The sequence below is a fragment of the Oncorhynchus kisutch genome, linkage group LG22, assembly GCF_002021735.2.
Source record: "Oncorhynchus kisutch isolate 150728-3 linkage group LG22, Okis_V2, whole genome shotgun sequence".
NCBI lineage: Eukaryota > Metazoa > Chordata > Actinopteri > Salmoniformes > Salmonidae > Oncorhynchus > Oncorhynchus kisutch.
Window position 1 is genome coordinate 42,229,960 of NC_034195.2, and position 117,338 is coordinate 42,347,297.

General features: G+C 45.8%; 1 protein-coding gene across 1 annotated transcript; it reads right to left on the reverse strand.

Moving 5' to 3' along the window:
- Positions 1-14,838: 14,838 nt before the first annotated feature.
- spon1b (spondin 1b) lies at positions 14,839-112,320 on the reverse strand. Its single transcript, XM_031801914.1, has 16 exons — positions 111,649-112,320; positions 99,802-99,908; positions 90,945-91,078; positions 74,457-74,530; positions 74,152-74,274; positions 72,091-72,239; positions 39,788-39,852; positions 34,468-34,669; positions 31,709-31,849; positions 31,221-31,296; positions 30,468-30,650; positions 27,029-27,199; positions 26,555-26,722; positions 26,065-26,226; positions 20,912-21,196; positions 14,839-16,178 (listed from the first exon to the last, which is right to left on the reverse strand). Exons 1-16 carry the CDS (start codon positions 111,875-111,877, stop codon positions 16,009-16,011), a joined length of 2,439 nt encoding a protein of 812 aa, XP_031657774.1. The 5' UTR covers positions 111,878-112,320; the 3' UTR covers positions 14,839-16,008.
- Positions 112,321-117,338: the final 5,018 nt, after the last annotated feature.

Below are 117,338 nucleotides of genomic sequence, written 5' to 3' on the forward strand. Positions count from 1 at the left end.
GGAGCTGGGAGGTGGCTTGTCTCTCTAAACCTGGAGCTGGGTGGCTCATCTCTCTAAACCTGGAGCTGGGTGGCTCATCTCTCTAAGCCTGGAGCTGGGAGGTGGCTCATCTCTCTAAACCTGGAGCTGGGAGGTGACTCGTCTCTCTAAACCTGGAGCTGGGTGTCTCGTCTCTCTAAACCTGGAGCTGGGAGGTGGCTCATCTCTCTAAACCTGGAGCTGGGAGGTGGCTCATCTCTCTAAACCTGGAGCTGGGAGGTGGCTCATCTCTCTAAACCTGGAGCTGTGTGGCTCATCTCTCTAAACCTGGAGCTGGGAGGTGGCTCGTCTCTCTAAACCTTGAGCTGGGTGGCTCATCTCTCTAAACCTGGAGCTGGGAGGTGGCTCATCTCTCTAAACCTGGAGCTGTGTGGCTCATCTCTCTAAACCTGGAGCTTGGAGATGGCTCGTCTCTCTAAACCTGGAGCTGTGTGGCTCATCTCTCTAAACCTGGAGCTGGGAGGTGGCTCATCTCTCTAAACCTGGAGCTGGGTGGCTCATCTCTCTAAACGTGGAGCTGGGTGGCTCGTCTCTCTAAACCTGGAGCTGGGAGGTGGCTCATCTCTCTAAACCAGGAGCTGGGTGGCTGATCTCTCTAAACCTGGAGCTGGGAGGCTCATCTCTCTAAACCTGGATCTGGGTGGCTCATCTTTCTAAACCTGGAGCTGGGTGGCTCAACTCTCTAAACCTGGAGCTGGGAGGTGGCTCATCTCTCTAAACCTGGAGCTGGGAGGTGGCTCGTCTCTCTAAACCTGGAACAGGATGGCTCATCTCTCTAAACCTGGAGCTGGGAGGTGGCTCATCTCTCTAAACCTGGAGCTGGGTGGCTCGTCTCTCTAAACCTGGAGCTGGGAGGTGGCTCATCTCTCTAAACCTGGAGCTGGGAGGTGGCTCATCTCTCTAAACCTGGAGCTGGGTGGCTCATCTCTCTAAACCTGGAGCTGGGTGGCTCATCTCTCTAAACCTGGAGCTGGGTGGCTCATCTCTCTAAACCTGGAGCTGGGTGGCTTGTCTCTCTAAACCTGGAGCTGGGTGGCTTGTCTCTCTAAACCTGGAGCTCGGTGGCTCATCTCTCTAAACCTGGTGCTGGGAGGTGGCTCATCTCTCTAAACCTGGAGCTGGGAGGCTCATCTCTCTAAGCCTGGAGCTGGGTGGCTCATCTCCCTAAACCTGGAGCTGGGTGGCTCATCTCTCTAAACCTGGAGCTGGGTGGCTCGTCTCTCTAGACCTGGAGCTGGGTGGCTCATCTCTCTAAACCGGGAGCTGGGTGGCTCGTCTCTCTAAACCTGGAGCTGGGTGGCTCATCTCTCTAAACCTGGAGCTGGATGGCTCGTCTCTCTAAACCTGGAGCTGGGAGGTGGCTCATCTCTCTAAACCTGGAGCTGGGAGGTGGCTCTTCTCTCTAAACCTGGAGCTGGGAGGTGGCTCATCTCTCTAAGCCTGGAGCTGGGAGGTGGCTCATCTCTCTAAACCTGGAGCTGGGAGGTGGCTCATCTCTCTAAACCTGGAGCTGGGAGGTGGCTCATCTCTCTAAGCCTGGAGCTGGGAGGTGGCCCATCTCTCTAAACCTGGAGCTGGGAGGTGGCTCATCTCTCAAAACTTGGAGCTGGGAGGTGGCTCATCTCTCTAAGACTGGAGCTGGGAGGTGGCTCATCTCTCTAAACCTGGAGCTGGGAGGTGGCTCATCTCTCTAAACCTGGAGCTGGAAGGTGGCTCATCTCTCTAAACCTGGAGCTGGGTGGCTCATCTCTCTAAACCTGGAGCTGGGTGGCTCATCTCTCTAAACCTGGAGCTGGGTGGCTTGTCTCTCTAAACCTGGAGCTGGGTGGCTCGTCTCTCTAAACCTGGAGCTCGGTGGCTCATCTCTCTAACCTGGTGCTGGGAGGTGGCTCATCTCTCTAAACCTGGAGCTGGGAGGTGGCTCATCTCTCTAAGCCTGGAGCTGGGAGGTGGCTCATCTCTCTAAACCTGGACCTGGAGCTGGGAGGTGGCTCATCTCTCTAAACCTGGAGCTGGGAGGTGGCTCATCTCTCTAAGCCTGGAGCTGGGAGGTGGCCAATCTCTCTAAACCTGGAGCTGGGAGGTGGCTCATCTCTCAAAACTTGGAGCTGGGAGGTGGCTCATCTCTCTAAGACTGGAGCTGGGAGGTGGCTCATCTCTCTAAACCTGGAGCTGGGAGGTGGCTCATCTCTCTAAACCTGGAGCTGGGAGGTGGCTCATCTCTCTAAACCTGGAGCTGGGTGGCTCATCTCTCTAAACCTGGAGCTGGGTGGCTCATCTCTCTAAACCTGGAGCTGGGTGGCTTGTCTCTCTAAACCTGGAGCTGGGTGGCTCGTCTCTCTAAACCTGGAGCTCGGTGGCTCATCTCTCTAAACCTGGTGCTGGGAGGTGGCTCATCTCTCTAAACCTGGAGCTGGGAGGCTCATCTCTCTAAGCCTGGAGCTGGGTGGCTCATCTCCCTAAACCTGGAGCTGGGTGGCTCATCTCTCTAAACCTGGAGCTGGGTGGCTCGTCTCTCTAAACCTGGAGCTCGGTGGCTCATCTCTCTAAACCTGGAGCTGGGAGGTGGCTCATCTCTCTAAACCTTGAACTGGGAGGTGGCTCATCTCTCTAAGCCTGGAGCTGGGAGGTGGCTCATCTCTCTAAGCCTGGAGCTGGGTGGCTCATCTTTCTAAACCTGGAGCTGGGTGGCTCATCTCTCTAAACCTGGAGCTGGGTGGCTCATCTCTCTGAACCTGGAGCTGGGGAGGTGGCTCATCTCTCTAAACCTGGAGCTGGGAGGTGGCTTGTCTCTCTAAACCTGGAGCTGGGTGGCTCGTCTCTCTAAACCTGGAGCTGGGTGGCTCGTCTCTCTAAACCTGGAGCTGGGGAGGTGGCTCATCTCTCTAAACCTGGAGCTGGGAGGTGGCTCGTCTCTCTAAACCTGGAGCAGGATGGCTCATCTCTCTAAACCTGGAGCTGGGAGGTGGCTCATCTCTCTAAACCTGGAGCTGGGTGGCTCGTCTCTCTAAACCTGGAGCTGGGGAGGTGGCTCATCTCTCTAAACCTGGAGCTGGGGAGGTGGCTCATCTCTCTAAACCTGGAGCTGGGAGTGGCTTCATCTCTCTAAACTGGAGCTGGGTGGCTCATCTCTCTAAACCTGGAGCTGGGTGGCTCATCTCTCTAAACCTGGAGCTGGGTGGCTTGTCTCTCTAAACCTGGAGCTGGGTGGCTTGTCTCTCTAAACCTGGTGCTGGGAGGTGGCTCATCTCTCTAAACCTGGAGCTGGGAGGCTCATCTCTCTAAGCCTGGAGCTGGTGGCTCATCTCCCTAACCTGGAGCTGGGTGGCTCATCTCTCTAAACCTGGAGCTGGGTGGCTCGTCTCTCTACACCTGGAGCTGGGTGGCTCATCTCTCTAAACCGGGAAGCTGGGTGGCTCGTCTCTCTAACCTGGAGCTGGGAGGTGGCTCATCTCTCTAAGCCTGGAGCTGGGAGGTGGCTCATCTCTCTAAACCTGGAGCTGGGTGGTGGCTCATCTCTCTAAACCTGGAGCTGGGAGGTGGCTCATCTCTCTAAGCCTGGAGCAGGGAAGGTGGCCCATCTCTCTAAACCTGGAGCTGGGAGGTGGCTCATCTCTCAAAACTTGGAGCTGGGAGGTGGCTCATCTCTCTAAGCCTGGAGCTGGGAGGTGGCTCATCTCTCTAAACCTGGAGCTGGGAGGTGGCTCATCTCTCTAAACCTGGAGCTGGGAGGTGGCTCATCTCTCTAAACCTTGAGCTGGGGTGGCTCATCTCTCTAAACCTGGAGCTGGGTGGCTCATCTCTCTAAACCTGGAGCTGGGTGGCTTGTCTCTCTAAACCTGGAGCTGGGTGGCTCGTCTCTCTAAACCTGGAGCTCGGTGGCTCATCTCTCTAAAACCTGGTGCTGGGAGGTGGCTCATCTCTCTAAACCTGGAGCAGGATGGCTCATCTCTCTAAACCTGGAGCTGGGAGGTGGCTCATCTCTCTAAACCTGGAGCTGGGTGGCTCATCTCTCTAAACCTGGAGCTGGGAGGTGGCTCATCTCTCTAAACCTGGAGCTGGGAGGTGGCTCATCTCTCTAAACCTGGAGCTGGGAGGTGGCTCATCTCTCTAAACCTGGAGCTGGGTGGCTCATCTCTCTAAACCTGGAGCTGGGTGGCTCATCTCTCTAAACCTGGAGCTGGGTGGCTTGTCTCTCTAAACCTGGAGCTGGTGCTGGGAGGTGGCTCATCTCTCTAAACCTGGAGCTGGGAGGCTCATCTCTCTAAGCCTGGAGCTGGGTGGCTCATCTCCCTAAACCTGGAGCTGGGTGGCTCATCTCTCTAAACCTGGAGCTGGGTGGCTCTTCTCTCTAAACCTGGAGCATGGGTGGCTCATCTCTCTAAACCGGAGCTGGGTGGCTCGTCGCTCTAAACCTGGAGCGGGGTGGCTCATCTCTCTAAACCTGGAGCTGGGAGGTGGCTCATCTCTCTAAGCCTGGAGCTGGGAGGTGGCTCATCTCTCTAAACCTGGAGCTGGGTGGTGGCTCATCTCTCTAAACCTGGAGCTGGGAGGTGGCTCATCTCTCTAAGCCTGGAGCAGGGAAGGTGGCCCATCTCTCTAAACCTGGAGCTGGGAGGTGGCTCATCTCTCAAAACTTGGAGCTGGGAGGTGGCTCATCTCTCTAAGCCTGGAGCTGGGAGGTGGCTCATCTCTCTAAACCTGGAGCTGGGAGGTGGCTCATCTCTCTAAACCTGGAGCTGGGAGGTGGCTCATCTCTCTAAACCTTGAGCTGGGTGGCTCATCTCTCTAAACCTGGAGCTGGGTGGCTCATCTCTCTAAACCTGGAGCTGGGTGGCTTGTCTCTCTAAACCTGGAGCTGGGTGGCTCGTCTCTCTAAACCTGGAGCTCGGTGGCTCATCTCTCTAAACCTGGTGCTGGGAGGTGGCTCATCTCTCTAAACCTGGAGCTGGGAGGTGGCTCATTCCTCTAAGCCTGGAGCTGGGTGGCTCATCTTTCTAAACCTGGAGCTTGGGCTGCGCTCGTTCTCTCTAAACCCTGGAGCTGGGGTGCTCATCTCTCTAACCCTGGAGGCTCGCACTGGGCTCGTCTCTCTAAACCTGGAGCCTGTGGTGGCTCATCTCTGCTAAACCCTGGAGCTGGGTGGCTCATCTCTCTAAACCTGGAGCCTGGCGAGGTGGCTACATCTCTCTAAACCTGGAGCTGGGAAGTTGGCTCATCTCTCTAAACCTGGAAGGCTGGGTAGCTCGTCTCTCTAAACCTGGCGAGCTGGGCTGGCTCGTTCTCTCTATAACCTGGAGCTGGGGGCTCATCTCTCTAAACCTGGAGCTGGGGTGAGCGCATCTCTCATAAGGCCTGGAGCTGGGACGGTGGCTCAGATCTCTGTTGTAAGTGCTGGAGCTGGGACTGTGGCCTTGGTCTCTCTAAACCTGGAGCGTGGGAGGTGGCTTGTCTCTCTAACCTGGCCGAGCTGGGTGGCTCGTCACTCTCTAAACCTGGAGCTGGTAGGCGGCCTTCATCTCTTCCTAAACCTGGAGCTGCGAGTGGCTCATCTCTCTAAGGGGGGGGCCTTTGGAGCTGGGGAGCGTGTGACTTGTCTCTCTAAACCTGGAGCTGGGTGGCCTCATCTCCTAATCGTGGGAGCTGGGGTTTGCTCGTCCTCTCTAAACCTGGAGCTGGGAGTGGGCCCTTCATCTCTCTAAACAGGAAGCTGGGTGCGCCTCATCTCTCTAAACCTGGAGCTGGGAGGGCTCATCTCTCTAAACCTGGATCTGGGTGGCTCATCTTTCTAAACCTGGAGCTGGGTGGCTCAACTCTCTAAACCTGGAGCTGGGAGGTGGCTCGTCTCTCTAAACCTGGAACAGGATGGCTCATCTCTCTAAACCTGGAGCTGGGAGGTGGCTCATCTCTCTAAACCTGGAGCTGGGTGGCTCGTCTCTCTAAACCTGGAGCTGGGAGGTGGCTCATCTCTCTAAACCTGGAGCTGGGTGGCTCGTCTCTCTAAACCTGGAGCTGGGAGGTGGCTCATCTCTCTAAACCTGGAGCTGGGTGGCTCATCTCTCTAAACCTGGAGCTGGGAGGTGGCTCATCTCTCTAAACCTGGAGCTGGGAGGTGGCTTGTCTCTCTAAACCTGGAGCTGGGAGGTGGCTTGTCTCTCTAAACCTGGAGCTGGGTGGCTCATCTCTCTAAACCTGGAGCTGGGTGGCTCATCTCTCTAAGCCTGGAGCTGGGAGGTGGCTCATCTCTCTAAACCTGGAGCTGGGAGGTGACTCGTCTCTCTAAACCTGGAGCTGGGTGTCTCGTCTCTCTAAACCTGGAGCTGGGAGGTGGCTCATCTCTCTAAACCTGGAGCTGGGAGGTGGCTCATCTCTCTAAACCTGGAGCTGGGAGGTGGCTCATCTCTCTAAACCTGGAGCTGTGTGGCTCATCTCTCTAAACCTGGAGCTGGGAGGTGGCTCGTCTCTCTAAACCTTGAGCTGGGTGGCTCATCTCTCTAAACCTGGAGCTGGGAGGTGGCTCATCTCTCTAAACCTGGAGCTGTGTGGCTCATCTCTCTAAACCTGGAGCTTGGAGATGGCTCGTCTCTCTAAACCTGGAGCTGGGTGGCTCATCTCTCTAAACCTGGAGCTGGGAGGTGGCTCGTCTCTCTAAACCTGGAGCTGGGTGGCTCATCTCTCTAAACCTGGAGCTGGGTGGCTCGTCTCTCTAAACCTGGAGCTGGGTGGCTCATCTCTCTAAACCGGGAGCTGGGTGGCTCATCTCTCTAAACCTGGAGCTGGGTGGCTCATCTCTCTAAACCGGGAGCTGGGTGGCTCGTCTCTCTAAACCTGGAGCTGGGTGGCTCATCTCTCTAAACCTGGAGCTGGGAGGTGGCTCATCTCTCTAAGCCTGGAGCTGGGAGGTGGCTCATCTCTCTAAACCTGGAGCTGGGTGGTGGCTCATCTCTCTAAACCTGGAGCTGGGAGGTGGCTCATCTCTCTAAGCCTGGAGCAGGGAAGGTGGCCCATCTCTCTAAACCTGGAGCTGGGAGGTGGCTCATCTCTCAAAACTTGGAGCTGGGAGGTGGCTCATCTCTCTAAGCCTGGAGCTGGGAGGTGGCTCATCTCTCTAAACCTGGAGCTGGGAGGTGGCTCATCTCTCTAAACCTGGAGCTGGGAGGTGGCTCATCTCTCTAAACCTTGAGCTGGGTGGCTCATCTCTCTAAACCTGGAGCTGGGTGGCTCATCTCTCTAAACCTGGAGCTGGGTGGCTTGTCTCTCTAAACCTGGAGCTGGGTGGCTCGTCTCTCTAAACCTGGAGCTCGGTGGCTCATCTCTCTAAACCTGGTGCTGGGAGGTGGCTCATCTCTCTAAACCTGGAGCTGGGAGGCTCATCTCTCTAAGCCTGGAGCTGGGTGGCTCATCTCCCTAAACCTGGAGCTGGGTGGCTCATCTCCCTAAACCTGGAGCTGGGTGGCTCATCTCTCTAAACCTGGAGCTGGGTGGCTCGTCTCTCTAAACCTGGAGCTCGGTGGCTCATCTCTCTAAACCTGGAGCTGGGAGGTGGCTCATCTCTCTAAACCTTGAGCTGGGAGGTGGCTCATCTCTCTAAGCCTGGAGCTGGGAGGTGGCTCATCTCTCTAAGCCTGGAGCTGGGTGGCTCATCTTTCTAAACCTGGAGCTGGGTGGCTCATCTCTCTAAACCTGGAGCTGGGTGGCTCATCTCTCTAAACCTGGAGCTCGGTGGCTCGTCTCTCTAAACCTGGAGCTGGGTGGCTCATCTCTCTAAACCTGGAGCTGGGTGGCTCATCTCTCTAAACCTGGAGCTGGGAGGTGGCTCATCTCTCTAAACCTGGAGCTGGGAGGTGGCTTGTCTCTCTAAACCTGGAGCTGGGTGGCTCGTCTCTCTAAACCTGGAGCTGGGAGGTGGCTCATCTCTCTAAACCTGGAGCTGGGTGGCTCATCTCTCTAAGCCTGGAGCTGGGAGGTGGCTTGTCTCTCTAAACCTGGAGCTGGGTGGCTCATCTCTCTAAACGTGGAGCTGGGTGGCTCGTCTCTCTAAACCTGGAGCTGGGAGGTGGCTCATCTCTCTAAACCAGGAGCTGGGTGGCTCATCTCTCTAAACCTGGAGCTGGGAGGTGGCTCATCTCTCTAAACCTGGAGCTGGGAGGTGGCTTGTCTCTCTAAACCTGGAGCTGGGAGGTGGCTTGTCTCTCTAAACCTGGAGCTGGGTGGCTCATCTCTCTAAACCTGGAGCTGGGTGGCTCATCTCTCTAAGCCTGGAGCAGGGAGGTGGCTCATCTCTCTAAACCTGGAGCTGGGAGGTGACTCGTCTCTCTAAACCTGGAGCTGGGTGTCTCGTCTCTCTAAACCTGGAGCTGGGAGGTGGCTCATCTCTCTAAACCTGGAGCTGGGAGGTGGCTCATCTCTCTAAACCTGGAGCTGGGAGGTGGCTCATCTCTCTAAACCTGGAGCTGTGTGGCTCATCTCTCTAAACCTGGAGCTGGGAGGTGGCTCGTCTCTCTAAACCTTGAGCTGGGTGGCTCATCTCTCTAAACCTGGAGCTGGGAGGTGGCTCATCTCTCTAAACCTGGAGCTGTGTGGCTCATCTCTCTAAACCTGGAGCTTGGAGATGGCTCGTCTCTCTAAACCTGGAGCTGGGTGGCTCATCTCTCTAAACCTGGAGCTGGGAGGTGGCTCGTCTCTCTAAACCTGGAGCTGGGTGGCTCATCTCTCTAAACCTGGAGCTGGGTGGCTCGTCTCTCTAAACCTGGAGCTGGGTGGCTCATCTCTCTAAACCGGGAGCTGGGTGGCTCATCTCTCTAAACCTGGAGCTGGGTGGCTCATCTCTCTAAACCGGGAGCTGGGTGGCTCGTCTCTCTAAACCTGGAGCTGGGTGGCTCATCTCTCTAAACCTGGAGCTGGGAGGTGGCTCATCTCTCTAAGCCTGGAGCTGGGAGGTGGCTCATCTCTCTAAACCTGGAGCTGGGTGGTGGCTCATCTCTCTAAACCTGGAGCTGGGAGGTGGCTCATCTCTCTAAGCCTGGAGCAGGGAAGGTGGCCCATCTCTCTAAACCTGGAGCTGGGAGGTGGCTCATCTCTCAAAACTTGGAGCTGGGAGGTGGCTCATCTCTCTAAGCCTGGAGCTGGGAGGTGGCTCATCTCTCTAAACCTGGAGCTGGGAGGTGGCTCATCTCTCTAAACCTGGAGCTGGGAGGTGGCTCATCTCTCTAAACCTTGAGCTGGGTGGCTCATCTCTCTAAACCTGGAGCTGGGTGGCTCATCTCTCTAAACCTGGAGCTGGGTGGCTTGTCTCTCTAAACCTGGAGCTGGGTGGCTCGTCTCTCTAAACCTGGAGCTCGGTGGCTCATCTCTCTAAACCTGGTGCTGGGAGGTGGCTCATCTCTCTAAACCTGGAGCTGGGAGGCTCATCTCTCTAAGCCTGGAGCTGGGTGGCTCATCTCCCTAAACCTGGAGCTGGGTGGCTCATCTCCCTAAACCTGGAGCTGGGTGGCTCATCTCTCTAAACCTGGAGCTGGGTGGCTCGTCTCTCTAAACCTGGAGCTCGGTGGCTCATCTCTCTAAACCTGGAGCTGGGAGGTGGCTCATCTCTCTAAACCTTGAGCTGGGAGGTGGCTCATCTCTCTAAGCCTGGAGCTGGGAGGTGGCTCATCTCTCTAAGCCTGGAGCTGGGTGGCTCATCTTTCTAAACCTGGAGCTGGGTGGCTCATCTCTCTAAACCTGGAGCTGGGTGGCTCATCTCTCTAAACCTGGAGCTCGGTGGCTCGTCTCTCTAAACCTGGAGCTGGGTGGCTCATCTCTCTAAACCTGGAGCTGGGTGGCTCATCTCTCTAAACCTGGAGCTGGGAGGTGGCTCATCTCTCTAAACCTGGAGCTGGGAGGTGGCTTGTCTCTCTAAACCTGGAGCTGGGTGGCTCGTCTCTCTAAACCTGGAGCTGGGAGGTGGCTCATCTCTCTAAACCTGGAGCTGGGTGGCTCATCTCTCTAAGCCTGGAGCTGGGAGGTGGCTTGTCTCTCTAAACCTGGAGCTGGGTGGCTCATCTCTCTAAACGTGGAGCTGGGTGGCTCGTCTCTCTAAACCTGGAGCTGGGAGGTGGCTCATCTCTCTAAACCAGGAGCTGGGTGGCTCATCTCTCTAAACCTGGAGCTGGGAGGCTCATCTCTCTAAACCTGGATCTGGGTGGCTCATCTCTCTAAACCTGGAGCTCGGTGGCTCGTCTCTCTAAACCTGGAGCTGGGTGGCTCATCTCTCTAAACCTGGAGCTGGGTGGCTCATCTCTCTAAACCTGGAGCTGGGAGGTGGCTCATCTCTCTAAACCTGGAGCTGGGAGGTGGCTCATCTCTCTAAACCTGGAGCTGTGTGGCTCATCTCTCTAAACCTGGAGCTGGGAGGTGGCTCGTCTCTCTAAACCTTGAGCTGGGTGGCTCATCTCTCTAAACCTGGAGCTGGGAGGTGGCTCATCTCTCTAAACCTGGAGCTGTGTGGCTCATCTCTCTAAACCTGGAGCTTGGAGATGGCTCGTCTCTCTAAACCTGGAGCTGGGTGGCTCATCTCTCTAAACCTGGAGCTGGGAGGTGGCTCGTCTCTCTAAACCTGGAGCTGGGTGGCTCATCTCTCTAAACCTGGAGCTGGGTGGCTCGTCTCTCTAAACCTGGAGCTGGGTGGCTCATCTCTCTAAACCGGGAGCTGGGTGGCTCATCTCTCTAAACCTGGAGCTGGGTGGCTCATCTCTCTAAACCGGGAGCTGGGTGGCTCGTCTCTCTAAACCTGGAGCTGGGTGGCTCATCTCTCTAAACCTGGAGCTGGGAGGTGGCTCATCTCTCTAAGCCTGGAGCTGGGAGGTGGCTCATCTCTCTAAACCTGGAGCTGGGTGGTGGCTCATCTCTCTAAACCTGGAGCTGGGAGGTGGCTCATCTCTCTAAGCCTGGAGCAGGGAAGGTGGCCCATCTCTCTAAACCTGGAGCTGGGAGGTGGCTCATCTCTCAAAACTTGGAGCTGGGAGGTGGCTCATCTCTCTAAGCCTGGAGCTGGGAGGTGGCTCATCTCTCTAAACCTGGAGCTGGGAGGTGGCTCATCTCTCTAAACCTGGAGCTGGGAGGTGGCTCATCTCTCTAAACCTTGAGCTGGGTGGCTCATCTCTCTAAACCTGGAGCTGGGTGGCTCATCTCTCTAAACCTGGAGCTGGGTGGCTTGTCTCTCTAAACCTGGAGCTGGGTGGCTCGTCTCTCTAAACCTGGAGCTCGGTGGCTCATCTCTCTAAACCTGGTGCTGGGAGGTGGCTCATCTCTCTAAACCTGGAGCTGGGAGGCTCATCTCTCTAAGCCTGGAGCTGGGTGGCTCATCTCCCTAAACCTGGAGCTGGGTGGCTCATCTCCCTAAACCTGGAGCTGGGTGGCTCATCTCTCTAAACCTGGAGCTGGGTGGCTCGTCTCTCTAAACCTGGAGCTCGGTGGCTCATCTCTCTAAACCTGGAGCTGGGAGGTGGCTCATCTCTCTAAACCTTGAGCTGGGAGGTGGCTCATCTCTCTAAGCCTGGAGCTGGGAGGTGGCTCATCTCTCTAAGCCTGGAGCTGGGTGGCTCATCTTTCTAAACCTGGAGCTGGGTGGCTCATCTCTCTAAACCTGGAGCTGGGTGGCTCATCTCTCTAAACCTGGAGCTCGGTGGCTCGTCTCTCTAAACCTGGAGCTGGGTGGCTCATCTCTCTAAACCTGGAGCTGGGTGGCTCATCTCTCTAAACCTGGAGCTGGGAGGTGGCTCATCTCTCTAAACCTGGAGCTGGGAGGTGGCTTGTCTCTCTAAACCTGGAGCTGGGTGGCTCGTCTCTCTAAACCTGGAGCTGGGAGGTGGCTCATCTCTCTAAACCTGGAGCTGGGTGGCTCATCTCTCTAAGCCTGGAGCTGGGAGGTGGCTTGTCTCTCTAAACCTGGAGCTGGGTGGCTCATCTCTCTAAACGTGGAGCTGGGTGGCTCGTCTCTCTAAACCTGGAGCTGGGAGGTGGCTCATCTCTCTAAACCAGGAGCTGGGTGGCTCATCTCTCTAAACCTGGAGCTGGGAGGCTCATCTCTCTAAACCTGGATCTGGGTGGCTCATCTTTCTAAACCTGGAGCTGGGTGGCTCAACTCTCTAAACCTGGAGCTGGGAGGTGGCTCGTCTCTCTAAACCTGGAACAGGATGGCTCATCTCTCTAAACCTGGAGCTGGGAGGTGGCTCATCTCTCTAAACCTGGAGCTGGGTGGCTCGTCTCTCTAAACCTGGAGCTGGGAGGTGGCTCATCTCTCTAAACCTGGAGCTGGGTGGCTCGTCTCTCTAAACCTGGAGCTGGGAGGTGGCTCATCTCTCTAAACCTGGAGCTGGGTGGCTCATCTCTCTAAACCTGGAGCTGGGAGGTGGCTCATCTCTCTAAACCTGGAGCTGGGAGGTGGCTTGTCTCTCTAAACCTGGAGCTGGGAGGTGGCTTGTCTCTCTAAGCCTGGAGCTGGGAGGTGGCTCATCTCTCTAAACCTGGAGCTGGGAGGTGACTCGTCTCTCTAAACCTGGAGCTGGGTGTCTCGTCTCTCTAAACCTGGAGCTGGGAGGTGGCTCATCTCTCTAAACCTGGAGCTGGGAGGTGGCTCATCTCTCTAAACCTGGAGCTGGGAGGTGGCTCATCTCTCTAAACCTGGAGCTGTGTGGCTCATCTCTCTAAACCTGGAGCTGGGAGGTGGCTCGTCTCTCTAAACCTTGAGCTGGGTGGCTCATCTCTCTAAACCTGGAGCTGGGAGGTGGCTCATCTCTCTAAACCTGGAGCTGTGTGGCTCATCTCTCTAAACCTGGAGCTTGGAGGTGGCTCGTCTCTCTAAACCTGGAGCTGGGTGGCTCATCTCTCTAAACCTGGAGCTGGGAGGTGGCTCGTCTCTCTAAACCTGGAGCTGGGTGGCTCATCTCTCTAAACCTGGAGCTGGGTGGCTCGTCTCTCTAAACCTGGAGCTGGGTGGCTCATCTCTCTAAACCGGGAGCTGGGTGGCTCATCTCTCTAAACCTGGAGCTGGGTGGCTCATCTCTCTAAACCTGGAGCTGGGTGGCTCGTCTCTCTAAACCTGGAGCTGGGAGGTAGCTCATCTCTCTAAACCTGGAGCTGGGTGGCTCAGCTCTCTAAACCTGGAGCTGGGAGGCTCATCTCTCTAAACCTGGATCTGGGTGGCTCATCTTTCTAAACCTGGAGCTGGGTGGCTCATCTCTCTAAACCTGGAGCTGGGAGGTGGCTCATCTCTCTAAACCTGGAGCTGGGAGGTGGCTCGTCTCTCTAAACCTGGAACAGGGTGGCTCATCCCTCTAAACCTGGAGCTGGGAGGTGGCTCATCTCCCTAAACCTGGAGCTGGGTGGCTCGTCTCTCTAAACCTGGAGCTGGGAGGTGGCTCATCTCTCTAAACCTGGAGCTGGGTGGCTCATCTCTCTAAACCTGGAGCTGGGAGGTGGCTCATCTCTCTAAACCTGGAGCTGGGAGGTGGCTCGTCTCTCTAAACCTGGAGCTGGGAGGTGGCTCGTCTCTCTAAACCTGGAGCTCGGTGGCTCGTCTCTCTAAACCTGGAGCTGGGTGGCTCATCTCTCTAAACCTGGAGCTGGGTGGCTCATCTCTCTAAACCTGGAGCTGGGTGGCTCATCTCTCTAAGCCTGGAGCTGGGAGGTGGCTCATCTCTCTAAACCTGGAGCTGGGAGGTGGCTCGTCTCTCTAAACCTGGAGCTGGGTGGCTCATCTCTCTAAACCTGGAGCTGGATGGCTCATCTCTCTAAACCTGGAGCTGGGTGGCTCATCTCTCTAAGCCTGGAGCTGGGAGGTGACTCGTCTCTCTAAACCTGGAGCTGTGTGGCTCATCTCTCTAAACCTGGAGCTGGGAGGTGGCTCGTCTCTCTAAACCTTGAGCTGGGTGGCTCATCTCTCTAAACCTGGAGCTGGGAGGTGGCTCATTTCTCTAAACCTGGAGCTGTGTGGCTCATCTCTCTAAACCTGGAGCTTGGAGGTGGCTCGTCTCTCTAAACCTGGAGCTGGGTGGCTCATCTCTCTAAACCTGGAGCTTGGAGGTGGCTCGTCTCTCTAAACCTGGAGCTGGGTGGCTCATCTCTCTAAACCTGGAGCTGGGAGGTGGCTCGTCTCTCTAAACCTGGAGCTGGGAGGTGGCTCATCTCTCTAAACCTGGAGCTGGGAGGTGGCTCATCTCTCTAAACCTGGAGCTGGGAGGTGGCTTGTCTCTCTAAACCTGGAGCTGGGAGGTGGCTCGTCTCTCTAAACCTGGAGCTGGGTGGCTCATCTCTCTAAACCTGGAGCTGGGTGGCTCGTCTCTCTAAACCTGGAGCTGGGTGGCTCATCTCTCTAAACCGGGAGCTGGGTGGCTCATCTCTCTAAACCTGGAGCTGGGAGGTGGCTCATCTCTCTAAACCTGGAGCTTGGAGGTGGCTTGTCTCTCTAAACCTGGAGCTGGGTGGCTCATCTCTCTAAACCTGGAGTTTGGAGGTTGCTCGTCTCTCTAAACCTGGAGCTGGGTGGCTCATCTCTCTAAATCTGGAGCTCGGAGGTGGCTCATCTCTCTAAACCTGGAGCTTGGAGGTGGCTCGTCTCTCTAAACCTGGAGCTGGATACTCACTTTCATACTCAATGATTATTTTGTTGAGAGCTATATGAAACAATGGCTTCTACAATCATCTAGAAGTGTTTTATGATTGAACTAGATCATTTTATACAAGTGGGCAAATCATTGGACAGGACAAGACAGTACATGTCTATAGAAACGGTGGGAGATGAGCAAAAAGACATTCACAAAATTATTTATCACGTTTACTTTTATGGTAAAGGTGATTTATTCCAAAATAGTAATATGGTGTAGAGGCAAAAGAAGAAAGAGAGGACTAATAAAATGACAGAGAGAATATCTACATATGACTTTGGAAAGAGTCTTGTCTGACATTCTTATCAAAATACAACGACAAAAGAAACAAAATATGTAATTATGCACACTCAACGAGGCGTGTTTAAGACTCTACATGTCTTTCAATGGAATAAAAAGTCACAACAGATTCGTGTCTTGAAAATAATAATGTATTGAGGCATACAAAAACTTGGAATGATTGTTCACCTGTGCTTTGTCTTGGAATATAATTGTCAAATTAACAAACTAAACACAGGATAAAATATTTTCTATAAATTACTTGGTTGGTATTTTCATTCAATAATGTTTCAAAACAATTAACACTGATTTTCCAAAAAAGTGTTACTGTGTATACGGAGCTACTTTGTACAACCTGTATGGAGTATTGTGGTTCAACCAGCAGGGTTACAATGCTCAAATCAACTGGAGAGTGAAGTTTGGAGACCTGCCTTAATGATACATGAATGCTGGAGTGAAACTCAACTCTCTGATGCGGATAAAGAAATTGGGGGCAGGAAAAATGCCAAATGCAAATTACTTTTGATGCCCTAGACTGGAGGCCTGGACTGAAGTGGCTCTTTCTAAGATCTGCAAGTGCCCTTTAAAACATGGTTATCATCATCATTTGGCCACATTTTGAAGTCTAGGGTCACTACCAGTGAAGTCTTCTGACTGAGAAACGTTAGACATGCAAGAGTGAAAGAGTGTTATCAGTGCTAGCTAGTAAAGCCAATACAACTGTAGTATAAAGACAAAAATAACATTGTAAAAAAACATGTGTGTGATTGTGAAGTTGTGGTGTACTGTATAGTGTTGGTTACATAGTAATACATTGGCCTGCTGAGTGAGGAGGCTACTATAAGACTAATGACTGACGCTGGTCTCGTCCTCAGCCCAGTGATCCACAGTAATGGAGTCTCTGGAGATTATCTCATCTCCCTCCAACACACAGGTGCTGTATCCATCACACTGACTGCCAACCCAGGCTAAATCAACACTGACAGTCTGCTTCTCTTTCCTCCCCCCAGCCCTAACAAAGATAAACACAGATAGACAGCAGAGCCCCCTAGCAGGGCTGGACATTACAGGCACGGATCTCCTTCCTGTCCTTGCAGCTGGTGACCTGTGCAGGGGCACTCTTGGCTCTCTTCTTCACAGCCATTAAGCGCTCCTGGATCCCCCCACCGCAGTACTTGGAACAGTCCGTCCAACTGGACCAGGGCTTCATCTTACAACCTGTGGGAACAAGTCAATGAGACGAGAGAGGGGGGTTAGAATAATACAAAATGCTCTGAGACCAGGTTGAGTTTCAGGTGGCTTTACTTAGTAAGCCAAATCAATCATGCACCAAATATTTTACTTGATTACGACATATTAATTAATGTGAGCAAGCACAAGTGAGACATATCAAATGTACAATGTTCAAACCTTAATTTCATGATCAATAATGTTTAGCCTTACATTAGACGGAACAATCATCCATGCTCCAGAGAGCATGGAGACCCGGTCCGCTCCCTACCGCTCTTAATTAGTGATGATGATTGGTGGGTGGTGTGAGTTGTGGTGGTGGAGGGGGAGGGGTATTCTTCCCAGCCCCAGCCAGATCTGTGGGGGTATTTGTCACCGTCACCAGCTCATTAGCCACGGGTTAAAGAAACCTGTCTCTGTGGGGAGGCAACAGTCCAAAGCCCACCCTGACTGCTCTGCCTCTACCCGCTGGGAGCATCATGACGGCCATCTGTGAGCAGGCCCAGTCACTTTATCAACCTGACAGGGCTGATCAGCACTGTGTGTAGCAGCTTTAACACAGCCAGCCAGGCAGGGAGAGAGGGAGGGAGGGAGGAGAGGGCAGCATTGATCATCTCAGGACTTTGGCGGATGGATTTAGAGTGAGCTGGAAGGTTGAGTCTGTAATACCTACAGTGGCTTGCGAAACTATTGACCCCCCTTGGCATTTTTCCTATTTTGTTACCTTACAACCTGGAATTAAAATAAATTTTGGGGGGGTTTGTATCATTTGATTCATACAACATTCCTACCACTTTGAAGATGCAAAATATATTTTTTGGTGAAACAAACAAGAAATAAGACAAAAAAACAGAAAACTTGCATATAACTTTTCACCCCCCCAAAATCAATACTTTGTAGAGCCACCTTTTGCAGCAATTACAGCTGCAAGTCTCTTGGGGTATGTCTCTATAAGCTTGGCACATCTAGCCACTTGGATTTTTGTCCATTCTTCAAGGAAAAACTTCTCCAGCCCCTTCAAGTTGGATGGGTTCCGCTGGTGTACAGCAATCTTTAAGTCATACCACAGATTCTCAATTGGATTGAGGTCTGGGCTTTGACTAGGCCATTCCAAGACATTTAAATGTTTCCCCTTAAACCACTCAAGTGTTGCTTTAGCAGTATGCTTAGGGTAATTGTCCTGCTGGAAGGTGAACCTCTGTCCCAGTCTCAAATCTCTGGAAGACTGAAACAGGTTTCCCTCAAGAATTTCCCTGTATTTAGCACCATCCATCATTCCTTCAATTCTGACCAGTTTCCCAGTCCCTGCCGATAAAAAACATCCCCACAGCTTGATGCTGCCACCACCATGCTTCACTGTGGGGGTGTTGTTCTCGGGGTGATGTGAGGTGTTGGGTTTGCGCCAGACATGGCATGTTCCTTGATGGCCAAAAAGCTACATTTTAGTCTCATCTGACCAGAGTACTCCCACATGCCTTTTGGGGAACACCAAACGTGTTTACTTATTTTTTTCTTTAAGCAATGGCTTTTTTCTGGCCACTCTTCTGTAAAGCCCAGCTCTGTGGAGTGTAAGGTTTAAAGTGGTCCTCTGGACAGATACTCCAATCTCTGCTGTGGAACTTTGCAGCTACTCTATGGTTATCTTTGCTCTCTTTTGCCTCTCTGATTAATGCCCTCCTTGCCTGGTCTGTGAGTTTTGGTGGGCGGCCCTCTCTTGGCAGGTTTGTTGTGGTGCCATATTCTTAAAAATGTTTAATAATGGATTTAATGGTGCTCCGTGGGATGTTCAAAGTTTTGAAATATTTTTCATAACCCAACTGTACATCAAGTTGTAGAGATCTGTACTTCTCCACAACTTTGTCCCTGATCTGTGTGGAGAGCTCCTTGGTCTTCATGGTGCCGGTTGCTTGGTGGTGCCCATTGCTTAGTGGTGTTGCAGACTCTGGGGCCTTTCAGAACAGGCGTATATATACTGAGATCATGTGACACTTAGATTGCACACAGGTGGACTTTAACTAATTATGTGACTTCTGAAGGTAATTGGTTGCACCAGATCGTATTTAGGGGCTTCATAGCAAAGTGGTTTTTTTTTCCCTCGGTTTTTTTTCGAATTGTTTGAATTTTTTTATATTTCACTTCACTAATTTTGACTATTTTGTGTATGTCCATTACATGAAATACAAATAAAAATCAAGTTAAATGACAGGTTTTAATGCAACAAAATAGGAAAAACGCCAAGGGGGATGAATACTTTTGCCAGGCACTGTATATGTTTCAAGCAGACCATCATAGTCCCAGGGCTCAAGAACACCAAGGTAACCTGCCTAAATGACCACTGACCCATAGCACTCACGTCTGTAGCCATAAAGTGCTTTGAAAGGCAGGTCATGGCTCACATCAACACCATCATCCCAGAAACCTTAGACCCACACCAATTTGCATACCGCCCCAACAGATCCACAGATGACACAATCTCTATTGCACTCAACACTGCCCCTTCCCACCTGGACAAAAGGAACACCTATGTGAGAATGCTGTTCATTGACTACAGCTCAGCGTTCAACACCATAGTGCCCTCAAAGCTCATCATTAAGCTAAGTACCCTGTGACTAAACACCTCCCTCTGCAACAGGATCCTGAATTTCCTGACGGGCCGCCCGCCAGGTGGTAAGGGTAGACAACAACATATCTGCCACGCTGATTCTCAACATGGGGGCTCCTCAGGGGTGTGTGCTTAGTCCCCTCCTGTACTCCCTGTTCACCCATGACTGTGTGGCCAAGCACAACTCCAACACCATCATTAAGTTTGTCAACTACACAACAGTGGTAGTCCTGATCACCGACAACGAGGAGACAGCCTATAGGGTGGAGGTCAGAGACCTGGAAGTGTGGTGCCAGGACAACAAACTCTCCCTCATCATGATCAAAACAAAGGAGATGATCATGGACTACAGGAAAAGGAGGGCAGGGCACGTCCTCATTCTCATTGACAGGGCAGTAGTGGAGCAGGTTGAGAGCTTCAAGTTCCTTGGTGTCCACATCACCAACAAATTATCATGGTCCAAACACACCAAGACAGTCATGAAGAGGGCATGACACCACCTATTCCCCCTCAGGAGACTGAAAAGATTTGGCATGGGTCCTCAGATCCTCAAAAAGTTCTACAGCTGGACCATTGAGAGCATGGTTGCATCACCGCCTGGTATGGCAACTGCTTGGCCTCAGACGGCAAGGTGCTACAGAGGGTAGTGCATATGGCCCAGTATATCACTGGGGCCAAGCTTCCTGCCATCCAGGACCTCTATATCAGGCATGTCAGATGAAGGCCCTAAAAATTGCCAAAGACTACAGCCACCCTAGTCATAGACTGTTCTCTTTGCTACCGCACGGCAAGTGGTACCAGAGCGCCAAGTCTAGGTCCAAAAGGCTTCTTAACAGCTTCTACCCCCAAGCTATAAGACTCCTGAACAGCTAATCAAATGGCTACCCAGACTATTTGCATTGACCCCGCCTCCCCCTTTTTTATACACTGGTGCTACTCGCTGTTTATTATCTATTATCTATGCATAGTCACTTTACCCCTACCAACATGTACATATTACCTCAATTACATTGACTAACCTGTACCCCCGCACATTGACTCTGTACCAGTACCCCCTGTATATAGCCACATTATTGTTATTTTATTGTTGCTCTTATATACTTTTGTTTACTTTTGTTTATTTAGTAAATATTTTTCTTAACTCTTCTTCTTAACACTGCATTGTTGGTTAAGGGCTTGTAAGCATTTCACGCTAAGATCTACACCTGTGGTATTTGGCAACTGTGACAAATAACATTTGATTTGATTTGATTTACATTCTGAGATACAAACAATACCTCAGCAGGACTTATGGGAAATCCAAATGAATAATGAGTGACTGGGAAATCATTGTTAGTGACAAGCCCGATTTAACCCTATATTTGGGACATAAAGGACACATCAAGGTGGTGGATAAAGCATGTATCAATGATATGAATCAAAGAGGTGATAATGATGAAGATATAAAATGTGTATATACAGTATATATACCACACAGGTGATGATGATGAAGATATAAAATGTGTATATACAGTATTTATGCCACACAGGTGATGATAATGATGAAGATATAACATGTGTATATACAGTATATATACCACACAGGTGATGATGATGAAGATATAAAATGTCTATATACAGTATTTATGCCACACAGGCGATGATGATGATGATATAAAATGTGTATATACAGTATATTTGCCACACAGGTGATGGTGATGAAGATATAAAATGTGTATATACAGTATATTTGCCACACAGGCGATGATGATGAAGATATAAAATGTGTATATACAGTACATTTGCCACACAGGCGATGATGATGATGATATAAAATGTGTATATACAGTATATTTGCCACACAGGTGATGGTGATGAAGATATAAAATGTGTATATACAGTATATTTGCCACACAGGCGATGATGATATAAAATGTGTATATACAGTATATTTGCCACACAGGCGATGATGATGATGATGATATAAAATGTATATATACAGTATATTTGCCACACAGGTGATGATGATGAAGATATAAAATGTGTATATACAGTATATTTGCCACACAGGTGATGATGATGAAGATATAACATGTGTATATACAGTATTTATGCCACACAGGTGATGATGATGACTGACCTGGCTGTTCCTCCACTGCTGCGTCCCGTCCTTGCTGTTTTCCCCTCCTCTTCTCCTTCCCGCCGCCCACCTCTCCCCCCCGCCGTTTCTTCTTCTCCTCGCTGGCCCTGGAGCCCCGTTTGCACTTCCTGATCTTACACTTCTTCCTCTGGACCGTCTCAGAGCAGGGCTCCCCTCCAAACTGGGGCTCTAGCTTCACCATGCGCGTCCTGATGGTGTGGCCTTTGCCGCAGGACTTATTACACTCGGACCACTCCGTCCACTCTGACACCATGCAGTCCATAGCTGGGGAGAGATCGGGGGGGGGGGGGGGGGAATGAAGTGTAAGTAACTGACTCTGTCCTTATTTGTTTATTCAGATCCCCATTAGCTTTTGCAGAAGTGGAAGCTACTCTTCCTGGGGTCCAAAAAAACACAAAACATGACAAGTAGAAAAACACTGAGACAAGACAGTCACACACATTTAAAAGACAACGATATACAAACACTACAACAACAAAAATACATAACACATAATGTGTGTTAGTGTGTCTGTGTGTGCTTGTGTTTGTGTGTGTCCCCTCATAGTCCCCGCCGTTCCATGAGTTATTGTTTAATCTGTTTTTTAAATGTAATTTAAAGAAACCAAGGCTGTTGAGTCTGCCAATAATAATGTTGTGATTGACAGAGTCGAAAGCCTTAGCCAGGTCGATGAATACGGCTGCACAGTAATGTCTCTTATCGATGGCAGTTATGATATCATTTAGGACCTTGAGCGTGGCTGAGGTGCACCCATGACCAGCTCTGAAACCAGATTGCATAGCGGAGAAGGTACGGTGAGATTCGAAATGGTTGGTGATCTGTTTGTTAACTTGGCTTTCAAAGACCTTAGAAAGGCAGGGTAGAATAGATATAGGTCTGTAGCAGTTTGGGTCTAGAGTGTCTCCCCCTTTGAAGAGGGGGATGACTGCGGCAGCTTTTCAATCTATGGGAATCTCAGACGATACGAAAGAGAGGTTGAACAGGATAGTTATAGGGGTTGCAATAATTTCAGCAGATCATTTTAGAAAGAGAGAGTCCAGATTGTCTAGCTCGGCTGATTTGTAGGGGTCCAGATTTTGCAGCTCTTTCAGAACATCAGCTATCTGGATTTGGGTGAAGGAGAAGTTCGGGAGGTTTGGGCGAGTTGCTGTGGGGAGTGCAGGGCTTTTGACCGGGGTAGGGGTAGCCGTAGAAAAATGCTTATTGAAAGGAGGTGCTCTTATTCTCCATGGACTTTACAGTGTCCCAGAACTTGTTTGAGTTTGTACTACGGGATGCACATTTCTGTATGAAAAAGCTAGCCTTAGCTGTCCTAACTGCCTGTATATATTGGTTCCTAACTTTCCTAAAAAGTTGCATATCGGGCCTCCCGGGTGGCGCAGTGGTTAAGGGCGCTGTACTGCAGTGCCAGCTGTGCCACCAGAGACTCTGGGTTCGCGCCCAGGCTCTGTCGTAACCGGCCACAACCGGGAGGTCCGTGGGGTGACGCACATTTGGCCTAGTGTCGTCTGGGTTAGGGAGGGGTTGGCCGGTAGGGATATCCTTGTCTCATCGCGCACCAGCGACTCCTGTGGTGGGCCGGGCGCCATGTGCACGGTGTTTCCTCCGACACATTGGTGCGGCTGCCTTCCGGGTTGGATGCGCGCTGTGTTAAGAAGCAGTGCGGCTTGGCTGGGTTGTGTATCGGAGGACGCATGACTTTCAACCTTCATCTCTCCCAAGCCTGTAAGGGAGTCGTAGCGACAAGACAGTAGCTACTAAACAATTGGATACCATGAAAATGGGGTAAAACATTTTTTTTAAAGTTGCATATCACAGGGGCTATTTGATGCAAATGCAGAAGGCCACAGGATGTTTTTGTGCTGGTCAAGGGCAGAGAGGTCTGGAGTGAACCAAGGGCTATATCTATTCCTAGTTTTCAAAAAATTTAATGGAGCATGCTTATTTAAGATGGTTAAAGAATAACCTCTACTGAAAATCTAAAGAAATCAGCCAAGACCTCAGTAAAAATTGTAGACCTCCACAAGTCTGGTTCATCCTTGGGAGTAATTTCCAAATGCCTGAAGGTACCACATTTTTCTGTACAAACAATAGTACGCAAGTATAAACTTCATGGGACCACGTAGCTGTCATACCACTCAGCAAGGAGATGAACGTACTCCTAGAGATGAACGTACTTTGGTGCGAAAAGTGCAAATCAATCCCAGAACAACAGCAAAGGGCCTTGGGAAGATGCTGGAGGAAACACGTACAAAAGTATCTATATCCACAAAAGGCCGCTTAGCAAGGAAGAAGCCACTGCTCCAAAACCACCATAAAGAAGCCAGACTACGGTTTGCAACTGCACATGGGGACAAAGATTGTACTTCTTGGAGAAATGTCCTCTGGTCTGATGAAACAAAAATAGAACTGCTTGGCCATAATGACCATCGTTATGTTTGGAGGAAAAAGGGGGAGGCTTGCAAGCCGAAGAACACCATCCCAACCGTGACGCACGGGGATGGCAGCATCATGTTGTGGGGGTGCTTTGCTGCAGGAGGGACTGGTGCACTTCACAAAATAGATGGCATCATGATGTAGGGAAATTATGTGGATATATTGAAGCAACATCTCAAGACATCAGTCAGGAAGTTCAAACTTGACAATGACCCCAAGCATACTTCCAAAGTTGTGGCAAAATGGCTTAAGAACAATGAAGTCAAGGTATTGGAGTGGGCATCACAAAGCCCTGCCCTCAATCCTATAGAACATTTTTGGGCAGAACTGAAAAAGTGTGTGCGAGCAAGAAGGCCTACAAACCTGACTCAGTTACACCAGCTGTCAGGAGGAATGGGCGAAAATTCACCCAACTTATTGTGGGAAGCTTGTGGAAGGCTACCCGAAACGTTTGACCCAAGTTAAACAATTTAAAGGCAATGCTACCAAATACTAATTGAGGGTATGTAAATGTCTGACCCACTGGGAATGTGATGAAAGAAATAAAAGCTGAAAGAAATAATTTTCTCTATTATTATTCTGACATTTCACATTCTTAAAATGTAGTGGTGATCCTAACTGACCTAAGAAGGAATTTTTACTAGGATTAAATGTCAGGAATTGTGAAAAATTTAGTTTAAATGTATTTGGCTAAGGTGTATGTAAACCTCCGACTTCAACTGTAGCCTACATGGAGGGGTTTTACGCACATCCACAATAATAACAGGAGCTGGCTAAAATAATGTAATAGTCTACATTGATAAATAGGAGATGTCCGCTCACTGTTTTGCTGCTGCCAAACTTTACCTTTTAATAAAGCTGTGGTGATTTAAGATTTATTTCAAAGAGGTCTCATGAGCCAAACCCTGTATTGATAGTCTACTTTGTGAATGTATTGGACAAACAAGACTTCCATCATTAAGAGGAGGGGATTTAATCAAATGTAACGAAATGGGAAAAAACATTTGTTTGTTTTGTTTCTAAATACGAGGTTTACAGGCACAAAAAGCACATCTCTCTGGTTCCATGTGCATATGGGCACTGTGCGTCACAGCTGGATAGGCTGTGCTACCGTCGCGTTACAGTTTAAGACTAGCTTTCGGTTGGTCTTAAATATCCCCATCAACACATACTGAAATTGGCATTTTGAAGCAAGCACATTGTTAAGGACACACCTCAGATATTGCCACCCCTCCCACCTCAATGCAAGCAAGCTCATTTAAGACAGGTAAATTACCAATTTATAAGATTTGAAAATAGAAGAGCGTCAGATTTATTAATTTATATACATTTTATTTCACCTTTATTTAACCAGGTAGGCCAGTTGAGAACAAGTTCTCATTTACAACTGCGACCTGGTCAAGATAAAGCAAAGCAGTGTGATTTAAGTGTGCTCTCTCTAATTCTCTCTTTCTCTCTTTCTTTCTCTCTCTCGGAGGACCTGAGCCCTAGGACCATGCCTCAGGACTACCTGACATGATGACTCCTTGCTGTCCCCAGTCCACCTGGCCGTGCTGCTGCTCCAGTTTCAACTGTTCTGCCTTATTATTATTGGACCATGCTGGTCATTTATGAACATTTGAACATCTTGGACATGTTCTGTTATAATCTCCACCCGGCACAGCCAGAAGAGGACTGGCCAACCCACATAGCCTGGTTCCTCTCTAGGTTTCTTCCTAGGTTTTGGCCTTTCTAGGGAGTTTTTCCTAGCCACCGTGCTTCTACACCTGCATTGCTTGCTGTTTGGGGTTTTAGGCTGGGTTTCTCTACAGCACTTTGAGATATCAGCTGATGTACAAAGGGCTATATAAATACATTTGATTTGATTTGATTTTATTTGCGACAAAAACAATAACACAGAGTTACACATAAACAAACGTACAGTCTATAACACAATAGAAAAATCTATGTACAGTGTGTGCAATGTAGAAGATTAGGGAGGTAAGGCAATAAATTGAACATAGAGGCAAAATAATTACAACTTAGCATTAACACTGGAGTGATAGATGTACAGATGATGATGTGCAAGTAGAGATACTGGGGTGCAAAAGAGCAAGAAGATATATAACAATATGGGGATGAGGTAGTTGGGTGGGCTATTTACAGATTGGCTGTGTACAGGTACAGTGATCGTTAAGCTGCTCTCACAGCTGATGCTTAAAGTTAGAGATGGAGATATAAGACTCCAGCTTCAGTGATTTTTGCTATTTGTTCCAGTCATTGGCAGCAGAGAACCGGAAGGAAAGGCGGCCAAAGGAAGTGTTGGCTTTGGGGATGACCAGTGAAATACACCTGCTGGAGCGCATGCTACGGGTGGGCGTTGCTATGGTGACCAGTGAGCTGAGATAAGGTGGGGCTTTACCTAGCAAAGACTTATAGATGACCTGGAGCCAGTGGGTTTGGCGATGAGGGTTAGGGTTTAACAGTTCGATATTTCAAAAGAGTGTATGTTTGACAATTGCGCTGGCTTCACGCCAGCTGCAAATAGAGCCCTAGGAGTCAGCTATACAGCACAAACATATCTGGGACCAGCTATGATAGTGCTAAAAAAGCATATGAATTTAAAGTATTATGCATTAAGTTCCCAGTGGCCAGACTGTGATTTAGGGGTGATGGTAGTGGTAAAGAGTACGGCAACATCCGATGAGGACACTTACGACACTCAGGCTGCATACACCGCTCCACCTGTTCCAGCTCCTCTGTACACTCCCCTAGGTCCGGAGACTTGAGCATTCGCTGGCGTGCCCTCACGCCCTTCCCACACGTTACACTACAGACGCTCCAGTCCGACCACGGAGACAGCATGCACAGGATGGTGTCTACAGGGATATACCAAGCAGGCATAATACATGATACATAATAATGTCCCCTGCTGTTCAGAACAATAGTTTCAACATACATGACAACATTCATTTCCGCCATCTTCAGCTACTGTTTTTTCATAGCTGAATGGACTTGAAATGATCTTATTGTTTGAATATATTCTCATGCATGCGCTCCTCTGAGAGATCTGTTGATTTGAGTGTGTATCTAGCCGGTTGGATCTAGATAGGTACAAACTACAAGGCCCCTTGGCAGATGGCTGAACAAGGCTACCTGTCACAGTGCTGAGGCAGTTGTTGAGTGGGTGTTGGAGGAATTACTCACTGCACTCAAGCGTCATGCACTTCTCCACCTCTGCCACCTCCGCCTTGCACATGGAACCGTCTGAGGGGGGCATCTTCACCATGCGCTCACGCCGCTTCATACCCAGCCCACAGGTGGTGCTGCAGGGATCCCACTCGCCCCACTCTGTCACCACACAGCTACTGGGGGCTGATGGATTTACATGGACAGATATACACTCATCCACAGGGATGGGACTTTGTTATAGCAGCTTGCGATTACTGTTGTTAACATTTACTTGAGAAACCATGTTCCATTAACACACTGACTGAATATTAAGCCTTGTGGCATATAGCAGCTTTTCAACATAGGATTTGTGGTTGTTTTTTAAAAAACTATATGTCATCATATTATAGACAAAACATAATATTTTAGTCTTTAACACAAAAGGCCTGAACCCACAACATGATCCTGATGTCACAATTTGGATCATCTCCATGTTTCACTGAGACTCACAGCAGTCGTCGTTGACCACACACTTTTCCGTCTCCTCAGTGTTCAGAGAGCAGATGGATCCATCCTCGGGGAACTGTTTGATGTAACGCTCCCGATACCTCATCCCCATCCCACAGGACTCACTGCATGGAGACCAGCTGATCCACTCTGACATCATACAGGTAGACACGTCTGGGAACAACAAGAGTCAAGGACATAGCCTGGATAAACCAGACCGAACTCTGTGATAACCATTGTGTCATGGTGAGTGCAGGGTTCAGTCTGGTTTAACCAGGCTAGCAAAGACGGGCAGGGTCATTGACAAGTCATACAAACATCACTAATAGCTGACACCTGAATTCCACCGCCCTTCATCTGGTAACAAGTAACACACCCAACATAAATGATCCACTCTGCTCTCTTCAATTATCTGGGAACAGAGTTTGTAAATAGATATTTTTCAGAGAGGATGGATGAACTTTTGGGAACTTTAACATGGATTTGTCTCTCATCTGGTCCCCCCCACTGCCTGGCTGCAGATTGGGAGCAGTGGTGAGTGTAGCTTAATAAAGCAGAACTAAGTGAATCATTAATAAGAGCTGTAAACAAATGTGGCCCCGATGAGGCCCTGTTCAGCTTCAGGAATATCAATCAACTACGGGCTGTTGACGGAGCGATAAATTAAAACAAAGGAGTAAGGTGTAGGAGGAAAAGCTTGCAATGCCAGTATTATTAATCAATAGTGTGCATTAGAGCGAAAAGATAGACTTGAACAATTCAAACCCACTCATCAAGCTCTGACAAAGCTGAGATTTGGGGCCCCGAGAGAGATTAATGGAAGTAGGAGAGAGAAAGATAGTAGGAAGTAGGGAGGAAGGAGAAAGAGAGAGACACCTCTGCATGACTGATCATGTGACTTTAAGAAGAGTGGTCCTAATTGACAACTTTGATGAGAATTGGACAAAGAGTCAGTTACTTCCTGATAAAGAAAGTTAATGCCAATCTGACTGAATAGAACAGCCTTCAGACCTCCCTTTTTACTGGAGGAAGAAGTGCTTGTTGAAAATCATATGTGTTTTGATCTCTACCCGGTTACGGCAGTTGATGAGACTCCAAAGTCCTAGCTTTGCTTCTTGTGTTTGAATGCCAAGGACAAAACAGTGTTAATTATGCATCTTCGGTAGCACGTAAACCGTGAAAGGGAAAACAATGCCAACACCATATAGGTCGTTATCAATAATACGGTTTAGAGCGTTCGATTTGACTGCTGGAGGGTCCGGAGACCCCCAGCTCCACTGAAACCATTGACAACTACGTGCCATTTTCAAGGGAAAATAAATGTTTTAAATAAATGCTGGTTTCAATATTATCACCTCGTGAAGAGCATAGTCATCATCAGAGCATCATCAGAGTTATACAGCAAGTAACTGCATGCTTTTCATGATCAGTACACATCAATTGATCATGTAATTTCAGATACGTGAGGGTAGCCTATCCATTTGGCATGTAGTGTCATTTAGCTTGCTTCATCAGAGATTAGGCTTTTGGAAAGAGCTTGACATCGGCAAGTCCTCGTCCTGATAAAGTTATCAGTCGGAATACTGTCATTACCACTAGATGGCAAGCAAATCAAACAATATTTACATATAGCCATCTAGTTTATCCCCTGAAAGTTAGCTTGTTAACTAGCCATATTGACCTGATCTGTTATTAGCTAGCTAGTCAATTAGACGTGATCCATCAATCAATGTAACCATGTCTGTTAGCAGCAATCGTGATGAAACACTCTTAAAAACAATGTTGAAAAGAGGATGTTAGCTAACTTTTCTAGGTAGGCTTACATTGGTTGGAGAAGAAAGTACATTAATTGAATCACTCAAATATCCAATTATTGGTGGCCAATATTTAGAGATATTGTGAGGCTAAGAATTACATGATCAACGTATTTTTACTGCTCATGAAAAGCATGCAGTTACCTGCTGTAAAACTCTGCTAAATGTGCTGAGGTGATGATATTACAACCAAATAGTTAACATTTACTTAACAATCCCTTGAAAACATCACACAGTTGTAAATGGTTTTAGCAGAGCAGGGGTCTCCTTGCCCACCAGCAGGCTAATCCAACACTCTGCACCTTATTGTGATGTTTTATTGATAAAGACCTACTTCCTTGTGCTTGGCTAAGAAGTTGGAGGAGGAGCATGACACCATCTCAACCCAAATTCCTGTTCTCATGAACACAGGACCTCTCCCATGTTAGGCCTTAGTTCAGTCTGATTGCACATGGATATGTGAGGGTAGGAAACAATATCACCACCGATTAAACTACGATAATCAATCATTTCAATAAGCATTTTTCTACGGAGTGACTCTGGTCTGATGAAACCAAGATTGAACTCTTTTGCCTGAATGCCAAGAGTCACTTCTGGAGGAAATCTGGCACCATCGCTATGGTGAAGCATGGCAAAGGCAGCATCATGTTGTGGGGATGTTTTTCAGCGGCAGGGACTGGGAGACTAGTCAGGATCGAGGCAAAGATGAATGGAGCAAAGTACAAAGATCCTTGATTAAAACCCGCTCCAGAGAGCCCAGGACCTCAGACCGGGGTGAAAGGTTCACCTTCCAACAGGACAACGACCCTTAGCACACAGCCAACACAACGCAGGAGTGGCTTCGGGACAAGTCTCTGAATGTCCTTGAGTGGCCCAGCCAGAGCCCGGACTTCAACCCGATCGAACATCTCTGAAAAGACCTGAAAATAGCTGTACAGCAACGCTCCCCATCCAACCTGACAGAGCTTGAGAGGATCTGCAGAGAAGAATGCGTGAAACTCTCCAAATACAGGTGTGCCAAACTTGTTGCGTCATACCCAAGAAGACCTGAGGCTGTAATCGCTGCCAAAGGTGCTTCAACAAAGTACTGAGTAAAGGGTCTGAATACTTATGTAAAAAAAATCAAAAACATATATTTTTGCTTTGTCATTATGGGATATTGTGTGTAGATTTAATCAATTTAGGACGGGGCTGTAACCTAACAAATTGTGGAAAAAGTCAAGGGTTCTGTAAATGCATTTGGGGGACCTAAGAAAAATTTGGTTGGGGGCCCACCCACATGGTGGGAAAAACATTTAACTGGCCCCCGTCTTGAAGGCGTAGATAAAAAATATATTTCCTGCAATTCTACACATTTTGCCATGGGGCAGATACATTTTGTTTTTGCAGTTTTACAGCAAATTTCCTGCAATTCTAACTATTTGCCATGACTTATGCCATGTTAATATGATATCTGAGTGAGAGTGATGAACAAAATCAATGGGGGCCCCCTGGAGGTCAGGGCCCCAGGGAGATGCCCTGCGTGCCCAGTCGGTATTTGGCCATGTTTACAACATGCACCTTATGTATTTTACTATTCTAACTCTAAACAGTAGAGTTAGAGACCCCGACTGTGACACTGTCCTCACCCTCCTCGCTGCAGCCAGGCCCCATGCAGGGCTTGAAGTCCTGGGTATGAGGGCAGGGCACACTGAGGTCCAGCTGGGCCTTCAGCATCCTCTGTCTCATCCTCCGGCCCTTGTCACAGCTGGCTGAGCTGCAGGCTGACCACGGAGACCAGTTGGAGTAGATGCACGTCTCTGGAGTGTCGTCTGGACGGAGAAATTGGGTGACAATAACTGCATTGGTTAAATGTCACTATTTTGGCATATTCTAATGAGACCATGTTGGTGGGAAGGGGGGGGATTCATATGCACTGTTCATGTATGTAACCCTATATTTTCACTGGTTTAGAATGTGTTGGGGCTGTATAGGTAAGCACTAATTGCCTATAAAAGTCTATGCAAGTTCATACAGTTCATCTCTTGCTCTAACCACAGTGTATAGTTACTGTACAATACCCACAGTACGTGTATTGTAATGTACTGGAGACCGTCCTGTTTAGGAAACAGACAGTGTCGTGCTCAACAGAATGAGAGTAGAGAGAACAAATCATTTGTTTGAGGTTCAAAGGTAGTATTGGAATGTAATTGCAGGGTGTGGTTAGAAACCCCATCAGGTTCATTTCTGCTGCTTGGCCGTGTTCATGTTTTTCAGCAGACAGACATCTGGAGGTTTAAACAGGCTGCCAGGCAAACACTTCATTAAAGACTCCAGCAGATACAGTGTGTGGCTTTTAAATTGAACATCCCAAATTGGTTTGAGATAAAGTGATTACTCACCTTCCTCCTTCTCCTCCTGGCCAATATCTGCCACGATATCGTCCACCGTGTCCGGGACAATATTGCACTGCTCTCCCTGTGGGCAAGAAACATGATTCAACATCACAAACACTGATAAAATGTTACATTTACCATCTAATATCATATATTCTCATCGGAGACAAGGGTATTTATTTTCTAGGCAATCTTCAGTAAAATGGAGTTTAGGTCAATATGACATCTGGTTTTTGGATTAAAAGAGATTTCGTTTTTTTTTTTTTTGCATCAGTTGTCAGGAGACAACCACACTGTTAATTTTCTCTGTGTTTTTCAAAGACTTGCTATGATTACTATGGCAATATACTGCCAATTCAAAGAGCTATGTATCCAAAGCAACATTACATGTATAGCGACTGTGAGGAGAGTTATGTTGCATGAACATTCACATCTCTTCAGAGGGAGCAGACACAGACAGAGAGCTGAATGAATGAGGCATATGCTATAGTTACCTTTCGGGCTATCCTCTCCACAACTACCCGGGCCAAGGCTGTGATAGGGCCTCCCTCTGTGTCATAGAAGGGGCTCTGGGGGTGGTCCAGGCTGGTCAGGGACCGGATCCTCTCCTGAGGTATTGTGGGCTTGTTGGGAGACTGGAATGGTAAAGGTACAGGGTGGAGTATGAGTGATACAACATGGGCATAGGGCCAGGAGTAACTGTAACACAGGGTAATATAGGTCCATGGAAGGGACAGGAGGAGTAACAGGAGTAACAGGAGTTAGTATGGGCACAGGGTTGGGAGTAACTGTAACACAGGGTAGTATGGGAACAGGGCTGGTACAGTAATAACTAACACAGGGTAGTATGGGGACGCCAGTGGAGGCTCCTCAGAGGAGTAAGGGGAGGACCATCCTCCTCAGTGAATTTCATAAAAATAAAATAGTTGAACATTAAAAAAGTTATAATTTGATGAAACTATACAAAATATATTAATGTTACCAAATAGTTTATTAAAACTGTTTTGCAATGAAGATAGAAGCACTCTGTAGGGTAGCACTATGGTGTAGCTGGAAGACAGCTAGCTTCTGTCCTCCTTTGGGTAAATTGACTTCAATTCAAAACCTAAGAGGCTCATGGTTCTCACCCCCTTCCATAGACTTACACAGTAATTATGACGACTTCCGGAGGACATCCTCCAACCTGTCAGAGCTATTGCAGAATGAACTGACATGCTATCAGAGAATGAATCTAGTACTGAAAGCATAAGCTACAGCTAGCTAGCACTGCAGTGCATAAACTGTGGTGAGAAGTTGACACAAAGAAAGAGAAAGGCAATAGTTGAACAGTTTTGAACAAATTAATTTCTTCCAAAATTAAGGAGAAGTAAGAGCGAGAGAGAGAGCTAGCTATATTTTATAGTATATATTTTTCTCACTCTCCCTTACTTAGCTAGTGTCAAATGCAGGCAGCCTACTCAAACAGAGAGGGATGCTATGTTAGCTAGCTGGCTATGGCTATCCAACACTAGAACTCTTTCAAGTAAAGGTAATCTTTTGGCTTTATTAATTTTTGCCAATGTAGCCAGCCGGTGTAACTGCTAAACTGATTGCTATGCCTATGTTGACTATGACGTGACAACGTTGTAGGCTGTGTGTAGCAGTTAGCAGTCATGATATGAAGGTTTGGATTGGAAAGGTTTTTCCACCTGGTCACAAACCACTGATGTTTTCTGCACTGAAGTCCACAAGCGAAGGGAAAAGGTGAGCGGAAGAGAGCACATAGATTGATGCGAGAAGGAATTATATATTACACGAGCTGCTTGTACGTGTCTGGTATGAAAGTTAACTGTGTTTGCATGTGATCAGGGGTGTGTTCATTGTGCTGAACGGAGGCAAACGGAGGCAAACGGAACGAAATTGGGACAAATTTACCTGAATTTGTCGAATAGAAACTCTCATTTGCAACTGTTGGACTAACGATTACACCCTAGATCAGCTAGATGCAGGCAAAAGTGTGCGTCCCTGTCTGTCACCTTGATTACTCAAAAATCTCTCAACCTGTGCACCTACATTGTACCTTTTCATTCATAGGCTAGATTGTAGCACCCACATGATGGGTACAGGGAAAATTTCAGTATCACGTATTATCTAAAACCTATTGATGTTACATTGAGTTGGGTGAATGAAATATGAATGACAGTCATCCAAAATGCTGTAATAGAAATAAGGCTTATGAATTTTATTTAATCATCCTCCCTCATCTTAATTGGCACAGATCGCCATTGGGGCACAGGGCTGATAGTAACTGTAACACAGGGTAGTGTGGGCACAGGGAGGGGCGCTAGTGAAACAGTGTGAGAGCGAGCACCTCATCATGTTCAGCTGCCATCTGTTAGGGGACTCAGTGTTTGATCTCAATATGCATAATTGATCAAATGTGTAATATTTATTTTATGAGTGATTTATGTTTATGTTTCCTGCTAGGTGCTTTGTAAATCACCTTTCATGATTCGGTTCCAAAACAGTTACTTCAGGGAAGAGAAAACTACAAAAGCCATTTCTACTTTAACTTCAGGGAATCTAGTTTTAGTTTTTATATATATTCATTGGTACTGCAGCCAAAAGTAGCCAGAAACTAAATTACTAAATCACGTATGGAGTAGATGAATGTATTTGTCATCTGCTTTCTTTACAAAGAAAACTTAAAATGGTATTTACAGATTGTGGATTTACATATGGTATGCTGTGTGGGTCTACATTGAAGTCTGGTTTTATCTTCAGTGTCTTTTCTGGCCTATAGATGGCAGTGTCTTTCCATTTCGTTCCCCCAGTGTCTTTTGAAGCCAGCAGAAAATGTCATTATAAGTTCTAGGGCAGGATTTGTTGGGGACATATTTACAGTGTAGAGACAACTAGTCTGTGAGGCAGCCTCTTGGGTAAATAGGCACGCCTCAATAAAATGACTACAGAGTGAATGTGCTGCTTTATGTTAGCAGTAGGTTTTTCGCTGAATCTGTTTCGTGCGTTTTTCAGCCAAGGTTGGGTCATTTGTATATTCATGAGCCATAAACTAAAAATAAAAAAGCTAATCTCCTGCACTATTAATGAAAATAGATCAAAAGCTTTCATTCCAGATTCATGGAAAAATACAGAGGCCTGGTTTTGAAAGTCAGAAAGGCAGAGGTATTTTACTAGTTAACTGAACCAGACCAAGAAACCAGAGCCATTTATAAAATATTGACCCCTTGTCTGGGGGGCCCAGGACCCTCACCTCATAGGTGACTCCACTGTCAGTGCCTGCGTCCCAGGGGATGAGGTCTTGGTCCAGCCTCTGGACCCAGCCACACTCCTTGGTGCAGAGGTCCTCTGCAGACAGCCCCACGTTCCAGTCAGGGCTGGGCCCCAGCATGCTCAGAAAGGACATGAGGTGACGCGTACGGTCCACTGAGAACTCAGCCGAGGGAGCTGCCCGCCTGGAAAGACAAAGTGATATACAGACATGTACCGTATGCTCCCCAATGTGCAGATTGATCTTATTGATCAACATAGCTCCATGAGACAGCCAGCTCCATAAGTGGCAAGCTCTACAAGTACAGTATGAGATAAATATGTATACATTAGTATTGATAGATAGAGAGGGTTGACAATATTGGCAATGTTAAAGACTGGTGAAGGCTAATACAATATACAACTGTGGTGTTAATGTAGATGCAGTGCATACACCAATTAAGTGCTTTAAGTGTTTCTCGGTACTGGTATTCCCTGTATATAGCCTTTTTATTGTTATGTCATTTTATTGTGTTACTTTATTAAAGTAATTGCCCCCCTCACAATCAATACTTTAACTGATTGTGCCACCCTTAGGTGCAATGACTGCAACCAAAAGCTTCCCGTAGTTGTTGATCAGTCTCTCACATCGCTGTGGAGGAATTTTGGCCCACTCTTCCAAAAAAGTTGACTGAAGTCACTCTTCCAAAAAGTTGACTGAAGTTTGCCAAAAAGCACCTGGATGATCATCAAGACTCTTGGAGGAATGTTCTATGGACAGATGAGTCAAAAGTATAACTTTTTGGACGACATGGGTCCCATTATGCCTGGCGAAAACCAAACACTGCATTCCACAGTAAGAACATTATACCAACGGTTAAGCATGGTGGTGGTAGTGTGATGGTTTGGGGATGCTTCAGGACCTGGACAACTCGCCTTAATAGATGGAGCCATGAATTCTGCCCCATATCAGAGAATTCTACAGGAGAATGTCAGGTCATCCGTCTGTGAGCTGAAGCTTTAGTGCAGCTGGGTCATGCAGCAAGACAATGATCCAAAACACACAATCATGTCTACATGAAAATGGCAAAAAAAAGTTTTGGAATGGCCTAGTCAAAGTCCAGACCTAATCACAATTGAAATGTGTGGCAGGACTTGAAATGCTTGAAACCCCACAAACGTTGCTGAGTTAAAGCAGTTCTGCATGGAAGAGTGGGCCAAAATACCTCCACAGAGACACGAGAGACTGATGAACAACTACAGGAAGTGTTTGGAGTAATTGCAGCTAAAGGTGGCATAACCAGTTATTGAGTGTAAGGTGGCAATACTTTTTTTCACACAGGGGCTTTGGGTGTTTGCATAACTTTGTTTATGAAATAAGTTATGTCATTTTTGTGTTATTTGCTCACTAAGATTCCCTTTATCTAAAATTAAGTTTTGCTTGAAGATCTCAGTATCAAAATTCAGTATCAAAAATATGCAAAAGTAGAGAAAATTAACAAGGGGGCAAATACTTTTTCAAAACACTGTCTATTCATAAAGTTTAGTTCAATAAATATTCAAAATGAACACTTACACTATCTTAAGTCCAAACAAAGAAGTATAACACATTCTGTCATAACCACTCAACATATTAATAAATAATAACTTGTTTATATTTAGAACTCATTAGAGGGAATAATGTTGTATCATAGACAGCAGAAGGCATTCGAGAAGTGTTAATGAGACAGATGTTATGTTGGAGATGTTGTTAAGGCTGGAGGATGTGTGTGGAGGCTAAAGAAAGATATTATGATTCCTTCCCAAATAGCTCCCTATTCCCTATATAGTGCACTACTTTTCACCAGACCCTATAGACCCTGGTCAAAGGTAGTGCACAAATTGGGAACAGGATGCCATTTGGGACTCTATTTATGTGTTAATTGCCACTACACTAACACTAAGAGGAGAAGAACATCCAGTAACATCTCAATAGTTACAGAAAGAGGTGTGAAGAGATCATAAAAAATGAGAAGGAGAAATATTATATAATTAAGTGATTAACAACAAAACTCTTTACATGAGCTGAAAAGAAAGGTGCCAGAAATGTTCGATACGGACAAAAAGCTTTACATCCTAGTGAGCGTTTGTTCTTTGCCAAGATAATCCATCCAACTGACAGGTTTCGCATATCAAAAATCTGATTACACAGGTGCACCTTGTGCTTGGGACAATAATAGGCCACTCTTAAATGTGCCATTTTGTCACATAACACAATGCCACAGATGTCTCAAGTTTTGAGGGAGCGTGCAATTGGCATGCTGACTGCAGGAATGTCCACCAGAGCTGTTTTCAGAGAATCTAATATTCATTTCTCTACCATAAGCCGCCTCCAACATCATCATAGAGAATTTGGCAGTACGTCCAATCGGCCTCACAACCGCAGATCACGTGTAACCACATCTCACCTGCGGGATTGTCGGAGACCACCTGGACAGCTGAAGAAACTGTGGGTTTGCACAACCAAAGAATTTCTGCACAATCTGTCAGGAACCGTCTCACGGAAGCTCATCTGCATGCTTGTTCTTGTTCTTCCATGGCCTGCATACTCACCAGACATGTCACCCATTGAGCAAGTTTGGGATGCTCTGGATCGATGTGTACGACAGTGTGTTCCAGTTCCCGCCATTATCCAGCAACTTCACACAGCCTTTGAAGAGGAGTGGGACAACATTCCACAGGCCATAATCAACACCCTGATCAATTATATGTGAAGGAGATGTGTCGCGCTGCATGATGCAAATTGTGGGTTCACCAGATACTGACTGGTTTTCTGATCCACATCTCTACCTTTTTTTAAGGTTTCTGTTACCAACCGATGCATATATGTATTCCCAGTCATATGAAATCGATAGATTAGGGCCTAGTTTATTTATTTAAATCGACTGATTTCCTGATTTGAACTGTAACTCAGTAAAATCTTTGAAATTGTTTATATTTTTGTTCAGTGTAGAATTGTCACATTCCACATGCACATCAATATTTTTAAACTATCTCCTTCAATTTGAGACATCTATAATGTTGATGTTTTTCCAACCCCCTTTAACATCAACAATGAATATGTCTCCTCCAACAAAGCAAACATTCCCTGGCTTAATTGACAGGCTTATTTGAAAATAGGTCAATGAAACATGTTGATATATTGGAGCAGGAGGGAGGCTATTAACCTTCATCTCAGAAACACCCTGAGGGAACACATCTCTCATCAAAACAGGAGCCTTCTTTTCACAAACAAAAAAGCTCATGAAAAATGTACACAATCATGAATGAATTTAAGAAAACATCCACAGGCCAAGGTGGTTATCTCCTCCATTAGCCTGTTATTTATTAATTTCACCTTTATTTAACCAGGTAGGCTAGTTGAGAACAAGTTCTCATTTACAACTGCGACCTGGCCAAGATAAAGCATAGCAGCGTGAACAGACAACAACACAGAGTTACACATGGAGTAAACAATAAACAAGTCAATAACACAGTATAATTTTTTTTTAAAGAGTCTATATACATTGTGTGCAAAAGGCATGAGGAGGTAGGCGAATAATTACAATTTTGCAGATTAACATTGGAGTGATAATGATCAGATGGTCATGTGCAGGTAGAGATACTGGTGTGCAAAAGAGCAGAAAAGTAAATAAATAAAAACAGTATGGGGATGAGGTAGGTCAATTGGGTGGGCTATTTACCGATGGACTATGTATAGCTGCAGCGATCGGTTAGCTGCTCAGATAGCAGATGTTTAAAGTTGGTGAGGGAGATAAAAGTCTCCAACTTCAGTGATTTTTGCAATTCGTTCGAGTCACAGACAGCAGAGAACTGTAAGGAAAGGCGGCCAAAGGAGGTGTTGGCTTTAGGGATGATCAGTGAGATACACCTGCTGGAGCGCGTGCTACGGGTGGGTGTTGATATCGTGACCAGTGAACTGAGATAAGGCAGAGCTTTATCTAGCATAGACACAATCATGAAGTGGAACGACATTTATTGGATATTTAAAACTTTTTTAACAAATCAAAAACTGAAAAATTGGGCGTGCAAATTTATTCAGCCCCTTTACTTTCAGTGCAGCAAACTCTCTCCAGAAGTTGAGTGAGGATCTCTGAATGATCCAATGTTGACCTAAATGACTAATGATGATAAATACAATCCACCTGTGTGTAATCAAGTCTCCGTATAAATGCACCTGCACTGTGATAGTCTCAGAGGTCCGTTAAAAGCGCAGAGAGCATCATGAAGAACAAGGAACACACCAGGCAGGTCCGAGATACTGTTGTGAAGAAGTTTAAAGCCGGATTTGGATACAAAAAGATTTCCCAAGCTTTAAACATCCCAAGGAGCACTGTGCAAGCAATAATATTGAAATGGAAGGAGTATCAGACCACTGCAAATCTACCAAGACCTGGCCGTCCCTCTAAACTTTCAGCTCATACAAGGAGAAGACTGATCAGAGATGCAGCCAAGAGGCCCATGATCACTCTGGATGAACTGCAGAGATCTACAGCTGAGGTGGGAGACTCTGTCCATAGGACAACAATCAGTCGTAGATTGCACAAATCTGGCCTTTATGGAAGAGTGGCAAGAAGAAAGCCATTTCTTAAAGATATCCATAAAAAGTGTCGTTTAAAGTTTGCCACAAGCCACCTGGGAGACACACCAAACATGTGGAAGAAGGTGCTCTGGTCAGATGAAACCAAAATTGAACTTTTTGGCAACAATGCAAAACATTATGTTTGGCGTAAAAGCAACACAGCTCATCACCCTGAACACACACCATCCCCACTGTCAAACATGGTGGTGGCAGCATCATGGTTTGGGCCTGCTTTTCTTCAGCAGGGACAGGGAAGATGGTTAAAATTGATGGGAAGATGGATGGAGCCAAATACAGGTCGCAGTGGTGGGTGGTATAAGGTGCTTTAGTAACAAAACGGATGGCACTGTGATAAACTGCATCCAGTTTGCTGAGTAGAGTATTGGAAGCTATTTTGTAGATGATATCACCGAAGTCGAGGATCAGTAGGATAGTCAGTTTTACTAGGGTAAGTTTGGCGGCGTGAGTGAAGGAGGCAGTTTTCGATTATCACAGATTTATTGGTGGTGACCGTGTTACCTAGCCTCAGTGCAGTGGGCAGCTGGGAGGAAGCCTAGTAGAATGAGATATTCTGTTCACATCTAAATTCTCAATTAATGGTTATCCAAATGATCATCTCTACAAGTATATATTTTTGAAAGACAATTAACATTATAAACCTTGTGAAAGGTGAGGGTACTCTTGTACATCACTGTGTACTCACACGTTCAGGGGCTGCCATGCTGGCCACTGCGCCTTGGTTTTGATAACAGTCAGAACTTCATCACCCTGTGGAGAGAGAGATACATTATTTTTGTAAAATAAGAGAAACAATCTGGAAAACACAGAAAGATACTAAACAGTGTTCATTCCGCTCTTTCTTTTGAAATATAAAAACTTTACAAAGTTGAGAGCTGTGAAAATGGGCATCTTGGGACCAGAAGTGTCTGCTATTTTATAATGGCTGTTTTTCCACAAGAGGATAACTACTGTGAATCACACAATTCACAGTAGTTCAGCTGAGCTGGCCAGTCTGGGGGAGCAGTGTGTTACCATGGCAGCATTGTCACCTCCTGCTGAAAAATTAAAGGGCCAGTAGCAAACAGACCCCTTTGATGTAGAACTAAGTAGGAATTGTTGTAGCGTTATGAGACAGTTTGGTGTCTGACATGAAAAAAAGGAAAAACAGCACAGTAGAGATTTGTTCAGTTCTCACACATTTCAGAGCAGACACACACACACACACACACACACACACACACACACACACACACACACACACACACACACACACTGTACCGTTTCGTAAACAGAAACAGGTTTAGATATGAGACACACTCTTTTACTTTGAAAAGATCTAACCACTTCTACCTCACTAGTGGAGTGTGCCCTTCTGGGACAGCAACACTCAGCCTCTTTTTGGGACGCGGCCCACAGGCTTGTAAAAAATGCTTTTTTTCATGGTTGACTGATGGTTCCACAATCGCCCTGAAAGTCTTCTCTTTTGGGGCTTACTATAGAAAACAAGCCTGTCTCCCATTTCTACTCAGAGCACCTCAGGGCTGACCAGCTTTTGCCCTCTGAATTACTTCTTCAAGCTCTCTAGTTTTGGGCTACACTCAAGAGACCCACAGCCTTCATTTAAAGCTCAAAGTATTTTTCCTCAATAAGTGAGTGTTGCGAGAATAGTTATGGTCTCATACCAGCAAAAAGCTCAAAGCAGATGCCCATGATTTCTGTTTGTCGCCGTCCTTCTACACTACAGTCTGGCTGTCTATCATGATGATGTGAACTGTATGTCTCTTGGTGGGGAGGATAATCACCTGTCTGTCAAGCCTGATTTTCTGTTCTCGGGTGTCTCTACTTCACAGAACCACCTTGAAGAGGATTTTTTTGCACATCCCGAGGACTAAGGGAGTCCATATCTACTCACATAAGTTAGTCCATCTACTGACATAAGTTAGTCCATCTACTCACATAAGTTGAACTGCATGTCTGCATGTGGAACTAACTCTAAACAGAAGCACTGTTATTCATGAGAGTCACAGTAGGATAAATCATGTCATTCTCCATGGAGGTTTGTGTGTTGTGAATAGTTCAATCCAAACACATACGCAGAATATTCAGAGGCAGAGCCATACAGCATACAGCCCATATAGACCTTGTTGTGATCCAGTCGTCCCTACAGTCTTATATGTACACTGAACAAAAATATAAACGCAACATGCCACAATTTCAAAGATTACAGTTCATATAAGGAAATCAGTCAATTGAAATACATTCATTAGGCCCTAATCTATCGATTTCACATGACTGAGAATACAGATATGCATCTGTTGGTCACAAATACCATTAAAAAAAGGTAGGGGCGTGGATCAGAAAACCAGTCAGTATCTGGTATGTTCACCATTTGCCTCATGCAGCACGACACATCTCTTTCGCATAGAGTTGATCAGGCTGTTGAATGTGGGACATGTTCAGCTTCCAGGAATTGTGAACAGATCCTTGCGACATGGGGTTGTGCATTATCATGTTGAAACATGAGGTGATGGCGGCAGATGAATGGCACGACACTGGGCCTCAGGATCTCGTCACGGTATCTCTGTGCATTCAAATTGCCATCGATAAAATGCAATTGTATTCGTTGTCCGTAGTTTATGGCTGCTCATACCATAACCCCACTGCCACCATGGGGCACTCTGTTCACATCGTTGACATCAGCAAACCACTCACCCACACAACGGCGTGGTTACACGTGGTCTTCGGTTGTGAGGCCGGTTGGATGTACTGCCAAATTCTCTATAACAACCTTGGAGGCGGCTTATGGTAGAGAAAAGGCAACAGCTCTGATGGACATTCCTGCAGTCAACATGCCAATTGCCAGCACAAAAGAAATACTGCAAAGTTGCTTAGGAGCTAGAAGCAGAGCTGCCATGTCTGTCGGCGCCATCTTGCCAATGACATTGTGTTGTGTGAAAATAAATCACATTTTAGTAGCCTTTTATTGTCCCCAGCACAAGGTGCACCTGTGTAATGATCATGCTGTTTAATCAGCTTCTTGATATGCCACACCTGTCAGGTGGATGGATTATCTTGGCAAAGGAGAAATGCTCACTAACAGGGATGTAAAAAATGTGTGCTCAAAATTGTGCTCAAAATTGGAGAGAAATAAGCTTTTTGTGCGTATGGAAAATTTCTGTGATCTTTTATTTCAGCTCATGAAACATGGGACCAACACTTTACATGTTACGTTTCTATTTTTGTTGAGTATAATTGAAGTGGTAAATTGGATTTATTGAAGGAGAGGGCGTGAGTGTTATTAAGGGAGGAGGAGGAGGAGGAGGAGGGGGATGAAAAGGCAGTGGGAGGCAGCAGCTGCAGCACCGAAGGGGGATGTTTTACACTTCACACAGCTGCCTGCCATGCTGACCCTGACCGCTTTACGTACAGAGGGAGAAAGATGGAGGACAGGATGAAAAGAGGAGAAGAGGCTATTGGTTACATCATCGCCCAGGGCAGACAGTGCCACGGTCAGAGGCTGCAGAGGGAAATGTCCCTGGTCCCACCACCTCTCCATATGCCACAGTTTCAAAGTACTGGAGTTTTGCTACACAAACCGAGAGACTCAGAGTTCATCTCTAACTTGTCTCAGCAAACACATTTACTTTTTAATCATTATTGCTGAATGAGAGCTAAAGTGTAGCTAGGTTTCTTTTTAACATTCTTTGTAGCCTCTCTTAACAGAGTTTCTCTGAGCAATAGGACTCTTAACAAATAATGTCTTAGTCTTCACTCTTACCATTGTCCTCCCCAAAATCAAGCACTCTTATCTTTTCCCTTTACAATGTTTTTCTCTTTTATTGATTTGTCAAGTTAATCCTATATGCTGACCCAATGTGATGTCTTGTCCAGTGTCCAGCCTCCCAAGTCCCTAAACGGCCCTCTCTGTCTGTCTCCAGCTACAGAGGAGTCTGGGCCAAAGTGTTGCTCAGTAATTGATTTGATTTCAGTGAGGTGTCAGTCACTCCCACAGGCTGAGAGGAACTGAGTGGCAGGGCCATGAGCCCCCTCTTACCACGCTGCTCAGCCCAATCACATCATTCTCGGAGACAGGCGGGCAGGCAGCGGCGGGTGGGTGTTGGGTACTTAGAGTGCCAGCTAGGCACTGTTAGTACCCAATGTACCCAGCAGCAGACTCCTGCCACCGCCGCCGTTGCGACCGTCTGGTGCCCGAGTACAATCAAAAGACATTGGCTTTGCCAAGGGATCCTTTGCACAGCAGCGGGATAAATATTGTCAAATGTTAATCATGTAAAATGAGCTGGGAGCCTCTGGGATAGTCTGTGTAGACCTAATAAAGAATAAACCCTCTGCATTCTCCTGACATTCTAATAAACTGCCCTTTCAATTTTCATTTCAATGCAAATCATTTTTAAAAACTTGCTGTTAATTATTATAACTTTAATCCTTAAATGAGACAGGCAAAAGGTCATTGTTCTTAATTAGACTTCCTGCCGATCCCCTGTGTCCTGCCTATTTCATTATTGCCAGATTACCAGTGTACTGTAACTTCCCCTAATCCTATGTGTGGGTTGATAGAGGTTGCTTGATTTCACACCAATTAAGAGGTAACATTACAGTATATAACATTACAGTATATGAGCTGGTTGAAAAGCTTTACATACATTGACTTTCCAAGTTAAGTATCGCCTGTCACGTGACATATTTGAAGAACAAGGAACTGATTTGTAAATTGATTATAGCTTTGATATCAACAATGACATTCGTCTGTGTTTCTCATCTACGACAACAGCAAAAGCATCAAGACTAAGTTATCTCAGGCTTCAGAAAAGGGTAATTTGTCATGTTTGGGTGCTGGAGGATGTTTTCATGGTGGGCCAAGTGATAAATCATCCATATGTCAGAATTTACATTATGTATTACTTGACAAGAGATTACATGAGTCAAACATACTGTAAATCACAGACCATTTAATAATCTCAGTGTATTGGCTTGGGTTTAAAAGCAAGGGAATAAATGAGTAAGAATAGATCTACAGGTAAAAGTATGTCTATGACCATTATCAGCAGACCCTCTGGACACCATGGTATAAAGTTGTCTGAGACCTAGGGTTAAGAGCGTTGGGCCAGTAACCGAAAGGTCGCTGGTTCAAATCCCCAAGCTGGCAAGTTGAAAAATGTGCTGTTCTGCCCTTGAGCAAGGCAGTCCCCAACAACAACTCCTGATGATGTGGACGTCAATAAAGGCTGCCCCCCCCCCCCCCTCACACATCTCTGATTCAGAGGTGTTGGGTTAAATTCGGAAGACGCATTTCGGTTGAATGCATTCAGTTGTTCAACTGACTAGGTGTCCCCTTTCCCCATAGTATACAGTGTATTCAGACCCTTTGACGTTTTCCACATTTTGTTACATTACAGCCTTAATCTAAAACTGATTAAATCGTTTTTTCCCCCCATCATCAATCTACACACATTACCCCATAATGACAAAGCAAAAACACCTGTATTTGGGGAGTTTCTCCCATTCTTGTCTGCAGATCCTCACAAGCTCGGATGGGGAGCGTCTCTGCACAGCTATTTTCAGTTCTCTCCAGAGATGTTCGATCTGGTTCAAGTCCAGGCTCTGGCTGGGCCACTCAAGGACATTCAGAGACTTTTCCCGAAGCCACTCCTGCATTGTCTTCGCTGTGTGCTTAGGGTCATTGTCCTGTTGGAAGGTGACCCTTCGCCCAATTCTGAGGTCCTGAGCGGTCTAGAGCAGGTTTTCATCAAGGACCTCTCTTTACTTTGCCACCCTTTATCTTTCCACCCTTTATCATTTGCACGACTAGTCTCCCAGTTCCTCCGGATGTGACGCTTGGCATTCAGGCCAAAAAGTTAAATATTTGTTTCATCAGACCAGATAATCTTCTTTCTCATGGTCTGACAGTCATTTAGGTGCTTTTTGGCGGCTAGCTCTAGGAAGAGTCTTGGTGGTTCCAAACTTCTTCTATTTAAGAAAAATTGAAGCCATTGTGTTCTTGGGTACCTTCAATGCTGCAGAAATGTTTTGATACCCTTCCCCAGATCTGTGCCTCAACACAATCCTGTCTTGGAGCTCAACAGACAATTCCTTTGACCTCATGACTTTGTTTTTGCTCTGTCATGCACTGTCAGCTGTGGGACCTTATATAGACAGGTGTGCTTACCTTTGCAAATCATGTCCAATCAATTGAATTAATCACAGGTGGACTCCAATCAAGTTGTAGAAACATCTCAAGGATGATCAATGGAATGTTGAGTCTCATAGAAAAGGGTCTGAATCCTTATGTAAATAATGTATTTTATTTTTTATTTTTTTTATTTTTTGCTTTGTCATTATGGGGTATTGTGTGGAGATGTTTTTGTTCAGTCCATTTTAGAATAAGGCTGTACTGTAAGAAAATGTGGAGAAAGGGAAGGGGTCTGTATACTTTCCGAATGCACTGTATAATGTATACCAGTGAAGCCTGAAGCTACCCAAAGTGATGTTCAAACACGATGAGATTTGCAGTAGGGAGCAAGAAAATATCCTCCCTCAGGCTAGAAAGTCATTGCAGGTTTTGGAAATCACTGATATTCTTACTTTTAATTATACCACGCTATGTCACAGAGAAGTGTTTTTTTAGGAACTTTTTCCTTATATTTTTAACCACAGATCATTGAAAGAAAATCTTTTTACATTAACCCTTTTTCAGGACCCTGTTCATAAATTCATAAAAATGAAAATAACTTCACAGATCTTCATTGTAAAGGGTTTAAACACTGTTTCCCATGCTTGTTCAATGAACCATAAACAATTAACGAACATGCACCTGTGGAACGGTCGTTAAGACACTAACAGCTTACAGATGTTAGGCAATTAAGGTCATAGTTATGAATCCTTAGGACACTAAAGAGGCCTTTCTACTGACTCTGAAAAACACCAAAAGAAAGATGTCCAGGGTCTCTGCTCATCTGCGTGAACTTGCCTTAGACATGCTGCAAGGAGGCACGAGGACTGCAGATGTGGCCAGGGCAATAAATTACAATGTCTGTACTGTGAGACGCCGCTACAGAGAGACAGGACAGACAGCTGGTCGTCTTCTCAGTGGCAGCCCACGTGTAACAACACCTGCACAGCATTGATACATCCGAACATCACAGCTGCGGGACAGGTACAGGATGGCAACAACAACTGCCCAAGTTACACCAGGAACGCACAATCCCTCCATCAGTGCTCAGACGGAGGGATGAGCGTTACAACGAGGCCTGTCCTCTTGAGCGGGATCGATTTGGAGGTGGAGGGTCCGTCATGGTCTGGGACGGTGTGTCACAGCATCATTGGACTGAGCTTGTTGTCATTGCAGGCAATCTCAAAGCTGTGTGTTACAGGGAAGACATCCTCCTCCCTCATATGGTACCCTTCCTGCAGGCTAATCCTGACATGACCTTCCAGCATGATGCCACCAGCCATACTGCTCGTTCTGTGCGTGATTTCCTGCAAGGCAGGAATGTCAGTGTTCTGCCATGGCCAGCGAAGAGCCCTGATCTCAATCCCATTGAGCACGTCTGGGACCTGTTGGATCGGAGGTTGAGGGCTAGGGCCATTCCCCACAGAAATGTCCGGGAACTTGCAGGTTCCTTGGTGGAATTGTGGTGTAACATCTCACAGCAAGAACTGGCAAATCTGGTGCAGTCCATGAGGAGGAGATGCACTGCAGTACTTAATGCAGCTGGTGGCCACACCAGATACTGACTGTTACTTTTGATTTTGACCCCCCCCTTTGTTTAGGGACACATTATTCCATTTCTGTTAGTCACATGTCTGTGGAACTTGTTCAGTTTATGTCTCAGTTGTTGAATCTTGTTATGTTCATACAAATATTTACACATGTTAAGTTTGCTGAAAATAAACGCAGTTGACAGTGCTGAGTTTGTGTAGACACTGGTTTATTTCTGTGACATTCTAAATTAGTTGGACGAATCTCTAATTATCCGAGCACAAAGCGGCTATACAGATGGTAATACCTCTGCAAACAAACTGTTCACTTTAGTTTAGAGGAGGAGACTACGATCAGCTGCCTGCCTGCCACCAAGATCCCACAACATAGGTGGGAAAAAAGGCTACCTAAGTATGATTGCCACCTATGTTGTGGGATCTTGTTTTTGTACAGCTCTTGTGGCCTACGGAACGGTACGTTCGTTTTGGATTAACTTTGTTATTTTGTTGCTGGGTCTCATTTAAATAAATATGATATGACCACAAATTACGCTGCACCTTGGTCTCCTTCAAACAACGTACATTACAGAAGATCCCACCACAAAAAGACAGAGCAGTGTTTTCTGGAGGAGTGGACATGGGGAGGAGATGCTGGAAGGCAAAGGTCCCTGGGCGCAGGCTGGAGAGTATCACCATCCAAGGGAGGAGATAGAAGCAGCTAGAGTGGAACGGCGAGGGGGGGGGGTAGGTTCCGGCTCCACGTTCGAAGCCTCCAGTGATGATCCATGGCACGAAGCCTCCAGTGATGATCCATGGCATGAAGCCTCCAGTGATGATCCATGGCACGGAGCCTCCAGTGATGATCGATGGCCCGGAGCCTGCAGTGAGGATCCATGGCACGAAGCCTCCAGCTTTGATCCACAGTCCGGAGCCTCCAGCGACGTTCTCCAGTCCGGAGCCTCCAGTGACGGTCCCCGGTTTTGAGCCTTCAGCGACGGTCTCCGGGTCCGGGTCCGGGGCCAGCAACGAGGGTCCCCAGTCCGTGGCCTGCAGCGAGGGTCCCCAGTCCGGGGCCTGCGGCGAGGGTCCCCAGTCCGAGGCCTGCGGCGATGGTCCCCAGTCCGGGGCCAGCAACGAGGGTCCCCAGTCCATGGCCTGCAGCGAGGGTCCCCAGTCCGGGGCCTGCGGCGAGGGTCCCCAGTCCGGGGCCTGCAGAGAGGGTCCCCAGTCCGAGGCCTACAGAGAGGGTCCCCAGTCCGGGGCCTGCAGAGAGGGTCCCCAGTCTGGGGTCGGCGACGAGGGTCCCCGCACCAGAGGCGCCACCAAAGTGGGGGGAGCCAGAGGTGGAGCGGAGCTGCCGCCAAGGGTAAATGCCCACCAGGACCCTCCCCTATAGGTTCAGGTTTGTGGCCGGGAGTCCGCACCTTTTGGGGGGGGGTGGGGGGTGGGGGGGTACTGTCATGCCCTGACCTTAGAGAGACGTTTTATTTCTCTGTTTGGTGAGGTCAGGGTGTGATGTGGGGTGGGCATTCTATGTTTTGTATTTTTTTGTGTTTGGCCAAGTGTGGTTGGCCGTCCCTGGTTTCACTTTGTTATTTTGTTGCTGGTTCTCATTTAAATAAATATGATATGCCACAAATTACGCTGCGCCTTGGTCTCCTTCAAACAACGTCTATCGTCGTCTCTGATTGGGAATCATACTTAGATAGGCTTTTTCCCACCTAGGTTGTGGGATCTTGTTTTTGTACAGCTCTTGTAGCCTACGGAACGGTACGATTGTTTTGGTTTCACTTTGTTATTTTGTTGCTGGTTCTCATTTAAATAAATATGATATGACCACAAATTACGCTGCGCCTTGGTCTCCTTCAAACAACGTACGTTACAAATATAAAAAGAACATTGCAGATACGGTATCATAGTGCTGTGATGTTAGAAATGACTGAAAACACATTTCTGTATAATGATGAGAAGAAAGTTTGCAGACGACAGATACTTTTAAGATGATGTTTGGTTCCTTAAAACTTATGTTTCCAACATACTTCAAACAATTTAACATTACCATGAATAGAAATACACATACCGTGTCCCTATATTTGTCTTTAAAGTTGTGAAAGTTTCAAAGTCAGTTTTCAAAGCATTTTTTGACCCAGCAATGGACATTTCAAACATGCTTTCAGGTGCAATTTGACAATTCAAATACCCAGCTAGCATGTTCCATCCATATTCTAATGGTTATACACCAAAACAGCCTCCCTCCCATTCCCCTGGAGGTTGGGGGGAGTTGAGGGGAACTGAGAGTCTGGTTATTAGCTTTGACCTTCAGTTGAGTTGACTTTACTCAGCCAGGCCAGGCAGGCCGGCAGGGAATCATCTGACTGGGAGGGATGTTGACCCCAGTGATCGTCCGGGGTGAGGTGCTACACACAGACTTGTCACACTCCACACACACTAGTTGTGCTTGAGTTGAATTATATGCATGCAGGTATAAGCCAAGCTTGGATCTGACTTTTCTTTTAAATGTAGGAAGAGACGCAGTAAAGATTATATCTGGTTCTGGTCATAGGCTTGTCTGATTGACACTTTCTTTCACAGTTTTTTGTAGCACTTAAAAAAAATGTTTTAAGAAATATGCTTTTATCCATAGAAACATGTCAAATACATGTAGTCTAACTGTAGAGACATGCTTTACATGTTTTACTCCAGTGTAAAACTGCTGATGAAGGCATTACCATACCATCCACATACTGTACATTCAGGTCTCAGGTGCTGTAGCTACCGCCATCGGAGATGGCTAAATGTAAAATGTGAATGTGTGATTCAGCCTGTTAGGACAGTAATAACCACCTAAGCCACTCAATGGTAATGAGCTCGTCTTCTCTAGATTGGAACACTGAACTACATTAATGAATGTGACGGTAGAGATCCTGAACCTGAGCAGAACCTTCCTGAAGGCTATAGTAACACACACGTTGTTCATTGATTGCTAACATGCTACAGCGCTAAGATCAAAATCCTTTGGTCATTTGTTGTTGTGCCGTTCATTAGTATCTGTTCGACATCAAGCATGAGGGTTTAGCTACCTGCTCTTTCATCTTCATGGAAAGTTCCTCAACCTGAACTGAATCAAATGCCTCTCCATCAAAACCTTAGGCCCTTCTTTCGATTACACAATTATACAAGAGAATAATTAGGACGGAACACAATCTATATCCACATTTAAAAATATATTTTTGTTTTGTTGAAATGCCCAACCATCCATCCCCCCTAAAGGGTTCATATGTTCACACACTGATTCATCAGCTAGTTGTAGTTACAGATGAACCTGATTGTGTTCTGTCTGGCTATTCATTCTAAGCAATGGCCACAGTCAAGAGAACAAACTCAAGGTGTTGTGTGCATCTTATCATTCAGCTGGCAGTCAGGCAAGGTGTTGTGTGCATCTTATCATTCAGCTGGCAGTCAGGGAAGGTGTTGTGTGCATCTTATCATTCAGCTGGCAGTCAGGCAAGGTGTTGTGTGCATCTTATCATTCAGCTGGCAGTCAGGGAAGGTGTTGTGTGCATCTTATCATTCAGCTGGCAGTCAGGCAAGGTGTTGTGTGCATCTTATCATTCAGCTGGCAGTCAGGCAAGGTGTTGTGTGCATCTTATCATTCAGCTGGCAGTCAGGCAAGGTGTTGTGTGCATCTTATCATTCAGCTGGCAATCAGGCAAGGTGTTGTGTGCATCTTATCATTCAGCTGGCAGTCAGGCAAGGTGTTGTGTGCATCTTATCATTCAGCTGGCAGTCAGGGAAGGTGTTGTGTGCATCTTATCATTCAGCTGGCAGTCAGGCAAGGTGTTGTGTGCATCTTATCATTCAGCTGGCAGTCAGGCAAGGTGTTGTGTGCATCTTATCATTCAGCTGGCAGTCAGGCAAGGTGTTGTGTGCATCTTATCATTCAGCTGGCAGTCAGGCAAGGTGTTGTGTGCATCTTATCATTCAGCTGGCAGTCAGGCAAGGTGTTGTGTGCATCTTATCATTCAGCTGGCAGTCAGGCAAGGTGTTGTGTGCATCTTATCATTCAGCTGGCAGTCAGGCAAGGTGTTGTGTGCATCTTATCATTCAGCTGGCAGTCAGGCAAGGTGTTGTGTGCATCTTATCATTCAGCTGGCAGTCAGGCAAGGTGTTGTGTGCATCTTATCATTCAGCTGGCAGTCAGGCAAGGTGTTGTGTGCATCTTATCATTCAGCTGGCAGTCAGGGAAGGTGTTGTGTGCATCTTATCATTCAGCTGGCAGTCAGGCAAGGTGTTGTGTGCATCTTATCATTCAGCTGGCAGTCAGGCAAGGTGTTGTGTGCATCTTATCATTCAGCTGGCAGTCAGGGAAGGTGTTGTGTGCATCTTATCATTCAGCTGGCAGTCAGGCAAGGTGTTGTGTGCATCTTATCATTCAGCTGGCAGTCAGGCAAGGTGTTGTGTGCATCTTATCATTCAGCTGGCAGTCAGGCAAGGTGTTGTGTGCATCTTATCATTCAGCTGGCAGTCAGGCAAGGTGTTGTGTGCATCTTATCATTCAGCTGGCAGTCAGGCAAGGTGTTGTGTGCATCTTATCATTCAGCTGGCAGTCAGGCAAGGTGTTGTGTGCATCTTATCATTCAGCTGGCAGTCAGGCAAGGTGTTGTGTGCATCTTATCATTCAGCTGGAAGTCAGGCAAGGTGTTGTGTGCATCTTATCATTCAGCTGGCAGTCAGGCAAGGTGTTGTGTGCATCTTATCATTCAGCTGGCAGTCAGGCAAGGTGTTGTGTGCATCTTATCATTCAGCTGGCAGTCAGGCAAGGTGTTGTGTGCATCTTATCATTCAGCTGGCAGTCAGGCAAGGTGTTGTGTACATCTTATCATTCAGCTGGCAGTCAGGCAAGGTGTTGTGTGCATCTTATCATTCAGCTGGCAGTCAGGCAAGGTGTTGTGTGCATCTTATCATTCAGCTGGCAGTCAGGCAAGGTGTTGTGTGCATCTTATCATTCAGCTGGCAGTCAGGCAAGGTGTTGTGTGCATCTTATCATTCAGCTGGCAGTCAGGCAAGGTGTTGTGTGCATCTTATCATTCAGCTGGCAGTCAGGCAAGGTGTTGTGTGCATCTTATCATTCAGCTGGCAGTCAGGCAAGGTGTTGTGTGCATCTTATCATTCAGCTGGCAGTCAGGCAAGGTGTTGTGTGCATCTTATCATTCAGCTGGCAGTCAGGCAAGGTGTTGTGTGCATCTTATCATTCAGCTGGCAGTCAGGCAAGGTGTTGTGTGCATCTTATCATTCAGCTGGCAGTCAGGCAAGGTGTTGTGTGCATCTTATCATTCAGCTGGCAGTCAGGCAAGGTGTTGTGTGCATCTTATCATTCAGCTGGCAGTCAGGCAAGGTGTTGTGTGCATCTTATCATTCAGCTGGCAGTCAGGCAAGGTGTTGTGTGCATCTTATCATTCAGCTGGCAGTCAGGCAAGGTGTTGTGTGCATCTTATCATTCAGCTGGCAGTCAGGCAAGGTGTTGTGTGCATCTTATCATTCAGCTGGCAGTCAGGCAAGGTGTTGTGTGCATCTTATCATTCAGCTGGCAGTCAGGCAAGGTGTTGTGTGCATCTTATCATTCAGCTGGCAGTCAGGGAAGGTGTTGTGTGCATCTTATCATTCAGCTGGCAGTCAGGCAAGGTGTTGTGTGCATCTTATCATTCAGCTGGCAGTCAGGCAAGGTGTTGTGTGCATCTTATCATTCAGCTGGCAGTCAGGCAAGAGGTTATAATAATACATTCTTAACATACCAAAGCATTTTTATGAATTACCTTCTAGGCTGTGTGATAAACATTCAGAATGTTTATCTCATTGCAAAGACAATCCTTCGGCTTATAATGACCGCCCAGTTTAGATATCTAATCAAATCGCTCATCTGCTTCTCCACCATAGTTGTTCCTCATTGTCAGGCAAGATATTCCTTTTAATCATTGGGGCTTTTATGGCTAGTTGATAGGAGGACAGAGCTGCAGCTACGACCAAAAAGAGTTTTGATATTGCAAGCTTCCTCAAGAATATATTGTAACAAAAGATGTGTGGAGACCAATAATACCCTGATAAGAAAAGAGATAGAACGTCTTGTCTCTGTTACCATAATAAAGAGAGCTTCCTCCTGCTCCGATCTTTACAAATGATTTTCTGACAGAGGATTTCAGCTTCACCTTCAGTGAGGCCAACAGACAGACACCCTGTGCAGCAGCAAAACTCTTTCATCAAAAAGTTCATTCCAAATTCAGGAGCTTCAAGACTTTTGAATGGGATACATTTATTAGTTGTCTTCAATTCTAATCAATTCTAAATATGGATAATGAATAACATGACCTTCTCTTCCGACATCAAAATCAGGTGTTTACGAAAACAGAGAAATCAGGTTGTATTCAGCAGTTGAACAGTGCTTTATCAAAGAGAGAAGCTACACCTAGAAATAATACACACTTGATTGGTGGCAAGTCCTGTTGATATTAGCAAATAATATCTGTAAGTTATCTATAGGCCATCTTTTAAATTTATTTTTAATTTAAATATTTATATATATATTTGTTTTCTTTAAAACAACAATACAATACATACAGTACAAATGGCCGCTCTTTAGGCCATCTTCAAGTATTTCAAGAGCAGCCAACTAAAAGAGAGGACAGATGTAGGATCTTAATTTGATCACCCTGTTGCAGAAAATGTTAAACTTGTCGTGTATTTGAGATTGAAAAGAATTCAGAAGTTAGTTATTTCCACTTTGAAATGTCACACTTGATTGACTCTTACAAAAAAAGTATCAACCCTCTACAAACATTAGTACATTAATTATAATCCAAATAATAATTCACATTTCCTGTTGCTGCAGGATTATTTTCCTGCTGTAGCAAACTGGCTCAAATTAGGATCCTACATCTGTATTATGGGTGAAATATTTGACCCTCCACTCACCACTACCAGAACAAAGGAGTAAGGGATACATGGGCCAAGGAGAGCCTGTCTGAGTCTCTAAGCATTGATGTCAGATTGAATCCCACTACAAAGTGTGCTATCAAAGGCATCAGACATCAGACGTGACAGAGAGGAGTGTGTTGAGAGATAGTCGTCCCTGCAAATATTGTCATTTCAGCATGAAGGTGTCCTGAACAGGAGGAGATATAGCTGGAGTCTTTAGGTAACGGTTTTAGACATTCTGAGAATGATGTTCAAGACTTGCAGCTTACGCAAGTCACCAAAATCGCCAACCGGTGTCAATTCAAACTAATTAAAATGCAAGACAAATGTTCTCTCATTTTGGAAACTCATCATTATCTGTCAGTGAGATGGTAGCTTAGGGGTCTGTATGAAGGCCAGTGTTCTCTCTCCTCTTTCTCCTATCCCCACTCTATACATTACCCAGACAGCACTGACACATGTTTAAGAAGTGTGTGCTTCTCTCAAATCCTCCCTCTCAACATCCCCGCACGCACGCACGCACGCACACACACACACACACACACACACACACACACACACACACAACACAACCACTTTCCCATGTCTCTGTCAGTGATATCTTACTCCAGTTCACCTCACCAGTGCTCTCTGAAACAAGTCTACTCAATCGTCAGCATATGCCTTTCACAATAACAGTCTGAGGTTGACCTAGGGATACAAACAGGCAGACAAACACATAAAAAGAACAACACTGAAGTGAGAAGTATTCTTAAATTAGACTTGATAGTTAAGGTTTGTACTTGTTTTCTCATTTTCTAAGACAATATGAAAATTCACTTGAGAAGTCATTAGCCTAGGGGTTCACATACTTTTCCCAACCTATACTGTGAATGTTTAAACGACTAGAAAAATACAATAATTTGTGTGTTATTAGTTTAAGCACACTATGTTTGTTTATTGTGTTGACCTAGATGAAGATCAGACCAAATGTGATTTCCAAAGGGTTCACATACTTTTTATTGCCACTGTAGCAATTCCTACCACTGATTATTATCTGATAAACAAAAAACAGAACCACATTATAATGTATGAACTGTATTATAGACTATGTTCACTCTCAACGGTATTGCTACATAAATAGGTGAGTATGAGAGTGAGGAACTGTGCACTTTCAGTGGAATGAAATGTTTGACAAGCCCACACAGACTGTCCTGGAAATGCTTTTGTTAAGGACTCTCACATTCCTACTGTACCATGGGACAATAGCTGCCTTGGAGAGATTGTCTAGTGTTTAGGGGAGAAAGTCCAGGCTGTCACCCAGACCTGTGTGTGTGTGTATGTGTGTGTGTGTTGACTGTCATCTTTCTTTGTGTGTAATGTGTGTGTATTCTGTCAGGCATGTCTCTGCGGTACAGGAGGGTGGAATCCACAGAGCAAATTAGGGGCAGATTACTGTCAACAAGGCCTTTGGATAACAGGGATCATTTGCATAGGAAAAACATGGCCGTTATTGAAAACAGATTGATGAGGGGACCCTCATGAATTAAAGAAGCTCTGAGCATAATGTGGCTTTATTGTGTTAGGACTTTAGGAGCTAGAGGGACATAGCCTGAATCTTAATATGGGAACAATTTTATCCTGCTATTAGAGCCAGAGACATTCAGAACAATCCCTCTGGGGAACAAGCCAAGAACCAGGAATGTTTCGAACAACAAAAACTCACAAAGTGAACCTTCACTGCCTTACAAAAGCCTAGGACACTGACCCTCAGCACACACTGTCAGCCACACAACAGTTATTGTTGTGCACAGTTCTTGCAAGTGTCTCGAGCTCCCTGTACATTAGCAGTACAGTGATGTCGTCACGAGGTGACAAAGCACAAACACTTGGGATTCGCTTTGAAGAGAGCTCTACTAAGCAGCAGTTCATTATTTTAATGTGCTTTAGAAATGTGAAGATGTGAGCAGATTGTAAGAGATGCGGTCAGGCCCTGCCTGGACACTTCAGGTTTCCTCCTCTTCACTGGGATGTGTATGGGAGGCAATAAAGGCTGAGTTTGGCTGTGGGAGAGGCCTGCAGCAATTTCTTCTGAAGTAGTCGAGTATTCAGATGAAAGTTAAGGACAGCTATGCAGGCTGGCATGCCCCCTGCCTTCATCCCTTCCTCCCAACCCTCCCCTGACAATCTCAGTGAAATTAAGCCTTCAGAAAAAAAAGACAGTCAAAAAGCCAGAGAGAAACGCTTAGGATGTGTTTATGAGACGGAGGACAGACATCCCAGTCGAAAGGAAGGGAGGCTGTGAAGTGTTTATGAGACGGAGGACAGACATTCCAGTCGAAAGGAAGGGAGGCTGTGAAGTGTTTATGAGACGGAGGACAGACATCCCAGTCGAAAGGAAGGGAGGCTGTGAAGTGTTTATGAGACGGAGGACAGACATTCCAGTCGAAAGGAAGGGAGGCTGTGAAGTGTTTATGAGACGGAGGACAGACATCCCAGTCGAAAGGAAGGGAGGCTGTGAAGTGTTTATGAGACGGAGGACAGACATCCCAGTCGAAAGGAAGGGAGGCTGTGAAGTGTTTATGAGACGGAGGACAGACATCCCAGTCGAAAGGAAGGGAGGCTGTGAAGTGTTTATGAGACGGAGGACAGACATCCCAGTCGAAAGGAAGGGAGGCTGTGAAGTGTTTATGAGACAGAGGACAGACATCCCAGTCGAAAGGAAGGGAGGCTGTGAAGTGTTTATGAGACGGAGGACAGACATTCCAGTCGAAAGGAAGGGAGGCTGTGAAGTGTTTATGAGACAGAGGACAGACATCCCAGTCGAAAGGAAGGGAGGCTGTGAAGTGTTTATGAGACAGAGGACAGACATCCCAGTCGAAAGGAAGGGAGGCTGTGAAGTGTTTATGAGACGGAGGACAGACATTCCAGTCGAAAGGAAGGGAGGCTGTGAAGTGTTTATGAGACGGAGGACAGACATCCCAGTCGAAAGGAAGGGAGGCTGTGAAGTGTTTATGAGACGGAGGACAGACATCCCAGTCGAAAGGAAGGGAGGCTGTGAAGTGTTTATGAGACGGACAGACATCCCAGTCGAAAGGAAGGGAGGCTGTGAAGTGTTTATGAGACGGAGGACAGACATCCCAGTCGAAAGGAAGGGAGGCTGTGAAGTGTTTATGAGACGGAGGACAGACATTCCAGTCGAAAGGAAGGGAGGCTGTGAAGTGTTTATGAGACGGAGGACAGACATCCCAATCGAAAGGAAGGGAGGCTGTGAAGTGTTTATGAGACGGAGGACAGGCATCCCAGTCGAAAGGAAGGGAGGCTGTGAAGTGTTTATGAGACAGAGGACAGACATTCCAGTCGAAAGGAAGGGAGGCTGTGAAGTGTTTATGAGACGGAGGACAGACATTCCAGTCGAAAGGAAGGGAGGCTGTGAAGTGTTTATGAGACGGACAGACATCCCAGTCGAAAGGAAGGGAGGCTGTGAAGTGTTTATGAGACGGAGGACAGACATCCCAGTCGAAAGGAAGGGAGGCTGTGAAGTGTTTATGAGACGGAGGACAGACATCCCAGTCGAAAGGAAGGGAGGCTGTGAAGTGTTTATGAGACGGAGGACAGACATCCCAGTCGAAAGGAAGGGAGGCTGTGAAGTGTTTATGAGACGGAGGACAGACATCCCAGTCGAAAGGAAGGGAGGCTGTGAAGTGTTTATGAGACGGAGGACAGACATTCCAGTCGAAAGGAAGGGAGGCTGTGAAGTGTTTATGAGACGGAGGACAGACATCCCAGTCGAAAGGAAGGGAGGCTGTGAAGTGTTTATGAGACGGAGGACAGACATCCCAGTCGAAAGAAAGGGAGGCTGTGAATTGTCTGGAGAGGAAAAGATACAGATGCACTTTGTCGATTTCCAGATTGACGATAACTGACGAGAAACTCTAAACTTTGTTTCCAGCAAAATTGGTCTGAAATGTTTGCACACTAATTTACAGGTTTCTGTCCAAGGAAAGACCCTATGTGTGCATAGCTAGTGCATGTTGCCTATGACATTTGCATATATATGACACTGTTAAAATACTGCTCTACCACTAAAGGAAGTCTGCAAGCTCTGCAAAACTATACAACCAAAACAATCTACATTTCCTTTCAATATTCACCTGAGTATTCTACCAGCTACAGTACCGGTCGGATTAACCCCAGCAAAATTGCTTCCCTATGCACACCTATGGGTGCTGTGAGGCATATCTCTCCTCCATGCCCAGGATTAGAGATTTGTTAGGAAATGTTGGGCTTTGTCCTCCATATTATCAGAGCTAATTCCCCACTGGATGTTTGAGATTCCCCTGTAATCCCGGGCTTACTGGAGCCCATGAACTGTGTGCCTCTGGACCAGGCTTTCTCCTCTGGTGTATTGGTGGTCACCGGGCCTCAACAGAGTAGACTGGCAGAGTGGACAGAGTCAAACATGGGTGCTTAGGCAGCAGCCTAACAGTGGAGGGAAAGCCTCTCTCATCCCCTGAAAAATCATTTCAAGTGGGTGGAGGGCACAAACAAACACGTTTGACCAGCTGAAATAGAATGTGTATAGCCACTATGGCCAGACTGTACACAGATGAGTGGGATCCACAGTTCTGTAGAAACTAGATAAAATATTTGTCAGGAGGTTGGTGGCAGCTTAATTGGGGAGGACAGGTTTGTGGAAATGGCTGGGGTGGAATAAGTGGAATGGTATCAAATTCATCAAGTACATTGTTTCCATGTATTTGATGCCATTCCATTTTCTCAGTTCCAGCCATTATTATGAGCCATCCTCCCCTCAGTATCCACTGTTTTATATCTATTTTCTAAGCAACAATCATTGCTGGTTGAGGAAACTTTCATATAAAACAAGGAATAGAAATGTAAAAGGCAATTCAATTCAGTTTCAAGCCATGTCATTGTTTATCAGACTATGCCAGGTTTTATTGTACAGGGAAGTCTATTGTAAGATCAGCCTCACAAGCCAAGAGAGGGGTTAGGCCTGTCTTTCAAATACTGATGTCTCTGTGAAAAATCACAAAGCTGAGCTGACAGGCAACCAGAAACTGCCAGTTGGTTGAAATTAGACAATTGTTCCTCGATAAACTACTGGAACACCTTTCAAACAATCCTGCCCGAACGTGCACAGCGAGCAGAAGATTCACACAGTGAAGAATCCTGTGGTGGCCATCCAAAACCCTGAAAGCTTAAGAATGTCTGTAAAAAGCATTAGGCAATAGTGTGGGCTGTTAGGGCTAGCAGGCGTGGTGGAAAGGCAGGGCCGACAGACAGAGCTCTCCAGAGATCGCATTTACTTTAAATTGCCCCAGCTCTAGATTGAGCTGATCCAATCCTCTTGAGGAGGATATAGAGGGAGATAGAGAGGGAGATACAGAAATGGAGATATAGAGGGAGATAGAGAGGGGGATATAGAGAGGGACATATAAAGAGAGATAGAGAGGGGGATACAGAGAGGGACATATAGAGAGAGATAGAGAGGGGGATATAGAGAGGGAGATAGAGAGGGGAGGGATATAGAGGGGGATATAGAGAGGGAGATATAGAGGGAGATATAGAGGGAGATAGAGAGGGGGATATAGAGGGAGATAGAGAGGGGGATACAGAAATGGAGATATAGAGGGAGATAGAGAGGGGGATATAGAGAGGGACATATAAAGAGAGATAGAGAGGGGGATATAGAGAGGGACATATAGAGAGAGATAGAGAGGGGGATATAGAGAGGGAGATACAGAAATGGAGATATAGAGGGAGATAGAGAGGGGGATATAGAGAGGGACATATAAAGAGAGATAGAGAGGGGGATATAGAGAGGGACATATAGAGAGAGATAGAGAGGGGGATATAGAGAGGGACATATAGAGAGAGATAGAGAGGGGGATATAGAGCGGGACATATAGAGAGAGATAGAGAGGGGGATATAGAGAGGGAGATAGAGAGGGGAGGGATATAGAGGGGGATATAGAGAGGGAGATATAGAGGGAGATATAGAGGGAGATAGAGAGGGGGATATAGAGGGAGATAGAGAGGGGGATACAGAAATGGAGATATAGAGGGAGATAGAGAGGGGGATATAGAGAGGGACATATAGAGAGAGATAGAGAGGGGGATATAGAGGGAGATAGAGAGGGGGATATAGAGAGGGACATATAGAGAGAGATAGAGAGGGGGATATAGAGGGAGATAGAGAGGGGGATATAGAGAGGGACATATAGAGAGAGGGAGGGATATAGAGGGAGATAGAGAGGGACATATAGAGAGAGATAGAGAGGGGGATATAGAGGGAGATAGAGAGGGGGATATAGAGAGGGACATATAGAGAGAGATAGAGAGGGGGATATAGAGGGAGATAGAGAGGGGGATATAGAGAGGGACATATAGAGAGAGATAGAGAGGGACATATAGAGAGGGAGATAGAGAGGGAGATATAGAGGGAGATATAGAGGGGGATATAGAGAGGGGGGGATATAGAGGGGGATATAGAGAGGGGGGGATATAGAGGGGGATATAGAGAGGAGGATATAGCGAGGGAGATAGAGAGAGAGGGGGATATATAAAGGGAGATACAGAGGGGGATGTAGAGGGTGATATAGAGGGGGATATAGAGGGATATAGAGGGGGATATAGAGGGGGATATAGAGGGTGATATAGAGGGACATATAGAGAGAGATAGAGAGGGGGATATAGAGGGGGATACAGGGGGGATAAGGGGGGGGGTATAGAGGGGGATACAGGGGGGGATATAGAGAGGGATACAGAGAGGGATATAGAGAGGGATATAGAGGGAGAGACAGAGGGGGATATAGAGGGGGATACAGAGGGGTATATAGAGGAAGATACAGAGGGAGATACAGAGATTGGATATAGAGAGGGATACAGAGGGGGATACAGAGGGGGATATAGAGGGGGATATAGAGAGGGATACAGAGGGGGATACAGAGGGGTATATAGAGGAAGATACAGAGGGGGATACAGAGATTGGATATAGAGAGGGATACAGAGGGGGATACAGAGGGGGATACAGAGAGGTATATAGAGGGGGATATAGAGAGGGATACAGAGGGGGATACAGAGGGGTATATAGAGGGGGATATAGAGAGGGATACAGAGGGGGATACAGAGGGGTATATAGAGGGGGATATAGAGAGGGATACAGAGGGGGATACAGAGGGGGATATAGAGGGGGGTATAGAGAGGGATACAGAGGGGTATATAGAGGAAGATACAGAGGGGGATACAGAGATTGGATATAGAGAGGGATACAGAGGGGGATACAGAGGGGTATATAGAGGGGGATATAGAGAGGGATACAGAGGGGGATACAGAGATTGGATATAGAGGGGGATATAGAGGGGGATACAGGGGGGATATAGAGGGGTATATAGAGGGGGATACAGAGGGGTATATAGAGGGGGATACAGAGGGGTATATAGAGAGGGATACAGAGGGGGATACAGAGGGGTATATAGAGAGGGATACAGAGGGGGATACAGAGGGGTATATAGAGGAAGATACAGAGGGAGATATAGAGGGATACACTGTATGACAGTGATGTCCTGTCAAATGTTAATTAGAGTCTGATTCCGAACTTGCAAGCATTTCCTCACAATTTATAGCCTGGAAATGTGACCTTGTAAATTTGCATGTTTTCAATTTGCTGCGTTTGTGGGGGTCCTTACAATACGGACATGACATTAAATGTGTATCATCTCAGCCATTGATAATGCATGTAAATGTTGAATTACTCAGTGCGTGTTGCCCATGTTTAATCTCAATGTGTTAGCTGCTTTGTGATTCAACGCACACACACACACACACACACACACACACACACAGATTGTGTTGTTAGGCATTCCATGGAATGCACCATACTGTTAGAGGATATGGAAAGTTCACAGCACTGTTCCATCAGAGAACACTGAAGGCACTCACCACATCGCCTTGGTTAGAGGACAACATTACAGCATACGCAGAGTTGTCATTAACTTCATACTGTCAATTGGTAATAGTTAGCACAATACACATGTTACCCTGATGGGGATCGTCATAAAACACCCAATAATAATTATATCTGGAATACAAATCCTTGGCAAGGAGCATACATCTGTACCAAGGTCCTACTGTACCTTTTCAAAACAACAGACTACTTAAAGGGGCAATCTTTTCCATAACATCTTCACTGAAATGCTGTATTGCTTTCTACCTATGCTATGAGTATGGCCCCCTCACTTGAACCTCATCAATATGTAATCATCATGTTTGACACTCTTACTCTCTTCAATTGTCCTCTCATCGGTTCCACAGCCCCTCTATACAAGATGACAGTTGGTTGAGCTCAAGGACAACAATCTCCACAGTCCACAGCACTTCAACAAATGCCTGTATAAGTCATGGCTACCAGAGCCAGAATGGGACCATTAATAAACATTGAAAATAACTTCCAGAATAACAGGACACTCTTAGAAAACAGGTGCTATCTAGAACCTAAACAGGTTATTCGGCCATCCACATAGGATAACCCTTTGAAGAACCCTTTTTGTTCCAGGTAGAACCCTTTGGTTCCAGGTAGAACCCTTTAGGGTTCCATGTAGAACCCTTTACAAAGAGAATTCCACATGGAACCCAAAAGAGTTCTACCTGGAACCAAAAAGGGTTCTACCTAGAAGGAACCAAAAAGGGTTCTCCTATGGGGACAGCTGAATAACAATTTGTTCTATGTGTACAGAAGGCGATACAAATGATACAAATCAGAATTTGCTCATACAGCTCATTACTAAAAACAACGAATGATATTATGTTGAGAAATAATCTTCTGTTATTATTTACACAAATTTAAATGTACAGCGTAACATTGTAATGAAGTGTTTAGAACCATTTATTTTGATTCTGTCTTTACTTAATGTAAATAGCAGAGCATGGAGATTAACATTCTGAGTTTCACCTCGAGCTCCTGTCTTATGGTGTCTGCTAATTCAGATGAATCCATGTTTTCCCTGCCTTATCTTGAGTCTACTGTTATGTACCAGTGCTTCAGTGTTCAGCAGAAACTCTTTCCCTTCCCTGGCTAGAAATGGATTCTGAGCTCCTTCAGTAGCATTTCCCAAGGTCAGCAGCAGAATTAGAGAATGTAATCACCGCCAAAACTGGACAATATTTCTTCCCGCGACATTGTCAAATGATGATCACTGAATGTTATAATCTACCCTTATCGTGTGAGAATGAAAGCACATACTACAACAGCCAATAGCCAGTTTCTCAATTCAACAGAATAGAAGCAATTGCTGTGGCTTAGAGCGGCATTTATCCCTATACAGCAGTAAGCATTCCTGGCTGTCTTATCCCTATACAGCAGTAAGCATTCCTGGCTGTCTTATCCCTATACAGCAGTAACATTCCTGGCTGTCTTATCCCTATACAGCAGTAACATTCCTGGCTGTCTTATCCCTATACAGCAGTAACATTCCTGGCTGTCTTATCCCTATACAGCAGTAACATTCCTGGCTGTCTTATCCCTATACAGCAGTAACATTCCTGGCTGTCTTATCCCTATACAGCAGTAACATTCCTGGCTGTCTTATCCCTATCCAGGAGTAACATTCCTGGCTGTCTTATCCCTATACAGCAGTAACATTCCTGGCTGTCTTATCCCTATACAGCAGTAACATTCCTGGCTGTCTTATCCCTATACAGCAGTAACATTCCTGGCTGTCTTATCCCTATACAGCAGTAACATTCCTGGCTGTCTTATCCCTATACAGCAGTAACATTCCTGGCTGTCTTATCCCTATACAGCAGTAACATTCCTGGCTGTCTTATCCCTATACAGCAGTAACATTCCTGGCTGTCTTATCCCTATACAGCAGTAACATTCCTGGCTGTCTTAAAGAGGCAATCCTCTATTGCTACTATAATTAATAAACAACTGGAAGCATGTTGTACTCCATTGTTTGTAAACAATGTAATTGTAGTCAAAGACTTCATAGTCTCAAAACATGGTTAAAAGTGTCATTTGTTATCCCATGGATGGTCAGTCCTTGCATCCAGAGCGCTGTTCCCAGGCCCCTCCCTTAGCTGTTTACCAAAACTGTAGATTGCCTATTTAAGAGCAAACATCAGGAAGTTGATCAATGATTGTGTGAGCTTTGACAAAGGAAGCATGTGTGTGCAGCCACTTTACGTTCTATTTTCTATTAGCAATGACTGTTAAATCACAGGATACAAAATACTGATGATAAAAATAAAAATCTGCAGGTGGAAAAGACTGACAATCTCTCTGACAAGAAAAAGCTGCTCCAAAGCCCAGATAGCAGGAGTGACAGGTAACCCACAAACAGTCATGTTGTCAGAGAGACACTCACAGATGCCAAAACACTGCTGCCATATCTATGATTTCACTCTAAATATCTCCCTGTTACGGCCACATCTTCAGAGAGAAATGGACACTTCAACACAAGGTGAAACCAGCTGTGTTATAGATAAGGATGTATAGGTAGATATTTGCAGTATATAAGCCATTATATAAATGGCCTACGTAGGATCACATAAAAAAAAACAAGATCTCTGATGGCCACATTGATGTATGATATACATTGGTTAGCTGACAACATCACGAAAACGATGCGAACGAGTTGATTCTGGATCGCTAGATAGCTACCAACAATGATAATAAACCTCCATGTGGGGAATCGTGTGATGACAGGCCAGTGCACTGCAGTGGATGGATGACAGGTGTGATGAATGGTGTAGACTGTGTGTTGACAGGCCAGTGCACTGCAGTGGATGGATGACAGGTGTGATGAATGGTGTAGACTGTGTGTTGACAGGCCAGTGCACTGCAGTGGATGGATGACAGGTGTGATGAATGGTGTAGACTGTGTGTTGACAGGCCAGTGCACTGCAGTGGATGGATGACAGGTGTGATGAATGGTGTAGACTGTGTGTTGACAGGCCAGTGCACTGCAGTGGATGGATGACAGGTGTGATGAATGGTGTAGACTGTGTGTTGACAGGCCAGTGCACTGCAGTGGATGGATGACAGGTGTGATGAATGGTGTAGACTGTGTGTTGACAGGCCAGTGCACTGCAGTGGATGGATGACAGGTGTGATGAATGGTGTAGACTGTGTGTTGACAGGCCAGTGCACTGCAGTGGATGGATGACAGGTGTGATGAATGGTGTAGACTGTGTGATGACAGGCCAGTGCACTGCAGTGGATGGATGACAGGTGTGATGAATGGTGTAGACTGTGTGATGACAGGCCAGTGCACTGCAGTGGATGGATGACAGGTGTGATGAATGGTGTAGACTGTGTGTTGACAGGCCAGTGCCCTGCAGTGGATGGATGACAGGTGTGATGAATGGTGTAGACTGTGTGTTGACAGGCCAGTGCACTGCAGTGGATGGATGACAGGGGCTGTGAGAACACTGGTCACTGTCACATTCACCAACAGTCATAACACCACCACCAGACTGCTCTTTGAATTCTGGAAGCATCTGCATCCTATACAGTAAAGACCATTACTAATCTGTGTCCAATGTAATTCTATCACTATTTAGTTTCATAACTCATTTCAATGAGTAATATAACTTTTGCAAGAGTGTTTAGATTTTAATACTAATAGCGTAATACTTACGCTCATTCCTGTGGTTTGAATTATACTTTGATATTACACCCAAGTCTTACAACAACAACATTCAATCATTCAACTTGTTTAAGTGTTTGAAACATAAAAACAGACGAGTTGAAAGTGGGAGCACTGCCACAGGTGATTGTGGCCGTATCCAGAATATGTGACAACCAATCATATATTTGCAAGTGACAGAGGTCGAACAGAACATGGCGCTCTATCATCCGTCTGAAACGTGTTAAAATTCCCTATGATCTGTCAGCCCTCACAGCATTGTAGGAGAGACAAAGGATCCTATGTGGGTTACGAGCTTTTTCCTGAACACACCGATTCTGCATGGTTCTTTTTCTGTTGCTAATTAAGAATAAAATGGTTTCAAGTTTCAGGGGGTTCGATGTAGCAGTTACTGATGTTTGTCCCCCATGTGTCACGACTTCCACCAAAGGGGGCTCCTCTCCCTGTTTGGGCGGCGCTCAGAGGTCCTAGTAGTTGATTTCGGTGGGTTTATTTACCTCCGCTGCCTGCTAGTCTTTGTGCGGGATTGTTTTCTGTAGTTTCTTTGTTAGGGGTGCGTATCTGCACCACAGGGTTTTCTGTAGTTACTTTGTTAGGGGTGCGTATCTGCACCACAGGGTTTTCTGTAGATGCTTTGTTAGGGGTGCGTATCTGCACCACAGGGTTTTCTGTAGTTACTTTGTTAGGGGTGCGTATCTGCACCACAGGGTTTTCTGTAGTTGCTTTATTAGGGGTGTGTATCTGCACCACAGGGTTTTCTGTAGTTTCTTTGTTAGGGGTGTGTATCTGCACCACAGGGTTTTCTGTAGATGCTTTGTTAGGGGTGCATATCTGCACCACAGGGTTTTCTGTAGTTACTTTGTTAGGAGTGCGTATCTGCACCACAGGGTTTTCTGTAGTTACTTTGTTAGGGGTGCGTATCTGCACCACAGGGTTTTCTGTAGATGCTTTGTTAGGGGTGCGTATCTGCACCACAGGGTTTTCTGTAGTTACTTTGTTAGGGGTGCGTATCTGCACCACAGGGTTTTCTGTAGATGCTTTGTTAGGGGTGCGTATCTGCACCACAGGGTTTTCTGTAGTTACTTTGTTAGGGGTGCGTATCTGCACCACAGGGTTTTCTGTAGTTGCTTTGTTAGGGGTGCGTATCTGCACCACAGGGTTTTCTGTAGTTGCTTTGTTAGGGGTGCGTATCTGCACCACAGGGTTTTCTGTAGTTGCTTTGTTAGGGGTGCGTATCTGCACCACAGGGTTTTCTGTAGTTACTTTGTTAGGGGTGCGTATCTGCACCACAGGGTTTTCTGTAGTTGCTTTGTTAGGGGTGCGTATCTGCACCACAGGGTTTTCTGTAGTTACTTTGTTAGGGGTGCGTATCTGCACCACAGGGTTTTCTGTAGTTACTTTGTTAGGGGTGCGTATCTGCACCACAGGGTTTTCTGTAGTTACTTTGTTAGGGGTGCGTATCTGTACCACAGGGTTTTCTGTAGTTTCTTTGTTAGGGGTGTGTATCTGCACCACAGGGTTTTCTGTAGATGCTTTGTTAGGGGTGCATATCTGCACCACAGGGTTTTCTGTAGTTACTTTGTTAGGGGTGCGTATCTGCACCACAGGGTTTTCTGTAGTTACTTTGTTAGGGGTGCGTATCTGCACCACAGGGTTTTCTGTAGATGCTTTGTTAGGGGTGCATATCTGCACCACAGGGTTTTCTGTAGTTGGTTTATTAGGGGTGCGTATCTGCACCACAGGGCTTTCTGTAGTTGGTTTGTTAGGGGTGCGTATCTGCACCACAGGGTTTTCTGTAGATGCTTAGTTAGGGGTGCGTATCTGCACCACAGGGTTTTCTGTAGATGCTTTGTTAGGGGTGTGTATCTGCACCACAGGGTTTTCTGTAGATGCTTAGTTAGGGGTGCGTATCTGCACCACAGGGTTTTCTGTAGATGCTTTGTTAGGGGTGCGTATCTGCACCACAGGGTTTTCTGTAGTTGGTTTATTAGGGGTGCGTATCTGCACCACAGGGTTTTCTGTAGTTGGTTTATTAGGGGTGGTATCTGCACCACAGGGTTTTCTGTAGTTACTTTGTTAGGGGTGCGTATCTGCACCACAGGGTTTTCTGTAGTTGCTTTGTTAGGGGTGCGTATCTGCACCACAGGGTTTTCTGTAGTTACTTTGTTAGGGGTGCGTATCTGCACCACAGAGTTTTCTGTAGTTGCTTTGTTAGGGGTGCGTATCTGCACCACAGGGTTTTCTGTAGTTGCTTTGTTAGGGGTGCGTATCTGCACCACAGGGTTTTCTGTAGTTACTTTGTTAGGGGTGCGTATCTGCACCACAGGGTTTTCTGTAGTTACTTTGTTAGGGGTGCGTATCTGCACCACAGGGTTTTCTGTAGTTACTTTGTTAGGGGTGCGTATCTGCACCACAGGGTTTTCTGTAGTTTCTTTGTTAGGGGTGTGTATCTGCACCACAGGGTTTTCTGTAGATGCTTTGTTAGGGGTGCATATCTGCACCACAGGGTTTTCTGTAGTTACTTTGTTAGGGGTGCGTATCTGCACCACAGGGTTTTCTGTAGTTACTTTGTTAGGGGTGCGTATCTGCACCACAGGGTTTTCTGTAGATGCTTTGTTAGGGGTGCATATCTGCACCACAGGGTTTTCTGTAGTTGGTTTATTAGGGGTGCGTATCTGCACCACAGGGTTTTCTGTAGTTGGTTTGTTAGGGGTGCGTATCTGCAACACAGGGTTTTCTGTAGATGCTTAGTTAGGGGTGCGTATCTGCACCACAGGGTTTTCTGTAGATGCTTTGTTAGGGGTGCGTATCTGCACCACAGGGTTTTCTGTAGATGCTTTGTTAGGGGTGTGTATCTGCACCACAGGGTTTTCTGTAGTTGGTTTATTAGGGGCGCGTATCTGCACCACAGGGTTTTCTGTAGTTGGTTTATTAGGGGTGCGTATCTGCACCACAGGGTTTTCTGTAGTTGGTTTATTAGGGGTGCGTATCTGCACCACAGGGTTTTCTGTAGTTGGTTTATTAGGGGTGCGTATCTGCACCACAGGGTTTTCTGTAGTTGGTTTGTTAGGGGTGCGTATCTGCACCACAGGGTTTTCTGTAGATGCTTAGTTAGGGGTGCGTATCTGCACCACAGGGTTTTCTGTAGTTACTTTGTTAGGGGTGCGTATCTGCACCACAGGGTTTTCTGTAGTTACTTTGTTAGGGGTGCGTATCTGCACCACAGGGTTTTCTGTAGATGCTTTGTTAGGGGTGCATATCTGCACCACAGGGTTTTCTGTAGTTGGTTTATTAGGGGTGCGTATCTGCACCACAGGGCTTTCTGTAGTTGGTTTGTTAGGGGTGCGTATCTGCACCACAGGGTTTTCTGTAGATGCTTAGTTAGGGGTGCGTATCTGCACCACAGGGTTTTCTGTAGATGCTTTGTTAGGGGTGTGTATCTGCACCACAGGGTTTTCTGTAGATGCTTAGTTAGGGGTGCGTATCTGCACCACAGGGTTTTCTGTAGATGCTTTGTTAGGGGTGCGTATCTGCACCACAGGGTTTTCTGTAGTTGGTTTATTAGGGGTGCGTATCTGCACCACAGGGTTTTCTGTAGTTGGTTTATTAGGGGTGGTATCTGCACCACAGGGTTTTCTGTAGTTACTTTGTTAGGGGTGCGTATCTGCACCACAGGGTTTTCTGTAGTTGCTTTGTTAGGGGTGCGTATCTGCACCACAGGGTTTTCTGTAGTTACTTTGTTAGGGGTGCGTATCTGCACCACAGAGTTTTCTGTAGTTGCTTTGTTAGGGGTGCGTATCTGCACCACAGGGTTTTCTGTAGTTGCTTTGTTAGGGGTGCGTATCTGCACCACAGGGTTTTCTGTAGTTACTTTGTTAGGGGTGCGTATCTGCACCACAGGGTTTTCTGTAGTTACTTTGTTAGGGGTGCGTATCTGCACCACAGGGTTTTCTGTAGTTACTTTGTTAGGGGTGCGTATCTGCACCACAGGGTTTTCTGTAGTTTCTTTGTTAGGGGTGTGTATCTGCACCACAGGGTTTTCTGTAGATGCTTTGTTAGGGGTGCATATCTGCACCACAGGGTTTTCTGTAGTTACTTTGTTAGGGGTGCGTATCTGCACCACAGGGTTTTCTGTAGTTACTTTGTTAGGGGTGCGTATCTGCACCACAGGGTTTTCTGTAGATGCTTTGTTAGGGGTGCATATCTGCACCACAGGGTTTTCTGTAGTTGGTTTATTAGGGGTGCGTATCTGCACCACAGGGTTTTCTGTAGTTGGTTTGTTAGGGGTGCGTATCTGCACCACAGGGTTTTCTGTAGATGCTTAGTTAGGGGTGCGTATCTGCACCACAGGGTTTTCTGTAGATGCTTTGTTAGGGGTGCGTATCTGCACCACAGGGTTTTCTGTAGATGCTTTGTTAGGGGTGTGTATCTGCACCACAGGGTTTTCTGTAGTTGGTTTATTAGGGGTGCGTATCTGCACCACAGGGTTTTCTGTAGTTGGTTTATTAGGGGTGCGTATCTGCACCACAGGGTTTTCTGTAGTTGGTTTATTAGGGGTGCGTATCTGCACCACAGGGTTTTCTGTAGTTGGTTTATTAGGGGTGCGTATCTGCACCACAGGGTTTTCTGTAGTTGGTTTGTTAGGGGTGCGTATCTGCACCACAGGGTTTTCTGTAGATGCTTAGTTAGGGGTGCGTATCTGCACCACAGGGTTTTCTGTAGATGCTTTGTTAGGGGTGCGTATCTGCACCACAGGGTTTTCTGTAGATGCTTTGTTAGGGGTGTGTATCTGCACCACAGGGTTTTCTGTAGATGCTTAGTTAGGGGTGCGTATCTGCACCACAGGGTTTTCTGTAGATGCTTTGTTAGGGGTGCGTATCTGCACCACAGGGTTTTCTGTAGTTGGTTTATTAGGGGTGCGTATCTGCACCACAGGGTTTTCTGTAGTTGGTTTATTAGGGGTGCGTATCTGCACCACAGGGTTTTCTGTAGTTGGTTTATTAGGGGTGCGTATCTGCACCACAGGGTTTTCTGTAGTTGGTTTATTAGGGGTGCGTATCTGCACCACAGGGTTTTCTGTAGTTGGTTTATTAGGGGTGCGTATCTGCACCACAGGGTTTTCTGTAGTTGGTTTATTAGGGGTGCGTATCTGCACCACAGGGTTTTCTGTAGTTGGTTTATTAGGGGTGCGTATCTGCACCACAGGGTTTTCTGTAGTTGGTTTATTAGGGATGCGTATCTGCACCACAGGGTTTTCTGTAGTTGGTTTATTAGGGGTGCGTATCTGCACCACAGGGTTTTCTGTAGTTGGTTTATTAGGGATGCGTATCTGCACCACAGGGTGGTATGTGTTTAGGAGTAGAGATTTCTCCCCCGTGTGCGACGTTTATTTCCCTGTGTGGCGACCTCGTTTGGGCATATTCCCCCCCATGTTGTGTTTGAGTTGGGACTTCTAATAAACTATTGTGCCACTGGGACTTCCTTGCTCTCCTGCTCCTGATTCCTGCACCTCCCTCCTTCAAGGAGGCATGTAACACCATGAGACACCATAGGAACAAAGCCAGCATCACTTCCTCAAAATATTCAGAATCTAAGATGATTCAAGGAATCTGTATTTCATTTTGATGTATTTGCCAAGGAGGTTTTAGTATTTCTCACGTAAAGAAATGCGCCACATGCTGTCTGACAGTATGTAAACAAAGTCCAATCTGCTGTGCCGCTGGGCAGGTCTGTCTCACTGTCAGTGTGTTCTGCTGTACGACTGGAGAGCATATTCACCTCAGCTGTTTATCCCATGTTAGTGGGAGCAAGTGGGCATTGTCGAATTCAAAACCCAACCCTCAAATAAGTCATGAGGAACTCTTTTACTCAAATCTCAAGAAACTATGTTCTGGAAGATACTGACTTTATGACCAAAATGAACCTACTTGCACTTTTTTTGGTCAATTCTAGCACTGGAATAAATGCTTCAGACTGATTTCAATGTCTCATATGCCGCTTTCAACGAGAGAAGTTAGTTCTCGAGTTCAGTTCTTCTTTAAGATTCTCTGTGATGTGGCCGTCCTCTCTCACTTCTCCCTCCATTAGCTATGCCCCCTCTCATCCACAGCCATCCCATAATGCCCCTCAGCATCTCATCTGTCCCTGGGCTCAACACTCTATTGTTGCCATGTCACCCAATAGCAGGAAATGAACGTTAAACAGCAGAGTGGTGCAGATCAGCCAATATACGGACTAAAGTGTTTCATTAAGATGTCAGGGAGGACCTTCCATTAGCTGATCAACCTTTGACATGCTGTTTCAGAGGCGGAGACAGGTAGGAGATATGACTACGAAGGTCTGCACAGAAAAGACTCAGCTGAAAGAATAGAAATATCAAGACATCCGAGATTGGAGATATAGCTGATCAGCGTACATGAACAGGTCTGAACCAGAGGAGGCTGGTGGGAGGAGATTCTAAAGGATGGGCTCATTGTAATGGTTTCAAACACATCAAACATATGGAAACCACAGGTTCCATCTATTCCATTCCAGCCATTATAATGAGACCGTTCTCCTATAGCTCCTCCCTCTGGCCTCCTGTAGCCTGAATCCGTGATGTTTGGTTTTACCTCCTGACTGTACAGTCTGCATCTCTCTTCTATTATAGTCTCACCAAGCTCACCTTCTGTCTAATCTCTTCCTCCATCTTAACAGGAGACCCCAGCTCTGCCACCTGTTTCACCCCTTCACTGGCGAAGCCCCTGTACTCCCACAGGACGTAGCTCCTGGAGTGGGATGCCCCGATGAGGGCTGACCAATGATTGGCACGTCCTGTATAGGGGGGGGAAACAAAGAGACAATTTGACAAAGAAATAAAGTGTGTGTGTGTGCGCGTGTGTGTGTGCGTGCGTGTGTAGAGGCTGACAGATCGCTCCTGCCTTTGACTGTGCATGTGGCTGGAAGGTCATTGTTAGTTACAATGTGAGGCCTGCACTACCATTGCTGGAGCCCTCATCATTACTGAGAGAGTTGAGGCTGGAATAGACCCTGTCACACCACATATATATAAAAAATAATACAATACTGAACTATATTGTATGCTTAACATTTAAAAAGAGAGAAAGACATTTTGTAAAAACAAGTCAAAACAAATAATTAAGATCCCTAAGACTAAGATCCCTCCCTCCCAATGTGTTTTTCAATCTCATAAAACATTTTGTAAAAAGGCTCAGTGGCCTTCTCGTCGCAAGGTGAGATATTGAAGGGTATAGACAACAGAGGTGGCAATAATTTTGACTCAATCTTTTAGATTGGTTACATGGTGGTTACATTTTTTTTTGTGAGCAATTGTATTCGTATTATTATTTTTTGCATAGCTCAGTATTTGTATTATTTTATACAGTCTTTTTGCTCATCTTCATCAAGGGTGTCATGACTCCCGCCAAAGTCGGCTCCTCTCCTTGTTCGGACGGCGCTCGGCGGTCGACGTCACCGGTCTTCTAGCCATCGCCGCTCCACCTTTCATTTTCCATTTGTTTTGTCTTGTTTTTCCGCACACCTGTTTTACATCCCCTCATTACTCTAATTGTATATTATCCTCTGTTCCCCCCCATGTCTGTGTGTGTAATTGTTCGTTACGTGTCATGTGTGACACTTCATGCTGGTTTCTCGCCGGGTCTGGTTTGGAACCCGTGGTATTATATGCTGTACATAATTTGTGTGACGAGTGCGCTATTCGCTTTTGCCTTTGGTGGGAGTGTCGTTTTCGCTATAGTCGGCGTCCGACTGTTTTCCTTCTGCCAAATAAAGTGTGCCTGTTCACTCGTCTCTGCTCTCCTGCACCTGACTCCAGTTCACCAGTTGCACACACTCTTGACCAAGGGTGCCAATAATTTTGGACGTGACTGTACGGTACTGTATATATAACTCTAGACAATTGATGCTTGGTACTATGGTCCCTCAGCGCTCTCCTCAGAAACCCTTGAATGTAATTATGTTTTTCCATGATACGTTACTATTTGTGAAAGATTCTATATACCGCTGGAGGGAAAGGCGAACTATACAGTTAATCTGTTTAAACCCATCAGGCCCATAGCGAAGCCCTGTGATGTGCTATAATGTACCAAAACCTGTTTTCTTATTTCCTGCCAAAACAGCCTCTTCCTGTCTCAAATTATTTATAGAGATTCCTTTCGTAAGCTGTGACTACATAACGCTGACTGCAAGGAATACACAGGGTCTGTGGTTCAGATCATCAGCTCCAACAAGTCACAGTGTCATAACAGCTTTGATACTGTTTTACTGACCTACGTTGACTGAACATTCTTCGTTTAAATCCCAACAAAACACAAAGAATTGGAGAGGAATCCTCTAAACCACAGTGTGCTGCTTTAGGACATGCAGCATGTCCTGTGTGGCGTTGCCCTCGCAATGCCAGGACTGTGGGTTTCATTTACCACGGGGGACCAGTATAAAAAATGTATGCACTCACTACTGTGAGTCACTCTGGATAAGAGTATCTGCTAAAATATAAGCATGTTACTCGAGTCAACAGACTGTCTAAATATGTCCAGGGTAAAATGTCACCTTCTTGTGTTTCTTCCCCAACCACAATGTCTTGTTTCATTACTGTAATGCAGATCCTTTCACACTCCATAGAAAACGGACAGAGGAGCAACAGGTGGGAGGTTGTACAGTCATGTGGGGGTGTAGATATACTGTATGACCCCAGTGAGGGACTTACTGGGGTAGTCTTTAGGGTGAATCTTCTCCGACCAGTTCCCAAAGAAGGTGACTCTGTACTTGGCCGTCCCACAGGCACAGCATTCCAGAGGGGGCTTTTCTGTGGTCTCCCCAAACACAGCCTCTGAAAGGCACACACATACACATGCACACACACACACAAAGAATGGACAACAATGGTTGGTCTAATAGAATAGTTGAAGAATATGACTCCATACAGAATGTCCATTATAATCTATGGTAACAGATCATACAAAAGGGCTGTTCTGTGAGAAGTAACATTGGTATAGGACAGATATGCTGTACCTTTCTCACACAATCTGACGGTAAGGGAGCCTTCATCCTGGAAGTATATGATCCTCTTCTGCACAATGCTGGCCCTGCAGAGGAGGAGGAACAGCAGTCCTTTTATTCACTGACAGCACAACAAAAATACAGCACTCGTGTTAGCACACAACGTCTAGTGGCATCCACATCCACATACACACACACACACACACACACTGCCGAGAGCCATAAACTTGTACACGCAACAGAAACTGTGTGCCAATAGCAACGCCCGGCCATTAGAATGCTCCTCTTTTTCTCTCTTGTAGTGCGTAAGGAGTGTCTGTTTCCTCTGAGGAGAGGTGGTAAGACCACCCCGTCAGAGACCACCCCAGAGGCACTGCCAGACCTGCTCCCCATCAACCTCTGCAGAATACCAACGTACAGAGAGCCAGGAGTCCAGACTGAGACTGATCCACAGGACAGCCCATCAACACTGTGACCATTATGACTGCACTCTCTAAAGCTCATCTCCCAGGGAAGAACATTGGCAATGTATCTGGGGGTTGAAGATAAAATATCAAATGGTGCTGGACTCATCAAACAGCAGGATCTAAGTGACCGGGAGCCAAATAGACAAGGTCCAGCCCAAACTGTTTTCCACAGTAGATGGAAACGGAAGCTGTGGATACATCCTCAGCCATGCAGCTGTTCTGAAGCCCACAGTTACATTGTATGGAGCTCAGCAGGGACTTTGTCATAAAGCAACTTGATAATAGATTTCATTTATCATTTCACTTTAAAATATGACACAGTAATTGATTAATATTAGACGCATCAAGTTATTAAGGTTCAGATGAGGACAAACTCTGTAAAAAGATCAGTTTAACCCAATGTCAATATCTTAACATTTGTTTTCAGCAATGGGATCCAGTAGCAGTTGGGTAAAATATCCCTGACTAACCCATGACTTGCATGGCTCTCTCCCATGGTTATGTTCTTCACTCCAATGGTTGGGCCAGGCTTCTGTCCAGACCATTAGTTTCAGTGGGAGAGTTTAGGATCCTTTAGTTGTGGTTCCACACCCAGGCACATGGGCCCTGGCTTTGAGCTGGGGCTGCAGTGCTGCTGCCAGCCTGCAACCTCTGTGTCGCTGAGGAGAGCAGGAGAGGATGTTTAAAGAGAGCAGGAGAGGATGTTTAAAGAGAGCAGGAGAGGATGTTTAAAGAGAGCAGGAGAGGATGGCTATAGAGAGCAGGAGAGGATGGCTATAGAGAGCAGGAGAGGATGTTTAAAGAGAGCAGGAGAGGATGGCTATAGAGAGCAGGAGAGGGTGGCTATAGAGAGCAGGAGAGGATGTTTAAAGAGAGCAGGAGAGGATGGCTATAGAGAGCAGGAGAGGATGTTTAAAGAGAGCAGGAGAGGATGTTTAAAGAGAGCAGGAGAGGGTTGCTATAGAGAGCAGGAGAGGGTGGCTATAGAGAGCAGGAGAGGGTTGCTATAGAGAGCAGGAGAGGATGTTTAAAGAGAGCAGGAGAGGGTGGCTATAGAGAGCAGGAGAGGGTGGCTATAGAGAGCAGGAGAGGGTGGCTATAGAGAGCAGGAGAGGTTGGCTATAGAGAGCAGGAGAGGGTGGCTATAGAGAGCAGGAGAGGATGGCTATAGAGAGCAGGAGAGGATGGCTATAGAGAGCAGGAGAGGATGTTTAAAGAGAGCAGGAGAGGATGGCTATAGAGAGCAGGAGAGGGTGGCTATAGAGAGCAGGAGAGGATGTTTAAAGAGAGCAGGAGAGGATGGCTATAGAGAGCAGGAGAGGATGTTTAAAGAGAGCAGGAGAGGATGTTTAAAGAGAGCAGGAGAGGGTTGCTATAGAGAGCAGGAGAGGGTGGCTATAGAGAGCAGGAGAGGGTTGCTATAGAGAGCAGGAGAGGGTTGCTATAGAGAGCAGGAGAGGATGTTTAAAGAGAGCAGGAGAGGGTTGCTATAGAGAGCAGGAGAGGGAGGCTATAGAGAGCAGGAGAGGGTGGCTATAGAGAGCAGGAGAGGGTGGCTATAGAGAGCAGGAGAGGTGGATATAAAGAACAGGAGAGGGTGGCTATAGAGAGTAGGAGAGGGTGGCTATAGAGAGTAGGAGAGGGTGGCTATAGAGAGTAGGAGAGGGTGGCTATAGAGAGCAGGAGAGGGTGGCTATAGAGAACAGGATAGGGTGGCTACAGAGAGCAGGAGAGGGTGGATTTAAAGAGCAGGAGAGGGTGGCTATAGAGAGCAGGAGATGGTGGCTATAGAGAGCAGGAGAGGGTGGCTATAGAGAGCAGGAGAGGGTTGCTATAGAGAGCAGGAGAGGGTGGCTATAGAGAGCAGGAGAGGGTTGCTATAGAGAGCAGGAGAGGGTGGCTATAGAGAGCAGGAGAGGGTTGCTATAGAGAGCAGGAGAGGGTGGCTATAGAGAGCAGGAGAGGGTTGCTATAGAGAGCAGGAGAGGGTGGCTATAGAGAGCAGGAGAGGGTGGCTATAGAGAGCAGGAGATGGTGGCTATAGAGAGCAGGAGAGGGTGGCTATAGAGAGCAGGAGAGGGTTGCTATAGAGAGCAGGAGATGGTGGCTATAGAGAGTAGGAGAGGGTGGCTATAGAGAGCAGGAGAGGGTGGCTATAGAGAGTAGGAGAGGGTGGCTATAGAGAGTAGGAGAGGGTGGCTATAGAGAGTAGGAGAGGGTGGCTATAGAGAGCAGGAGAGGGTGGGCTATAGAGAACAGGATAGGGTGGCTACAGAGAGCAGGAGAGGGTGGATATAAAGAGCAGGAGAGGGTGGCTATAGAGAGCAGGAGATGGTGGCTATAGAGAGCAGGAGAGGGTGGCTATAGAGAGCAGGAGATGGTGGCTATAGAGAGCAGGAGAGGGTGGCTATAGAGAGCAGGAGAGGGTTGCTATAGAGAGCAGGAGAGGGTGGCTATAGAGAGCAGGAGAGGGTTGCTATAGAGAGCAGGAGAGGGTGGCTATAGAGAGCAGGAGAGGGTTGCTATAGAGAGCAGGAGAGGGTGGCTATAGAGAGCAGGAGAGGGTGGCTATAGAGAGCAGGAGATGGTGGCTATAGAGAGTAGGAGAGGGTGGCTATAGAGAGCAGGAGAGGGTGGCTATAGAGAGCAGGAGAGGGTGGCTATAGAGAGTAGGAGAGGGTGGCTATAGAGAGCAGGAGAGGGTGGCTATAGAGAGCAGGAGAGGGTTGCTATAGAGAGCAGGAGAGGATGTTTAAAGAGAGCAGGAGAGGGTGGCTATAGAGAGCAGGAGAGGGTGGCTATAGAGAGCAGGAGAGGGTGGCTATAGAGAGCAGGAGAGGATGGCTATAGAGAGCAGGAGAGGATGGCTATAGAGAGCAGGAGAGGATGGCTATAGAGAGCAGGAGAGGATGTTTAAAGAGAGCAGGAGAGGATGGCTATAGAGAGCAGGAGAGGGTGGCTATAGAGAGCAGGAGAGGATGTTTAAAGAGAGCAGGAGAGGATGGCTATAGAGAGCAGGAGAGGATGGCTATAGAGAGCAGGAGAGGATGTTTAAAGAGAGCAGGAGAGGATGTTTAAAGAGAGCAGGAGAGGGTTGCTATTGAGAGCAGGAGAGGGTGGCTATAGAGAGCAGGAGAGGGTTGCTATAGAGAGCAGGAGAGGGTTGCTATAGAGAGCAGGAGAGGATGTTTAAAGAGAGCAGGAGAGGGTTGCTATAGAGAGCAGGAGAGGGTGGCTATAGAGAGCAGGAGAGGGGTGGCTATAGAGAGCAGGAGAGGGTGGCTATAGAGAGCAGGAGAGGTGGATATAAAGAACAGGAGAGGGTGGCTATAGAGAGTAGGAGAGGGTGGCTATAGAGAGTAGGAGAGGGTGGCTATAGAGAGTAGGAGAGGGTGGCTATAGAGAGCAGGAGAGGGTGGCTATAGAGAACAGGATAGGGTGGCTACAGAGAGCAGGAGAGGGTGGATTTAAAGAGCAGGAGAGGGTGGCTATAGAGAGCAGGAGATGGTGGCTATAGCGAGCAGGAGAGGGTGGCTATAGAGAGCAGGAGAGGGTGGCTATAGAGAGCAGGAGAGGGTTGCTATAGAGAGCAGGAGAGGGTTGCTATAGAGAGCAGGAGAGGGTGGCTATAGAGAGCAGGAGAGGGTGGCTATAGAGAGCAGGAGAGGGTTGCTATAGAGAGCAGGAGATGGTGGCTATAGAGAGTAGGAGAGGGTGGCTATAGAGAGCAGGAGAGGGTGGCTATAGAGAGTAGGAGAGGGTGGCTATAGAGAGTAGGAGAGGGTGGCTATAGAGAGTAGGAGAGGGTGGCTATAGAGAGTAGGAGAAGGTGGCTATAGAGAGAAGGAGAGGGTGGCTATAGAGAGCAGGAGAGGGTGGCTATAAAGAGCAGGCGAGGGTTGCTATAGAGAGAAGGAGAGGGTGGCTATAGAGAGCAGGAGAGGATGGCTATAAAGAGCAGGCGAGGGTTGCTATAGAGAGTAGGAGAGGGTGGCTATAGAGAGTAGGAGAGGGTGGCTATAGAGAGTAGGAGAGGGTGGCTATAGAGAGCAGAAGAGGGTGGCTATAGAGAGCAGGAGAGGGTTGCTATAGAGAGCAGGAGAGGGTGGCTATAGAGAGCAGGAGAGGGTGGCTATAGAGAGCAGGAGAGGGTTGCTATAGAGAGCAGGAGATGGTGGCTATAGAGAGTAGGAGAGGGTGGCTATAGAGAGCAGGAGAGGGTGGCTATAGAGAGTAGGAGAGGGTGGCTATAGAGAGTAGGAGAGGGTGGCTATAGAGAGTAGGAGAGGGTGGCTATAGAGAGTAGGAGAGGGTGGCTATAGAGAGCAGAAGAGGGTGGCTATAGAGAGTAGGAGAGGGTGGCTATAGAGAGCAGGAGAGGGTGGCTATAGAGAGCAGGAGAGGATGGCTGTAGAGAGCAGGAGAAGATGTTTAAAGAGAGCAGGAGAGGATGGCTGTAGAGAGAGGGAGAGGGTGGCTATAGAGAGCAGGAGAGGGTGGCTATAGAGAGTAGGAGAGAGTGGCTATAGAGAGCAGGAGAGGGTGGCTATAGAGAGTAGGAGAGGGTGGCTATAGAGAGCAGGAGAGGGTGGCTATAGAGAGCAGGAGAGGGTGGCTATAGAGAGCTGGAGAGGGTGGCTATAGAGAGTAGGAGAAGGTGGCTATAGAGAGAAGGAGAGGGTGGCTATAGAGAGCAGGAGAGGGTGGCTATAGAGAGTAGGAGAAGGTGGCTATAGAGAGAAGGAGAGGGTGGCTATAGAGAGCAGGAGAGGGTGGCTATAAAGAGCAGGCGAGGGTTGCTATAGAGAGTAGGAGAGGGTGGCTATAGAGAGTAGGAGAGGGTGGCTATAGAGAGTAGGAGAGGGTGGCTATAGAGAGCAGAAGAGGGTGGCTATAGAGAGTAGGAGAGGGTGGCTATAGAGAGCAGGAGAGGGTGGCTATAGAGAGCAGGAGAGGGTGGCTATAGAGAGCAGGAGAGGGTGGCTATAGAGAGCAGGAGAGGGTGGCTATAGAGAGCAGGAGAGGGGTGGCTATAGAGAGCAGGAGAGGGTGGCTATAGAGAGCAGGAGAGGGTGGCTATAGAGAGCAGGAGAGGGTGGCTATAGAGAGCAGGAGAGGGTGGCTATAGAGAGCAAGTAGAGGGTGGCTATAGAGAGCAGGAGAGGGTGGCTATAGAGAGCAGGAGAGGGTGGCTATAGAGAGCAGGAGAGGGTGGCTATAGAGAGCAGGAGAGGGTGGCTATAGAGAGCAGGAGAGGGTGGCTATAGAGAGCAGTAGAGGGTGGCTATAGAGAGCAGGAGAGGGTGGCTATAGAGAGCAGGAGAGGGTGGCTATAGAGAGCAGGAGAGGGTGGCTATAGAGAGCAGTTAGAGGGTGGCTATAGAGAGCTAGGAGTAGAGGGGTGGCTATAGAGAGCAGGAGAGGGTGGCTATAGAGAGCAGGAGAGGGTGGCTATTGAGAGCATGAGAGGGTTGCTATAGAGAGCAGGAGAGGGTGGCTATAGAGAGCAGGAGAGGGTTGCTATAGAGAGCAGGAGAGGGTGGCTATAGAGAGCAGGAGAGGGTGGCTATAGAGAGCAGGAGATGGTGGCTATAGAGAGCAGGAGAGGGTGGCTATAGAGAGCAGGAGAGGGTGGCTATAGAGAGCAGGAGAGGGTGGCTATAGAGAGCAGGAGAGGGTGGCTATAGAGAGCAGGAGAGGGTGGCTATAGAGAGCAGGAGAGGGTGGCTATAGAGAGCAGGAGAGGGTGGCTATTGAGAGCATGAGAGGGTTGCTATAGAGAGCAGGAGAGGGTGGCTATAGAGAGCAGGAGAGGGTTGCTATAGAGAGCAGGAGAGGGTGGCTATAGAGAGCAGGAGAGGGTGGCTATAGAGAGTAGGAGAGGGTGGCTATAGAGAGCAGGAGAGGGTGGCTATAGAGAGCAGGAGAGGGTGGCTATAGAGAGTAGGAGAGGGTGGCTATAGAGAGCAGGAGAGGGTGGCTATAGAGAGTAGGAGAGGGTGGCTATAGAGAGCAGGAGATGGTGGCTATAGAGAGTAGGAGAGGGTGGCTATAGAGAGCAGGAGAGGGTGGCTATAGAGAGCAGGAGAGGGTGGCTATAGAGAGTAGGAGAGGGTGGCTATAGAGAGCAGGAGAGGGTGGCTATAGAGAGCAGGAGAGGATGGCTGTAGAGAGCAGGAGAAGATGTTTAAAGAGAGCAGGAGAGGATGGCTGTAGAGAGAGGGAGAGGGTGGCTATAGAGAGCAGGAGAGGGTGGCTATAGAGAGTAGGAGAGAGTGGCTATAGAGAGCAGGAGAGGGTGGCTATAGAGAGTAGGAGAGGGTGGCTATAGAGAGCAGGAGAGGGTGGCTATAGAGAGCAGGAGAGGGTGGCTATAGAGAGCAGGAGAGGGTGGCTATAGAGAGTAGGAGAAGGTGGCTATAGAGAGCAGGAGAGGGTGGCTATAGAGAGCAGGAGAGGGTGGCTATAAAGAGCAGGCGAGGGTTGCTATAGAGAGTAGGAGAGGGTGGCTATAGAGAGTAGGAGAGGGTGGCTATAGAGAGTAGGAGAGGGTGGCTATAGAGAGCAGAAGAGGGTGGCTATAGAGAGTAGGAGAGGGTGGCTATAGACAGCAGGAGAGGGTGGCTATAGAGAGCAGGAGAGGGTGGCTATAGAGAGCAGGAGAGGGTGGCTATAGAGAGCAGGAGAGGGTGGCTATAGAGAGCAGGAGAGGGTGGCTATAGAGAGCAGGAGAGGGTGGCTATAGAGAGCAGGAGAGGGTGGCTATAGAGAGCAGGAGAGGGTGGCTATAGAGAGCAGTAGAGGGTGGCTATAGAGAGCAGGAGAGGGTGGCTATAGAGAGCAGGAGAGGGTGGTTATAGAGAGCAGGAGAGGGTGGCTATAGAGAGCAGGAGAGGGTGGCTATAGCGAGCAGGAGAGGGTTGCTATAGAGAGCAGGAGAGGGTGGCTATAGAGAGCAGGAGAGGGTGGCTATAGAGAGCAGGAGAGGGTGGCTATAGAGAGCAGGAGAGGGTGGCTATAGAGAGCAGGAGAGGGTGGCTATAGAGAGTAGGAGAGGGTGGCTATAGAGAGCAGGAGAGGGTGGCTATAGAGAGCAGGAGAGGGTGGCTATAGAGAGCAGGAGAGGGTGGCTATAGAGAGCAGGAGAGGGTGGCTATAGAGCGCAGGAGAGGGTGGCTATTGAGAGCATGAGAGGGTGGCTATAGAGAGCAGGAGATGGTTGCTATAGAGAGCAGGAGAGGGTGGCTAGAGGGAGCAGGAGAGGGTGGCTATAGAGAGCAGGAGAGGGTGGCTAGAGGGAGCAGGAGAGGGTGGCTATAGAGAGCAGGAGAGGGTTGCTATAGAGCACAGGAGAGGATGGCTATAGAGCACAGGAGAGGATGGCTATAGAGCACAGGAGAGGATGGCTATGGAGAGCAGGAGAGGATGGCTATAGAGCACAGGAGAGGATGGCTATAGAGCACAGGAGAGGATGGCTATAGAGCACAGGAGAGGATGGTTATAGAGCGCATGAGAGGATGGCTATGGAGAGCAGGAGAGGATGGCTATAGAGCACAGGAGAGGATGGCTATAGAGCGCAGGAGAGGGTGGCTATAGAGCGCAGGAGAGGATGGCTATAGAGCACAGGAGAGGATGGCTATAGAGCACAGGAGAGGATGGCTATAGAGCACAGGAGAGGATGGCTATAGAGCACAGGAGAGGATGGCTATAGAGCACAGGAAAGGATGGCTATAGAGCACAGGAGAGGATGGCTATGGAGAGCAGGAGAGGCTGGCTATAGAGCACAGGAGAGGATGGCTATAGAGAGTAGGATAGGATGGCTATGGAGAGCCGGAGCTCCATTTAGACCTACTTCATCTCAATGAGTCACTGCGTCTTTTGTGTTTGTGTACTCTGAGATGCTCTCTCCAGTTCTGCTATTCTCTTCAAACCTCCAAGAGCTCTATGTGCAGTGCCCTGTGACATAACAGCCTTTGACACTTTAGTATACAAGATAATGTATCACTAATGACAGGACTCTGTAGTGTAGGAGGAGGAGCATCGTTCTGGGATCTCTGCTGTGATATCCTTTATGAGATTCAGTGGGAGAATGATTGGACCTCTCCTAGCAGTAATTTGAGTTTTATTTGATGTTCGGTGGACAGAGTTGGCAGCCGTATTTATTGGCCTTTGTCTGGCAGTCAGCCCCCTGCTCCGGTACGAGGTAGAGAGCTCTATCTTTACTTTGACAGGCAGGCAGCCCCCTGCTCCGGTACGAGGTAGAGAGCTCTATCTTTACTTTGACAGGCAGGCAGCCCCCTGCTCCGGTACGAGGTAGAGAGCTCTATCTTTACTTTGACAGGCAGGCGGCCCCCTGCTCCGGTACGAGGTAGAGAGCTCTATCTTTACTTTGACAGGCAGACAGCCCCCTGCTCCGGTACGAGGTAGAGAGCTCTATCTTTACTTTGTCTGGCAGGCAGCCCCCTGCTCCGGTACGAGGTAGAGAGCTCTATCTTTACTTTGACAGGCAGACAGCCCCCTGCTCCGGTACGAGGTAGAGAGCTCTATCTTTACTTTGACAGGCAGGCAGCCCCCTGCTCCGGTACGAGGTAGAGAGCTCTATCTTTACTTTGTCTGGCAGGCAGCCCCCTGCTCCGGTACGAGGTAGAGAGCTCTATCTTTACTTTGACAGGCAGACAGCCCCCTGCTCCGGTACGAGGTAGAGAGCTCTATCTTTACTTTGTCTGGCAGTCAGCCCCCTGCTCCGGTACGAGGTAGAGAGCTCTATCTTTACTTTGTCTGGCAGGCAGCCCCCTGCTCCGGTACGAGGTAGAGAGCTCTATCTTTACTTTGACAGGCAGGCAGCCCCCTGCTCCGGTACGAGGTAGAGAGCTCTATCTTTACTTTGACAGGCAGGCAGCCCCCTGCTCCGGTACGAGGTAGAGAGCTCTATCTTTACTTTGTCTGGCAGGCAGCCCCCTGCTCCGGTACGAGGTAGAGAGCTCTATCTTTACTTTGACAGGCAGGCAGCCCCCTGCTCCGGTACGAGGTAGAGAGCTCTATCTTTACTTTGACAGGCAGTCAGCCCCCTGCTCCGGTACGAGGTAGAGAGCTCTATCTTTACTTTGTCTGGCAGTCAGCCCCCTGCTCCGGTACGAGGTAGAGAGCTCTATCTTTACTTTGTCTGGCAGGCAGCCCCCTGCTCCGGTACGAGGTAGAGAGCTCTATCTTTACTTTGTCTGGCAGTCAGCCCCCTGCTCCGGTACGAGGTAGAGAGCTCTATCTTTACTTTGTCTGGCAGTCAGCCCCCTGCTCCGGTACGAGGTAGAGAGCTCTATCTTTACTTTGTCTGGCAGGCAGCCCCCTGCTCCGGTACGAGGTAGAGAGCTCTATCTTTACTTTGACAGGCAGACAGCCCCCTGCTCCGGTACGAGGTAGAGAGCTCTATCTTTACTTTGACAGGCAGGCAGCCCCCTGCTCCGGTACGAGGTAGAGAGCTCTATCTTTACTTTGTCTGGCAGGCAGCCCCCTGCTCCGGTACGAGGTAGAGAGCTCTATCTTTACTTTGTCTGGCAGGCAGCCCCCTGCTCCGGTACGAGGTAGAGAGCTCTATCTTTACTTTGACAGGCAGACAGCCCCCTGCTCCGGTACGAGGTAGAGAGCTCTATCTTTACTTTGTCTGGCAGTCAGCCCCCTGCTCCGGTACGAGGTAGAGAGCTCTATCTTTACTTTGTCTGGCAGGCAGCCCCCTGCTCCGGTACGAGGTAGAGAGCTCTATCTTTACTTTGTCAGGCAAAGACAAAGTGAAAGCAATACGGTGAGATTTGCATAGCAGATGTTTCTCAGCGCAACATTTATTAGAATAATACTTGGACCTCTATAAGCTATCTGTTGTATGGGACAGGAAGATGAATTAAAAGTTACTATTGTGGACTGAGTTACATCCAGCACTAAGTCAGTGAATGGCAGCAGTATTTTCTGTGTAAATCCAGGCCAGCGGAACGAGAGACAGTCTTATCCTGTCAGTCTTATCCTGACAGTCTTAACAGCTACCTGTCCCAGACCTGCTGTTTTAAACTCTCTAGACACAGCAGGAGCAGTAGAGATACTCTGAATGATCGGCTATGAAAAGCCAACTGACATTTACTCCTGAGGTGCTGACTTGCTGCACCCTCGACAACCCCTGTGATTATTATTATTTGACCATGCTGGTAATTTATGAACATTTGAACATCTTGGCCATGTTCTGTTATAATCTCCACCCGGCACAGCCAGAAGAGGACTGGCAACCCCTCAGAGCCTGGTTCCTCTCTAGGTTTCTTCCTAGGTTTTGGCCTCTCTAGGGAGTTTTTCCTAGCCACCGTGCTTCTACACCTGCATTGCTTGCTGTTTGGGGTTTTATGCTGGGTTTCTGTACAGCACTTTGATATATCAGCTGATGTAAGAAGGGCTTTATAAATACATTTTATTTATTTGATGTGTTAGGGAAAAGGATCTCTTAAATATCTACAGTGCCTTCTGGAAAGTATTCAGACCCCTTGACCCCTTGACCCCTTGACAATTGTTTGTGTCTACCTGTGTGTGTTAATGTTTGTCAATTGTGTTTCATTCCAACACTTCTGGAAGTGCTACAATTCCTGTCAAAGAGCAGCTTTTGGAATGAATTTGTCTCACGCTTCATGACTGTCAAGGAATTACACAGACACATCATGGCTCACTTCTTTGGGCAGCAATCAAATTCAAATAGGATTTGCCTTGGGACGAGTTTAACCCACACGTCGCTCTAACAGAGCAAGACGACTCAACTTGATCGGTGACTATCAGCGCTCCTCGCCAGGAGTAAGAAACACAATGTTATATACAATCCTGACACTTTTTATGTCGTGAGACTTTACATAAAAGGTTATAAATTCTCCAAAACTTTTACACCAAGCTTATCATCATGAAAACTCCCAATCTACTTACTAAACAATGTTATCACGTAAGACTAAATTCAGTACTATAACCATGGAGGGAGGGGTGTAGATCTGGGACATTACAATGCAATGGTCTGTAGTCACACCTGCTTCTTCAGACCACTAATCAGCATGACCGTGCTCTCTGGCAACCCATAGGTGGTCCACTGAAAAGACATGGTGCCTAGAACAGCCGCATAGCTTGCCTAACAAACAAATAGATTTGAATGTTGAAGAAATCAGGCCATTTTTCTTTACTTTGAAGTGAAACATCTCTATTTCAGTTTTGATAGCTTTTTCTTCTTGGTCCAGTTCGGTTGTGAATCAAACAAAATGAACACATGTTAACACCAAATGTTGTTTCAATTTCATCTTATTTGAGAAGAAATAGTGAATAGTGCAAGGGTGCTAATATATTTAACCACACCTGTATCAATAATGACAAATGGTATTCAGAAACAAATTATTGTTAGCATTAACAGTTACAGTAACAGTGGTTATGACAGTGCCTTTGATAAATAGACATAAACAAGTAATAATATAAATCACCAAATCATATTACTCCTGTGTGAAGTAGGGCTTTATTACTCCTGTGTGAAGTAGGGCTTTATTACTCCTGTGTGAAGTAGGGCTTTATTACTCCTGTGTGAAGTAGGGCTTTATTACTACTGTGTGAAGTAGGGCTTTATTACTCCTGTGTGAAGTAGGGCTTTATTACTCCTGTGTGAAGTAGGGCTTTATTACTCCTGTGTGAAGTAGGGCTTTATTACTCCTGTGTGAAGTAGGGCTTTATTACTCCTGTGTGAAGTAGGGCTTTATTACTCCTGTGTGAAGTAGGGCTTTATTACTCCTGTGTGAAGTAGGGCTTTATTACTCCTGTGTGAAGTAGGGCTTTATTACTCCTGTGTGAAGTAGGGCTTTATTACTCCTGTGTGAAGTAGAGCTTTATTACTCCTGTGTGAAGTAGGGCTTTATTACTCCTGTGTGAAGTAGGGCTTTAATACTCCTGTGTGAAGTAGGGCTTTATTACTCCTGTGTGAAGTAGGGCTTTAATACTCCTGTGTGAACTAGGGCTTTATTACTCCTGTGTGAAGTAGGGCTTTATTACTCCTGTGTGAAGTAGGGCTTTATTACTCCTGTGTGAAGTAGGGCTTTATTACTCCTGTGTGAAGTAGGGCTTTATTACTCCTGTGTGAAGTAGGGCTTTATTACTCCTGTGTGAAGTAGGGCTTTATTACTCCTGTGTGAAGTAGGGCTTTATTACTCCTGTGTGAAGTAGGGCTTTATTACTCCTGTGTGAAGTAGGGCTTTATTACTCCTGTGTGAACTGGGGCTTTAATACTCCTGTGTGAAGTAGGGCTTTATTACTCCTGTGTGAAGTAGGGCTTTATTACTCCTGTGTGAAGTAGGGCTTTATTACTCCTGTGTGAAGTAGGGCTTTATTACTCCTGTGTGAAGTAGGGCTTTATTACTCCTGTGTGAAGTAGGGCTTTATTACTCCTGTGTGAAGTAGGGCTTTATTACTCCTGTGTGAAGTAGGGCTTTATTACTCCTGTGTGAAGTAGGGCTTTATTACTCCTGTGTGAAGTAGGGCTTTATTACTCCTGTGTGAAGTAGGGCTTTATTACTCCTGTGTGAAGTAGGGTTTTATTACTCCTGTGTGAAGTAGGGCTTTATTACTCCTGTGTGAAGTAGGGCTTTATTACTCCTGTGTGAAGTAGGGCTTTATTACTCCTGTGTGAACTAGGGCTTTATTACTCCTGTGTGAAGTAGGGCTTTATTACTCCTGTGTGAAGTAGGGCTTTATTACTCCTGTGTGAAGTAGGGCTTTATTACTCCTGTGTGAAGTAGGGCTTTATTACTCCTGTGTGAAGTAGGGCTTTATTACTCCTGTGTGAAGTAGGGCTTTATTACTCCTGTGTGAAGTAGGGCTTTATTACTCCTGTGTGAACTAGGGCTTTATTACTCCTGTGTGAAGTAGGGCTGTATTACTCCTGTGTGAAGTAGGGCTTTATTACTCCTGTGTGAAGTAGGGCTTTATTACTCCTGTGTGAAGTAGGGCTTTATTACTCCTGTGTGAAGTAGGGCTTTATTACTCCTGTGTGAAGTAGGGCTTTATTACTCCTGTGTGAAGTAGGGCTTTATTACTCCTGTGTGAAGTAGGGCTTTATTACTCCTGTGTGAAGTAGGGCTTTATTACTCCTGTGTGAAGTAGGGCTTTATTACTCCTGTGTGAACTAGGGCTTTATTACTCCTGTGTGAAGTAGGGCTTTATTACTCCTGTGTGAAGTAGGGCTTTATTACTCCTGTGTGAAGTAGGGCTTTATTACTCCTGTGTGAACTAGGGCTTTAATACTCCTGTGTGAAGTAGGGCTTTATTACTCCTGTGTGAACTAGGGCTTTATTACTCCTGTGTGAAGTAGGGCTTTATTACTCCTGTGTGAAGTAGGGCTTTATTACTCCTGTGTGAAGTAGGGCTTTATTACTCCTGTGTGAAGTAGGGCTTTATTACTCCTGTGTGAAGTAGGGCTTTAATACTCCTGTGTGAACTAGGGCTTTAATACTCCTGTGTGAAGTAGGGCTTTATTACTCCTGTGTGAACTAGGGCTGTATTACTCCTGTGTGAAGTAGGGCTTTATTACTCCTGTGTGAAATAGGGCTTTATTACTCCTGTGTGAAGTAGGGCTTTATTACTCCTGTGTGAAGTAGGGCTTTATTACTCCTGTGTGAAGTAGGGCTTTATTACTCCTGTGTGAAGTAGGGCTTTATTACTCCTGTGTGAAGTAGGGCTTTATTACTCCTGTGTGAAGTAGGGCTTTATTACTCCTGTGTGAAGTAGGGCTTTATTACTCCTGTGTGAACTAGGGCTTTAATACTCCTGTGTGAAGTAGGGCGTTATTACTCCTGTGTGAAGTAGGGCTTTATTACTCCTGTGTGAACTAGGGCTTTATTACTCCTGTGTGAAGTAGAGCTTTAATACTCCTGTGTGAAGTAGGGCGTTATTACTCCTGTGTGAAGTAGGGCTTTATTACTCCTGTGTGAAGTAGGGCTTTATTACTCCTGTGTGAAGTAGGGCTGTATTACTCCTGTGTGAAGTAGGGCTTTATTACTCCTGTGTGAAGTAGGGCTTTATTACTCCTGTGTGAAGTAGGGCTTTATTACTCCTGTGTGAAGTAGGGCTTTAATACTCCTGTGTGAAGTAGGGCTTTAATACTCATGTGTGAAGTAGGGCTTTATTACTCCTGTGTGAAGTAGGGCTTTATTACTCCGGTGTGAAGTAGGGCTTTATTACTCCTGTGTGAAGTAGGGATTTATTATTCCTGTGTGAACTGGGGCTTTATTACTCCTGTGTGAAGTAGGGCTTTAATACTCCTGTGTGAAGTAGGGCTTTATTACTCCTGTGTGAAGTAGGGCTTTATTACTCCTGTGTGAAGTAGGGCTTTATTACTCCTGTGTGAACTGGGGCTTTATTACTCCTGTGTGAAGTAGGGCTTTATTACTCCTGTGTGAAGTAGGGCTTTATTACTCCTGTGTGAACTGGGGCTTTATTACTCCTGTGTGAAGTAGGGCTTTATTACTCCTGTGTGAAGTAGGGCTTTAATACTCCTGTGTGAACTGGGGCTTTAATACTCCTGTGTGAAGTAGGGCGTTATTACTCCTGTGTGAAGTAGGGCTTTATTACTCCTGTGTGAACTAGGGCTTTATTACTCCTGTGTGAACTAGGGCTTTATTACTCCTGTGTGAACTAGGGCTTTATTACTCCTGTGTGAAGTAGGGCTTTATTACTCCTGTGTGAAGTAGGGCTTTATTACTCCTGTGTGAAGTAGGGCTTTATTACTCCTGTGTGAAGTAGGGCTTTATTACTCCTGTGTGAAGTAGGGCTTTATTACTCCTGTGTGAAGTAGGGCTTTATTACTCCTGTGTGAACTAGGGCTTTATTACTCCTGTGTGAACTAGGGCTTTATTACTCCTGTGTGAACTAGGGCTTTAATACTCCTGTGTGAACTAGGGCTTTAATACTCCTGTGTGAAGTAGGGCTTTATTACTCCTGTGTGAAGTAGGGCTTTATTACTCCTGTGTGAAGTAGGGCTTTATTACTCCTGTGTGAAGTAGGGCTTTATTACTACTGTGTGAAGTAGGGCTTTATTACTCCTGTGTGAAGTAGGGCTTTAATACTCCTGTGTGAAGTAGGGCTTTATTACTCCTGTGTGAAGTAGGGCTTTATTACTCCTGTGTGACCTAGGGCTTTATTACTCCTGTGTGAAGTAGGGCTTTATTACTCCTGTGTGAAGTAGGGCTTTATTACTCCTGTGTGAAGTAGGGCTTTATTACTCCTGTGTGAAGTCGGGCTTTATTACTCCTGTGTGAAGTCGGGCTTTATTACTCCTGTGTGAAGTAGGGCTTTATTACTCCTGTGTGAAGTAGGGCTTTATTACTACTCCTGTGTGAAGTAGGGCTTTATTACTACTCCTGTGTGAAGTAGGGCTTTAATACTCCTGTGTGAAGTAGGGCTTTATTACTCCTGTGTGAAGTAGGGCTTTATTACTCCTGTGTGAAGTATGGCTTTATTAATCCTGTGTGAAGTAGGGCTTTATTACTCCTGTGTGAACTAGGGCTTTATTACTCCTTGGTGAACTAGGGCTTTAATACTCCTGTGTGAAGTAGGGCTTTAATACTCCTGTGTGAAGTAGGGCTTTATTACTCCTGTGTGAAGTAGGGCTTTAATACTCCTGTGTGAAGTAGGGCTTTATTACTCCTGTGTGAAGTAGGGCTTTATTAATCCTGTGTGAAGTAGGGCTTTATTACTCCTGTGTGAACTAGGGCTTTATTACTCCTGTGTGAAGTAGGGCTTTATTACTCCTGTGTGGAGTAGGGCTTTAATACTCATGTGTGAAGTAGGGCTTTATTACTCCTGTGTGAAGTAGGGCTTTATTACTCCTGTGTGGAGTAGGGCTTTATTACTCCTGTGTGAACTAGGGCTTTATTACTCCTGTGTGAGTGGACAAACATACTCCTCAGCCCCCCCCCCCCCCCCCCAACCCAAAACATATTTCCGTAGCTATAGTAGTGGTAGTGGCAGCAGTATTAAAGGTACCCACTTGAGGATGACACAGCCGCTACCAGAAGAGGGTGCTGTCCAGAACACTTGTATCCTGGTCCTCCTGCGGGGGGTGCTCTCCGTCACAGCCGGGGGACAGTTGGTCATGAACTGGGTGTCTTCCTCATCTATGATCTAGGAGACACAGAAAACCAGTCAGTCACAACTACACAATTTCTCACCAACCTCACTTTTTGGCAAAAACAATTACGTTTTTTGTAAAACAAACACATATTAGCTGAAATAAAGTAATTGAGTCAATTAACTTTTTGTTATTTTTATAGTTAAAAAATACTTTTTAACTTTCAACCGTGGTGCTTTTAATTATCACAACTCTGGCCTGAGACTTATGATTCATTTTCATTGTTGAGCAATATGTTCTGCTATGCATGTTTGGTTGCATTTAATGGGTGCTATAATTCAGGGCTCCTGTAATAAACCGATGGTTTAGAGTCTGAGACAGGCTGTAATATGTGTTTTGTAATCACCTCTTTGCTGCGACACACTCCACTAGTACTTCCCAAAACCAGGATCAATAGTGTATTTCAACGTCACCCGTGGCTGGATGTTTTCAAATGGCATCCTTTTCAGATGCCAACGCTGCCATTACATGTAATATAGCAGACAGTTCTGTCTACTTTAGGTGAACGATCCTCTCAAAACGGATAGAAACTCACACACGTCTTAAGTTCAAAATATGACATTGTAGTTCTGTTTCACCTCATCTCTTTGCACATGTGACTGGTTGATTGAGAGCTGACTGTACAGTGCATAACGTTCCTTCACCTATCCTTGGCGCAGTAAAGTGGGACAGTAATAAAATAATACTCCACGTTGTGCAATGAGACAGTGTAATAACAGTGTTGTGAGTCCATGGCGTGTCCAGCCCAGTCCCCCTCTATGTCATGGCTGTGAGAGAGGAATGAAAACCTGGCATGACGAGCAGCAGCCTCACACAGAGATGACCTCTGGCCCCCTGTTCGCCAGCTGCTATGACTCCACCATAACATTGACCTAACAGCCAGATGCTTCACACGTGACAGAAAGTAAGAGGAATACATTTCTATAGAGGTCTTTTAGAAAAATAAAAGACTCTTCATTGATGCTGATGATTGTCTAAGGAACCCTGGTGAGCCATGTCTTCCCTAACTGTAACTTGCCTCCGTCTCTAGCTTTCTCTCTTTTTCTCTCTCTGACTCATATGCTCCCTGCTCAACCAGGGTTCCTCCATACTATATCTTAGGCCTCATTATACTCATACTGAAATAATGTCTTTTTTTTGCCTCTTCACCATTGATATCTTGTCAGTCACAGACAGCTGCAAACAACTTACAGTGCACAGGAAAACAACCAATTGATAGGAGGCTGAACTTGGAGTTTAGTTACTTCGGAAACTGTGCATTTCTTACAGTACACCCAGCGCATATCTATTTTATCCCCCTGAGGGAGGGAGGGAGGGAGGGAGGGAGGGAGGGAGGGAGGGAGGGAGGGAGGGAGGGAGGGAGGGAGGGAAGGGGGATCCATTGTCCTGTAAACCCACTATCCCCCCCTGGGAGGCCAGCGCTGTAGTTTCCTCTCAAAACGGAATCTAAGTGGCTGTCAGATCGGGGTTGAACTGCAGCCAAGCAGCAGAGCCGTCAGGAGGACGGAGGAGCTGGGAAAGTGGAGCGTTTGTTTTAATTGTGGCTCCTGGCTTGGCTTGGCTCAGTGGCCCAGCTCTCCTCAGAGCTCCTCTGGGGCTGCCTAGGGAGGCAGGGTCTGGGTCTGGAGGAGCAGCTGAATACTTCTGTTTTCATAGTCATTCTCTCCCTGGTGACACAGCAAACACAGATGCTTTGCAGTGCCTGCTAAAGTAAATGTGTATTTTCAAGGAGACACAGATGGACAGTATTTATTTTGGGCTGAGTAGAAGTTTGAAGCCCCCTTGGAAAATCAAGACATGGAATAGATGATAGTTTGGCATGAGACTCGGGGCGGATGCAACTTTCTGACACGATGCAAATGTCACATCAACATATGATTTAAAAGTAACAGGTTTCTTCCCATCTCAATGGAAATCTCTGGACTCAAGAGCACTAACATTTGCCTTGAGCCTCCTACCAATAAAATAATTATATTACTACAGAAACCCATATAAATCTCTGTTATTAAATCTTATTATATATTTTTCAACCAGTGAAATTATCTGCACTCTTAGCACCTTTTGTTTCTGTCTAGAACCTAAAATTGTTATTCGGCTGTCCCCATTGGAGAACCCATTTTGGTTCCAGGTAGAACCCTTTTGGGTTTGGGTAGTCTTATTTATCAAGATATCTGTAACAGCCACTGCCATGTTTCTTCTTCATACATCACTTGGTCATTCTTGGCTTGACAGTATTTATAGTAAAGGTCCAAGCCTTCCTGGGCATTTCCTTTAGTCTGTAATGCTGCAGCGAGCTTCAGCCTGGAGAGCTAGCTCAAGGATGCTACTGAATAACTGTTGCGGGCAATCTCTGGCCCAAAACAAAAACGCCAATGATGAACGGTGCTCTTTACATACAGTATACAGGGGCTGAGATCCCAGAGGAAGTCATGGAAGACACTCCTCCTGTTCCAATCCCTGAAAGCTTTTAGCGCCGGCTGGGTTAGTGAGAAAAGCTTTTACACAGGAGACATGTCTATCACTTGGATAGAAAAGACACTCTTAAGAGCAGCTGCCGTAAAATGAGTGAAGAACTAACATTACGGCGCTGTAAAGAAACCAGGCCAGATGTTTTGCCTTTTAAAAGGTGTGAAGTTGAGTTCTGCTTCTTAAATGTGAGAATATGACTGGTGCAAATTGTCTTTCAATACATCAGAATCAACACAGCAAGAACAGACTTAAATCAGAAGCCACTGTCATGACGTCACTGAAACCTGGTCAAAGTTTCCATATATTTCCCCTGACCTGTTGACTATCTCCCCTCTCACCATGTCATATCCTGCTGTGATGTAATAGCCCTTCTCTAAGGAGTCGGTCTCTGTAGATCATCCACCACTAATTTGTATTTGCCCTGCTGTGTTTAATGTACTTGCAGCCATTGACCTAACGAGAAGACATCTAACTGAGTCAGCTTGTCTGTCTATCCATGGCAACCCAGAAACAAAGTGATGCTTTTAATCTCTGTAAACACAAGATCCTATCTCATCTGGGCTCATATTGTCTCTCCAAATAAACTTAGTTTGCTTCCCTGGGTAATAGCATGTCTCTGGCCTAAATAAATAAGAATGAGGAGAGTTAGAAAATCTGTGGGGGTTTCTCTGAGGCCTAAAGCACAAATGGGGGTCTCATGGTAACGTGTGAAGAGAAAGACAATGTGTTCTAAACATAAAAGCAGTATGACTCCTGGAGGTTGTACATGTTTAGAAATGGACGCCAGGCACATTCCAGGAGAGGAGCCAACAACAAGGATTATTTGCTGGAGGATATTGTGCATTTACCATGCTTCATTTTTATAGTAAATATTTTCTTCAAATTTCCATCATCCTTTCAATTCATTTGGAAAAGTATTATGCAAACTTTATCAGCACATACACCACAGGTCAAAAGTTTTAGAACATCTACTCACTCAAGGGTTTTTCTTTATTTTTACTATTTTCTACATTGTAGAATAATAGTGAAGACATCAAAACTATGAAATAACACATATAGAATCATGTAGTAACCAAAAAGGTGTTAAACAAATCAAAATATACTTTCAATTTGAGATTCTTCAAATAGCCACCGTTTACCTTAATGACAGCTTTGCACACTCTTGGCATTCTCTCAACCAGCTTCATGAGGTAGTCACCTGGAATGCATTTCAATTAACAGGTGTGCCTTCTTAAAAGTTAATTTGTGGAATTTCTTTCCTTCTTAATGCGTTTGAGCCAATCAGTTGTGTTGTGACAAGGTGGTGGGGGGGGGTATACAGAAGATAGCCCTATTTGGTAAAAGACCAAGTCCATATTATGGCAAGAACAGCTCAAATAAGCAAAAAGAAATGTCCATCATTACTTTAAGACATGAAGGTCAGTCAATACAGAAAATGTCAAGAACTTTGAAAGTTTCTTCAAGCATCAAGCACTATAATGAAACTGGCTCTCATGAGGGCCGTCACAGAAATGGAAGACCCAGAGTTACCTCTGTTGCAGAGGATACGTTAATTAGAGTTACTAGCCTCAGAAATTACAGCCCAAATAAAGGTTTCAAAGATTTCAAGTGTCAGACACATCACAACATCAACTGTTCAGAGGAGACTGCATGAATCAGGCCTTCATGGTCAAATTGCTGCAAAGAAACCACTACTAAAGGACACCAATAATAAGAAGAGACTTGCTTCGGCCAAGAAACACGAGCAATGGACATTAGACCAGTGGAAATCTGTCCTTTGGTCTGGAGTCCAAATTGGAGATTTTTGGTTCTAACCACCATGTCTTTGTAAAATGCGATGTGGATGAACGGATGATCTCCGCATGTGTATTTCCCACCGTAAAGCATGGAGGAGGAGGTGTGATGGTGTGGGGGTGGTTTGCTGGTGACACTGTCCGTGATTTATTTAGAAATGAAGGCACACTAAACCAGCACGGATACCACAGCATTCTGCAGCGATACAACATCCCATATGGTTTGGGCTTAGTCAAATCAAAACAAATCAAATTGTATTTGTCACATGCGCCGAATACAACAGGTGTAGACCTTACAGTGAAATGCTGAATACAACAGGTGTAGACCTTACAGTGAAATGCTGAATACAACAGGTGTAGACCTTACAGTGAAATGCTGAATACAACAGGTGTAGACCTTACAGTGAAATGCTGAATACAACAGGTGTAGACCTTACAGTGAAATGTTGAATACAACAGGTGTAGTAGACCTTACAGTGAAATGCTGAATACAACAGGTGTACACCTTACAGTGAAATGCTGAATACAACAGGTGTACACCTTACAGTGAAATGCTGAATACAACAGGTGTAGACCTTACAGTGTAATGCTTTACTTACAAGCCCTTAACCAACAATACAATTTTAAGAAAAATAAGTGTTATGTAAAAAACTGCCTTTTGATTAGCTGTTCAGGAGTCTTATGGATTGGGGTTAGAAGCTGTTAAGAAGCCTTTTGGACCTAGACGTGGCGCTCCGGTACCGCTTGCTGTGTGGTAGCAGAGAGAATAGTCTATGACTAGGGTGGCTGGAGTCTTTGACAATTTTTAGGGCCTTCCTCTGACACCGCCTGGTATAGAGGTCCTAGATGGCAGGAAGCTTTGTCCCAGTGATGTACACTACCCTCTGTAGTGCCTTGCGGTTGAAGGCCGAGCAGTTGCCATACCAGGCAGTGATGCAACCAGGAAGCTCTTGAGGGCAGTGTGATAATGGTGTTGATGTGAGCCATGACCATACTTTCAAAGTTCTTCATAGCTACAGACGTGAGTGCTACGGGTCAATAGTCATTTAGGCAGGTTACCTTAGTGTTCTTGGGCACAGGGACTATGGTGGTCTGATTGAAACATGTTGGTATTACTGACTCAGTCAGGGACAGGTTGAAAATGTCAGCGAAGACACTTACCAGTTGGTCAGCACATGCTCGGAGAACACATCCTGGTAATCCGTCTGGCCCTGCAGCCTTGTGAATGTTGACCTGTTTAAAGGTCTTACTCACATCGGCTACGGAGAGCATGATCACACAGTGTGATGCTCTCATGCATGCTTCAGTGTTGCTTGCCTGAAATGAGCATAGAAGTAATTTAGCTTGTCTGGTAGGCTCATGTCCCTGGGCAGCTCGCGGCTGTGCTTGCCTTTGCAGTCTGTAATAGTTTACAAGCCCTGCCACATCCGACAAGCGTCGAAGCCAGTGTAGTATGATTCAATCTTAGAGTTGTATTGACATTTGTCTGTTTGATGGTTCGTCGGAGGACAGAGTGGGATTTCTTATAAGCTTCCGGGTTAGAGTCCCACTCCTTGAAAGTGGCAGCTCTGCCCTTTAGCTCAGTGCGGATGTTGGCTGTAATCCATGGCTTCTGGTTGGGGTGTGTACATACAGTCACTGGGGGGGGACATCATTGATGCACTTATTGATAAAGCCAATGACTGATGTGGTGTACTCCTCAATGCCATCGGAAGAATCCCGGAACATATTCCAGTCTGCGTTAGCAAAACCGTCCTGTAGCTTAGCATATACGTCATCTGACCACTTCTTTACTGAACAAGTCACTGGTGCTTTCTGCCTCAGGTTTTGCTTGTATGCAGGAATCAGGATGATAGAATTGTTGTCTGATTTGCCAAATGGAGGGCGAGGGAGAGCTTTGTACACGTCTCTGTGTGTGGAGTAAAGGTGGTCTAGAGTTTTTTCCCCCTCTGGGTGCACATTTAACATGCTGGTAGAAATGACGTCAAATGGATTTAAGTTTCCCTGCATTAAATTCCCCGGCCACTAGGAGCTCCGCCTCTGGATGAGCGTCTTCCTGTTTGCTTATTGCCGTATGCAGCTCATTGAGTGTGGTCTTAGTACCAGCATCGGTGTGTGGTGGTAAATAGACAGCTACGAAGAATATACAGTTGAAGTCGGAAGTTTACATACACCTTAGCAAAATACTCAGTTTTTCACAATTTCAAACACTTAATCCTAGTAAAAATTCCCAGTCTTAGGTCAGTTAGGATCACCACTTTATTTCAAGAATGTGATATGTCAGAATAATAGTAGAGAGAATTATTTATTTCAGCTTTTATTTCTTTCATCACATTCCCAGTGGGTCAGAAGTTTACATACATTCAATTAGCATTTCGTAGCATTGCCTTTAAATTGTTTAAAGGGTACCCTTCCACAAGCTTCCCACAATAAGTTGGGTGAATTTTGGCCCATTCCTCCTGAAAGAGCTCGTGTAACTGAGTCCTTGCACGCACATGCTTTTTCAGTTCTGTTCACAAATTTTCTATAGGATTGAGGTCAGGGCTTATAATGACCACTCAAATACCTTGACTTTGTTGTCCTTAAGCCATTTTGCCACAACTTTGGAAGCATGCTTGGGGTCATTGTCCATTTGGAAGACCCATTTGCGACCAAGCTTTAACTTCCTGACCGATGTCTTGAGATGTTGCTTCAATATATCCACATAATTTTCACCCTCATGATGCTATCTATTTTGTGAAGTGCAACAGTCCCTCCTGCAGCAAAGCACCCCCACAACATGATGCTGCCACCCCCGTGCTTAACGGTTTTGATTGAGTTCTTCGGCTTGCAAGCCAAGGCCTTTTTCCTCAGAAAATTACTATTTTTGTTTCATCAGACCAGAGGTCATTTCTCCAAAAAGTACACTCTTTGTCCCCATGTGCAGTTGCAAATCGTAGTCAGGCTTTGTTATGGGGGTTTTGGAGAAGTGGCTTCTTCCTTGCTGAGCGGCCTTTCAGGTTATGTCGATATAGGACTCGTTTTACAGGTACAAAAGATATAGATACTTTTGTACCTCTTTCCTCCAGCATCTTCACAAGATCCTTTGCTGTTGTTTTGGAATTGATTTGCACTTTTTGCACCAAAGTACGTTAATCTCTAGGAGACAGAATGCGCCTCCTTCCTGAGCGGTATGACGGCTGCGTGGTTCCATGGTGTTTATACTTGCGTACTATTTTTTTGTACAGATGAACGTGGTACGTTCAGGTCTTTTGAAATTGCTCCCAAGAATGAACCAGACCTGTGGAGGTCTACAATTTGTTTTCTGAGGTCTTGGCTTATTTCTTTTGATTTTCCCATGATGTCAAGCAAAGAGGCACTGAGTTTGAAGGTATGCCTTGAAATACATCCACAGGTACACCTCCAATTGACTCAAATTAGTCTATCAATTAGCCTATCAGAAGCTTCTAAAGCCATGACATAATTTTATGGAATTTTCCAAGCTGTTTAAAGGCACAGTCAACTTAGTGTATGTAAACTTCTGACCCATTGGAATTGTGATACGGTGAATTATACTGTAAGTGAAATAATCTGTCTGTAAACAATTGTTGGAAAAATTACTTGTGAAAAAAAAAAATTACTTGCACAAAGTAGATGTCCTAACCGACTTGCCAAAACTATAGTTTGTTAACAAGAAATTTGTGGAGTGGTTGAAATACGTGTCTTAATGACTCCAACCTAAGTGTATGTAAACTTCCGACTTCAACTGTATGTGATCATAGTTCATCTATATTGTTATCCAATGATTGTACATTGGCTAATAGGACTGATGGTAAAGGCAGATTACCCACTCGCTGTCGGATCCTTACAAGGCACCCCGACCCACATCCCCGATATCTCCATCTCTTTCTCTTAATTTAGCTGTATCATTCTGATCTCATTGAATCATTTATCAATTATTTGTCCAATTAAGTGATGACAATCAGTCCCTCTTTACAATACAAAGACCTACAGTAGTAATGACATTGTAATATAACCATGTTCTTAACAACAGAACCATAATGCATATTGAATGTGTTTGATTATCTATTATAGGTGACACAATGGTAATTTGAAGAGGCCAAATGAAAACAGGATTAGAATCTTGAGACTAGAAAAGGGTTACACACTCTGGCAACCGAAGGATGCAGAGCGCGAAGTGTGGGCTGAGGCTGAGCAGGCAGGTTGTGGGAGTGTTTATTCCTTTTTATGTTGTCAGGTAATTGCCAGGTAAGGAAGTGTGTTCTCACTGCTGTAGAGCACTCTCACACAGTAGGTTGTGTATTATTATCATGAGCTGAGCAAAGGAGACAACTATTTACTTGCTTTTAGCTGCTCTTATGGAGACGTTAGGGAATACGCATTTAGTCTTGAGGAAAGTGATTTTGAAGACAATTACTGAAACATGGCCACAATATACATGCATAGTACATTACCTGGAATTTGCCAGCGTAGTGGTCATCTGTGGTTCCTTCCTTCCCCTCCTTCAGAGCGATAAGGGTAAAGCCTCTGAAATAGGAGGGACTGGAGGCGTGCAGAGTCACTGGAAACAGGACAGGAGGGGAGTTTAGGGAATATACAGATGTTAGATCTTAATTTGACCAGTATTGTCACAGCAAAATAATCCTGCTCAACAGGATTTGAATGTTAATGTAGCTTGATCTGTAGTTAGGCTATTACCTGTCCAAAATTAGGCTACATGAAAAGTACAATACTGTTAATATACACCGTGAATACAAAAGTATGTGGACACGCCTTCAAATTAGTAGATTCGGCTATTTGAGCCTCACCCGTTGCTGACAGCCATGCAATCTCCATAGACAAATATTGGTAGTAGAATGCCCTTACTGAAGAGCTCAGTGACTTTCAACATGGCTTCGTCATAGGATGCCACCTTTCTAACAAGTCAGTCCGTTAAATGTCTGCCATGCTAGAGCTGCCCCGGTCAACTGTAAGTGGTAGGCCACACAAGCTCACAGAACGGCACCGCCTAGTGCTGAAGCGCGTAAAAATAGTCTGTCTTCGGTTGCAACACCAACTACCAAGTTCCAAACTGCGTCTGGAAGCAACGTCAGCACAATGACTGTTCTTCGGGAGCATCATGAAATGGGTTTCCATGGCAGAGCAGCCTCACGCACACAAGCCTAAGATCACCATGCTCAATGCCAAGTGTAGAATGGAGTGGTGTAAAGCTCACCGCCATTGGACTCTGGAGCAGTGGAAACGCATTCTGGCAATCTGGCCGTCCCACGGACCATTTGGCAGTCCGACAGATAAATGCCAGAAGAACGCTACCTGCCCCAATGCATAGTGCCACCTGTAAGGTTTGGTGGAGGCGGCATAATGGTCTGGGGATGTTTTTCATGGTTCAGGATAGCCACTTAAATCTTAATGCTACAGCATACAATGACATTCTAGGCGATTCTGAGAATTTATGTAAATCGTGAAGCTCATCTGAATTTCCTGTGGTGCAAGAAAATTCTCAGCAACAAACGAGTGATCAAATTAAGATCCTATCAAAGATGAAAGATAATGTAATGTAGCCCCATCCCAGGCACTGTTGAGAGAGCAACAAACTCAGCTGGAGGAGCCTACTACAGAATGTGGGATAAAGGTATGCGCTGCTAGCAGCTCATTAGTTGCCTGCTGTTTGACTGTTTTCCAGTCAGTGATTTCAACAGGGTCAAATGTAACGTGTGTTGCGGTGGTAAAAGATTTATCTTTGAAAAGTCAGCTTTACTAACAATATTAGCTTATGGTTTCCCTGAAAACTGACAACACACAATGCATCCTCCTTGGGTTGTATCGGGTACATTATAAAAGATAAAAATTGTTAGATGTATTTACACATTCGTTAGATAATAATGTAATTATGTTCACATTTTTAAGTGAACATAATTAGTATTATTAATGTAGGGTCACTGGGAGCAGTTATATGATATTCAGACACCTGTATCGGAAACTTTGATGAGACAGTTATAAAGAATGTAATAATATAATTGTATTTACTAATTGCACACTACTGACCAGCATAGCTCAGTCAAAAGCACACCTGGTTTATTTTTCCAAGGGAAAAAATGCTGCTTACAATCACACAACAGTGAATTATAATGTGATAATGAGCCACTTATCACAGACCAATGAACACCTGAAGGTTATAACCTTGCATCCCCAGTACCACCCTGCATCCCGGCAGTGGGATGCAGGGTGGTATGCTGCTGGCATACAAGTAGGCCTATCATTCTGTCACTGCATTACAATGCACATTTATTATAACCTAAAACTGTTATTGTCTTTGAAGCCAAAAACAGGACATGTTTTTTGGGTAAATGCTCTAAAGGTTTTCCAAGATGGCGTAGCAGTCGGACGTGTCTTTGCCTTGTTGTAACGTTCTTGGTGTAATGGGTGAGAAGTCAGGCGCAGGAAGCAGAGAGTTCAGGGTAATGCTACTTTAATGCACAAAACGGCGAACATAAGCAACCCCACGAAAACACAGGGCGCACAACAAAACAAATGCCCCAAACACAGGGACTTAAACTGTCCAGCAAACCCCACGAAAATGGGAAACAGGTAACCCACAGATGTGCACACAAGTACCACAAAAACAATCCCGCACACAGAGCAGGCGGGCCTACCGGTAAATAAAGCCTGACTAATCAGCCTAAAACACAAACAGGTGAAACCAATAAACAGAAAGGGGAGAAAGGATCAGTGGCAGCTAGTAGGCCGGTGACGACGACCGCCGAGCGCCACCTGAACAGGAAGGGGAGCCACCTTCGGTCGGAGTCGTGACACTTGTCATATCTTGTCCCGTGTAGATAGTCATTTTCCTAATTTTTTTCTGATATATTTCGTATATATTTAATTCTCACTTTCCATCCACGAACTGAATATACTTTCCTGCAACCAGCCTCACCCAATGTGGTACGGATATGCTATTTTTATACTTTAGAATCGGAACCCCATCAGGAGCTAGCCAGCTAACTAGCTAGTAGTCAGTTAGCCACTGCTAGCGGTCTTCACCATTAACTCGGACTCCAGCCAGCTTCAGCTTGGTCAATACCTGCCAGTCTGCACAGTGCGATATCAACCCAGAGCATATCAGACTGCATTTTCTCTACCTCATCACCGGATTCCTGCCGCAAGTCCTGGTCCATTACACCGGATCATCGCAGCTAGCTAGCTGCAGTCGAGTGGCTACTGCTGGTTAACACCTCTGTCACGAAGAGAGCACCAGTTAGCCTTGAGCTACGCCCATCTCCCGGCTATCCGAAGAGGTCTACCAGCTAATTCTTGGGCTACAATACCTCTTTTTCCAATTGGCCTGGACCCTTTATTGCCGACACGGAGCCATACAGATCCATCACGACTTATCTGCCGACGTAATCTTCTGAGGAGGTTTCAACAGGCTCTTCCATTGCGAAGTTGCCTAAGGCCCATCTGCTAGCCCCGGCCTGCTAGCTGCGTGAATCGGCGTGTCTCCAGCTCACCTAGCGTAGTAGCAACTACTGAACGGCTCCCTGACTCACCTATTGGACCCCAATATCACTCGACTACACATGCCTCTCCCTAATGTAAATATGACTTGTCTATTGCTGGTTTGGTTAGTTATTAGTTACTATTGTCTTATTTCACTGTAGAAACCCCAGCTCTGCCCTACATGCCTTAGACAGGCCTTTTGTTGTCGTCGTCGTCGACGCCCCCCCCCACACACACACACACACACACACGTGGTTAACTCACCTGGCTTAACTGGTGCCTCTAAAAACAAAACCTCTCTCATCGTCACTCATTGCCTAGGTTTACCTCCACTCTACTCACATCCTACCATACCCTTGTCTGTACATTATGCCTTGAATCGATTCTACCACGCCCAGAAAACTGCTCCTTTTACTCTCTGTTCCATACGCACTAGATGACCAGTTCTTATAGCCTTTAGCCGTACCCTTATCCTACTCCTCCTCTGTTCCTCTGGTGATGTAGAGGTTAACCCAGGCCCTGCAGCCCCCAGCACCACTCCTATTCCCCAGGCGCTCTCTTTTGATGACTTCTGTAACCGTAAAAGCCTTGGTTTCATGCATGTATACATCAGAACCCTCCTCCCTTAGCTTGTTTTATTCACTGCTTTAGCACACTCCCCCAACCCTGATGTCCTAGCCGTGTCTGAATCCTGGCTTAGGAAGGCCACCAAAAATTCGGAAATTTCCATCCCCAACTACAACATTTTCTGATAAGATAGAACTGCCAAAGGGGGCGGAGTTGCAATATACTGCAGAGATAGCCTGCAGAGTTCTGTTACACTATCCAGGTCTGTGCCCAAACAATTTGGGCATCTTCTTTTAAAAATCCATAATTCCAGAAACAAGTCTCTCAACGTTGCCACTTGTTATACACCCCCCTCAGCCCCCAGCTGTGCCCTGGGCTCCATATGTGAATTGATTGCCAGCCATCTATCTTCGTACTGTTAGGTGACCTAAACTGGGATATGCTTATTAACACCCCAGCTGTCCTACAATCTAAGATAGATGCCCTCAATCTCACACAAATTATACCAGGTACAACCCTAAATCCGTAGCCATGGGCACCCTCTTAGATATGATCCTGACCAACTTTCCCTCTAAATACACCTCTGCTGTCTTCAACCAGGATCTCAGCGATCACTGCCTCATTGCCTGTGTCCGTAATGGGTCTGAGGTCAAATGACCACCCCTCATCACTGTTAAACGCTTCCTTAAATTCTTTAGCGAGCAGGCCTTTCTAATCTACTTGGCCCAGGTCCCCTGGAAGGATATTGACCTCATCCCGTCAGTAGAGGATGCCTGGTTGCTCTTTAAAAGTGCTTTCCTCACCAACTTAAATAAGCATGCCCCATTCAAAAAATTTAGAACTAAGAACAGATATAGCCCTTGGTTCTCTCCAGTCCAAACTGCCCCTGACCAGCACAAAAACATCCTGTGGCATTCTGCATTAGCATCGAATAGCCCCCGGGATTCCAAAACGTTTTTGGACACTGTAAAGTCATTGAACACCTCCTCCCAGCTGCCCACTGCACTGAGGCTAGGAAACACTGTCACCACCAATAAATAAAGCATCTAGACTCAAACTGTTATAGACCTATATCCCTCGTGCCCTGCCTTTCTAAAAATCTTTGAAAGCCAAGTTAACAAACAGATCACCGACCATTTCGAATCCCACCGTAACTTCTCCACTACGCAATCTGGTTTCCCGAGCTGGTCATGGGTGCACCTCAGCCACGCTCAAGGTCCTAAACGATATCATAACCGCCATCAATAAAAGACAGTACTGTGCAGCCGTCTTCATCGACCTGGTCAAGGCTTTCGACTCTGTCAATCACCGTATTCTTATCGGCAGACTCAATAGCCTTGGTTTCTCAAATGACTGCCACGCCTGGTTCACCAACTACTTCTCAGATAGAGTTCAGTGTGTCAAATCGGAGGGCCTGTTGTCCAGACCTCTGGAAGTCTCTATGGGGGTGCCACAGAGATCAATTCTCTGGCCAACTCTTTTCTCTGTATACATCAATGATGTCGCTCTTGCTGCTGGTGATTCTCTGACCCACCTCCACGCAGACGACACCATTCTGTATACATCTGGCCCTTCTTTCGACACTGTGTTAACAAACATCCAAACGAGCTTCAATGCCATACAACACTCCTTCTGTGGCCCCCATCTGCTTTTAAATGCTAGTAAAACTAAATGCATGCTCTTCAACTGATTGCTGCCTGCACCAGCCTGCCCGACTAGCATCATTACTCTAGACGGTTCTGACTTAGAATATGTGGACAACTACAAATACCTCGGTGTCTGTTTAGACTGTAGACTCTCCTTCCAGACTCACATTAAGCATCTCCAATCCAAAATTAAATCTAGAATCGGCTTCATTAATGAAATCTAGAATTTCGCAACAAAGCCTTATTCACTCATGCTGCCAAACATACCCTCGTAAAACTGACTATCCTACCGATCCTTGACGTCTCTTGACTTTGTCATTTACAAAATATCTTCCAATACTCTACTCGGCAAACTGGAATTAGTCTATCACAGTGCCATCCGTTTTGTCACCAAAGCTCCATATACTACCCACCACTGCGACCTGTATGATCTCGTTGGCTGGCCCTCGCTACATATTCATCGCCAAACCCACTGGCTCCAGGTCATCTATAAGTCTTTGCTAGGTAAAGCCCCGCCTTATCTCAGCTCACTGGTCACCATAGCAACACCTACCCGTATCACACGCTCCAGCAGGTATATTTCACTGGTCACCCCCAAAGCCAGCACCCTGACCGCCTTTCCTTCCAGTTCTCTGCTGCCAATGACTGGAACGAATTGCAAAAATCACTGAAGCTGGAGACTTATATCTCCCTCTCTAACTTTACTCTAACAGCCAATCTGTAAATAGCACACTCAACTACCTCATCCCCATATTGTTATTTATCTTTTTGCACCCCAATATCTCTACTTGCACATCATCATCTGCACATGTATCACTCCAGTGATAATGCTAAATTGAAATTATTTCGCCTCAATGGCCTATTTATTGCCTTGCCTCCCTTCTTCTACATTTGCAGTTGTAAATGAGAACTTGTTCTCAACTGGCCTGGTTAAATAAAGGTGAAATAAAAAAATAAATAGCAAGTTGTTCAGTTGTGTTTATTTTCATACCAATACATGAAACGAAAATTGCGCTAGCCTACTGGGCGAATGAATGAACATTTAAATTAGGCATACAGCTATCACAACCTATATTTTAATAGCAATAAAACAGCTTTTGGTTTAGAATGGTCACCAAAAAAGCAGGCTCCCCCACTTCCCAATTCAATTAACCCCTGGTTATCAGATTACAACAAGGAAATCAAGGCCGAGTTCAAATGCCTACATCAAATTCAAAGCAATCCACTCAATGCCTGATTCTCTGACCATCAAAGCAAACTGGCACTGTCTGCACTCTGCTTTCTAAAATGAGACAAAAGGCACGCAGGTGGGCAGCTGCTCTCTGAGGGATGCTCCGCATGGTCCTAAAGCCACCCTCTCTGTACGCTAAACAGCTGTTGTATTTTAATCGGGATTGGAATTATTTAGTCTGTTTGTTTTGTTTTTTTACCAGTGGTGTAAAGTACTTCAGTCAAAATACTTTAAAGTAGTCTACTACTTAAGTAGTTTTTGGTGTTTCTGTACTTCACTATATTTTTGCCAATGTTTACTTTCACTTCACTATATTCCTAGATTAAATAATTTTACTCCACACATTTTCCCTGACACCCAAAAGCACTGTTTTCTTTATTATTTTGGTTAGTCCAGGGTGTGACATGGGTGATTTTTTGTGTTTCATCTTGTCTAGGGGTTTATTAGATTTATGGGGTTGTGTTCAGTGTAGTTGTCTAGGTAAGTCTATGGTTGCCTAGAGTGGATCTCAATCAGAGGCAGGTGTTTATCGTTGTCTCTGATTGGGAACCATATTTAAGGCAGCCATATTCTTTGAGTATTTTGTAGGTGATTGTTTCCTGTCTCTGTGTTCTCTGCACCAGTTAGGACTGTTTCGGTTGTTTCCTGTCTCTGTGTTCTCTGCACCAGTTAGGACTGTTTCGGTTGTTTCCTGTCTCTATGTTCTCTGCACCAGTTAGGACTGTTTTGGTTGTTTCCTGTCTCTGTGTTCTCTGCACCAGTTAGGACTGTTGCGGTTGTTTCCTGTCTCTGTGTTCTCTGCACCAGTTAGGACTGTTGCGGTTGTTTCCGGTCTCTGTGTTCTCTGCACCAGTTAGGACTGTTTCGGTTGTTTCCTGTCTCTGTGTTCTCTGCACCAGTTAGGACTGTTGCGGTTGTTTCCGGTCTCTGTGTTCTCTGCACCAGTTAGGACTGTTTCGGTTGTTTCCTGTCTCTGTGTTCTCTGCACCAGTTAGGACTGTTTCGGTTGTTTCCTGTCTCTGTGTTCTCTGCACCAGTTAGGACTGTTTCGGTTGTTTCCTGTCTCTGTGTTCTCTGCACCAGTTAGGACTGTTTCGGTTGTTTCCTGTCTCTGTGTTCTCTGCACCAGTTAGGACTGTTTCGGTTGTTTCCTGTCTCTGTGTTCTCTGCACCAGTTAGGACTGTTTCGGTTGTTTCCTGTCTCTGTGTTCTCTGCACCAGTTAGGACTGTTTCGGTTGTTTCCTGTCTCTGTGTTCTCTGCACCAGTTAGGACTGTTTCGGTTGTTTCCTGTCTCTGTGTTCTCTGCACCAGTTAGGACTGTTTCGGTTGTTTCCTGTCTCTGTGTTCTCTGCACCAGTTAGGACTGTTTCGGTTGTTTCCTGTCTCTGTGTTCTCTGCACCAGTTAGGACTGTTTCGGTTGTTTCCTGTCTCTGTGTTCTCTGCACCAGTTAGGACTGTTTGGTTGTTCGGATGGGGCCACAGTGTCTCCTGACCCCTCCTGTCTCAGCCTCCAGTATTTATGCTGCAGTAGTTTATGTGTCGGGGGGCTGGGGTCAGTTTGTTATATCTGGAGTACTTCTCCTGTCCTATTCGGTGTCCTGTGTGAATCTAAGTGTGCGTTCTCTAATTCTCTCCTTCTCTCTTTCTTTCTCTCTCTCGGAGGACCTGAGCCCTAGGACCATGCCCCAGGACTACCTGACATGATGACTCCTTGCTGTCCCCAGTCCACCTGGCCATGCTGCTGTTCCAGTTTCAACTGACCTGAGCCCTAGGACCATGCCCCAGGACTACCTGACATGATGACTCCTTGCTGTCCCCAGTCTACCTGGCCATGCTGCTGCTCCAGTTTCAACTTCCACCTGACTGTGCTGCTGCTCTAGTTTCAACTGTTCTGCCTTATTATTATTCGACCATGCTGGTCATTTATGAACATTGAACATCTTGACCATGTTCTGTTATAATCTCCACCCGGCACAGCCAGAAGAGGACTGGCCACCCCACATAGCCTGGTTCCTCTCTAGGTTTCTTCCTAGGTATTGGCCTTTCTAGGGAGTTTTTCCTAGCCACTGTGCTTCTCCACCTGCATTGCTTGCTGTTTGGGGTTTTAGGCTGGGTTTCTGTACAGCACTTTGAGATATCAGCTGATGTACGAAGGGCTATATAAATAAATTTGATTTGATTTGTTTCCTGTCTCTGTGTTCTCTGCACCAGTTAGGACTGTTTCGGTTTTGCCACGTTTTCTTATTTTGTATTTGTAGTGTTTACTTTTTGTCTTTATTAAAGATGCTTAACAATAACCACGCTGCATTTTGGTCCTCTCCTTCCCAGGAAGAAAACCGTTACAATACATTATGACTGAGTTTTGGAGTATGCCCCTGGCTATCTGTAAATGTAAAAAAAAAAAAAAAGAAGACAATTGCAATTCCACTTACTTTTAACACTTAAGTATATTTAAAACCAAATACTTTTAGACTTTCACTTGTATTTTACTGGGTGACTTTCACTTTTACATGAGTCATTTTCTATTAAGGTATCTTTACATTTACTCAAGTATAACAATTGAGTGTGTTTTAGACCACTTTTTTGACTACTTAAAATGTTTGGTCTAGAGGTGGGGTATGGCATACCAAGCCTCGTTGTAAAACAGGCTAACGGGAAGCCTGGGAAAGTTCCATGGCAGAAATCAACTAAATAGGAGTGGAATTTGACACCTCACGACACATCAAACCAATCAAATGCCTTACTTGGGCGGAGCTACAAAGAAGCTCACCAGATTAGTGCCATGGGAGCAACAGTGTGTGACTCAAAATATCATCAAAACATGCACTGGTGACAAAACATATGACAACGTTTGCAACACGCTGGTTTTCACAGCATTTCTGTTATTTTGAGGTGAGCAAAAGCTGCAGAAATGGTCTACAATGCTGGCCATGTCAATATTTTACGGCAACCATGTACTGTTTATCTATGGGGACAACTGCAGTCATTTTGCAAGCAACGTTGCTAAAATGAATGAACATTCTAATGAACCTCTTAAAATGTTATCTGTATTGCCCCAACTCCTGTAGCGTAATTGTTACCTGTAATGCTCATCTCCTGTAGCCTAATTGTGGTCTACCTATTTTTATACTGTACCTAAATTACAAGGAGTGGATTTGCACTAAACATTTTATGTCAGCACTTAAAAGGCATGTACAAAATCTGGTTTTATGGTTTCCCTCATACATTGTCTAATGGTATCATTTTAAATTGAGAACATATAGCTCAACATTTAAACAATGTCTGAGTTGAGCTAAGCTCTGCTTCAGATGCCCATAAGGCCAGTAATGCCATCATACTGTAGTCCTGTGACTCCATTGGCAATGCATGCCATATGATAAGCTGCGAAATGTATTCACATAGCTGATATACTGAGAGAGTGAAAATCAAATAAAAAAGACTGGAGATCTTACAACTACACAAAAATGCAATGTTCATTTGAGAATACACAGAAACACAGAAACATAGACACGGAACTCCTCTTTATTGCAGGATTGTGATATGATTAATCAACATTGAATCTAGTTCATTTTGAATAATAGTTTAATAATTAAAAGAAGTTTAAAAACTTCACTTCAAAGAATCAACACTTTGTCACTTCAAAATGTACAAATATGATTACCTGTATGTAAAGATTAGACATCTTAGTCTAAACAACATCATTTCAGGGGAACAAAAACAACTCCATACTAGCAGTGACCAAACTTGCTCCAGTGATCCCTGATCTACTGGGTGAGCAGACTTCTATTCCAGCCCAACAATAACACACTTGATTATCAACTCATTATATTTGATAAGTTCAATGAAGTGTGTTATTGCTGGGCTAAAACAGAACCCTGCACAACCAGCAGACTTCCAGCAAGGTTGGCCTGCTCAGATTGTAATAGGTTTATACATTGTGTGTGATGTTTAACTGTATTATGTATTTGGCAACATAGGCAGGCCTACACATATGACCCATGGCATATAGGATATACCCTTAGTCGTATGTGACATTCATTGGGACCTCTTTTAATCTGCAAACAGGCTTTCAGTTTTCGATATCTGAGGACAGAAAACGTCAAAGAAACAGACTTCATTATAATACAATTAGACAGCACTGAATATTCTGTTGCTATTATCTCTGGCCTTATGGTTTTTCCCTCTTGGGTCTGGAACTGGAGAATATTTTCATAATGTCCTCCCACAAAATTACCTGCCCAATCTAGTAGCCTACAATCTCCCTTTACTGACAGCTAGAGCTGCAATTTCACCCTTTTCCATGGCTGTTATCTACAAATGTATTTGGAGACTGTTTTTAATTTAGAATGATTACACCAAGATATCTAATAGAAAATTAGCTAGCTGGTGCCATTTAATTCACTTAGCTAAACGGTGTGCAATGTTGGCCATTTGGCTAGCAGCTCAGTTGAGTTCGCCTTCAAAGTGGCGAACTGTAGCCACATAGCTAGCTAGCTAATAAGACAGTTTAAAAAAAACATTTAAACATGTATTTACTTACTTGAATTAGGTTATTCCACTGCCTCTGTTTTTGGGTCCTTACAAAAATACAATAAATGGGCAATCTTCACGATATTTTCGGTGTAAGCAAAGCACAGCCATGTGGACGAATGGAAACAAGGAAATCAATGTTTGTCACCAAAGCGGTTTAGAACGTGTTGTGACGTTTGACTTTACCAGCATAAATCCCCCCCCCCCCCCCCCCCCCTCTCTCTCTCTCTTAGAAAAAAGGGTTCCAAAATGGTTCTTCGCTGTCCCCATAGGAGCACCCTTTTTGGTTCCAGGTAGAACCCTTCTGGCTTCCATGTAGAACCCTCTGTGGAAATGATTCTAACCCCAAAAGGTTCTACCTGGAACTAAAAAGGTTCTTCAAAGGGGTATTCTCTGGGGACAGCCAAATAACCCTTTTAGGCTCTAGATAGCACCTTTTAACCCTTTTAGGCTCTAGATAGCACCTTTTTTCCCCAAGAGTGCATGGCATATTAACATCTTTCCTGAGAGTGCCAAACGCATAATATGTGTTACTTTCACTAATATGTTTGTTCAGTGCAGATGCAATTGTTTTGATACAAGTATTGCACTTGTCTTCAGGTGTCATATTGAGGTGTGATTAGTAGCTCTCGTTAGCTACATTTGTCACAATTACGCAATGGAAGTGACTTGCGCACGGAATCTAAACTTGACTTTTTAGTGTGTTAGACAACTGAAGTAGGTTATACTTTCTGAGAGTTGTCCTTTTCAAAGTCACTCCAATTTGGTGGATATATGCATAGCCAAGCAAGCAACGATACGTAAAATGTGCTCTTATTGTTGTATACCTCTGTATGTGCTTGCAGGTTGGAAATTTTCTGGGTCCCCCTCGACTCTTAGCCGAAACTCATTGTAGCCATCTCTCCGTGTACCCTGTGTCTGTGCCCGTAAAATCCTGCCGCAATATCCATCCGATTTCGCTTGCTTATCTGTTGGTTCCTCGACGAACGTGAGACCATTGCACACACAATTGGAGACAAAATACTGCAAAAGCAGCAAATTCAAATATATTCCCATTATTGATGGTGTGGTGGGAAGTTCTTTATTCCACCTCTACAAAGGAAACAAAATAGAGGATGTATTATCTCCCCACAGTCCCCAACTACGGAATTCCTGCAAACTATTAGCCCTGACACTTGGTAATAAATGGTGAGAGAAACCGCGGTGAATCCATCCCAGACAGAGCGGGTTTCGAAGTTCGATGGCACTGCTTCAGCATACAGTTACACTGATCTGAGAGGAAAGCGGTGATAGGTAGCTTGTGTGTTGAGTTAACGGAGTAATTCTCAGGGTCCGGGAAATAGCGAAGCGCAGCAGCACAGCTGTCCCCGACAACTAGGGAATAACTAGATTGTAGCGATGAAGGCAGCAGAGTATAAACAAAACCCAGACATTCCTAATCACCCCTGTGACCGAGAGGTGCATTTGACATTCTTGGTGAGACGCAGGAAAACTGTCTGCCAATGTTTACACAGCGGTGGATCTCACAAGTCAATTAGAATATAGCAGGGCGCTCATAACAATCATGCGCCTTTTCTTGTATTAATGATAATGGCAAGGCAAATGTTTGGTGTGTGCTCAATGATTTACTTTTGACGATTATACAATTTTACCGTTTATATAGTGCAAAATTATTTACGTGACATTTTCTTCCCGATTAACAATGAGTGACCGGCGTCCCTCCAGAGTGGTGGAGTGCCGTGCTATAGCTTTTTTTGCCCACCGGCTGCATTCACCGGACTCCCGCGACCGTCTTCGTCACATGGCGTTTTCCTCTCACAGCCCACTCGTCCTTCTCCTGACCTGTGAAACTACAGCTGCCAATTGGAAGCAATAATATTTTTCTGTGTCAAGCCAGCGGCATGCCTACTCCCTGTCGCCACTTTAAAAAAATATGTTTATTGATTTGTATTACTTAATATACATTGGATGGCATTGAAAAAGGTTTGTGGAAAAGTATTGTAAATTATTATGTGTGCAAAATATATCAGATAATGAGGGTCAGTCCTGTCAGTCTTCATGCCCATTGGGGGCACAGGGGCACTTGTCCCCTTAGATTTGTCCTGTTTAAAAAAAAAAAAAAAAAAAAAATGTAATTTTTGTAGTTGTTTTTTCTCTGTAATATTACTAACCACCTAGCAATTTTATGAAGGTGTCTTTAGCCCAGATAGGTTCCCAATCTAAACAGCTTCTACCCTCAAGCCATAAGACTCCTGAACATCCAATCAAATGGCTACCCAGACTATTTGCATTGCCCCCCCCCCCTTCTTTCTTTACACCGCTGCTACTCTGCCTCTCTCTGTTGTTATCATCTATGCATAGTCACTTTAATAACTCTGTACATATGTACATATTACCTCAATGAACCGGTGCCCCCGCACATTGACGCTGTACCGGTACCCCCCTGTATATAGTCTCGCTATTGTTATTTTACTGCTGCTCTTTAATTACTTGTTACTTTTATTTATTATTCTTATTTGTATTTAAACATTTTGTTCACTGCATTGTTGGTTAGGGGCTCGTCAGTAAGGTCTACACCTGTTTTATTCAGTGCATGTGATTCATACGATTTGATCTCCCAACCTCGTAACTAGCTGCCAACAAGCTAGCCCTCGATCATGACTCTCAGTTCCATTACGTAACATAATGGAACTGAGAGTTATGATCATGTAATGCAACTGAGTGTCATGATCATGTAATGGAACTGAGAGTCATGATCATGTAATGGAACTGAGAGTCATGATCATGTAATGGAACTGAGAGTCATGATCATGTAATGGAACTGAGAGTCATGATCAAAGGTTAGCTTCTTGGTAGCTAGTTATGAGGTTGGGAGATTGCTAACCTATCTCGGCTAAAGCCACCTTCATAAATTTGCTAGGTCATTGGACGAATGCGTATCTGTAGTGGTGAGTTTTGTTAAGATCCCTGACGCTCAAGCTGCTCATTAACATGCATCGCTTGCCATATGGTATTGGAAGCATAAGGACCTTATTTTGTTGAATCCCAGATTTGGATAAAGTTTGATTTGATTCATATCAGCGAGAAATCCTTTTCAAAAAGCTAAATGTTAAATTGATAGGGTTAAGGTTAGTTCCCCCACACAGCAATATCTCCATGCTACAACGCTTGTTTACAGAAAACAGATGGAAGATGAGGCAACCACCTGTGCTAATTAGCAATCTAGCATGCTCTGGACACCTGTGTGTAAGCGTAACTCAGGAAGTGGAGTGGAAATGTAGTTTCTTCGTATGGAGAAACAGAATTACGCCTAGAGTTTTCAAGAGCTACCAAGAAGCCATTTCAGACCATCAATCAAGTTCGAGTACATAGCTTGTCTAACCATTTTAGCTGGCATGCCTGCTGGCAAGGTTAGTAGACTTTAGAAAAGCAAGCAATAACTAAATGTACTGAATAAGACTCACATTTCTTTGAATCTTTTACCCAGAATTTAGCAGAGGTGCAGAGAAGCATAATTTGTTTCTTTAAAAAAAGAACGACCAGTCAGGAGGATACAACCAGCTCTATAGGTATTAGATATTCAGAAAAATATGCATATTTTTGTAAGTAAATTAAGCAAATTGTATTGTCATGTACTTGCAGGCTTCTCACACAGTGCAATGGTGACAAAAGTGACAAATAAGTAACATAGGAAAGCAATCAAATAAGTTACATTGTAAATATACAGTACAACGTACTAATACAAATACTAAATAAACTAAATCAAGTACAATAGGCATGCAGATAAAATAAAATATAAATGAAAATAAGATTTTTAAACATAGCCTATAAGGATATAGTATGGACCGTATTTGCCATGTGCATAGTGAGTGGAATAAAGTGCAGAAGCAGCATATCATTAGATGAAACATATACATTAGTAGTGGAGTAAGGTGACAACTATTGCATTGGTAAATCAAATCACAACAAATGTAAGGTATTTATAGAAACAGCAAAAACAGCTTGCAGCCTCTGGCTGGCTGTGGTTAGCTAGAAGGTGGCAGGATGAATTTGAGATGAGAGAAATTCCTTGCTATTGTCTTTCAAATTAATTCATGTCTAGATGGCTTGCCTTAGGGCTTATAGCTGTCCTCTGAGTGGAGCCTAAATGCCAGAGATACAAAAGCGGCCTGCCAAGGGTTTATAGGTTCCTATGAGTGGGGGTCACACCTGCCAGAGATGCAAATCACGTCTTGAACGGCAAACTCCACTCCACCGCTGGCGGTAGGAATGTATAGCCTTGGGTGTAGGAAAGTGGAAAATAGCAAATGGGAGGATTTTTTTGGGGTACTGGGATGTAATTGAATAACATTCACCTCATGCATAAAAAGCACATGTGAGATAGGCTATCTGGAAATGAATCAATGGAGGTAGCTGTAATAAATCATTTAGGCAAACTGTTCCATTTCATATCAATAAATATTTACTAATGGATGTACAGTAGCATATAAAGTCTATAAGGTCCATATCCAATACATTAAAACACTGATGAAATTGTATAATAAAGTATTACAAACTATAGGAAATCTCACTTTTGATTGAGACAGCCTACTGTGATGTTTCACTGTGTCATCTTCCAACAGTTTTATTTGTTTTATGTAAATGTGCCTCAAGTATTTGCATAAACATATCTGAGACCAATTGGCATATCCTTTCATCATCTGAAAAGTGTCTCACTTATTCTAGCTTTTTTTATGAGCCGCTCGAAAGGATAGAATTTGAAACTCTCCATCCACTGTCTTCCATCTACGCAAATCCTTCTGTATCGTATGGACACTGTGCCCCCTGCCAATGTGAGTTAGTAGTGGTCTGGTCTGTATTGAAGACAACAGGAGTGTATTAGCTGTGTGAATGTCTGCCATAATGCTTCCTAGCTGCCATCCACTAAAACCTCCATTGAAGCAAACCAATCTATGCGTTGCTATGAAAACATTTCCCCTAGCAAGATCAAATAAACATCACTACACATGCATTATTGAATAATGGTGGTTGCTTGGTCTGAATGGCGGGGAAAGGTGTGGTGGTGTGGACCTGGGAGTGAGACCCATGTGGCAGTGGTAACAACACATAGAGGAGAACAGTACCTGAGGCTGGAGGTGGTTACTCTGCATCCACCATGACGTTGTCTGAGGAAGCCCACCGCTGTACTTCGGTCCCATGTGTATGTATGAGTGGTGGCTGTTTCCCATCTAGCGGCCTGCGTGGCTGTTCACTACTGGCAATACTATTTCCCAATTGTACATTTATATTTTACTGCTTCATAAACACACAGATGTCTACATGGACGTCTCAACCTTCCAACCGTTCCAACCGTACCTGTTGTGCCGGACATAAAAAATTATAAATGGTGGTTCACACTACTGAGCCTAGCCAAGCTAAACCAAGCTGTAGTGAGCTGGCTGGCCTGGATACCTATCCACCATGGGCGCTGGAACCGTGCTGAAGAGGACCATTGGAAAATATATCTGAGCCTGTGCAGCTTGATTTGGGTCGGCACGATAGTGTGAAAATGGTATAAGATAAGCATATTAATAATATCATATACCATGTTCTGTATACAACTATTTATATAAATCTCTTTATAATGTGTAGTAGACTAGAAAGTGTTTATCTCTCAGCAGGCATGTGTTGTGTCAGTCTGACCTGCTTCCCGGGAACTGTACTTTGTGCACCTTGATGGAAGTTGGGAGGTAATCGGTTCAGATCGTCCATTTAAACACCCTGCTGAAATATCATGAACATTTGGAGGCCATCAGATGCAATTACAGCGAGTCAAGACAGACAACTCTGAATCGAAATGTGCTCCCCCAGGTAGTTGCGGTATTTCTCGCTGACTGAGAGGATATCATACCCCAAATAACCCTTCAATTATACTCCATGTTAATGCAGTGATGCTTAGCTGATTTAATTTAATTTTCTTTATTTTTCTTCAAGCTTTATTTAACTGGCAAGTCAGTTAAGAACAAATTCTTATTTACAATGATGGCCCACCCCGCTGGGCCAATTGTGCATCGCCCTATGGGACTCCCAATCACAGCCGGTTGTGATACAGCCTGGAATCGAACCAGGGTCTATCACAGCCGGGTGTGATACAGCCTGTAGTGATGCTTCTAGACCGCTGCGCCACTCGGAAGCCCAGTAGTGTCTGTCATAGATAATGGTAAAAATGACTGTAGCTACCCATAGCTCCAGTAAATAAGGTAGGAGAAATATGTTGATTATTGATTTCTAAAAGCCTGTAACCATGTGTGAATCACCCAATTCTGTTACATTCCTTGAACACTGTTTCATTTGTTATCTCTCTGTAGGTGAAATCCAACTATTGTGGTCATGTCTTTCCTGAGGACATCATTGTCAAACACAGGAGCCAACGGAAGTTATCTTATCAGGGAGTAGATAAGGGGAGCGGCATCTGACATGTGCCTATCAACACTTCACATCAAACATAATCAGAACACACTCCTAGGTAGGAGGAGGA

Excerpts from the sequence above, each read along its gene's own strand:
- spon1b (XM_031801914.1), bottom strand. The coding sequence starts at position 111,877 with ATGGGAATATATTTGAATTTGCTGCTTTTGCAGTATTTTGTCTCCAAT. Across the intron at positions 34,670-39,787 it reads GCATGGCAGCCCCTGAACGT|GCGGGCAGCTCCCTCGGCTG; the intron begins GTGAGTACACAG and ends TTGTCTTTCCAG. Across the intron at positions 26,227-26,554 it reads GTGCATGACGCTTGAGTGCA|ACACCATCCTGTGCATGCTG; the intron begins GTGAGTAATTCC and ends ATATCCCTGTAG.